The 144,179-nt window shown below is 35.2% G+C and overlaps 6 protein-coding genes across 7 annotated transcripts; 2 read left to right on the top strand and 4 right to left on the bottom strand.

Moving 5' to 3' along the window:
• The first annotated feature begins 67,025 nt into the window (after positions 1 to 67,025).
• Positions 67,026 to 72,205, top strand: LOC104897247 (two-component response regulator ARR11). Its single transcript, XM_010684088.4, has 5 exons — positions 67,026 to 67,467; positions 69,090 to 69,242; positions 69,355 to 69,720; positions 70,172 to 70,248; positions 70,957 to 72,205. The coding sequence occupies exons 1-5, from the start codon at positions 67,335 to 67,337 to the stop codon at positions 72,112 to 72,114; spliced, it is 1,887 nt and encodes a 628-aa protein (XP_010682390.2). The 5' UTR covers positions 67,026 to 67,334; the 3' UTR covers positions 72,115 to 72,205.
• A 461-nt stretch (positions 72,206 to 72,666) lies between these two features.
• LOC104897248 (protein WVD2-like 4) lies at positions 72,667 to 77,809 on the bottom strand. Of its 2 annotated transcripts, none has more exons than XM_010684089.4 (9): positions 77,514 to 77,809; positions 75,724 to 76,431; positions 75,267 to 75,638; positions 74,704 to 74,762; positions 74,548 to 74,622; positions 73,889 to 73,973; positions 73,762 to 73,815; positions 73,355 to 73,453; positions 72,667 to 73,073 (listed from the first exon to the last, which is right to left on the bottom strand). In XM_010684089.4, exons 1-9 carry the CDS (start codon positions 77,580 to 77,582, stop codon positions 72,885 to 72,887), a joined length of 1,710 nt encoding a protein of 569 aa, XP_010682391.2. In that variant the 5' UTR covers positions 77,583 to 77,809; the 3' UTR covers positions 72,667 to 72,884. The 2 variants fall into 2 exon arrangements, with proteins under 2 accessions (XP_010682391.2, XP_010682392.2); XM_010684090.4 differs by lacking the exon at positions 77,514 to 77,809 and adding an exon at positions 76,591 to 76,905.
• Positions 77,810 to 102,089: 24,280 nt separating this feature from the next.
• Positions 102,090 to 116,395, bottom strand: LOC104897326 (uncharacterized). The gene is given in 9 exon segments (XM_057395801.1): positions 102,090 to 103,865; positions 105,296 to 105,699; positions 109,149 to 109,232; positions 109,954 to 110,046; positions 110,128 to 110,200; positions 112,063 to 112,160; positions 112,162 to 112,227; positions 113,813 to 113,871; positions 115,999 to 116,395. Coding segments are annotated over 8 exon segments (1,008 nt in total). The 3' UTR covers positions 102,090 to 103,865; positions 105,296 to 105,561.
• LOC104897325 (F-box/kelch-repeat protein At3g23880-like) lies at positions 103,750 to 105,006 on the top strand. Its single transcript, XM_010684185.2, has one exon. The coding sequence runs from the start codon at positions 103,750 to 103,752 to the stop codon at positions 105,004 to 105,006; it is 1,257 nt and encodes a 418-aa protein (XP_010682487.2).
• Positions 116,396 to 118,780: 2,385 nt separating the features above from the next.
• On the bottom strand, positions 118,781 to 120,288 carry LOC125494013 (uncharacterized). The gene is made up of 2 exons (XM_048637511.1): positions 119,423 to 120,288; positions 118,781 to 119,309 (listed from the first exon to the last, which is right to left on the bottom strand). Exons 1-2 carry the CDS (start codon positions 120,286 to 120,288, stop codon positions 118,781 to 118,783), a joined length of 1,395 nt encoding a protein of 464 aa, XP_048493468.1.
• Positions 120,289 to 126,818: 6,530 nt separating this feature from the next.
• LOC104897249 (pentatricopeptide repeat-containing protein At3g49240, mitochondrial) lies at positions 126,819 to 129,602 on the bottom strand. Its single transcript, XM_010684091.4, has 2 exons — positions 128,998 to 129,602; positions 126,819 to 128,499 (listed from the first exon to the last, which is right to left on the bottom strand). The coding sequence occupies exons 1-2, from the start codon at positions 129,494 to 129,496 to the stop codon at positions 127,019 to 127,021; spliced, it is 1,980 nt and encodes a 659-aa protein (XP_010682393.2). The 5' UTR covers positions 129,497 to 129,602; the 3' UTR covers positions 126,819 to 127,018.
• Positions 129,603 to 144,179: the final 14,577 nt, after the last annotated feature.

Genomic DNA, 144,179 nt, shown 5'->3' with positions numbered 1-144,179 from the left:
GTTTTTCCCAAGCCTTTCTTGACTGAAGATGTAGTACTTCTTGCTCGGCCAAGGAAAATTGGGCCTGATCCGCTGCCTTGGTAGCATCGCGGACGATTTGTTTATTCTCTTTTCTGAGCAATCGTGCCCAGTCTTCAGTTATAATGCTACGAGCAAAAAGCTGAAAAAGGAAGGACGAGGATATGTTAGGACGGTTGTAAAAACAAGAAATATATGCAAGTACAAAAATGAGGGGACAAAGAAAGGTACCTCGATAGCAAGTTGAGACATGTAGCCAACATTCCCGAAAGAGGCCCCTCTCAAGCCTTTGATATAAGGTTCAGAGAAGCACTTGAAAAGCTCCTGCTTGAGCTTCTCACGGTCGGTCGAATTCATCCTCGCAAAGACAGCCGAGAACTCGTCGTCCGAAAGAATAGGAGAACCGTCAGGAGCTTCGTCAGCGACTCTTTTTCCTTTATCTGAAAGAGGAGACTCATCAATATTTCGGACGGGTATAACCACGGCCTGACGGTTGGACGGACTCATCGGACGCCCGCCAACGCGCAAAGTCCTAAAAATGTTTGAATAATAAGACTCACCAGAGGACTGGGAAGCCGTCCTATAAGCTTCCGGCATTTGGGATACCAGTTTGGTAACCGGCCCGAAAAACGCCGACCCGTCTAAAGTCGTGTCCCGCTGAGTACGTTGATTCCCTGCCTCGTCCAGATGAACACCCGCGTCCGGATGCTCAGAAGCAAGGGGGAGAAGAGGATCGGCCGAACCGGTGTATGTAACCAAGGCCCTCTCCTCAATAATAGGAGGGTCATCCTCGACCGGAATAGAGATCACAACCTTGGCCACAGGCCGTGATGGCTTCTTCTTCTTGGTAGTAAGGCCTTTGGATTTTTTGGGAAGAGGTGCATCCCCGGTTGGGGCCGGCCTCTTCTTTGAAGTCGCCTTCTCGGCCAACGCCTTAGACGTTGGTGTATGTTTCTGAAAAATAAAACAAGTAAAAACATCAACGGCCAGAAAAGGAAGTTAAACCGGCCAGGAATATTTCAGCTTTAGTGGACGGAGCTCTGGTAAATAAGGAGCCCATCCTACTAGAGCCAAAGCATGATGAAGGATGTCCTCTGCAGAAGGAAGCCGGCCAATTAAAGCTAGACGACTTCCCTTCTTAGACGGACGCAGGTTCCTGGCCGAGTTCCTCTTTGGAGCAAGATCCGTCTAAGATACCTTAGGACGATTTGCTTATAAAGAAAGGGTTCGTCCACACAAAAACTATATATATATATAATATATATAATTATATATATTATATATATATTTATATAATATTTATATTATATAGAGAGAGAGAGAGAGAGATAGAGAGAGAGAGAGAGAGAGAGTCGGACTGGTTGTGACCTATGTTATAGTAATGGAGAAGGCGGCTGATGAAGGGATGCAAGAGAAATCGCAACACGGCATCTAGGGCCAGCCGATAAACATCGAAATGGCCAGGAGGAGCACTAAGTATAGTGTCCTCTCGGCCAAGAAGGACAAAACGATATCCCGGCATTGGCATAGCCGCAGAGAAGTGTTTGAGGTCAGAACCTACCCGTCCTAGCCAACTATTGTCGGCTATAATGAACCTAGGGTTAGATAAAGGGCCCAGCCGGCGCCTTATTTCTGAAGAAGTGGTGGACTGCTCCTCAGAGTCGCTAGACAGACTGGAGGAGGCTTCTGCTTCATTGATCGCGTCTGTGGCCGTCTCTTGCCTGGACGGGCTGGGTTCTGGAGACCCTCTGTCAATAGTTTCCTCCTGGACGCTTCCAGGAGAAGGATTTTGGTTTGCTGGCCGGGCGCTTTTGACTTCACGCTCCCCGTCAGCGGGAATTCGTCCAGTTGATGCCTCCATCTCCGAGCTGGAGGCCGGAAGGTTTACCCCTCGTCTGATGCGGGTTGTTTGCTTGACGCGCGCCAGATTACCCTGCACAGGTAAAGACTGGGTCGTCTGACTTTGCCGTCCATGTCCAAAATAAAAGAATGCATGGCCGATAGGCCCAACTCTAGAATATGCTGAAGAAGAAAGGCTCTCTGTTCTAGGTCAGAACCAACCCTTGAGCGGCCGGGGATATTCGTTGAAGAAGACGAGTCCATTTTTCTTAAAAAATGCGTGAAAATACAAGAAAAGTAAAACAAAGAAAAGAGATACCTGTTGAAAGTGCTTGGACGAACGTTAAGGACGAGCTGGATGAAACTTCGGACGAATTGGAAAGCACTTATCAAGAATTTGGACGCAGAGATTTTCTCTCGCTAAGAACTCAGAAAAATGGGGCAGAGTCTCTCTCTCTAGAAAATCTCTCAAAGATGTTAAAATTATTCCAGAAACGACAAAGAGACATATTTATAGAGGGGTGAAAGTGACCCCCTCATCTGGTAGAAATAACCGTTGCATGCCAAAACGCCCTTGAGGGTTGACCTAATAAGACCGGCTAAATGGCGCCCCTTTTTTGAAAAAAAAGGGCAGTTCTGGTCGATTAAAAAAGGAAACCAACCGTCTTGGCGCCCTAATAGTAACTTCCTCTTTTAAAGGGTAAATGTTGTAGCCTCAAAATCAACGGCTATAAAGGTGACAAGTGGCTCCATCACAGCCTTACAGGTGGCGCTTACCTGTACTGGTAAAGTACATGGGTCATAAGTTTGTATGGGCTAAAATACACTTTTCCGAAGAAAAGGTGTACTAAAAACCCTTCTTGTGGCCCAAAATTGTACTTAGGCCCAGTAAAGGTAATGCCTATTCCTGTAAAAGAGTGAGGTGTACTATCCAATCAGCACTTGCCACGTGTCACAACATTATTGCTTAGCTAATCAGATGCCCCCAAATTAGGGTGACATCAAGGTACAACAGTCATTTCAAACAGTATAAATAGTCCTTGAAATCAGGGGAAAGGTACGTTTTTGAGAGCATAGTACTGTTATTCTGCCATAAATTCTCTCTCTCTCTCTCTAAAAGTTCCTTCATATCCCTGATACTTGACTTAAGCTTCGGAGGGGGAAATACCACCCAAACCTCCAGGTGGGTCCCTTTTTGCAGGTTTCAAGGCAGAGCTCAGGTCCGGGATTCGAGTTCAGGCGTTGTTGCACATGTTTCCAAGTTGAGAACCTACTATTGGGGATTGTAGTATTGATTTACTAGTTTTGCACTACGTAACAAGTAGCATCACTAAACACCTTCAAAATTTCAAGCAATTTCTCAATTTTAAACCAATCATCGTTTCTTGGACAATAAACATATTCTCTATCCTCCAAAGAAAGTCTAGAAAATACCTCCTTAAATTTGATTGCACAATCTAACATATCATAAGTTGAGTTCCACCTAGTCTTGCATTCAAGCACCAATCCTCTCTCCTTTTAGTTACAATGCTTTTATCAATGTCAACCTAATAATATATTAATGACAACATAATAACTTCATCAATTAATGTCTCCATCTTCGTACGATAATACTTTAGTCTTTAACTCCACATATTATTAACTTATTATATCTAATATTCTAATCTCATATTTTCGTTTCTTAATTTCTAATTCTTTAACTCATCTTTTAACTCTTTTTGTTGTTATATAGTCACTCAGTGAGAGTAAGTCACTAACTAACTAAATATTTAAGTTTAATAGTTTATTGACTTTAATCAATAATCGGTATGGACTTATGTCTTAGCACTTATGATTGTTACTTGAATACTTGTTTAGACATGTTAGTTGTCACAAATGACAAATCCAAACTGGTAGTACCAACTCTAAGTATTAATCATGTGATCGTTTGATGATTGATATTTGAATATTTGATCATTATTCTTTAATGATTAAAATCAACTTTAAATCTGCAATGTGTATTTAATAATGCAATTATGCAAATATGCAGTCATGAATAGCCCGATGGGCAATAACCAATAATATAAGTCTTAATTTAGCAACTTTTTAAATTAGTAATATAAGTATCAATCTATCATCACACAATTCACAATGACTCAATCACAATATCACGTCAATTGTTATAAGTTTCGACTTGTAACTTTATATATATAATATAATATCTGAAAGCACAAAAATGACAACTGTAAACATTAGACTCTCCAAGAGTCGAAGTCCGCCCGAAAGACGGCTAGAGCCAAACAAACTCCACTTAAGCCGACCCAATCGCACCACACGTTGCCTTGTTTCGATAGCCGATTAATTCCGACCCAAGTCATTATGAGAGTCGATTTGATCCGATCGAAGCCAATACGACACCGCTAGCCGATCCAAGCCCTATTGAGGGCCGATTTATTCCGACACAAGTCATTTTGAAAGCTGATTTCTTCCAAACTAAGTCATTCCGAAAGCCAATTTATTCCGACCCAAGTCATTTCGATATAGATTTCAGCCGACCCAAGTTATTCCGAAAGCTGATTTATTCTGACCCAAGTTATTTCGAAAGCCGATTTGGGCCGACTCACCTTATTCCATTCCAGCCCAAATTCACCCGACCCGTACACCAGCCGACCTAGTTCCGAGAGCCCCCTCACCCAGTTGAACCCGACCCAAGTCCACCCAGACCCACCCAGTTCCGACGCGTGGCACACTAGGGTTGTTCAGAGAACTGTTTAAACCGCACCAAACCGCAACCCAACCCGGTTTTTGCGGTTTGGGTTTGTTTGCGGTTTTAAAATTGCGGTTTGGGTTATGATTTCAAGCAAACCACAGTTTGCGATTTGGGTTAGGTTTTAATTTTTTTTTTAAACCAAAAGCGCACTATAAACCACAATTTTGATATGATTTTTTTTTTTCAAATACACTTGACAAGGTGGCATACAAGTATACAATTGAAAAAAGAAGTTTGAAGTAAAGAACTTGGACACTTATGATAAATTATTATTTATGTTTAATTATGAAGTCAACTTCATATTTATTTGGACTCTTTATATTTATTATGAAAATTTTTCATTCTTAGATTACAAAATTAATGTTGCGGAGGAAAAAATGGTTAAACCGCAAACCAAACTGCACTAAACCGTTTTGTGCGGTTCGGTTTGGGCAAAAGTGTAGTGCGGTTTAGGCTGGAAAAATGTCAAATCGAGTATTTGCGGTTTGTGTTGGGTTACATCCTAAACCGCACCAACTCAAACGACGAAAACCCCTATGGCACACTCTCACCCAGATTATTCCGACCCAAATTAATATAGGTCACTGGGTCAACCCAAACTCACCTAGTGACCCAGATTGACACCATTAGAGTACTTATATGACTAATTTTTGAGTAAATATATGTCAAAATTTCAAGTTATTTATGAGTAATTATCGACCTAATGTATGTTTAATTTTGAACTTTTGTATATATAGTCTATTTTGTTTTGTTTTGTTTTTGTTCCAATTTTGTTGTCATTTGGAATTTGTGGTGAAGGAACTATAAATTATGGCTTCCAATTCTATTGAACAAATTTATCTCAACTCTGATGAAGAGATAGACTCTGCTTGTGCTAAAAACATGCCTAAAGACAAGAGAAAGGGTATTGTACTACTCACTAGTAAGAAATGTCCTTGTATATTAACCTCTACTATGTGGGTTCACATTGATTTCTTGGAAGAAATTTATAAGAATGGAAATTTGATCTGTAAGCAATGTTGTTAAAATCGAGATTCTAGTTTGAATCGAAAACAACCTTTAGAATCGAATCGTAAAATCGAATCGTAAGATTTTACAAACATGTATAATCAAGATATTGCATGCACCCAATCTTCCTTGAATATGCTAAAATTATAAGTTAAAAGACCTAAAAATTGAAAAAAATAGTTGTTTATCCACTATATTGGCAATAACTAACAATATATATCTCTTATTTTCTTTGTTAGCATGATTAGAATTTGCGAGGTTTTCGCTAGTCAACAGAAATGCATAGAATCGTCTAGAATCGCGAATCGAATCGTCAACCATATTTTGAATCGTAAAATCGTAAGATTTTAAGATTTGAATCGCGATTTTAATAACTTTGTCTGTAAGTATAATAAATGTGGCACTAATAATTTTGATAGTAAGAATGGAACTAGGATTTTAATGCGTCATCTTAAGAGTTGCAAATGAGAACTTTTAGAGATGTTGGTCAAATAATTTTAGAGAAAACATCCTCTGGTTTAGAGAATATGTTACTGAAGTTTGATGCTGATTATATTTGTGAATTGGTGGCTATGACAATTGTTAGACATGATCTTCCATTTTAATTTTCTCAGTATGAGAGTGTTAGGAAATGTTTTAGGTATTCACATCCTGATTTTAAACCTGTTACTCATAATACTATTAAGGTTGATGTACTGAAGATGTTTTAGAAGGTTTCCTAAAAATTAAAGTTTGAGTTGGCTGATGGTGCTAGTAGATACTCTAAATTCTGATAGGACTTCTATAACCACTGATGGTTATATTTCTCTAACTGCTCACTATGTTGACAAATATTGGTGTTTGCAGAAAAGAAATTTGAATTTTTCTTACATGCCTCCTCCTCATAGGGGGTTCGTATATGTGTTCATGTTTTTGCTTTAATGAAAGAGTGGGGAATTCAAAATAAAATATTTTCTTTGACTTTAGGTATGCATCATCAAATGATGTGTTTGCTAAACATCTTGAAGATGAACTCTACTTAGTTTGGGGTTTTTTTCATGTGAGATATGGTGCACGCACATACTAAATTTAGAGGTTCAAGATGGTTTAAAAGAAATTTATTATGTTGTGATTAAGGTAAGAGAGACCGGGAAATATTATTAGGGTTCTCAACAAAACTAGAAATTTTTAACTTGTATGTCTGATGTTTAACTTGATTCTACTAAAGGTTTAAAGCAAGATGTTCCCAATAGATGGAACTCGACCTACTTTTTGCTAGAGAGTACTTTGTACTATAAAAAGGCCTTAATCCATTTAAAAAGATTTATTCCAGTTATGTTTATTTTCTAAGTTTAGAAGAGTGGGATAAAATTAAGAAAATCTGCAAGTTTCTGAAAGGTTTTTATGAAGCTGCTCTTGCCTCTTCTGGGATCCAATACCCTATGATCAATCTTTAATTCCCAAATATACTAAAGGTTAGGTTGTTATTTAAGCATGAAATGGAAAGTAAGGATCACTTTATGAAATCAATGGCTTATGTTGAGCCATGTAGTATTTTGATGATTGTAAACAAATGATGATTGCAAACAAATGATGATTATCAAAACTAACATGTGTGTATGAGATGTGCATACCACATTAACATAAACCAAGTCATGGAAGGTTGAATATATCACATCATGAAAGACTTCCAACAAGTAATTTTCCTAAAAGAGTTTCTATAAGGAACACAAACAGAGCGGTTCCTAGATACATCATATGAGGAAATTTGAATATGAATTTCCGGAGCAGTTCCTGAGTGGGAGCAGCAAGATGATGTTTTAGAGTTGAAACAAGAATTTTCTAAGTAGGAACTATGAGTGCGAAGTTCATTTAAGTAACTAGCACATCGAGGTTCCTGAGGTGGAGCTATCAGCATGCGGTTCTTGAGTTAGAGCAGCATGGAGCTTGAAGGCAAACAAATATGAGGTTTATTTTCTACGATTCATGTAAGTATGTAGAAACGTGAAAGGTAATGGAACGAGGTCAAAAGGAACTCGTGGAGCTTAGAGTAAAAAGATAAGTGGGGAAGCGGTTGAGATAAATAAGGAATATATATCTAAAAGATATTATTTAAATTAAGAATAATATATCTTTTAGAACTAGTTGGGAATAGCGAAAGATAGGAACAATGAAAAGTGAATCTGATGTAATAACTAAATATAATGTGACATGTTTTAAAGATTTAGTGGTTAATTAGCTAATAAATATTTTTAAATAAAATACAAGGTAGTTAGAGTGTTTTCAGGAATTAGTTTAATTGATAATTTTATCTAAATTACTATTGCATAAGTAAATGCTAGATTTTAGGAAGCAATATTAATTTTCTACACACGTTCAAGATAAACGTGGAGTTAGTGCTAGATCATGAACCTTGTCCCTCAAGCTAAGGATTAGCATGGGTTAATGCTTTAAACCACTAACTCATGATTAATCTCACATTCCTTCTAAATGAATGCTATAAATATACAAGTTTAATTAAGTTTCAAATTGTCTGCTGGTGTCATTAAATAGTGTTTGACTTGTGTCATTCCATAAGGTCTTGCTTAAGGAATAATGTTATTAAAGAATATTGTTTTTCTATTCCTTGTTTTCAGTCAGTTCCTATGAGTTTCCAAGTTCCTAAAACTATCATGTTCCTTTACAATTCTTCAGTTTCTACATACTAGAGTTAAACCAAATTATTAAGTGTATGTATTTGAGTTTGGTGTTAGGGAGTTTGAGTGAACTCATGTAATGGAGACTTGGTGAAGAGTTGGAGCGAATTCTTGTAACAAGTTCGAGTTAGGAACTTGAGTAAGTTCTTGTTGTTTATGCATAGACTTGGGGTGAAGTCTTTCTAAGGGTGAAGGGTTTGATTAAACCTATTGAAAAGAGTTGTGAAAACTCTTAAGGGACTTAGAGTTAAGACTAGAGAGTTAAAGTTCCTAGTGGAACTTGTGAGAGAGTTGGAGGTCCGAGTGGAACTTAGGTCTTTAATAGGGTGAAATAAAGGAGGTTTCCTATCATAGTGAAGAGTTTAAATCCCGAGGATCTCTTGGTTTTTCTTCTTGTATTGAGAAAAGAAGTTTCTACGTGAAAAAAAAACTCTTTTGCACTCTGAGTTCCTTATTGCTTATGTTTTAAATTCCGCGTTATTTGGGCAATAATTCCACACTACAGTTCCCCCCCCCCCCCTTAAAGTGTTCCTTTCGAGTTAACAATTGGTATCATAGCAGGAACTCAGTGATAAGCAGGAAACTCTGATAAGTTAAGTTCTTGCAAGAAGAAGGAACCCGTACGAGAAAGGAACTCCATGCTATGTCATTCAAAGGAACAAGTTTTACTTCATCAAAATTTAGATTTTCAATTTCTTTTAAATATCAAAGAACCGGTATACTAGAAATGGTTCAAGTTACAAGTTATATGGAACATTACGTATTTGTGTCTCTGGGACTAGGTTCTCATCTTTAAGGAAATCCATTATTTTTGGAATGTTATATTGCGCTCATATTATTCTTAATTTGCCAAATGATAGTATTATTATGCATCATAAATATTTGAAATATATCTACATGATGTTCTTTGTTAATATTTGCATCATCAATATGAATATTTTATGTTACTCCTACTAATAAGATAGGATACAACATATATTTGGGTACAAAAAACCAAGAACTTGCTTATTTTGTAGGTAATGTGAAAGGATTGGGTATCTTTTGATGTAGAGGTTGTTTCTAGAAAGTAGTTCTACACACGAGTTCCTCTCACTGCAAAAGCTGGAAAAAGTATGTAAAAGGTGAAATAAATTTCTTAGAAATTGGGTAATAATCTTAACATTCTACTATATATCTTGGTCATTATTATTCTTAAATTTGCCTTTAAATACTCCCTCTGTATTTTTTTATCTTTCTCACTTAGAATGTTGACATTGTTCACAATTAGAGAGAATCTTTTAGATTTTTCTCAATATATAAGGAAAAATATAATCATGTGGGGTCTTGTTTGATTCGTCTAAATGAGTACTTTATTAATATTCAATTATTATAATTTTTACTAATATGTAATGAAAGATATTTAACGTAGAATAAGTGCATTGGCAAATGTGCAAAGTCAAAGTAGGAAAGATTAAAAAATACAGAGGGAGTATCCCTTATTAATACATGATCATTTATGAAAGAGAAGTTATTTTATGGTTTTAAATATATATGAATTATTTCAATCTAACTTCTCTTCAAGTTTTGTGCAAGTATAATTGTATTTGGTGGGTTTGTCTATAGAGATAATTAAAATTGTTAAAGGAACTTGCAGATGTATAGGAGAATGATCGTCAGTTCCTCTAAAAGAAACAGACGTATTGGCACAACTCAAATTAACCAAATGAACTCTAATATAGTCATAGGAACATAGTAATTAAGCATGAATCAACAAATTTACTAACTGATATTCATGTCCTAATGATAATAGAAGTGTAAGGCTAAAATTAAGGAAGGTTTTAGGAAAAAAGATTTTGACTATGTTAAATTATTTTAAGAGAATATTTTTGGTTATGGAAAGATTTTATTTTGTTTGAAAAATTAAAGATTTTATATTTAAAGAAAAATCTTCTTAGATATTATTAACAAGAACATAAATTAAACTTTTAGGTAGAATAAGAAAAGATAATAACAGACCATGCTTAACAAATTCCTAGAATTTAGGAAAGTGGGATACTAGATATAACACATTCAATTGAACGTATACAAATTGTTACTCAAGCAAAGGAACATGTTCTAAAGCCACAAATCTATAATCCTATGATCTAATTAATCTCACATTTAATCCAAATGACTATTATATACGAACTTATTTCATGAATTTCTAAGTGTGCTTGACTAAGTGATTAAGTGAGTTATGTAATTAAATAATCAGTGCCTTTATTGTCTTATAATAGCCAATTGTTCCTATTGTCTATTTATTCTACTTCCACTAAATTAAATGATTAAAATTAGTTTCTCATCAAGAAACATTGATTATTGATTTGAAAGAAGCGATGGTTAAGTAAGATTAGTGGAACTATTGAACGGTATATAAGAACATTCCAACATTTGATACACGTTCCCAATTCTTTTGAAAATTAATCTTAGTCTAAAGGAACAAAGCAAAAGTTGCGTTTCACATGAGATTATTTCTTTGAAACATTATGTTTATTTCATTTTTATGCTTTAACTATATTATCTCCTTTGACTAACCTACTAACATTAATTAAAATGCGCAAAGTATTTCTCTATTTTTTGGTTTGCTTTACATATTATATTTCTTCGTTTATGACAACTGAAAATGAAGGAACAAGTGCATGTTCTTCCATTAAAGAAACAAACACATTAGGAATAAGTTCTTGAAATTAAAAAGAGAGTTCCAGAGATTATATTTCCATATGAATAGAGGATTCATATGATGGAAATGCCAAGGAACTTTAAGTGACCTCAAGCACAAGATTTGTATTGGATCTAAATTTCGATGATAAAACTTAGGTTGATTGGTCATCAAGAGTAAAGAAATACCTTTAAGTTATTCGAATTTCACTAGATGATACGAAGTACTCATGCGATTTATTCACAATGACATCTACAAGTACTATATAAAGGTTAGTTTTTAAGAGCAATAACTAAACAAAGGTATTGACTTTGAGGTAACTTTTATGTAGCTAGGTCATGAGGTAATTGAATATTAATTTCTTGTTGCCTACATGAGATTTAGATTGTTTTAAATAGATTTTCAATGTGTTCAAAATGACTTATTTGGTGGGAATCTGCGAGGAACAACATCAAGTTCTTCTTGAAAGATGATTTCAAAATTCACAAATTTTGGTTTTCAAGAGGAATTGACTTAGTAGTTGTACATAGTTATATGGATAATATTTTTGGTACAACTAACTATTTTATTCAAAGGATTTTGCTAACCTTATAAGGAAATGTGTTCACGAGCATGATAAGAGGACACAAGTACTCTCTTGGTATATAATGATGCAACGATAAAAACAGGTCAATGAACTTTGGAAGAATGATGAGTATAAGTCGAGTCAGATGTGAACACATCAAAATGATGGAACTAGCAGTTCAAGAACTCAAAAGTAAATCATCAAAATCATTCCAGTAATTGAAGGAAAATTTATATGCATGGTGAAATGTGACTTAAGATATGTTGTTCCTACTCACATTGTATCATGATTCATATATTACATCGTTAAATTATTAATATGAATGCATAAATTTTACAAGTCTTGCTTTAAATTATGTGAATGTATGTTCTTTATAATTTCACATATTCATGGATTGTTTAGAGGCACAAGACTTGATGAAGTATGATTTGAGTGTAAACATGTTCTTGCCAGAAGTTTTGTCGAATTAGCCTCTTACACATATCAATATTAAAGTGATTATATGCACATTATCGTAAATATGTTACACATAATTTTTGTATCGTAAAGGCAAACTCACTTGCCTAAGAGTGTTAGAGGTCTCATAATAGAACTATGGATGCTATAAAACATGAAAATTCTAAGTTTCCAAAGATATAATGGAAGACACATTGATGGAACAAGACAGGTAAATTCCCATACTATTTTTTGTTTAACTATTAGGGGGAATAAACATATTCTTAGCCAGCTATCATCAATGTACACCACATTGTTTCAAATACTCTTTGATCAATTAATTTCTCATTTCATTCATATCTTATCACTTCAAATCTCGTAATTCCCATGTGCTCTAAATTAAAATTCATGACTTTTTATGGTTCAATGATGCATAAAGAGTGATAAATGGTAAATACATTTTGAGGGGGAAGTTATGGAAGAAGTGAGAAGCAAGTATTTTATGTTTTATCAATTGATGCTTAGAAGGATATATTATTAGATGAAACTACTCATATAAGTTCCTAATGATGAAAGAATGCTAAGGAACTCATGGGGAATAAGGAAGGAATCGATATATATGTGTTTCATTCTTGGTGTTGGATTTCAAGTATGTGCTAGTAAGTAATTACTTGTTTGTGGTAATAAATGTGATATTCTAGGAAAAGTACAACAACTTGTAATGAAACCATTGTTGAATTTTCTTTAAAAAAGAAACAAAGAAAGAAGGAAAACGAAAAAAGGTAAACAAGGGTGATCAAATCTTCATTATTTCCTAGAAGTCAAAATTTCATATGATTATGACAATGCTTACTCATGGATTTGATGGTTTGAGAAGAGGAACATAAGCAAAAGATTGGAAGAACTTTATTATAAAGATGAACTCGTTCAAGTTTCTCCACACAATGAGCTCCTCAAGAGTGATTGGTTGAGCAAAAGTGAATTTGATAGATATGTATAACAAGGTGAATGTGTGGGACGTTTGGCATAGATTTTAAAAGTGTGAGGTGAAGTGATCAACTATAATAATTGTTGAGAACCTCTTATTAAAAGTCTAAACCATAGAACATATAATATATCTCAAATTTCCTCTACTTAAATTGTTCCATAAACTTCTTTCATATTTCTTTGAGCCGTATATTATCATATCTTATTCTCTTAATCCATTCGTGACTTTCAAATCTAATTTTTTCTTGACTTTTATTTTCTTATTTGTCAAGTTCTTTCGATGGTTTCACTAGTGGAAAAATGCAGAAGGGCTGCGCTTTTTGACAGCAGTCCTTTCAATAGCAGCCCTTCACTTTTTAAGTAGGGCTGCGCTATACAGGCGCAGCCCTTCACAAGGAAGGGCTATGCTTTTTAGGTAAAAACGCAGCCCTTCAAGCTTAGAAGGGCTGCGCTTTTTAGGTAAAAGCGCAGCGCTTCTAAGCTAGAAGGGTTGCGCTTTTACCTAAAAAGCGCAACCCTTCCTACCAAAAAAAAATTTTTTTTTTGACATTTTTTTACTCATATATTAATCTCACATTTTCTGAATTTTAACATTTGCATTAAACTTTAAAGTAAACAATCCAAATCCAGAAGAGAAGAAATTATAGATCTACAATGCAACTAAACCCAAATATACAGAAGAGAAGAAATTATAGATCTACAATGCAACTAAACCCAAAACAAACAAAAAAAAAGAACGAAACGAAAAGGAACAAAAACTAATATACAGAAGAGAAGAAATTATAGATCTGAAAATACAAGAACATTAATCAAAACAAAGATTAAGAAATTATAGATCTGAAAATACAAGAACATTAATCAAAAACTGCCTCCAAACATTGACCTAATAATGTTTGAATACGTAAAACAAAACCCTAATACATAATTAAGGAAATAATAAAATTCGGAAATACTTAAAATGCCTATTTGGAGCCTTAAACGAACTCGGATGGCTTAAAAAGCCTATACATCACAGCATCGCGGTGAGTTTTATTCGTTGGCCCATTCCGCTTCCGAAAAGGTATCACAATAGGCAATCGGACTCCGTCGGCATGATTAGTGCAAATCATTTCAGCCTTTTTGTCGCGTTTCTGGGAGTTTTTGAGAGAGAAGAGAGGATGATAAAGAAGGAGAAAAAGGAGGATGGACGTGAGAGAGGAGAGAGAAGGAGGAAAAGGGAGGAGGGACGTGAGAGAGGAGAGAGAAGGAGGGATAATATATTTGACGAAGCCCGCTTAATATTTGAAGCCCCGAAATTTTTCATTTCAAATTTTTTTAAGAAGGGCTGCGCTTTTCTTCAAAAGCGCAATCCTACATAACAGAAGGGCTACGCCTTTGAAGAAAAGCGCAGCCCTTCACTTAGTAGGGCTGTGCTTGTAGAAAAGTGCAGCCTTTCTGAGTGTGAGAAGGGCTGCGCTTTTTTTTGTAGGGCTGCACTTTTAAAAAAAAAGCGCAGCCCTTCACTAGTAGGGCTGCGGTTTTAGGAAATGCGCAGCCCTTCTTGCGCAGCCCTTCCTTTTTTTTCCCCTAGTGTTTTAAAGTAGGTCTTTGGATTGTAAGTTGGGAATTCGTGTAGAACATGTCTCCTAAGTTTGAAAATTGAGATCCTTGAGGCTTTTGGGACTAACAGGTGTTCAACCATTATGGTTGTAAGTGTAGCATATAACAATATGTGTATATGATTTATTATCTATAACAAATGTGTGTAAGATGATCCTTTTCGATAATGAGAAAAGGGCGAAGAATATGTATAATGCTTATAGTCAAGTATAGTCAAGTCTAAATCCTTATATGATGAAAGTTTTTTGTATGATGTGTTTATCTATGTCGATATTTCCTTCATATACATGCATTATTATGGGGGATTAATGTACATCGTTTATTGCTTAATTTGTGATAAGCATCATTTGTTTGTCATCGTCAAAAAGGGGGAAATTGTTGAGCCATGTAGTATTTTGATGATTGTAAACAAATGATGATTATCTAAACTAAAATGTGTATTTGAGATGTGCATATTACATTAACATAAACCAATCATGGAAGCTTAAGTATACAACATCATGAAACACTTCCAACAAGTGATGTTCCTAAAAGATTTCCTATAAGGAACACAAGCAGAGTGGTTTCTACGTCCATCCTAAGAGGAACATTGAATATGAAGTTCCGGAGTAGTTCCTGAGTGGGAGCAACAAGATGACGTCTCAGAGTTGAAATAAGAAGTTCATAAGGTGGAGTTATCAGCATGGAGCATGAAGGCAGAAAATATGAACTTATTTTCTAAGATTCATGTAAGTATGTGGAAAAGTGAAAGGTAATGGAACAAGGTCAAAAGGAACTTGTGGAACTTAGAGTTAAAAGGAACTTTTGGAACTTAGAGTTAAAAGGAACTCATGGAACTTAGACTTAAAAGATAAGTGGGCAAGCGATTGAGATGAATAAGGAATGTATATCTAAAAGATATTATTTAAATTAAGAATAATATATCTTTTATAATTAGTTTAGGAATAATATTCTAAAGTTGGTATGAGTCTCAAATTCATTAGGTTGATTCAAAGATCACGTAATCCATGTAGCAGGTTCATTTGGTTATTTTAACAAATCTTTAATTTCTTTGGTTGTTTCCAACGTCTGAGTCTGTTCTTAAGCAAAGGAACTGGTCACTATTGGGAACAGCGAGAGATAGGAACAATGAAAAGTGAATCTGATGTAATAAGTAAATGTAGCATGACATGTTTTAAGGAGTTAGTGGCTAATTAGTTAATAAATATTTTTAAATAAAATACAAGGTAGTTAGAGTATTTTAGGAATTAGTTTAATTGATAATTTTATTTAAAATACTGTTGCACAAGTACTACTAGATTTTAGGAAGCAGTAATAATTTGTTACACACATTTAAGATAAACGTGGAGTTAGTGGTAGATCATGCATCTTGTTCCTCAAGCTAAGGAATAAAATCGGTTAATGCTTTAAACCACTAACTCATGATTAATCTCATGTTCATTCTAAATGACTACTATAAATATAGAAGTTCAATTAAGTTTCATATTGTCTGACTGGTGGCATTCCATAGTGTCTGACTTGTGTTATTTCATAAGGTCTGGCCTAAGGAATAATTATTATAAAAGAATTATATTTTTTTATTCCTCTTTAAGTGTTGTTAGAGTTCCAGTTATGTTCTTGTCTAGTTATTCTAAGTTCCATTGATCTGTACTAGAGTATTTAAAAATATATATAATTTTCATAGTACAAGGGGACTGAACTTAAGTGAGTTTAAAATGTGTGAGAGTAAACAGAACAGAGTAGAGAGAGAAGAACTTCAATAGTTAGAGAGAACAATTGATTGCGAGAGTCAGAGCTCCTAATGGAACTTGATCAGGGTCTGAGTAGATAATAGGTTGTAACATAGGTGATGACCTATTATAAAAGTGGGATTGTTCTTTGTAATCCCTCGATATTTTATAAATTTTATAAATCCATCTTAATGTATATAATACATGTTTTAATGTTAAGATGATTTTTTTATTAGAAGGTTGACTATTTAAAAGTCTAAAGAATCATTTAATGATTTTAAGTAATCAAATATTTTATTTAGTCATACTTTGAAAATTATTTAAATAGCTTAAAATATTGTTGAGTTTAGTAAAAAGGATGTTAAATTGTTTAGAGGAACCTAACTAAGCAAAACACCCAACCAATAAATATTATTAAAGCCCAAACACAACTTACTTAACCCAAAAAGGGATAACTATATAAACTCAAAACCTCCAAATTTCCCCCCACATATTTTCTTTCTCTTCCTTCCCCTTTATATTCGGCCCCCTCTTCCTTTTCTCTCTCTTTTTCTTATCTCTCGCTCCCGGTGTTCCCCCTCCTTCGGTGCTCCTCCGTCGACGGCAGCCATAGCGACCACCACCGACCACCACAGCGCCGTCGCGCCTCCACCTCCAACTCGTCGTGCGTGTTTCTCCCTCCTTCCTCTCTTATGGTTATTTCTTCCTCCACTACTTTTAATTAATGTTAAAGTTTATATTTTTAAGAATTATTTTGATGTTTTCACAATTATAGTTTATCGTTTGATAATTTAAATATAAATTTCAGATTATGTAATTTATATGTGAAGTAATTAAATTTCAGATTTAATTTCTTTTTTTGACAATTCAAAATTATTATTGATAACCAAAAAAAAGGTACAACCTAGTACCACAAAAAGGAGAGACTTAGGAAAGCTAACTCCCTCCACCTTCTAGGAAGGGTTTTGGAGATAGCAGCCCCAAGAACCCCTTTAGCAACTCAAGTTCAAGAAAACTAAGCTTACATCTTTAGCCTAGAAACCTTATACAACATTTGAAGACTGACCACACTCAGTCAAAGGCAGAAAAAATAAACTGTGAACATCTTTAGACCTCCTCATATCTCTATTACATCAATAAAAGTTGATTAATTTGTGCATCATTTCTACAGGCAATGTGGAAGATTATTGCCCTATACACTTGCTGGGGGCACATGAGCCTGTTATCAAAATTCTTCTTGTTCCTTTGTATCCAAATGTGGTAAATGCTTTCCACAAAAATCATGTTGTAAAGTTGGTGCTTCCTTCTATTTCCTCAACTCTGTTGAGTAGTAACTCAATAACCTCTGATAGGTGATAGTTCATGATGGGGAAGTGAATCACCTTGAGGCATGCAGTCCAGATGCTTCTACTATAGCTTGATTAAAGAACAGGTGTTCTTGTGTTTCTGGTGCAACATTACACAACACACAGATGCCACCTGTAGGCAGCCCCCATTGAAGCATTCGGTCTTTAGTAGTTAATCTTCCCTGAAGCAAAAGCGAAGTTATGAACAAAGCTCTTGGACTAGTTCTGCTATTGCAAATGATTCTCTTCCAAGGTACATGTGGCTTATCCCTTCTCAGGAACCAGTAGAACTTCTTGATAGAGAATTTCTCATTGTGCACAAACTGCATACAATTTGCTTGATTCTCACACTAGTGGAAAAATGAAGAAGGGCTGCGCTAAAAAAGACATGTAAGGCTGCGCTTTTTGACAGCAGCCCTTTCAGTAGCAGCCCTTCACTTTTTAAGTAGGGCTGCGCTAGAAAAGCGCAGCCCTTAAGCTAGAAGGGCTGCACTAGTTAGGAAAAAGCGCAGCCCTTCTGGGCTAGAAGGGCTGCGCTTTTTCCTAACTAGCGCAACCCTTCCTACCAAAAAAAAAAATAAAAAAAAATTTTTTTTTTGACATTTTTTTACTCATAATCTCACATTTTCTGAAATTAAACAGAAGAGAAGAGAAACGAAATGAAACGAAAATACTAAACCCAAAACAATAAAAAGAATGAAACGAAAATGAAAAAAAGGAACAAAAACTAATATAGAAAGAGAAGTATACAATAAGTATACAAGAAGTATACAAGAACATTAATCAAAACAAAGATGAAAATACAAGAAATTATATACAAAGAGAAGTATACAAGAACATTAATCAAAATAAACAAAGAGAAGTACACAAGAATAACATTAATCAAAATAAACAAAGAGAAGTATACAAGAATAACATTAGTCAAAATAAACAAAGAGAAGTATACAAGAACATTAATCAAAACAAAGAGAAGTATACAAGAACATTAATCAAAATATATAAACAAAGAGACGTATACAAGAACATTATAGATCTGAAAATACAAGAACTACAACCTAATAATGTTTAAATACATAAAACAAAACCCAAATACATAATTTAAGGGAAAAAAAAATTTCGGAAAAACTTAAAATGGGTATTTGGAGGCTTAAACGAACTCGGATGGCTTAAAAAGCCTAAACATCACGGCATAGCCGTGATTTTGACTCGTTGGCCCGTTCCGCTTCCGAAAAGGTATCACAATAGGCAATCGGACTCCATCGCCATGTTTAGTGCAAATCATTTCAAGGTTTTTGTCGCAAATGTTTATGGGAGTTTTTGAGAGAGAAGAGAGGATGAGAGAGAAGAGAGGATGAGAGAGAAGGAGGAAAGGAATAATGAGGGACGTGAGAGAGGAGAGAGAATGAGGGATAATATATTTGACGAATCCCCGCTCAATATTTCAAAGCCCGCGATTCCGAAATTTCAAATTTTTTCAGTGAAGGGCTGCGTTTTTTTAAAAAAGCGCAGCCCTTCACTTAGTAGGGCTGCGCTTTTTTAAAAAGCGCAGCCCTTCTTACCTACAGAAGGGTTGCACTTTTTAAAAAAAGCACAGCCCTACTAGTGAAGGGCTGCGCTTTTTTAAAAAAGCGCAGCCCTTCACTAGTAGGGCTGCGCTTTTACGAAAAGCGCAGCCCTTCCTGCGCAGCCCTTTATGTTTTTTCCCCTAGTGTCAAGGTGCATTCTAGCTTCCAAAATTTTCTTCATTGCCCAAGATAGTCTCATAGGTATCATCATGCCCCAGACATCTCTTCGTTTGATATAATAGGCATGTAGCCATTTAATCCACAATCTATCTTGCTTTTGAGCTAAAGCCCAAAAATGCTTCCCAATGACAGCCTTGTTCCAAGTGATGCTCTCTTTGAAGTTTAGACCCCCACATGTTTTTTATGGCACAAATCATCCCATGCTACTGGATCTTTCTTAGCTACAAGTGAGCATGTCCATAGAAAGCTTCTGAGAATAGCTTGTATCTTCATGAGGACTTTCTTTGGTAGTAAGAAGATTTGACTCCAGAAAAGTTGAATTCCCTGAAGAAAACTGATGAAATCAATTGGCATCTTCCAGCATAGGAGAGCTTTTTAGCAGTCCACAACTGGATCCTAGCTACCACCTTTGTGATGAGAGGCTTGTATTCATTATAAAAAAAAATTTCTAGCCTTGAGGGGCACCCCCAGATATTTAAATAGGAAGCTGCCAACATGGATTTGCAAGATGTTCTGTAGTCTAGCTCTTTCATCAGCAGGGATGCCAGCAAAATACACATTGCTCTTGTCTAGGTTAGCTACTAGACCTAAGGCAGCAGAGAATTTCGGGAAAACAGTAAGGATTAATTCAACAGAGCTTATATCAGCCTGACAAAGAGTAACAAATCATCAACAAACATTAAGTGTATGATACTAATAAGTTTCTCACATCTTGGATGGTAGTTGAAATTAGGAACATCCTTCTGAGCACCTAAGCATCTTGATTGGTATTCCATACTGATAGCAAACAAGAATAGAGACAAAGGATCACCTTATCTGAGCCCTTTTTTTTTTTGCAGAGCAAGGCTACCAGGAGTACAATTACTAAGGACAGTGTAGGACACTGAGGTAACACACACCTTTATCCAGTTCACAAATTTAGAGGGTATGCCTAGCTCAGATAGCATAGTGAACAAGAAAGGCCACTCCACTGAGTCATAGGCCTTCCTTAGGTCAATCTTCACCATACACCTTGGAGTAATATTCTTAGTAGCATAACCCTTAATAAGGTCTGTAGCTAAAAGAATATTGTCAGATATTGACCTATTAGGCATAAATCTTGCTTGAGCTAGATCAATAACATCACCCATAACTTTCTGCAATCTCAAAGTGATAATTTTAGCAATTATCTTGTATAATATAGCGCAGCAAGCTATAAGTCTAAACTCTTTTACATAGGAGGGAATTACAACTTTAGGAACCAGAGTAATCAAAGTACAATTGACATCAGAAGACATAACACCATTTTCCAAGAAAGCCCAAATAGCCTGGTACACTTGGCCTTTGATTACATGCCATACCTTCTTAAAGAAGAAACTATTGTAGCCATCAATTCCAGGAGCTTTGCTATCATCAATGTTTTTAAGTGCATTGTTTATCTCATCTGTAGTAACAGGAACAATGAGGTTTCTAGCAGCAGTAGTAGAAACTTGATTTCCATTCCTAATAACAGGAATATCCACTCCGGGGAGTGATGTGGCAGCAGAGCCAAGTAAATTCTTATAAAAATTCATCACATCATTCTGTATATCCACAGTTTTAGTAAGTTTTGTACCATTAGCATCATCTAACAAATAAATGCTATTCCGAGCAAACCTTTCCTTCATAGAATGGAAGAAGAAATGACTGCTACTGTCCCCCAATTTAAGCCATTAAATCCTTGACTTTTGCCTATAAGCACTTTCCTCCACTGCCAGAAATTTCCTAAGAGAGGTAATATGAGTAGCCTCTTGGATATGAAGTTGCTCATTCAGAGGATTGCACAATAGAGCAGTTTGAGTTATGTCCAATTGCTCCTTGATATAAGTAATTCGAGCCTCCAAGTTTGCAAAGTCTCTGTTATGGATCACCTTCAACTTTCTCTTCAAATGCTTCAGCTTGTCCCAAACTTGCTGCATCCAGTTGTTGTCCTCAAAATTCTTCCAAGTATCGATAACTATATTATCAAACTCATCATGATCTGTCATATTAAAGAACTTGAATGGTCTGCACCCTGATTCTAAGAAGGAGTACATTTCAGCAACAATGGGCTATGATATGACAACCCAGGATTCAGATATTCCACCACAGCCCCTGCATACTTCACCAGCCAAGGTGCATTAACCAAACACCTATCAATTCTACTAAGCATTCTAGCATCACCCTGACTCTTATTGTTCCATGAGAAAAAATTTCATTTCTATCCTCAATATTCTCAAATTTCACAAGAAAATACCAATCTTCATGGAGGAAGACTTTAGGTTTAGCAACACTATTCCACTCAAGAGCAATGAATCTAATAAGTGTTCCAATAGTGGGGGTTTGTCCCACCACATACACCACCACAACATTAGTCCATATCTCAAACAATTTCCCAACTTCCCCTTTATGTATTTGACCTACACATTCCATTTTTAACATTAGGGGCTACAAATTTCAGCGACATACCCTTAGACGTTAGTTTCTTACCAACAGTGAGAGCAGCCCAGGTTTTAGGTGTGGCCTCTTCAGAAGGTATCTCCTTCAGAGCAACCTCCTCTCTGTTTATATCTCGAGTTTCAGCTGAAATCTCTGCCCCCTTAGTCATTTTTGCACTCTCTCCTCCTTCGTTTTGCTTGTCCAGCAGATATGACAGGTGCTTGAACATTAGCTACGCTATGCACCTTCATCACCATACCATGTTGACGTTGGCTAATCTTCAACTGTTCAAAATCTTGTTGTAAAGCTGAAACTACACTCTGTATTGCCATCGGCACCGGTCCCGGAGTGGAAACTGGAGTCACCATTACTTCATTCTCTATATTTGCTTGAACCTCCTTCAAAGGTCCTTGCTTTGACGCTAAAATCTGTGCTTGACGCATTACTGGTGGATTAGGTGTCTGTGTTTTCTTCTTCTACCCATTGTTTGCCTGAAACTAGTAGATTAAACCTTACTTAGCCTCAGGTTAACCATGGAGGATAAACTCTAAACCCTTACGATGCGAGAGAATAAGTGTAAAATTCTCACATTTACCTTAATTTCATATTTAATTATTATGTTTAAATTAAGGTTTTAAGTATCAAAGTATGAATATTAAGGGTTTTGTAAGTTGGAAAATCATAGTAGTATATTATAGTTTATAAAATTGAGTACTTTTATAATTATTAATATGTTTAAGTATGTTTTAAGGAGTTTTTAATACATAATAAGTTGCTGAAATTATATTACTATGCTTATGATGGAGTTTTAAGTATCAAATAATGAGTTTTTAGGGGTTTTTAATGACTAGTATAGTAGTACTATACTAGAAAGTATTGATAGTTGAAGTTTTAATGATGAAAAAGGGTTTAAACACTTTTAAAGAGGGTTTAAAGTATTTTAATATTGATGGAAATTTATGGAGTACTGATTTGTGGTTATGTTGATTAGTGGTAGGCGGGAAATTCTCTTTATGCGACTTTCAAGCTTGTTAAACTGGCCTCGAATTTTATCTATACAAGGTATGTAAATACCTATGTGTGAGTTGGATTAGTATCATGTCCTAAGGATGGGATTTATGTAGTATCATGTATATGGAACTATTAAAAGTTCATATGTAATTTATATTCAATTGAATTTCCATGTTTTATGTTATTGTGTGAAGCATGTTGATTACGATGATTATATCATGTTTGTATGGATGATTGATGCGAGCATATCAGATCGGGAACTTTATTTTATTAATTCACGTGAGGGATTAATAATTATATTGGTAGTGGATCATGTTGTTGCCTTTGGATTATTTTAATTACTTTATTAGGATCGAGTGCCTTATTTGGTAAGTTTGTTATTCACCTATGGAAGGTTGGTTGGCTGTTGACTTGGATCAACAAATAATTAATGGTATTGGTTTTAATTTTGGAATTATTCAGGGGTTGTTAAGTTGATGATCACCTTATCTAATCCTAAGATAAATATGGAAGTTTATATGTCCTTGATGATTATATTGTTTGTCTTACTTGTAAGTCATAACAAGTAAGTAATTTATAAATCACTTAAAATGGGACGTGAATAACACTAGCTTTAGACTTGTGCACGTCTGAAGTGTTGGACTAGTATGAGTTGGAGTACATCGTAGTAGCCCACGACTTTTCTTGGGACCGGATTGATCACTGTGTCGTATTTTTATTTAAAGGTTCCTTGATATCGTATGTCAGGGGAGTACGGAGTCACGCCCGTACTTCATCTTCTAAATTGAAGGGTAGGGTTGGGTTGGACAACTCATTCCATTGCCTATTTCATATAAATTAATTAACTTATTAGTTGTGGAGTCTAGTTCAGTAAAAGTAGTCTGCTATATTATTATATTATTATTTATTCCTACTTAGTGTTTGCTAGTATCATGTTAGGTTTTATATTTATTTATCATGTAGTACTTATCTTTGTTGGTTATGTGCTTTGTGGGTATGTGTTGATCATGGATATGCCTTATTGTGATGACCTATTTTGTGAGCATTCTCTCGGGATCAATAGAACATTATTGTATATCATAGGTTTGAATATAATGCATCATGGGCTCCATACACTAGTAGAATAGATGCTAATTACGGGGGTCATTAAGTGGCCTATTGTGGCGGTTTTGGTCGCCCATCAATTAAGGGAGCAACAATAGGTAATTACCTATTGATGCGGTTTTAAACCGTTGCAATAGAGCAACCTATTGTTGCGATTTCTACCTAAATTCGCAACAACATAGATTTTGATAATTTTATTATTTTTTATCATAATATATTTTTTGAGATATAAATGTTTCAAAGATGGAAAATATTTTTTCTTTTTTGGACCATACAAATGTAACACTTGGCAATGATTCAAGGGTGAACCAATTTCATGAACTATTTGGATTTACAAACCATTGAGAAAAGATTCATGAATGAACCTTTATTGGTTCATGATTAAGAAAAAGAAAAAATTGTTCATCCCCACAAACCATTAATTTCTTCATGGTTAAGCATGCTCTAAATACTACTATTTCTATTCCTATTTAATGTACACGGTTTTCTTTTTATTAGACCGAATGAAAAAGTGAAAAATAGGAGAGACGAGTAAAATTATGAAAAGTAAGGAGTAAGAAGTACAAAAAAAATGTAACATAAAGAAAAATGAGGTAGGCGGGGGCTTTTAATTAGGTTAATTAATTTGGTTAGAGACCACATAAGGGATAGAAATGGGAAACAATAATTGGATATTTTATACCTTGTAGATAAATTAATATTGTAACCATTAAAAAGGAATTGTGGTAGAAGAGAAACACCTATAGCTAGCAAGATAAGGTGAAATGTCCAAAATCGTGGCCTCCTTGCTATGGTGGAAGAGTAGAAACGCATCCAGTCAGCACATAGCGAACGAAAAAAGCGTTCATCATTCTATTAGGAAACTAACAAGACTTGTAAAGATAATATTTTACAAGAATATATCCTAAATGTAGGAAGAGGATATTCTGTGTATATTCTCTTTAGAATCCAAATCATAATGACGGCTTCATTACTTGTACGAATTATTTGGAAAAATTATGGCATGTTGCTATACAACCTTTTTAAATGCAACTTCATATTAGGAAAATTTTCAAATTTCTACCATTTATAACAATTTTTTTTTTTTCAAAAAACTACCTTATACAACAAATGTCTTTCTATATACCACTATTTTACATTTATATATAGTACTAATCAATAATGACAATTACCATAGGTGTTGCTACCGGTGGAGTAACGAGAAAAGAAGAGAGAAACTAGAGTGGAAGAAAGAAAAAATATATACGTCGACTCAATTATTAGTAATTAAACCCCATTTACAGTAAAAAGGTAGTATATTGAAAGAAATTTGTTATTTATATAAAGTAGTTTTTTTTTTGAAAGAAAATTTTTAGAAAGTTATTTTTTTTAAAAAATTTGATTATAAAAAGTAGTTTTATGAAAATTTTCCCTCAGATTAATAGGGGATTTTGGAAATGCATTGAAAACGAAAATTTTCCTGGAAAATGTTTTGATTGATTGAAAATGATTTAGTTTGTGACACATAAGATTTACAACAGTTGGACTACTGGAGGATATACTTTCTGGTTGTCTTGTGTCCACTATGTACTCTTCTCTCCTCTATGGGTTTGTCAACGTCCGATCTCCCCCGCAAATAGAAACATGCACCAAAGTCTCAAATGCATGTAGAGGATGGTACACCCTCTGCTAAATGCGTAGATCTAACAGTTTAAGAGTCCATGATTTTAAGAAAATTATTGTTATTTGTTTCTTTAAATCTTGCAACTTGTTTTACTTTTTCAAAGACGACTGTTGACAAGATTCTTTTTTTTTTTCAAATTTGAATTTAAAAGGTATGTTCTTTTAATTTAGACTAAATGTTCATTTACTTTATGTTATTTTCATTAAGACCTATATTCTTTTTATAATTGGAGATTCACATGTTCTTTCATTTTTAAATTGTGGTGTTCATTCATATGAATAACATGTTTTTTTGAGTACATAGTGAGCATTGTACACCCTAGTGCATAATCCACGATTTGCTTCCATGACGCTCCATCATGTACTGCCGCGTGATTGTTTGATAAACGAGTAAACTTAATCTCAAATGGCAACAGGTGTTCCCGTTCATGATGAGATAAAAGTGAACCCATAAATCCTCCAAAGCAATTTACACATCCTATCACAGAATTAGGACAAATTAAAGCATCTTTTTCAGGTAGGAGTAGTGACCTGACAACGCAATGTTGTTAGTATATAATGTGAAAGAGTGTGAATTTCAAGCTTATTCAATCATAAATACTATGAAAATGTAAGTAGAGAAAAAAAGGTGATTCCTAATTCCGAAATCCTAACCAATTACTCTTGAAGTTTTTTCCTTGTCACTTTTGCAAATTTCTTTATAGTCTCTCAAGGGTTTTTCTAGCCATTTTTTTTCATCATCAGTTTATGATTGAGTGTCATCTATTAATAAAGCCCCACTAATTAAGTTCCTTTTATTTAAAGACTATAAATGCATCTTTAGGCAGTTATTAAATGCTAACGCTCCTAAATGGGAAAGACGGCTTAAGATGACATCAAGGATGATCTAAGAGTAATGATAAAATTAGAAACCTTGTTAAGTCATAATTTTAGTGGTTATTCCATAGGTGTTGGCCTAATTTGAGAATTTCATTATTATTGGGTGTTGCTCCAAAGAATATATGCTAAATATACTTTTTCACTTAGAACTTAGAAGGGCCGCATAAATATACTACTAATAATTTCTATTGGTTTTACCAGTATGTATTGCATTGGCTTAGATTAGTGACAGCAAACAATAATAACATATATTAGAATGTACAATTTAATTCCTTTATAAAAGATCTCAATGCACTTAATTAAGGTGCTCATCTTTGCTTCCTTGACCAACAAGAGCTCAGCATTCTTACTCCACATAATATTGCACTCATGTTCACAAACATACATTTATGTTTGATGTGATTTTAATTGAGGTCAAGTACAATAAAGCATGATTAGTGGATCCAAAACTTTTATAATCAACCTTTTTGATTGGACAAGTGTCGAATAATAGTTTCTCCCTATCTCAAATGCATGAGATAAAATATATAGTAAATTACATTACTGAATGAAACTTAAGTTCAAAACTTTGAGAATAAAATGAGGGAAGGTTTAAGAGGAGTACTCTTTTAAGAGTGGGGTAGAGATAGTTTTTTCAAAAGGAACTCAATTGGCTCTAAAAGAAGAAAATGCCCACTAACATTGTTTCTTTATTATGGTTAAAATAAAATAATTATATATATATATATATATTAATATCTAATGTTCACTTAAAAAGGAGAAAGTGGCCATGATTGGTGACTTGGTGTCACACAAAATGAGGATGAGCTCCATCCAACTTCCTACAAGGTGGATGTTTCTTTTGTTTAATTTAATCAAAAGCAAAAGAATTTTCACCCATTTACCTTCATGTTTTATGCTCACATTTGATGCCTCAGGTGGAGTATTCCCTACCTATTTCTCCAACTATTTCTTTAACACCCTATACTACGTTATGTGCTTACAACTTAATTAGCTTAATAGAAAATGCTGGTAATGTTAAACAAAAATATTCATACATAGGATGATGAGTGTATCGACCAATAAAAGTTGTCAAATCTTATTCTGTGAGCTTTCATTATTTTCAGAACTTCTTACTATAATGCTTCGCAATTGAGAGGGAAAAGCAACTTGAGTGAGTTGCTACTTGCCAAGGTCTTTGAGGATTTGTTAAATGACAAGAATAGTACCAACAAGTCAACAACTATTATACTTCTTGCGTCGCTTGGATTGTAACTAAAAAAATTTGTGCTTTCAAACCCGCTATTCTAATTCAGATTAAGGATTTATATTATATCCCACGCAAATTCGAGTCCAGATCTTCTAGAGTTTTTGTGCAACACTACAAGATAGAGTTGTATTTGAGCCATATATATTAAAATCAAGGGTTCATATTGGTGGAAGAGAAAAATTTCTGGGTGGATTTTGATTAGATAAAATAGGGGGGATTTTGAAATTAAAGAATATACATGAACCATTGATTTTTTATGCAATGATTTATATTACTCAAACTCTACTTTGTAGAGTTATTTTAAAACTCTAAAAGATCCAAACTGCACAGGTTCTTCGGTATAACTGTTGTACCACGTAACAACACAAAACCAACACTTCTTTTATTAAAAAATAAAAAACTCAAATGACATGAATATATAACAAAATGACATAAAGTTCATGTCATTTTTTGTATAGTCATGTCATGCATGTTTGTTGGAGTGTGTGTTATTACATACGCAGGTTGTGTTACACAATAAGTTCTGGTGTAGCATGTTACACCAAAACGTACTCTATAAACTTATTGTTCTAGATGTTTTCCTCAAACTATTCTCCATGCTTATTCAGTTTCTTCACTTTTATGGATCAAATCCTAGTTTTTCTCCTTCAGTCTAAGGACTATCATTAGCCTTTTTGGTGATGTTGAGTCCTATTTTTCTTTTTTTATTATAATTCTTCTATTCCATATTAGTTGTTAGAATTATGACCAATACACTTGCTAATTAGAATTTTGACCATTAATATTTATATTTATCTATTAATAAAAATTATGAAATGTTGATATGTTGTAAATATATATATATATATATATATATATATATATAATATAATATATATATATATATATATATATATATATATATAGAGAGAGAGAGAGAGAGAGAGAGAGAGAGAGAGAGAGAAAGAAAGAGAGAGGGAGGGAGAGAGATAAATTTTATAGCATTATAGTCAAAGTTGTCATGTAATAAAACAATGTAAAAGTCAGACTGTTGCAACTAACAGATAGATGTAGTAGTATCTTATTCGATTTTTTACAATCATATATTGCTTAGTAATTTTATTCACCATATCACTTAAATATTTTCAAAATTCATCATATAGTCCTAGTAGGTCTCTCACTTGCTATTAGATACACCAAATCCTTCATGACTAACAACTGTAACTTCTACTAGTTATTTACTCTTAATTAGCTCTAAATCATCCTAATCTCTTACATCATATTCAGCGGCAGATTCTCTTAGAAACAAGGGGTGTCATCTATTACCCCTGCTTTTTTTTTCAAAAAAGGAGTTATTATTTTTTCCTTTTGCACTCCTTAACAAATGAATAATGTAATTGGTTATGTTAAAATTTGAAAGTTGGAGAAGTTCATTGTATCTAATTGTTGAAAGCCTTGTGTTGGAGAGTCCTCAGCTCTACTTTTAATGCTTGATTGTATTTTTTGCTATACTCTAGTTTGACTTAACTACTGCTTGTACTATATATTTAATTTTTTTTTTTTTCTAGCTTGATTCACTCCACTATCCATTATTTGAAAGCAATTCTTTTTTCACATTAAAGCAATAATCAAATCAGTTACTTCCCTAGTTTAATTGATTGTTTCATATGCAGGAAATTATGTAGGCAATAGAAACTTCCATATCTGATTTGGATAGTCGTTTGGTTGACAGGAAGTGGGAAAAATGGGAGCAATGAAAATCCTTAGAAAAGTAAAATTCCATAATTTACCTACCCCCCCCCCCATTGCTCATCATAATTCCCACATCAATTTATGGGAAATGCAAGTTACTTGATGTCAACCAAACATATTTAGGCCATTTTCTAACAATTAATTAAGGGAACTTCCTAGAAAATGTGAATTCATGTAGAAATTAAGTTTATATGTGTACCAAATAACCAATAAGATTATAGATATCTTTTGTGAGCATTTTTGCTTACATAAGGAGTTTACATATATAAAATACAAACACACCTTAGTGACTTTTAAAAAAAGACTAGCCGTTGTCCCCTTCTCTTTTCTCTCTCTCTCTACTCTTTTCACATAAAACCCTCTAGAGGGGCTGCCATGGATGTTTTCCTCCATTATAAGCCCCATCTTTCCCTCCTTTTCACAACTTTTAGTTTATTTTCTTGCTTTTTATTTTTTCGAAATTTTCAGTAAGTCGCATCTGTGTTGCTTTAGTCTCCTTTTTGGGTTTTGTAGTCACCCCCTTCACTATATGTGTATATATTAGTTTGGTTTCTTTTTTGTGTTAGCGGGGTTCAGACCCTGGCTCCAGTTGAAGGTTGATTTGTTGATTGGATTTTGTGCGAGATTGCAACGATGATCGGTACAATCGGTTGAATTGACTCTAGTTCTTCATCAAAACTACATCAGATCATCAGAACCCCTCATAGAAGGCTACATCAAACAACGATGTCAAAGAGGGTATATAGAAGAGTATTTTTGCTCAACGATCGTGGTTTTGCCACATTAAAATTAAATTTCTTTCATTTGATCCGTATTCTTTTAGCTTCTGACTTCTTTTGTAAATGCGTATGACTTTATATTAATGCATAAATTTTGACTTTAAAAAAAGAGTATACTTATATTTGGGCTATTAGTAGTTTGATTTACAAAGTCATATTTAAATGTAAAGTAGATTAAAATTTATGTCTTGTCCATCCATGTTTTAGTTTACACTTTTTTTTAACAATTAGCTTTGAAAAGTGTGATACACATGTTTAAGAAAGAACGAATATCACTTTTTTTATACTTCACCCTGTTAGCTCTTCAAAAGTAAAAGTTTCTTTTTTTATGACAAAAAATTTTCAAAATAGGATCTCTTCTCTCCACCTTATTTTTAATTACCTTATTTTATATTATTTTTTTCAAAGCTTTTCTTATTTTTGTGCTTTCCTTATCATTTCTAATTTTTTTTTTTGAATTAATCTGAACTTTTCTTATTTTTTAAAACTTCCTTGAACTTCTCTTATTTTTTCTGCACTTTTTGAAATTTTCTTAATTTTTTTAAGATAAGCAAAAATAAGGTGAAGATAAAGGCCAATCCTAACCACATTAGGTATAAATAAATAAACACATAGTCATATAGTCATGTGTTACTTTAAAAAAATCTAAATGGGTGTTAATTATTCATTGTGTCTCAATATATATTCCTTCATCTTAAAATAATAATTTGAGAATATTAGTTATTCAATTGTAAATCGGTACTATAATACAAAAATTCAATGTCAATTACCAATTTATTAAATTAAAGTAATATCAGGTTGATTTGGATTTATATTACTTTTCGAGTTTCATAGTTTAGAGTTGGTATTCGACAATAGTATAATATTACACTATCCCTCACTCAAAATCGTGGATCCGCCAATTTACACTATAATTAACTATCTTTTTTTTTTTTTTTGATGCTAATGAGGCAAAGCCAAACCAAAGAAAAAGAAAGATAACAAAAAAGAACAACCTAACAAGGAATCATGCGTGGGAGTGCAAGCCCACGAGCATCCTCGACTATAATTCTATGGAGATCAAGAGGGGCTTCTTCAAATAGATGAATAGCATGATGTTGATCCACTCCTCGGTTGGCCAACCAATCAGCAGCTCGGTTGCCTTCTCTGTCGATGTGAACCACCTTAATCCTCCAATCATCCTTCTTAAGTAACTCGACACATTTATTAATGAGATGGGAGCACCCACCAATGTTGCTGCTGCCGGCATGGATAGCTTGCACACACGCTAGATTATCTAGTTGGACAATGAGATTGCTAATATGAAGATTTCTAGCTAGCTCAAGTCCACGAAGAAGCGCTAAAACCTCAGCTCGAAAGGCATGGCAGCGACCAAAATTCAAGGCTATGGCGGAAATGAAGGTGCCATAATTGTTGCGTATAATGGCCCCTCCTCCAGCAGCACCAGGTGAGCCACGCGCAGCTCCATCGGTGTTGAGAACATGCCAGCCCAAAGGAGGGCTATGCCAGGTGATGAGTTCTTCTTTGCGCCTAATATGCGAGTTGTTCTCAGGCCCCAAATCATCTTGGAGAGCCTTCCAAGTTTCATCAAATCTTACTTTCAAGAATGCTATAAGGTCCAGTGGTATTTCATTGCGACGGTCGAACATAAGCATGTTTCGCCAACGCCATAACCACCAAGTTGAGATAGCAAATATTGTCGGCCACGTCTCAATGCTCTCAAATTCCAGATTGTTGCGTATCCACTCGTGTAAACCACCTTGATAAAAGCTAGATAAGTTGGCAAAACCTTCTAACTTCCTCCATACACTCTTGGCTGCAGGACAATCGCGAAGTATATGGAGTGTGCTTTCATCTTCCCCACCACATATGAAACACTTGGGGTCATTCGTAAGCTTGCGCTTATAGCGGTTTAAGTTCCCCATTAATCTATCATGAGATGCCAGCCACAGGAAAGCCCGAATCCGCTGTTGTGCTGGCGCCTTCCACACCAAATCCCAAAGATCATTTTCAACACCATTCACCTCTTTTCTAATGATTTGAAAAGCAGATTTAATTAAGAACTTTCCTTTAGTTCCAGCACCCCAGTAGAGAAGGTCCTCCACATCCGGGTCATCAAAAACTTCATGAGTGTGAAAGAGTTTTAACGTTGCTTGATCAAGATATGGCGCAAAGAGATCCCATCACCAACCCACCTGTGGTTCCCACATCTCTTCCACTGTGGCTCCGAGAATTTCCGGTGAAGGAGGTTGAATAGCTTGATCTAGAAGGGTGTGATTGCCAAGCCACTTATGATCCCTAAAAAGCGTTTTAGATCCATTGCCAACTGCCACACGAAGTCCATCACAAAGAATACTAGCTCCTTCCGCTATGCCAGACCATATGTTAGATGCCCCTTTTTTAGGTTCGAACATATCCGTGTCACAACGGCCTTTACAATATTTCGCCCGGATCACCTGCGACCAAAGAGTGATTGGCTCAGTTAGGAGACGCCACCCTAACTTAGCCATGAAAGCAACATTAGCTTGCCTGGCAGAAGGAAGCCCAAGTCCTCCTTGATTGCGCGGCTTTTGAAGATTCTCCCAAGCAATGAGGTGTACTCGCTTATTATCCTCATCTACACCCCAAATAAACCTTCTCATCTTTTTATCAACATCATCACAAATAGATCTAGGGATATTGGCTGTTTGCATTGAATAATTAGCAAGAGAGGAGATGGTGGATTTAGCTAAGGTGATGCGTCCTGCTAATGACAAGTATTTAGTTTTCCACCCTGCGAGTCTGCGATCTAGCTTCTCACAAATATGACTGAAAGTCTCTTTCGTTACTCTGGAAGTAAAAGTTGGCATTCCCGAATAGAAGCCAAGATCGTCCGTAGCTTGAATGCCCAACGTTTCACAAACTGCCCTTTTAACCAAATCATTTGTGTTGTAGGGGAAATAAGTACGAGATTTGGCTAAGATTACTTTTTGCCCCGAAGCTTTGCAGAACCTTCTTAAGACCTCTTTACTAACCAGTGCTTGGTCTAAGCTAGCCTCCGCAAATAAAATGATATCATCAGCAAAGAAGAGAATAGAGAGGAGGGGACCATTTCGACTTTCCCAGATTGGTTTCCAAGTGTGGCCAATTATGGCTTCTTCAATAGTTTGGTAAAGTCGCTCCATGCACATGACAAACAAGTAGGGAGAGAGAGGATCTCCCTGTCGAATACCACGACTTGGCTTGAAGCTAGTTGACGGTTCACCATTCCAAAGTACTTGGAGAGAAGCAGTACTCACACATTCCATGATAGTATCTATCATCAAGATAGGAAGGTTCATTTAATGCAGTGTATCGCGAATAAAAGACCATCTTAATCGATCATATGCTTTTTCGAAGTCGATTTTAATAGCCATATAACCAGTTTGCCCTTGCTTTCTCTTCATCGTATGAATAACTTCCTGCACTATAACAATGTTGTCTGTAATTTGGCGGCCCGGAACAAAGCTCCCCTGAGTATTTGAAATCAATCTTGGTAATAATGGTTTGAGTCTGTTGACAAGCATTTTCGTAGTAATTTTGTAAGCCACATTGCAGAGACCTATTGGTCGGAAATGACTTGCCAATTCCGGATGATCCACTTTCGGAATTAGTGTGATGAAGGTTTCGTTCATGCGATCCGGAATCCCTTTTTGTTCGAGAGTTTGCATCACTGCTTCATAAACATTAGTTTTGATCAACTCCCAATTTTTCTGGAAGAAGAGGGCTTGAAGTCCATCCGGTCCGGTCGCTTTAAGAGACGCCATGGTAAGCACCACACCATCGATTTCCACAGTGGTGTAAGGTTTAGTCACTAGTCTCCATTCTTCAGGTGATAGTTCTGGAAAGATATCCGTGGGGATATCAAAAACAACATCCGTTTCTTCTTCCGAAAACAAATTAACAAAATAAGAAACAATATGTTGTTTAATCTGCTCTTTATCAAATAACCAATCTCCCGAATTATCTTTTATAGCAGCCACATTATTGCGCCAGTTGCGGATAATGGTACTCAAATGGAAGAAGCTAGTATTCTTGTCGCCATTACGTAGCCATTGGACACGGGATTTTTGATACCAAAAAAGTTCTTCCTCCTTCAGAACTTCATCTAACTCATGTCTCAACTTGGATTCTAACTTCAAAAGCCCACGGCCAGTCACTAATTTTTTTTTGAATCCCCTCAATACGAGATAATAGATTTCTCTTGGTGTGAAAAATATTATGAAAAGTTTCTCTATTCCAATTTTGCAAATCCACCGAAAGAAGTTTCAGAGAGGAATTCAGTGGCTTACTTGAATGCCATTTTGAGTGGACAAACTCATGGAATTTTTCATGTGTCATCCATGCCGCCTGGAATCGAAATGGTCGGTTTAATGCCTGGAGAGGTGTAAAGCCATTGGGGGAGATTAACAAGGGGCTGTGATCCGAGGATATAGCCGGGAGATGACGTACTTTAGCCTGTGGGCAACCCAGGCTCCAATCTGCATTACAAAGTGCTCTATCTAGTCTAGCACTTTGGCGAGTTTGAGGGGTGAGTCCTCGTGACCAAGTATGAGAAGCGCCCGCAAATTCAATTTCCATTAAATTCATCTCATTAATCCAGTCATTAAATTTAGTAGAACGTCGTGAAGATTCGGGACAGGAGGAGCTTCGTTCCACTGGGGAATCTTGTATCGTCAAAATCTCCAGCTACAAGCCAAGGCTTGTTATGAGTGGTGGCAAAAGCTTTCAAGTCTTGCCATAGTTCTTTCCTGCGAGTGGGATCCGGGCTCGCATATACAGCTGTGAAATACCAAGGTTGAGCTCCCACTTTCCTTATATCCATAGTGATATGTTGCTCATGCTTGATGATGGGTTTGACAGTCACCATTCCTTTATGCCAATAAATCCAAATGCCTCCGCTAAAACCACGCGCATCCACCCTAGTATGCCCAGAAAAACGCAAAAGAGATGCTAATTTTTGTGCTCGCTCTCCACCCATATGAGTTTCAACCAAAGCTAGGACTATAGGTTTGTGCAACCGAATTAACTCCTTCAAACAAGCCATAAAATTATTGCTTCCAGCACCTTGAACATTCCATATCATACAAGTGATAGGGGAAGTATGTTGAACAAAGTTGGGTAGACGATCTTCCATTAAAAGGGGGATGGAGGGGAGGGTAGCCAAATATGATTGACTAATCAACCGCAACATACGAGAGACTTCATTGGGTAGCAGTACATTGACTACTAATTCTGGTGGTTCTGGCTCCGGTTCTAGCCATGTTTCCATCCGGATTTCCAGCACATGGGTCAGAGGGGTCGCTAGGATGTGATAAGGAGAGTCCATCGTTCGGCCCACAAATAGAGTTCTCTCTGTAGGGACTCGGAGTTGGATCGGTTCGGGGGGTTGAACTAGGATTGGAAAGGGATTCATCGACATCATCTGTAGTATTTAGGATTGCCTGAGAAGTACTATGAGTGATTGAGAGTGAAGCTTCTGTGATGGATTTTTCGCTGGCTAAGTTTTGTGAGTTGATAGAGAGTTGTATTTGACTTAGGGCATTTTCTTTACCACCTTGGGTCTTCAGGGTTGGCAATGAAACAGACGATTGAATTGGAATGTTGCTTGAATCTTTCAAAATCTTGCTTTGTTTAGAGTTGGGAGTTTTCTTTTTTTTCCCAGTAGTTTTAGGAGGGATTTTTGAGTCTTTGGGACGTGTGGATTCCTTTCCTAAACTGAACACGCTGGGGTAGGAGGGAATTGTGGCGACCGCGTGAGAATTATCACCGAGATTGACGGTGGGAATAAAGTTGGATTCCTGATTATTCTCTTCCATAAAAATCGGATTGTTAACAAACGTACCCTCATGAATAATTTCCAGATCATCTCCCTTATCTTCCTCCATGATATCCTCATTTAAATTTTCTAAACTTTGAAACCTTGAACCTGCCCCCTCTTTTACGCCTTCACTGGAGTTTGTTGCCTTTTTTGGTAAAATCTGTTTCTTTGTGACATTTTTTCCGGCAACCAGAGAGGTAGGTGTAACATTTGAAATCGGAGGAGCACCCTCCTTACCATTAAGTCATTTACCCTCTCATTTGGATCTGTCTCCTTTAATTTCAAGCTCCATCAATGACTTCCTTTCTTATTTCATCTTTCTCGCTATGAACACTACTATATTTTCTCTCTTTCCTTCACAACTTCCACCACTACACTCCTCCACAACTTTCATTAATTTCTCAAAATGAAGCCAAATATTTGGTGCTTTTGAGAAATTAATGGAAGTTGTGAAGGAGAGACAAAATGTTGGTCCGGATGTTGAGAGAGATAAGTTGAAGGATAAAGCCATTGATGGAGCTTGGTCGGACGATAAAGAAATAAATGAGGTAGTGAATGGTGGAATTAGAGGGTTTAATGAGGGGCAATGAATGAGATCGGGAAAATTTAGAGCTATTTACGGGGTTAATGACTAAAGGAGTTGATCATCGTGAGTTATTAACACATTTGGTGTATTTCATAAAAAAAATTAAGGGATACTTTATGAATTTCGAACATATTGAGGATATATGGCAAATGAAAAATGTTCTTCTTGGTCATGAGTGTATGGGGAAATATATGTATTTTACAATTTCTCACAATAAATTTTCGTCCTCATTCTACTAGTGAGAGGTACGCCCAATATGATGAAGTGGGCATGGAGAAACACAGGCAAGAATTTGGAAAGAAGTCTTGCCTACACATGCATCATGACGGGGTAATTTCATGCTTCAGTTTAATGCTTTTCACCAAGTGGACTACCAACCATTTTCAAACTACGAGATTATATATGTGACATAGGCCCTGTTTTTTTTTTTTTAGATTGAAATTAATTGTATTGAACTGAAAATGTCAGAGGAAACTAGCTGAAATGAACTAAACCATATAAAATAGAACTAAATTGAACTACATTAAATTACGTATACTAAATTGAACCGAATTGAATTGAACCTAACTTAATTGAATTAAATTAAACTCAACTCAACTCGACTGAACTCAACTGAAACGAAATTAAGTCCCAAAGAACAGTCTTATAGTTTCCAAGCCGTCAAGAATATCTAGAAATACCACTTTTTCATAGTTGTATGATAATAAATAAGGTAATTAAATATTTATTGAGAGACATGTTTTATTTTAATGTAATTATATTCTTAATTAATGATTATTTTTATTGCAAATATGAAGATCTATTCAATTATATTGAGATTGTGTATTTGTTTGTAGTATGTAGCAAACGTTATAGTACTTAATCGTATTATTATTAGAATTAATTCATAGTGTCAACTAAAACCTGAAGGCTTATGACTTATGTATGAAATTTTCTCCTCCTTGAGTGCACGTTAAGGCGTTTCGGTCTTAACTGGCGCCATCACCATGGCAAGGGAGAAGAGAGAGAAAAAGAGTGCACAAAGAGGAAGGTAAGGTTCCTAATCAGTCTTCATCTCCGACGAAGAAGACCAAAATATTTTATGGAGAAAATTCCAAGACCGATTATGGAGAAAACTCGCAATGACGAAATTAATTTGGATGTAGTGACTGAGGCGATACCACCTACAATAATGGAGGATCGTTTACAACATGCAACAGAGAAAGTTGTGTATCGGAATGGCTAGAGATAATTCAGAGTGGGTCGAAGACGATAAAATGCTCCGGGAAGGATAACCTAGGCATTGTATAGAAAAAGATATTATGAGAAATGAGATTAGTTAGAATTAAGTGAATCATCAAAAACCTCCTAATGTTACGATAGATTCTGATGATATTCAAGAAGAGGTTAGATAATGGTCATCTATAGTTGTGTGTTATGTTTAAGGAGTAGATCCACCCCTCTCTATGATGGAAGGTTATTTCAGGACACTTTGGGGAAAATTAAAAATTGATATAATTGCAATGTATGGCAAAGGAATGTTTATTGTGAGATTTGTGAATGTTGAGGATTGTTTGAAGGTCACCACACATGCATTTCAATTCTTTGATCAAAAGTCGCCATTGATCACAAGGATGTGGGCTTCTAATATGATTATTGACAAAGGGGTTGTGAAGAATGTACCAATTTGGATAAAATTTCCTAATCTCCTTATCGAATACTTGGAGGGGGGGGGGGGAAGACCTTATTCAAAATAGCTTGATTAGTTGGTAAGACTGTGAGAATGGATCAAGCAACAAAGACAAAGGAGAAATTGAACTCTACTAGGGTCATGGTGGAGGTAGAATTGGAACATAATTTACTTGACATCGTAAACTATGGTAACGAACATGGAGTAACTGTAGAACAAAGAACTGCGTATGAATGGAGGCCCATATTATGCTCTAAATGTTCTAGATATGGACATGAGAGTGATGAATGTAGGAAGGTTACTAGGAAGAAGATATGTGTGCTAAAAAAACAAGCAAACTAGATAATGATGGTTTTGTTAAAGTGAATGCCAAGAGAAGGAATCAAGAAGTTGAAGTTACAATGTTACAGTTAGATAATCCAGTAACAATACTGCATTCTACTACTGAAGTGGAGAAGGTAGTTAATAAGCTAATTGAAGCAACAGACCATGAAGCAAGTGCTAAAGAGGTATAATAATTTTTCACTAATTATTGTTGTGAGAGAGGAATGGAGCAATAACTATTCCATTAAAGTAATAAAAAGATGTTTAAAGTTTCATTCAGTAGAAGTTATCTGCATAATGTTATATTGTTATATTATTATTTTTTCCTGCGTGTTATTTATTAGTATCATGTTAGGAATGTTTATGTAATACAATGTAGTACTCGGCTTTGTTGATTACGTGCTTTGTTTGTGATTGTTGATCATGGCTTTGCCTTAGATGACTCATTTTGGTGAGCAGGTTCTTCGGAGCATTGACATTTACATGTTCGTAGATGTTGCATCATTGGGAATCTAGGATTGGAGAGCATGTGTAACATATTATTATATTTACTACCTTAGTAGGAACATATTATAATAATTTGGTTCGAAGTAGACATTATAGTGTGTTTGATTTTAAGTATATATTTATTTATTATGTAAAAGTATGAAGTTTAGTTATATGTTTTCCACTGCAAAATTCTGAATAAGCCGATACGTTATCACACGGGCGATAATGCTTTGGTAATTCTCTATATTTTATATTGAAAAGGTATTTCTGAAAAGGAAGAATTATTAGGGTGTTACAAATTGGTATCAGAACTCTAGGTTATTTTTAAAACTTTTAGGCGCCTTACTAACTTACTCGTTATTTGAATAAACTCCTAAAATTGCTCCTACTTATTCGTTTTGAAAAACGTTATAGGAATGTATTATTCTATATATTTTTAAGAGGACCAAAATTTTTTATTTTAAAGTTGTCCGAATTTTTTTTATTACAATTTTCAGTATTATTTTTTATTTTTCGAATTATATTTAGTTCGAATAATTTTCGAATATGTCCGAAAATTTTTTAGTCGAAATATTTTTTATTCGGCACTTAGTATTATTATTTTATTTAAAATTATAAGGAGTGTCTGCATTATTTTTATTGTCTTTAAAGTTTTACTTGTTGCATTCTGAGAATGGGTGGAATAGGAAGGGCATATAGGATAGAAATATTATAAGCCTGCATTAAATAGTTAGTTCAACATGTTAGTTTTTTCTTCCCTGCTAACTATTCATGATTATTTTTCTTCCCTGCTAACTATTCATGATTATTTTTCTTCCCTGCTAACTATATATATCTTTCTTTCCTGCAAAGTGTTACATTCTTGTGCCTATGATGTTAATGGCAACTTTTATTATTGTTGTTCGGAATGCGTACATGGAGAATACTAAATATATTATGGAATATATCTGTTGTTGTAAATCCTTAACCATGTATTCTAGAGTAGCAAGTTACTACATTCCCGTTATCTTAAGTGATGATGAAGTTGATGATGAAGTTGATGATGATGTTATACCTGTTAATGATAAATAATATACCAGTTTAGAATGGACTATACGTAGAGTATTGAGATCAGGTTTGACCAGCAACGATGAGCCTGTGGTGGAGTTTGACCATGATAGGGGCCTAACCAAACATGACATTTACCATGTATATTTCATATGTGAAGTTGAGACTAAGTCTGAGGATGAAGAGCCTCAACCCACAAGGAGATCAAAACGACAAAGGAGATATGTCAATTACTATGAGGAGGAGGTAGATGAGACTGAAGATGAGATCTTCATGCCTGATCTATACCAGGAATCTAAGGAAAAAGTTGATAATGGTGTACCTTAGGTTAATATTTTTTTTATTTATTTGTAGAGAAACAATATAGCATATTATTATAATAATATAGGATAGTTGGCCAATAGTGATTAGAACTGATTCATAGTACCATTGTTTTAGGAAAATATAACGTTATAGTAACAATTATTTATTAATACCTTTTTGAAGGAATAAAAGTTATTACTTATTTATATGAGTGAGCAAGAATTTATTCTGGGCACGTGATGGGAATTTTTTTTATTATTTAAATTTAATTATGTGACTGAAATTCTTGTTTGCTTCTACTTGTATGTTTTGATGTGAATATTTTCTTCATTGATGATTATGTGGTTACTCGAGAAAATTTTATGTTGTACTTGGAACTGTTTGAGAAATTGTTTGTTGATGCAATCTTGATTGATCAAATCAAATGTTGTCTTCTTACATGGGCATATAAGTTATACTGGAACCTAAAATAGAGTTATATTACTTTTAGGTCATGATGTAGGATGGCTAACAACAACGACCTAACTGCTACAATTCGCCTCTTGGCGGAAAAATTGACTCAGGAGAGAGCTGAGCGTCCTGAGACTGCTGGGGATATGTTTGAAAGGCTAGCTAAGGTCAAACTACCATATTATAAGGGGAAAGCTAACCCAACCTTCCTAGAAAACTGGATTAGGGAGTTTGAGAAACTTTTTGAGGCTGTGAACTGTCCTAAGCATATGAGAGTGGGTTAGGTTGTGCTTTACCTTAAAGATGAGGCTGACTTATGGTGGAGGGAGAGTGGCGCTAGATTGATTGTTGTGAAAGGATTCGATTGGGATGCCTTTGTGATTGCCTTGAGAGGGGAATTTTACCCTGCATTTATGAAGGAGCAAAAGGCCCAAGAATTCATTAACCTTAGGATGGATAGTATGACCATCTTTGAGTATTATGGCAAATTCATAGCATTATCGAGATTTGCACCTAAAATTGTAGCCACTGAGGAGCTAAAGGCTCAAAGGTTTGAACAACGCTTGACTGATGAGATACAGTTTGGGTTAGGAGGTGAGACATTTACGTCCCTAGATATTGTGTATCGGAGAGCAGCCCAAGTGGTCCTTTGGGAAAATTGACCTCCTATAGGAGACTATGTATTTCCATCTGAATTAATAGAATTCAATTTGGGAGACCTGGATGTGATTCTTGGGATGAACTGGTTAAGTCTATACAAGGTTAATATCGACTGTGAGATCCATAGGGTAGTGTTGAGAAACCCTTGGGAAAACTGACCTCCTATAGATGTTTTGGGAAACCTAAGAAGTTTGGAGTTATCTTTGCGATGCAAGTGTGGAAGTTGATGGAAAAGGGGTGTGAATCATTCTTCTATAGTGTGCAGGATGTGAGTAAGGAAGTTGGAGTGAAGCTTGAGGATGTTCCAATTATAAATGAATTTAAGGATGTGTTCCCAAGTGAGATTTCATGTATGCCACCTACGAGAGCCGTTGAGTTCACCATAGACTTAATTCCTGGAACTGCACTTATATCTAAGGCACCCTATAGAATGGCACCTCCTGAGATGAGTGAACTGAAGATGCAATTGTAAGAACTATTAGATAAGGGTTATATTAGGCCTAGCGCATCACCTTGGGGAGCTCATGTGTTGTTTATGAAGAAAAAGGATGGAAGCATGAGGTTGTGTATTAATTATAGGGAACTGAACAATTTAACCATCAAAAACAAGTACCCTATGCCTAGAATAGATGACCTATTCGATCAGTTGAATGGAGCGAGTGTGTTCTTAAAGATTGACTTGCGTTCAGGATATCACCAATTGAGGGTAGCTAATAAGGATGTACCTAAGACTTCCTTTAGAACGCATTATGGTCACTATGAGTTCACTGTAATGCCATTTGGGTTAATCAATGCTCCTCCTATATTTATGGACTTAATGAATAGGATCTGAGTTTCTAGATAAGTTTGTGGTGGTTTTCAGTGATGACATACTGATATATTCGAGGAACAAGGCTGAGCATGATGAGCACTTGAGGATCACTTTGGAGATATTGAGGAAAAATCAATTGTATGCCAAGTTCTCTAAGTGTGAGTTTCGTTTGGAGAAGGTAGAATTTTCGGGTCACTATGTGTCTAAGGAAGGAGTCTCAGTAGATCCTGCTAAGATCAGATTCAAGTTGTGAGTAGGTGGCCAACTCCAAAGAACGTGTCAAATATCAGAAGTTTCCTAGGTCTACCTAGCTATTATAGGAGATTTGTGAGATATTTCTCGAAGATAGCGAGGCCTATGACTAACTTTATGAAAAAGGAGTCGAAATTTGAGTTGAGTGAGAAGTGTGAAGAAGCCTTTCAGATTTTGAAAGAACGCTTAACCTCAGTTTGGGAACATATCTGAACCAATCCTCTAGGAATTACTTCATGTATTCGTATTTTAGGAAAGTTTTCTTTCCGCGCAAAATTGATTTTCAAAATACACGGATGCATGGTTTGTTGCGTGAGCAAGATTTCTTAAGTATGGTAAGTGTACTATATGATATTATACTGAGTATATTTTCCTTGGAATAATTTCCATATTTCCGAGGAAAATATACTCTCATAATATCATGTAATATTTACTTACCAAAGGCTTATTTAAGGAGTTTTGCTAGCACACAAACCTTAAGCTTTTGCACGCATATTTTCAGAATACTCTAAGCAAAAACACTTCATCTCTTGAACACTCAAATCTAAGCATAAACCCGAATACCACATAGATCTTAAATTACTCTCATTCTAAGCGTGTAAGGTTGTTTGTTCTTGAGAGAAAATCTGTTGTAAGTGAGCAAATTGTGAGTTCAGTTTGCTGGGGAAGTTGATCGGGGATCAACTTCATTTGAACCATCATAGTTGGTGGTTGGGTTGAACTTCCATAGGTGGAAGTTGGGGAATCATCTTGTGCATAGGTGCATAAGTGATTGAGTGTAATTCTTTTGTTATTCTGAGTTAATTAATAAAAGAGTGAGAGAGTGGAGAACGTAGACTTATTAGAAGTCGAACCTCGTTAAATTCTTGTGTTGTTTATTCATTGTTTTTATTTCCGCTGCTAGAGAACTGTTCTTTTACTGTTCTTACTATAATCGAAAAATCTATAACATTCGGACAAACACTCAATTCACCCCCCCCCTCTTGAGTGTCACTTGCACTTTCAATTGGTATCAGAGCCTAACTTCTTGAAAGGGTAACACCTAGAGAAGGAAGACTCAATGACTACTCAAGAAATGACTAGTGGACCCGGAGGATCAAGGTTGCCAAAGTTCAATGGAACCAACTATCCTTGGTGGAAAAATTGCATGAGAAATTTGATCATTGGCACAGACTATGAGTGCTGGATGATCATCAGGAATGGACCAAGGAAGGTGGCTAACAATTCAGATGGAACAGAGAAGAAGGAGAGTGAGTACACTACTACAGATCTGAAGACTCTCGAGAAGAATGCAAAGGCCATGTCACTACTTCAACAAGGTATTGCTGATAATGAGGTAAGCCGTACTTAGCATGCTCTACTGCTAAGGAAATATGGGAAACCTAGAATTAGCCTATGAAGGCACTAGTGAAGTCAGGAGATCTAAAGTTGATATGCTTATTCTAAATATGAAACTTTTGATATGAACCGAGATGAAAATATAAGAGATATGTTTATTTGTTTCATGACAATTATCAATGAACTTAAATCTCTTGGAAAGAACTTTACTAATGAAGATTTGTGAGAAAGATCTTGAGAAGTTTGACAGGTAAATGGCTGCCCAAGGTGGCTGCTATTCAGGAGGCTAAGGACCTAACGACCTTGTCCATATAACAACTTATTGGGTCATTAATGACTCATGAGATGTTGGTGGATTCAAAGGAGGAAAGCACAACCAAAAGTCGTGGGTTAGCTTTGAAGGGTGAGGAAAATGATGAAGATCTCGATGAGATTGGACTCATGGCTAAGAGGTTTGAGAGGAGTCTCAGAACGCAGTTCAAGGGGAAGTCTTGGAAGAACAAGGGCAACTCAAAGAAGACCAGCTTCAGCATTGGTTGCTTCAAATGTTGAGAAACTGGACACATGATCAAGGATTGTCCAACATGGAAGAATGATAAAGGAGGACAGAGAGAGAAGAAAATGACTAAGAGGGTTATGCTAGCCGCTTGGGGTGATTCTAATTCAGGTGGTGAAAGCGAGGAAGATGAAGCCTAATGTGTGTGACTGCACTGATTGGAGACATAGACCAGAAGCAGACCAGTTTAGGAAAGAAAGGACACATGTGTCTCATGGCAGGAAGCAGCTCTTCCGACGAAGAACAGGTAACTATCTCTAATATGCAAGAACAAATGAGATATTGTGATAGAGATAAGTTACTAGGTTTTATTGATTCTGCTATTGAACAAAATGTTAAAGGTAATGCTGCTTATAAAGCTAACAAAAAGAAGTTGAGAGAAGTAACTCGAAACTTAGACCTAAGTGAAAGCCGTTCTGCTGAACTTGAACTTATTTGTACAGAACTGAAAGAAAAAATTTCAGAGCTTGAAATAAGTTTGGATCAGAAGAATATTGAGCTTGAGATGCTAAGACCTCAATCAGATTTTTCAAAAACTGATTTTTATCAAAACAATGATAGAGGATTTAGTAAACTCAAGGAGGCTGAAGTTGAAGGTATAAATTTCGAGTTACTCAAACAGAAAAGCTTTACTTTAGAACATTCTGATTTAATTTTGGCTCATAATTATCTAATTGTTCAATGAGTGTGTGGATTTGAAAGCTTCTTTTGCTAGCACAAGTGGTCCTAGTGTTAATGTTGAAGACTTATGTTTGGAATATGAGGGTAAGATTTGTGATCTTCAATCCGAATTATACGAACTAAGAAAAGGCAAGAACATTGCGACCACTTCTGAACCAGATCCAGAACTGGTTTCAAACTTAAGGATGAGCTTCATAAGGCAAAGTTGGATCTTGCCATTGCTGCAGAATTTAATGAAGCTCAACTTAAGAAACTTGAAACCAAGGAACAGGATTTGAGTGACTGCTTGAGACAGATGAACAGGTTGCTCGATGCTCAGAGTATTTAAACATTCTGACCTCACAACCTGGTAATCCTCAGAGGTTTGGATTAGGGTATTCTGGAACCAGTTCCCAACAGCCACCAAAGTTGGGAAGAGATGAGACTTGGATTTCTGAATTCAAGAGAGGTAAGTACGTGTTTGCAAAGTACATGCACGTACGTACCTACTGTGGTAAGAATGGTCATGTTATTAATACTTGGATTTCTCATGCTCACAATGCTCATTATCAGAAGGGTCACAGACACAATTGGTCTAACTTTGGAAAACATGATAAAACAAAGAAGACCAATGTAAAACAAATCTGGGTTAGAAAGGACAGAGTCAAACCAGTTTCCAAGGACAAGGAACCCAAGAAAATCTGGGTTCCTAAAACTAAACCTTGATTTGTTGTGCAGGTTAGAGTGAGAGCAAAACCATACTGGTATTTGGACAGTGGTTGCTCAAGACACATGTCAGGAGATAAAAGTCAATTTCTCTCACTCGTAGCCTATGAAGGAGGAAGTGTCACCTTTGGAGACAATAGCAAAGGTTTGATTAAAGGTATAGGTAAAGTTGGTAAGACACTTTCTCAAGCTATTAATGATGTTTACTTTGTAGAAGGTTTGAAACATAACCTCTTGAGCATTTCTCAACTATGTGACAAAGGAAACCATGTTGAATTTGAAACCAATCTTTGTCATATAGTCAACACTGAAACAAGGGAACTGGTCTGCAAGGGATTTCGACATAACAATGTTTACATAACATTTTTAAGTCAGATTCCAAAGACCAGTGCCACTTGTCTTAGTGTTATAAAGGATGATCATTGGCTGTGGCATAAGAGACTTGGACATGAAGTTTTTCTTTGCTAATAAACTGAGATCTCAAGACTTGGTGACAGGTTTACCTAACATCAAGTTTGCTGCAGATCATATTTGTCATGAATGTGCTAAATGTAAACATGTCAAGTCCTCTTTTCAGCCAAAGAAGTTTGTAAGCACAACTAGACCTTTCGAACTTGTACACATGGACTTGTGTGGGCCCATGCGTGTGCAAAGTCGAAATGGTCATAGTTATGTTTTGTGTTAGTTGATGATTATTCTCGTTTCACTTGGACAATCTTTTTGAAGTTTAAAAATGAAACTTTTGAAGAATTTGAAATTTGGTAAAACAGTCCAAAACAAGATTAGTCATCAACTGGTCTCTATCCGGTCTGATCATGGTTCTGAATTTGACAATGTCAGCTTGTAACCTACTGTAATGATCATGGTGTATCTCACAATTTTTCAGCTCCTAGAACTCCACAACAAAATGGAGTGGTTGAAAGGAAAAATCGCACTCTAGAAGAAATGGCAAGAACAATGCTTCTAGAGAGTGGTCTTCCTCGAAACTTCTGGGCTGAGGCTGTGAGTACTGCGTGTTATATTTTGAATAGGGTAATGTTGAGACCTTTACTGAAAAACACCTTATGAGCTCCTTAGGGGAAGAAAACCAAACATTGACATTTACTGTTTTTGGGTGCAAATGTTTTGTACACAACAATGGTAAATCAAGTTTGGACAAGTTTGATCCTAGGAGTGATGAGGTGTTTTCGTTGGATACTCTTCACACAGCAAGGCATACAAAGTTTTCAATAAAAGAACCTTGTGTGTTGAAGAAAGTATCCATGTCTTGTTTGATGAGACTAACATGTTCAGCAAGCATGTGCAGGTTGAAGATGTTGATGAGTTCGAAATTGGTATGCTGAACTTTACAGGACTAAGGATGAGAAGGTGCTGAACCAGGCTCACCACACAACTCTCATAGAGAGGAAGAGTCTGGTCCAGCACAGAATCAGGTAGCTCAAGAGGTAAGGGAAGGAGATAGTGACTCAGATGCTCATCCACATGAAGATGATGCAAATGAGACCACTATGTGGTTCACCTGCTCAAAACAACAATGAGACAGGGGGAACCAGTACAGGAACAGGTTCAACATTAGAAGGCACAAATGCAAACTTTGATATGAACAAATCTTTTAAGTACAAGTCCTCTCACCCCACTGATCTAATCATTAGTGACATTAACAAGGGGGTGCAGACAAGGAACTCTACTTTGCAAAACTTTTGTGCATTCTATTCCTTCTTATCAAATGTTGAACCTACTGACTATAAGGTTGCTTTAACGGATCCAGATTGGGTTCTAGCCATGCAAGATGAACTCAATCAGTTTGAGAGAAATCAAGTATGGCATCTTGAACCCAGGACGGAGAACATGTCTGTTATTGGAACTAAATGGGTGTTCAGGAAAAATTGGACGATTCAGGAATTATAGTCAGAAACAAAGCTAGGCTAGTGGTTCAAGGGTTTAATCAACAAGAAGGAATTGATTATGATGAAACCTTTGCTCCAGTAGCCAGGCTTGAAGCTATCAGGATATTAATTGCATTTGCTGCTCAAATGAACTTTAAACTCTTTCAAATGGACGTTAAGACAACCTTTCTTAATGGTTATTTGAAAGAAGATGTTTATGTAAAGCAACCCCCTGGTTTTGAGGATAGTGACTTGCCAAATCATGTTTTTAAACTCGATAAAGCTTTTATGGTCTCAAATAAGCTCCTAGAGCATGGTATGAGAGACTTTCCAGTTTTCTTTTAGAAAATGGTTATAAGAGAGGATCGATTGACAAGACACTATTCTTGAAAGAAAGGGGAACTGATCTGTTAGTGGTCCAAATATATGTTGATGATATTTTGTTGGAGCTACTAACCTGATTTGTGTAATGAGTTTGCAGATTTGATGAAGACGAATTTGAGATGAGTATGATGGGAGAACTTGGATTCTTCCTTGGCTTCAAATCAAGCAAACCAAAGATGGAATCATGATCCATCAACAGAAATACCTCAAGGAGCTGCTGAAGAGGTATGGTCTGCAAGATAGCAAGTCCTATGAAACACCTATTCCAACTTCTACAAAATTGAGCCTTGATGAGAAGGGAAAGGATGTTGAGGGAAGCTATACAGAGGTATGATTGGCTCATTGCTTTACTTAACAGCCAGTAGGCCAGATATAGTGTTTTCAGTAGGGTTGTGTGCGAGATTTCAAAGCAACCCTAAAGAATCTCACCTAAAGGCTGTTAAAAGGATTCTGAGATATCTCAATGGTACTGATGATATGTGTTTGTGGTATCCAAAAGGCAGCAGCATGAGCCTCATTGGATACACAGATGCTGACTTTGCTGGTTTTATTGTGGACAGGAAGAGTACTTCTGGAATGGCCCACTTCTTAGGTTCTTGTCTCATTTCATGGGGATCTAAGAAACAAAATTCTGTAGCCTTATCCACAGCTGAGTCTGAGTACATTGCTGCTGCTTTGTGCTGTGCTCAACTCTTGTGGATAAAGTCACAACTAAAGGATTTTGGGGTCTGTTTCGGAAGTGTTCCTATTTTATGTGATAACACAAGTGCAATCAATATTTCGAAAAATCCTGTCCAGCATTCTAAAACCAAGCATATTGAGATTAGGCATCATTTTCTAAGGGACAACGTTGAAAAAGGTAATGTTGAGTTGGAGTTTTGCAGTCAGAAGATCAACTAGCTACATATTTACAAAACCTTTGAGCAGAGAAGTGTTCATCAAGCTTCGTACCTTGTTGGGTATGATTAAGATTAGACAATGAGCTCTTAGGTCTTGACTTGTCCCTTTGGCTAGTCAAATGATGTCAATTTGTGTATATATTTCTTTTTCTTCTGTATATTTCTTTCTTTTGCTTTTTAGGGCTCACAAAGTTCTTATGCGATGCTGAACTGATCATCTTAGTACTTGGGTACTTAAGCATAAGTCTTAAAAAGGGTAAGTTGGCACAGACCAGTTGCAGACCACTTGGGAACCAGATTCTTGAGGCGGTTATTCTCTGAATATTTTTCAAATTTCAAATAAGGAAAATAAATGAAGTGACGGTTGTAATTAAGGCAACTGCAGTTTGCGAAGAACGGATATATCCGGTTGGTTATTTTCTTGCCATCTATATATTCTTGCATGTGATCATACTTTCCTTATTTCTTTCTTATTCTCTTTGATCACATATTTTTCTGATCTTCTTTTCCTTTCTTTACTTATATTCTCTCGATCAAACCCTAATCTCTTTTCTACTTCCTTCTTTCTCGAATTCTTGAAACACAAATTGTTCAAGTTTTTCTTTTCTTATTCTTAAGTGCTCAAAACAGAGGGAATTCAGTCTCATCATGTCAAAAAGGAGGAGTACTAGGTTGGTAGAAAAGGAGATAGCGTCCTGGGTTGGCTTAATATATAATGGTAGGAACTTAACTCAACTTTGTAGATGGTTAAAGGACAGATTTATAGGATCACAATTCAGAAGACAAGTTGGTGAAGATGTTGCTTTGGCTATTATTTACATGATATGGAAGAACATAAACTCAGCTTTTTGGGATCATATTGTCAATATAATAAAGCATTCTATGAGGGAGATTAAGTATATATAGCTATACATAGAATTTCACAAATTATTGGCGTTAAAGTGACAACGAGTGAGAAAAGATAGATTGAATCATTGTAATCACTGAGCATGTCCATTTTGTTGGAGCTAGTTGTTTCTAGCTTCCTTTCGATGTATGTTTGCTAGGTTTTTCTTTTTTGAAAGAGAAATTTCATTAATTGAAGGCAGAACGCACACATCAATAGGTATTAAGTAAACAAGATACAATTAAACAAGACTAAATCAAATCTCAAGAAACTACAATGAACCAATCAACAATACAGCACAACCCTCTTGTATTTGCTGAATCAAGCAACTATTGATGAGGAAGTTTATCATTCTGATATAGTTTGGGAAGAACATTCTTGATCGAGTCAGGTTGACCGCATCCGAGATTCCAATACCTTCATGTTGCGTCTCGAACTTCAACCAATGAGAAAAATTTCTCACACCTATAAACAAAAGAACCATACTCACAACTCCCATTGGGGAGAAGGAGATTTCCAAAACAGAAACTTAAAATCCCATAACAGGGTTTGAGAAAATCTCATAAAGAGAGACTAATTTATTGAACAAAACAAAAAAATGAATTAAAAACTGGAAAACATCCATGGCAGCCCCTAATTGATGAAGAAGGGGTAGGGGAGGCTAGGGTTTGAGAGAGAAAAAAAAAAGAGGGGAGGCTAGGATTTTTTTTTCTATGTTTGCTAGGTTAATGTTATTACTGTATACTGAATTTCAAATAATTTATTGAAAATCGAACTTTAGTTCTCATAATAATTCTATAACTCCTATATTCTTACCATAATTATGTAGCACTGCTTATTATATTAAATCCATAGTCTTCTCATAACTTTTTTTATTATTATAATATGATCCAACATATATGTTAAAAATAAAACATTCATCTAATTTTATTTTCTAATATAACTTTTTCATCATCAAAACTCTAATATATATAATTTATCGCTATAAAACTGTATTTTTGTTGTAATGACAAAGTTTCTTAATGGATTTTGTTCAATACTAATCTGGTTCAGTTGAGAAAGACTAAAGTTTTGAGAGATCACATGTTTTCTTAAGCTATAAACTATACTATAAATGGGTCTTATTTTGAAGCATATTTTAAGCGCTTTTTAATGCTACAAAAATTATAATATTCAGATTTAATTATGTAGCAAAAGTTATATAAAATTTACATAATGTAATCATTTAGGCTGTTCACTGAATCTCAACTCTAATTTTTCCTTATCCAAAACTCCTTATACGTATTTAAATCCATGTACAACTTAATTATTTTTTTAATAGATGAAAATAAAATTAATGACATGGTAATCCTATATGGCTATACTCTCGAAAAGTTCCTCCTTTCACGAGTAGAATAATTGTATATTGCTGCAATTTTCAAAAGGGATGTTGCTGCAGATTTCGTACCGCCACAAATCAAGGCGCATCAATGCGGTTGAAAAATCGCTGCAATAGGTCTGACTTAATGTTGCGGTTGTTGCCCAAAACCACAATAATAGATTCCACATGAGAAACTTAAATAAGTCAACCTATTGATCAGTTGTTGCCCAAAATTGCAGCAATACAAGTAAATATTTGTTTTTTGCAAATTTATGTCAAATTTAAGTGATAATAGACTATATACTCAAAAAGTTATTCATTCATAAAAGAGTTGAGTACATCAAATAATATCTAATCACATAATTTTATTTCACTATATCCAGCAACAATCCTGACTTCCTAAGTATTGTACAATGACTCTAATTACATAATTTTCTGGTTGCCAAGCGTGCAAAGTAAATAACATAATTACAAAATTTTTAAATATTTGAGTATTTCACTATTAAATGACGAAGATTTTGAATAACCCTATACTTGATGCGAGGCTCATCAAAATCTTTCATAATTTTCTAATTGCCAAACCTGCAAAGTAACCCAACATGTTCATGAGAATAACAAACCCTTATAAATATATATATAAGAAAAGAAGTTTTACCTAGTAAAAGTACTAATTTCCAAACAAGTAGATGCATTATAAATTCAATAAAACAAAAATGACTTGCAAGTTTAAAATATCATATCAAGCAAAATAATTCGTACTCACATGAAATTACACACTTCTCAGATCCATAAAGTACATAATCTTACGTCTGAGAATGGAATATAATCAAAATGTTTCGAAATAAACCCACATTTAAACCAACAAATTAGACTCACAAAAGAAACCGAATCAAAAAAATTAACAGTGATACGTAATTTTCAAAAAAATCAAAATCATGAACACAAAAATAGATATTGGAATTTTCTAAAAAAAATTGAAATCATTTACATAAAAATCACATCTAGAAAATTCCACAAAATCAAAAATCATGAAAAAAGAAGAAGTCAAAGATAAAAAACAATCAAGCAGCATTTGTTGAATCACGACGGTGACGAGGTGCATACGACGGCAAGCGCAAGCGATGACAACGACCCAATGCGACGGTGAGTGCGAGTGAAGTGAGACGATGAGAGTGTTGAGTGAAGATGCTTGAGAAGTCAGTGAAGATAAGATGATGAGAGGTATGAGAATAAGAGTAATAAGGGTGAGAGACGCACAACTGAACGTGAGGCAATGACAAACCCTATGCTGCTTTCAAAGTGAAAGAAAGATATTGTCGCGGTTCTTTCTATAAACAAGATAAAATAAATAAGTATTTTAAACTATTGCTGCGGTTTTCCAACAGGACCGCAACAATAGGTAATTTGTACGCTATTTCTCTTCTTCTCACATAGTATATTGCTGCATACGGCTACAACAATAGCAATTTAATTGCAGCAATAAGGTATCATTCTACTAGTGTTTATATAAATACTAGATTTTGAAGCCCATGCAATGCACGGGTTTCTTTAATGTGGTAGAATTATATTCACGTCATATCTCTCTAATATAAGATAAATTGTAGATTTATTGAGAGACATTATATAGTATCAGAATTATATTTTTAACTATAAATAATTATTTTAATGTAGATCTCAAGCTCTATTCTATTATAATGAGATTGCGTATTTGTTTGTAGTATATCGTAAAAGTTATAATACTCAATTGTGTTATGGATTTTTAGATAATATATTGAAAATCAAATTATACATTCTCTGGTTAATTTTAAAACTGTTATGTTCTTACCATAATTCATGGAATACTTCTTATTATATTAAGTTCATACTCTTCTTATAACTTCTTTATTATAACATGATCCAATATATATAAAATTAAAACATTTATCTAATTTTTTATATAGTGGTAAGCCAGTTCTAATGATGTAAAAGTTATATTTTCTCGAACAATGTAGTAAAAATTATACTTAATTTATATTGTAAAATCTTTTTAGATTGTCTAGTCAAAATGAAACTTTTATTATTTCACCAACCAAAATCATAGTTCCGCGGTATTTTTTTTACTTGCTACATTTACCGTAAATGGTAGTCTTTTTGCTACATTTTTGTATTCAGTAACCATGACCCAAAATAAGCAGCGATATTCCCCTTTAATTTACTTTTGTCACTTCCTACCTATAAATTCCATGTATCTTTCCATAAAGGTAGGGTCCCTTCTACCCTTTTTCACATCTTCTATATACGTGTTTTCACACTAATTTTTGCAAGTAATTAAAGACGGAGGGAGTATATATATACTTATATATATTTAGAACTCTATTTTTTTATCTTTATACTACATACCTCCGTTTCCTAAAGATCTTCCTTGTTACTGTTACTACAAATACCAATGAGAATCAAGTTGTGTGGGGAGTGGGGTGGGTAAAGTAGGAGAGAGAAAGAGGTTAAGATAAATAAACAAATAAAAAGGGGTTAAAGTAGGATAGAGAAAGGGAGTAAATTTGAATTAATAATGTAATGATGGACCATATGATAGGGACATGAGAGGGTAAAAAGGGAAAAAAATTCCAAATAAAGAATAAAGTAAAAGAGGGAAAATCTTTTGAAAACGCACTTAAACGGAAAGAGGGAAGATCTTTAGGAAACGGAGGGAGTATAACTCAATGTTTGAATATATGCTTTGAAAGACCTTTTTTTTTTATCATGTAGTACTTAGAAGTTATAATCACATATATTACGCTATTCTAATAGTATCTAAAATAAAGAATATGTTATCATTCATCTAAATAAAAATATTCTCGCTCATAAGTTGTAAAACTATATTGTAAATGGATCTTATTTCCGAACATATTTAATTTTGAGCGTTCTTCAATGATAAAAAATTCATAATATTCCAAATTATATGGAGAAAAGGTTATATTCCATTTACATAGTGCAATAATTTAGGTTTTCTATTCAAAACAAACTCTAATCTTCACTTGTCTAAATCTCCATGTATGTATTTATGTCTATATAGAACTTGATTTTAAAAAAATTATAATAATGATATGACATGCTTAGATGGCGCTCACAATATCATAGGATTATTTTAAAAAATCAAACTCTAATTTTTCATCATCCAAAACTCTAATATATACATATGTAATTTTGCCTCAATAAAACTTTATTTTTCTTGTAAAAGCAAAATTTCTTAATGATTTTTGTACACTTAAATTTGTTTAAGTTGAGAAAGAAAAAATTATGAAAGATAATATGCTTTCATAAGCTATAAAACTATACTGTAAATGGATTTTATTTTGAAGCATGTTTTGAGCGCTCTCCAATGATCAAAAATTATGAATATTCTAAATTATGTAGCATAAGTTATATAAATTTTACATCATATAATAATTTCAGGTGTTTATTCAAAATTAAACTCTAATTTTTGTTTGTCTAAGACTCCTTATATGTATTTAAATCTATATAGAACTCTGATTTTGTATAAGATAAAAATAAACATTGATGACATGGCAATCCTACGTGACACACCCTATGACCATGAAATCTTGAGAGCTCCCTACGCTCTCGAAAAGTTCTTCATTTATATATTTATTTAGATTTAGACTAGTATTTGGGACACGGGTAATGCCCGTTCATGGATACGATGTAGAATTTAAAATTTTTCACATACCCTGTTGAAACGTACTTTTGTTCGGCATAAAACAACAAAGGTTATTTAATAACTTTGTATATGCTAATTCTAATATGAATTGTAGAAAAGCTCTAAGTCTAATTGAATTTCTAACTCTACCTGGAGTTTGTTACTTTAATACGTTAATATAGTCAATATTTCTTTATGTTACTTTGAAACAAAATTTTAAATATAGTATACATGGATCTTATATTAAAGTATTTTTAAACACTTTTTAATGGTACAAAAATAAAAAATTTCAAACTACATATTAAAAGTTATAATCGATTTACTATATTCAAGTTTTTCATTGTGAACCCAACTCTATTTCTACGTACTTATCCTAAACTTTATACTTGTATTTTTATTACTTTGTAACTCTATTTATTTAAAAAAATAATATAAGGCATTTAATAAGTAAGACAAATGACATCTACCAAATTTCGCGATTTTGTAAACTGACTTTTGGACTATGCTTTATATATTAGTTATATGAAATGATATGATATTTAGATTTAGATTAGGATATTAGTTTTTCCTAGAAATATATTAAGATGTATGGATGATCATATATATTTGCATCCCAATCTACTGAAGAGCCTTCTAAGATAACTCGTGTCGTGAGAGTTTATACAATTGAAAGGGATAGCTTGATAGTTCTCAAACATATGCTTTTCTAATAGTTAATTAGTATTTTGGTTTGAGCGATGTTTCGGACTATTTCAATTTTTAAATATAATATTATTTGCAAATTTCATAATTGGTTATATTGTTTTTTCGTAATCTTTGGTCTGCTGCGAAATTGGAAAATAAATATTATGGCATGATAAGTTGTTTAATAAAAAAAAACTTATAAGGAATTGGGGATAAAAATAACAATTTTAATGAAATTGGGAAGATAATGTTATTACCCTATGAAAAGTGTTAGAGTTGATAGGCTGTCGTACACTTGTCAAAAATAATTCCTGCAAAACCTTCTAACAATGTAGTAGGGTAAATAGGGTCGAATCCACTGAGAGATGGTCGTTTTAATCTAGTTTCTAAGGTATAGAGAAACTCGACAAGATCCGAAATATTTGAATTAAAGTTCGAAACTAATAAAACTACGAAAATCAAACTAAAAATGATCTAGGGTAATGGTTCCCCATGTTTATAACTATAATCTATCAAAATTAATCAATAGTTCAATTAATCAGATAAATAGAGCATAAGTTAATCCTACGGTCGGGTCTAAACAAACTCTCAAATCAACATATATACTAGTACGGTCGATCAACATAATTAGATTTGCTAATTATAGGTAAGCCTCGAAAGAGTACTATCTCTCGATCGATGACTCGATATTAGCAATATTAAATCAGAATATTGATCATATTACAAGATTAACAATAAGAACACTAATCAATTAGAGAAATGAGTAACTAATCCAACCATCAATAAATATCAATCAATAATCATATCATATAAACATGGATTTCCAAACCCTAGAAAATAAGACTAGTCAATCATGATACAAAGAATAAAAAATACATCTACCAAGGAAAACACAATTAAATAAACCAATGAAATAAATAAATAGTAATCATGAATTACTGAAGAACATGAAAAACTAGGTTTTGCAACTTAAAAAACTAGAGAGAAAAAGAAGAGAAAACTAAAACCAAAACTAAACCTAGAAAATAAAAACTAACGTGTAAAAAAGAAGAAGGATAGAGAGAGAATGAAAACCTAATATAATAAATAGTAGGTAACCTAATATTACTAGGAAAGTAAGTTACAAATACAAGGAAAGTTGAAATATCATTAAGTGGGCGGAATTAGTGATCCGCACGTACGATAACAGATTTACCAGAAACAATCCAACTTCAAAATGGCATAACTTATTATTGGCTAGAAGTTTCCTTGAGGAGCGCCACATATCGTTGGAAATATCTTCAAGTCTAGTTTCAAAATCTGCTGGAGTTATCTGTTTCTAAGAATCACATCAAAAGTTATAATTATAAGAGTAGACATGACTCCTTTTTCACATTTCTTCTAATGATTTTTCGTTTTGTTTTATTCGAAGTCATACTATGACATATTCCTACGATCCTTATGCATTGTAGCTTCATTCCAAGTGCTCCTAATTCTCAATTTTATCTAATCATACTTCAAATACGTCCTCAATGCCTGACATTCATCAAAAACAAGAAAATATGCCGAATAGGAGTAGAATAGCATAACTTAAGAATATAATGCAACAAGGAACCTAAATATAAAACTAAATGCTCAAAAATACAACCTAAATGCACCTAAAAACTATATATAAATATGACTTATCAAACTCCCCCAAGCTAAACCATTGCTTGTCCTCAAGCAATTAAACATAGACATCGAAAAAGTTAGATAACTTACAATATGGCACTAAAACATGGCTAAACACACAATTGAAAACAAGAGAGATATAATCACTCCACAAACCAAGCATCAAAATAAACAAGCTCGAACAAAGCCGCATAACATGTCATGTATCACAATCGACTCTTACATACCATATATCATCTCTCCTAAATTGTATTTAACCAAACATAAACATACCTCACTATAGTTATGTACAATCAAATCACTCATAGGTTTAAGGGTTAAATAATGACTCTCAACCTAAATAAGTCGACTCAAATGAAGCAAATACTCTTTAACTTTGACTTTTTGACTCACTTAATACTCAACAATACAATACATAACGATCAAGAGGACTTTTAAGGGTTGTAACAGGGGCTGAGGTTAAAGGTATGGAAAATAATTTGGGAATTGTGGTGAAAAAACCTATATGGAGGAGCATCATATAACTGAAACATGATCATGAAAGGTCATGACAACTCCATGAAACAACCAACAATTTTCAGATATAATCAACAACACTTTTCGCTTAAGAAATTGAATCATAACCCTTCAATTCAATACAAACCCAACCAAAACTAATACTCGCTCTCCCAAGCTAGGCTCGAGATAAGAATCAAATGAGAACAATGGCTTGTAATGTAGGTATCAATAAAAAGCAGTCAGGAAGGCTCAATGGGGCTAGAGGAAGGATAATATGAAAACAAGAATAACTCTGGAGGTAAGATTGTGAAATGAACCGCCTCAATCATATCAAAATGTATGCACTTTCAAATATCAAGGAGTATCAAGTCAAAATCAAGACCACCGAGGAACTAATCAGACATGAAAAAACATAACTGACACACATACGTCAATTTACAGGCACAGAAGCTCGGTTAGGTTAGGTGTCTGCGCAGTAAAGTTAAATCGAGCTAGAAAGAGATCAGTCGATCTTATCACAAACAATCAATTGCGAAACAACCGTGCTATGAAGAATCATGGACAAGATGAATGACGCTTAGTAAATATAGTAAAATATCATCAAAGTTCTGAAAGAGTGCTAGCAATAGTCCCATAGATGCAAACTAGAATGAGATGAAATCTAAAGTGATATGAAATATATGTGCAAATGCAACTAAGAAAGTAGTACAGTTTTTTTTGTTACACGTAAACTCCTACTCCTAATGAGCGATACAAACGGTGCAACATTCTATACAAACAATAAAATTTACACTAGAAAGCAATAAAGGATAGAATATTCCTCCCCCAAGCTAAAATCTGCAGTGTCCTCACTGTAAATAACAAGATTAGAGACGGAACCAAAAGCTAACTCCGACAATCACCGAATACCAAAACCTCCCACCAAGAGCCACAACACACCACTAAGGCCGCACACAAATCCCACAAATGAAAGAACCAAATCAATATAGTCATAAGAAATCAACAAGTATGGTATATCAAACAAAATCCAAGCAAAAATGAAGAGTATCAAAAGCATGAACAATACATAATAAAAAGGTATACTTTGCCATTGAATGGGAAGAAAGGGTCCAAAAACCTCAAACATTACGTGCCAATGCTTCTTGAAGACAAACTTTGTTCAATTAATAGCTACTTGAAACATCCTAGGACAATCATGATAAGAGAATAAAAAATATAGAAGTTTATGGAAAAATAATACTAACACAAGAAAAGAAGAAAAAGAAACAAAAAAATAAAAGGGAAAAAAATAAATAAAGAATCAAACTAAACAAAAATAAAAAGAAAGAAATAAAAAAGATGAAAAAGGACATTAGAGAAAGACAGAGAAGAAACGAAAGATAGAAGAAGAAAGTGAAGAGGAGGTGCGGTATGGGAGGAGGGTGCAACTGATGAGATGAACTTCGGGAGATGATGGTAAATGGAGATCAACCGATCATGGTGGGGGTAGGGTAGCGTCTGCTAGTGGGGTAGAGAGAGAAGACAGGGTGTTAGGAAGAAGAAAGAACAGAGAGGAGCGAAAGCTGCTTGGGGCGGCGCAGGCGATGGTGGGAGTCGGTTGTAGGGCCGGCTGTTGACGATGTGGTGTGTCAATGCTGTGTCGGAGAAGAAGAAGGCATGAGGAACGGATGGACTGAAGCAGGGCAGATGGAGGCTATGAAGGCAATGGATTGTTGCCCAGAGCAGGAGGGAGTCGCGAGGGGTATTGGTGGGTGCCGGCGAGGAGTTCCGATGAGAGTGTGTGGCATAAAGGTTGGCGGCTGTGGTTTTCTGAAGCAGGGATGAGGAGGACGAAGGGAATGAGGAGGGAACGAGTGTTGGACAAACTTTTGCTTTTTATGAATTTCTCCTCTGCCCGATCAAGACAAAAATCTCGCCCGGTCTGGCACAAAAATCAACCCTGGCCTGTCAGGCGACTTTGCCTGGTTGACCGGGCAAGTAATACTTGGCTAAAATTTGAAATAATCTTAAGCCTTAGAAATTGCTTGAAAGCCCGGTCGGGCAAAATCCACCCGGTCGGACGACTTCGACCATGTCTTAGACAACCTTTTTTTTACATTTCGTTCCACCTACAAAAAAAAACATCAAAATACACTAAAGTGAGCAAAAATCACTGATGACATAGAGATAATAATCAAAATAAAAAGTAAAGTAAAGAAAAGAGAAAATAAGTTAAAGATCGACTTGCCTCCCGAGAAGCGCAAATATAAGGTCTTGCATGACAGTTTAAGACTAGTAGACCACTCATAATAGTTCCTTGCTCTAAGAAGCTTATCATATATTCCTGCAAACATCTCAGAACATATTATATAAAAGTGGAAAGGAAAAATAAAAAAAGTTAGTTTAACTATGAAAACTATAAAAAGAAAAGGCAAAGGAGAAGTTATATTTACAAGAAGAAGATAAATAAAAATCGTTAGTGCTTTTACATGACTTAAAAGAAGGAAAAGAAACTAATCGTGTATTATTTACATTATCATTATAATCATTCAAAAGGGGAGACAGAAGAAACGATGGAGGATATAATAAAGTGAAAGAAGGAATAAGATTAATTTTTTTTAGAGAAGGGAACATAAGACTCAAAAACAGTATCAGATAACATTGAAAAAGACTCATGCATTATCTCACTCTCATCTTTAGACTCATATGCACATGAAAAGTTTATCGAAAAAGTGTGAGACACTTCACGCTCAACTATGGATTTGTCGCCATAGAGACACTCATTACCAACTTCACCAATTAAACCCTTACCTTCTACCAAATTATCATGAGTCAAATCAACGTCTTTCTCCTCCGAAGTGTTATTCTCAACGCTAATATCAGTATCATCAAGTATCACCTTTTGATTAGTAGATTGCTGCACAACAAGAAATTCAATAGATTTCGCTATATTTTGGTAATCATGAGCTCTTTCATCATGTTAAAAAGTTCTTAATTCTCTAATGTTTCAGGTTGAAAATAATTATTCTTTTCAGGTTGATAACATTGGGTATAATCAGGCACATAAGACTCGTTAGGGTAATGAGAATATTCATAGGAATTCATGCACATATTTTGTAAATTTTCACAATCATATGATGCATCATAAACATAATTATTCGCATTATAATACCCAGAATAATCATATTGCCCTTGATAATTAGATTAAACATCTCCATCTGAACTATAATTATAAGGCTCCATAACAACACACTAAAACAGAGAGAAAAATAAAACTTTCCACAAAAAGAAAGAAAAAAATATATACATAGTTTAATTTCACAATAAAAGCTAAATAAAACTATACCGTCTCTCCGGAACCGGCGCCAAAATTTGGTAGCATGTCGTAAACCTGTCAAAAATAATTCCTGCAGAACCTTTTAACAATATAGTAGGGTAAGTAGGGTCGAATTCACAGAGAGATGGTCGTTTTAATCTAATTTCTAAGGTATAGAGAAGCTAAACAAGATCACAAATATTTGAATTAAAGTTCTAAACTAATCAAACTACGAAAATCAAACTAAAAAGGATCTAGGGTAATGATTCATCATGTTTATAACTATAATCTATCAAAATATCATCAATAGTTCAATTAATCGAATATCTAGAGCACATGTTAATCCTACAGTCGGGTCTTAACTCTCTCAAATCAGCATATGGTAGTACGGTCGCTCAACAAAATCAGATTTGGTAATTGTAGATAAGCCTCTAAAGAGTACTATCTCTCAATCTATAGCTCGATATTAGCAATATTTAATCAGATAATTGATCAGATTGCAAGATTAAGAATAAGAATACTAATCAATTAGAGAAATAAGTAACTAATCAAACCATCAATGAATACCAATCAATAATCATATCATATAAACATGGATTCCCAAACCCTAGAAAATAAGACTACTAAATCATGAATCAAAGAACAAAAACTATATCTACCAAGGAAAACATAATTAAAGAAATCAATGAAAGAAATAAATAGAAATCATGAATTAATAAAGAACCTGAAAAACTAGGGTTTGCAACTAAAAAAAACTAGAGACAAGAAGAAGAGAAAACTAAAACTAAAACTACACCTAGGAAATAAAAACTAACGTGTAAAAAAGAAGGAGAAAGAAAGAATGAAAACCTAATATAATTGATTGTAGGTAACCTAATATTATTAGGAAAGTAAGTTACAAATATAAGGAAAGTCGAAATATCATTAAATGGGCGGAATTAGTGATCCGCACGTACGATAACGTATTCCATCAGAAACAGTCCAACTTCCAAAAAGCATTATTATTATTTAGTATTATTATTATTATTATTATTATTATTATTATTATTGTTGTTGTTGTTGTTGTTGTTGTTGTTGTTGTTGTTGTTGTTGTTGTTGTTGTGTTGTTGTTGTGTGTTGGTGTATTATTATTATTATTATTATTATTATTATTATTATTATATTATTATTATTATTATTGTAATAATAATAATAATAATAATAATAATAATAATAATAATAATAATAATAACAAAAGTGATATTCAATGAATCTCTTCCAAATTGTCATTCTCCCTTATCAACCAACTTTATAATTTTATTTTCGATTTAAGCTTATTTAAAAGAAATTATGCTATGTATGAGAAATAAAAAGGAAAATTTGTCAATAAAAACCTTTTATGAGTTCATTTTTGCGAAGAAAAAACCTTATAAAGTATTTTTGCGAAAGCAAAACAAAATCATTTTTTTTGCGAAAACAAACCTAGTATCATTTTCGAGTGTTGACCATAGAATTTCCGGCGTGACCACCTCTAGCCACAACTACCGACACCTGCCCCCAGCTCCCCATCCCCCCTGCAGCCCCCACTTCACCCCTAGCCCAGCCCCCACCACCTGCAGCCCACCCCACCCCCACCAGCAGCCCCAACCCCTCCCTCCACCTCCTCAAGCGGCAGCCCCCCACCCGCCTTCGCCCCTACTCTATCTCCTCTCCCTTCTTCCCTCCCTCCCCTCCCCCCATCTCTTCTCCCTTCGTCCATCCCCCCCCCCCCACACACCCCATCCCCCCCCCCCGTAGCTCCCCCCTCCGCAACCAAGAAAATTTGAACCCACCACCATCAAATGACCATAACACCATGAAACCCCCCACCACCACCACGAAATCCACTACCCACTACCACCATAAATAAAAATGAACACTATCAAAAATCGAACAAAGAAAATCATTATTTCTGGGTGGCGCAACGGGGGGGGGGGGTTCTGGGTGGCGGTTGGGGGGGATGGACGAAGGGAGAGGAGATGAGTGGGTGAAGGAGGGAATAATGGAGAGGAGAGAGGGTAGGGGCGAAGGGGGGGTTGGGGTGCCGCCTAAGGGGGTGGAGTGAGGGTTGGGGTTGCTAGTAATGGTGGCTAGGTTTCATCTTGCAAAAATAATTTTGATTTTTGTAGTTTTCGCAAACAAAATTTGATTTTGGTTTGTTTTCGCAAAAAATGATTTAAAAGGTTTTTTTTCGCAAAAATAAACTCGTAAAAGGTTTTTTTTTGGCAAATTTTCCAAAAACAAAAACTACACTATACATACTATTTAGAAATTTGACCCATGTGGAATTGTTTTTTTATCATCCCAACATATCCAAACTTGTTTTCTGTAAAGAATAAAAATTTATATATGAAAATAATTTTAAATAAGTAGACCATAAACATTATCTAACTCATTTTAATTAAAAAAAAGCAGTAGACCTCTTTAATTCCGTTAAAATAAGATTCACAATAAGATATAATAATCAATTAGAGAAATAAGTAACTAATAAAACCATCAATAAATACCAATCAATAATCATATCATATAAACATGGATTTTCAAATCCTAGAAAATAAGACTACTCAATCATGAAACAAAGAATAAAAACTACATCTATCAGGGAAAACATTATTAAACAAATCATTGAAAGAAATAAATAGAAATCATGAATTAATAAAGAATATGAAAACTAGGGTTTGCAACTAAAAAAACTCGAGAGAAAAAGAAGAGAAAACTAAAACTAAATCTAAACCTAGGAAATAAAAAACTAACGTGTAAAAAATGAGGAGAGAGAAAGAATGAAAACCTAATATAATTAATAGTAGGTAACCTAATATGACTATGAAAGTAAGTTACAAATATAAGAAAAGTCGAAATATCATTAAATGGGTGGAATTAGTGATCCGCGCGTACGATAACAGATTCCATCAAAAACAGTCCAACTTCAAAAAGGCATAACTTCTTGGATAGAAATCTCCTCGTAACGTGCCACCTATCGTTGGAAAGCTCTTCAAGTATAGTTTCAAAATATGCTAGAATTATCTAATTCTTAGAAGCAATCAAAAGTTATAATCAGAAGAGTAGTCGTGACTCCTGTTTTACATTTCTTCCAATGATTTTCCCTTTTGTTTTCGCTCAAACGCGTACTATGACATATTCATACGATCCTTATGCATTATACCTTCTTTTCAAGTGCTCTGAATTCTCAAGTTTAGCTAATCATACTCCAAAATACGTCCTCAATGCCTGAAATTCATCAAAAATAAGAAACATACCAAATAGGAGTAGAAAAGCATAACTTAAGAATATAATGCAACAATGAACCTAAATATGAAACTAAATGCTCTAAAATGCAAACTAAGTGCACCTAAAAACTATATATAAATATGACTTATCAGAGATGCAAAAGCTTGTGTATGTCATTTCATATGTACATAATAATAAAAAAAATAATAATTATAATTATAGAAATAATAATAATAATAATAATAATAATAATAATAATAATAATAATAATAATAATAATAATAATAATAATAATAATAATAAATGAGTTTTTTGTTCGAAAATACATTTAACTTTCAAGTTTTTGCGAGAAAATATCTTATATAAAAATTATTGTCCCAAACTACCTTACTTTTACCATTTTGTTGTTGACAGCTACCTTATGCCGGACTCTGACATTGACTTTGTATTTTTCGATTTTTTAATGATATGTTATATCACTTGATCTCTTCAAACCCTTTTTTAATTTTTTCCCACCATAATTTCCCATTTTCATGTGTGCACGTGCTCTCTCTCTCTCATATCTCTATGACACTTTGTACCACCAATCCACCATTAAATTCCTCTTCTACTTCTACTAAAATTGAAACAATCATACTCCTCAATCACCCTCTGAGTCTCCTCGAATCTCAAGCAATTTCCACAAGGGTAATTTTGTTTTTCCCACAATTTTGAACTGAAAAGAAATTCTACTCCACAAGGGTAATTTTGTTTTCCCACAATTCAGCTGTCAACAACAACATTGTAAAAGTAAGGTAGTTTGGGAAAACAATTTTTTTAAAAGGTAGTTCTCGCAAAAACTTGAAAGTTAAAGGTAGTTCGGGACGAAAAATCTTAAAATTAATAATAATGATACTATTATTATTATTATTATTATTATTATTATTATTATTATTATTATTATTATCATTATCATTATTATTATTATTATTATTATTATTATTATTATATATTATTATTATTATTATTATTATTATTATAAGTCATAACAAAAGTGATATTCAATGAATCTCTTCCAAATTGTCATTTTCTCTTATCAATTAACTTTATAATTTTATTTTGGATTTAAGTTTATTTAAAAGAAATTATGCTGTGTATGAGAAAAAAAAAAAAAAAAAAACTACACTATACATACTATTTAGAAATTTGATCCATGTGAATTTTTTTTATCATCCCAACATATCCAAACTTATTGCAATTTATTAGAACGAATACAAACTTGTTTTCTTAAAAGAATACAAATTTATATATGAAAATAATTTTAAATAAGTAGACCATAAACACTATCTAACTCATTTTAATAAAACAAAAAAGCAGTAGACCTCTTTAATTCCTTAAAATAAGACAAAGTTTCTAACTGGAGCTATAGTATTGGAGCTAAACCAGTGATTTTGGTGTTAGCAAATATGCTCTTAATTATATAAGTGAATTATTTGAATGATTGGGCATCTTAAATATAAACCTTTTGAGTCTCCCCCTTTCATTTTCTCTCACTAGTTGGAATAATGGAATTACTTTATAGCTTTAGGGGTTTCTCTCAAAAGTACTACAGCGGAAGTCAAAATGCAGGTACGGATGATAATGAGCCAAATCATACATCTATTTGACAAACTAAACCTGCTCAACTAAGGGACATTGTATGATTTTGTAGCTTATTTTTTTAAAAAAAGAGGGACATTGTATTATGGCGCACCAACATCCAAATTAAAGATCACTAGCCTCATTATTGATATTTCATAAAGTACCAACTTTATTTAGTAAGAGTACAGCACATTTTTGTTATTTTGTTGGATCTAATGTGCAACACTTATCTAGTCATGGATGATAACTCCTGGCAGGTGCCAAATTAATTAAGTAGTGTTTGATACAGTTAAGGATGGTAGCTTTAGGATTTCTAAATAGTGTTATATGAAATTAACAAAATGATATAATGGTTGGCAATAAATATGAAATTTAACTTAGAACTACCATAGATACATTGATTTTGTGCCCTTTATCTACTTATGTTTCCTAGATTTATTTAATAAATTAGTTATTAGGCACGGACATCCCGGGTAAGAAAAAAATTCATTTATTTATATAATACTTTAAAATAATAACACTAAATACAACTTAACCTAGTGGTTAAGATTTTAGTATATGTACTTGAGCTCTCTGGATCAAAACCTATACTACGCAATTTCTAAATTTAGTTTCTTGTCTAATTGGAACGTATCTATACTTAGAGAAACTAATCAAAACGTATTCAAACCAAAACAATTCTTTTCTGCTAAGGTAAATAAAACATATTCCTAATAGATCCATATGATTTGATAGCTACGAGCAAATCTACCACTAACAATACTATTAATCTTTTGCAGCTAACAACTACTATAACTAACAATAAGTCTCTAACAATTAGTTTTGTCGAAAAAACTCAAACATAATAATTGATCTTATATTTTAGATATATTTAATTGGAGTCAAAATCAACTATCTAGTTTCAAGTCCCATAGCTCTTTATATTATACCCGATGAATAATTTAAATTATAGACTATAGTAAGAGGGGCCGTTACGTAGCAACCTAGGACTACAGCCTACATGGAGCAACTTATAGTTATAGCATTAGCCGGCGCCAAATATTCGGTTATTCTGCGTTTCTTCGCTAAAAGCTTCCCATCAGTTCACTTCCCCCCCAAACAAACCTTCCACACAACACTTAAAAACTGAAATCTTTCAGTTAAAAACCTCATTTTTGAAAGCTACAATAATAACAGCTTAAGAACAACAACAAAAACAACAACAATTTCATCCAACATCCTTTCTGCTTCTTTCTCCCCTGATAAATTTAAATTTGCTCCCTCAACTGATATACAATCATATTTTGACACTGTGTTTTCTTGCAAACAATCTAAAAATGATCATGGAAAATGGGTTTTCATCACCAAGAAGTGAGCCATTTCCTGCTGGTTTGAGGGTGTTGGTAGTTGATGATGATCCAACTTGGTTGAAAATTCTTGAAAAGATGCTCAAGAAGTGCAATTATGAAGGTTTTTTTTTTACAATCTTTTCTCTTGTAACTAATTCATACCCCATCTTCAATTTTTAGCCTTTGAAGTTACATATTAATTTGTTAAAATTCTTGATTGAGCTTTTTTGCACGTGCCCAGACGATTAATTTGCTCTTTTTGTGTGTTTCTTTGGTGATATAGGTATCCTGATGATTTTTAACTAAAAGGGTTTTCTCTGAATTTATTAGATTGCTATAATTTGTTATGATCATGGTTTTGTGGGTTTAGCATATGATTCAAGTATATGAGTTAGTTTTGATCATAGTGCTTTTTTAAAAAAAATATTTTTGAAAGTGATGATGCTTTGAGCTAGAAGGGGTTTGCTGAGATGTATTATATCGCTCTAATTGATTATAGCTTGCTGATCATAAGTTTTCAGTTTGATTGAGATATGATTTAGTTTAAAGCAATCAGATAGTTGCATAAGACAACTATGCATCAGATATAGTTCATAATCGATTTTTGTGTTAGGCTTCTTGTTTTGGTACCTACTTTGAATCTTATCAATCTGGGAAAAGAAGTTCATGGAACTCTGAAAGTTAAGCGATGGAGTTTAGTTGAAAGAAGTAATCTCATATGGTGGCTGCATAATCGACAAAATCGAGAATATCTTTACTTGGGAAATTGGGATTAGCAAGTTGATTTCCTTGATGTGAGGTCGGCCAAAGTGATCAGCAGAATGAATCATATATAGTCTAATCATGCTGGTTATGTCGCTTCACTTGATGTTTGGAATTGAACCTGATGTCTTTTGGGAACTTTCTGGATCAATTTTTGGCTGTGATAATGTTTCCTATTATGGAATTAGATTCTCAATCAATTTGATCAAACTTTTGTGGAAAGTATCTACTTTACTATCAAAGAAAAATTAAGCTTTCCAGGTTGAAAGAACTGATGGTTCATATTAAGTTCTATCTGTTCCTAGATTTAGAAGACAATTCTGCAAGGAGAAGTCACTTTTTGTCCACCAGGAATCACCTTTTTCCTTAGTAACAATGACTAACTGGATTGAGTTAACTTTATTGTTTGCAACTGAGAGAAGTTTAATTGCATCACTTGCTTAAATAGTAGTAAATTTCATAGTTAATTCAAAATTGAGATGAAAACAAGCTGAACTTGATGAATAGATAAACAAGAGCACGACTGCATAAGTTTTAATCAGTAGATATGATTATTGATCCTTTTTACAGTGCTAAAAAAGACAGTTTGGCTGTGTAAATCTTGAGTCTGGTGATTGTGAGAGATGCAAATCAGTGAGTCCCAAACCTTGCAAATGATTTGCCAGCGATGTTTTTGTACAATTACAGGACAGTTTATGTTAAGACTTTTTTTTTCTTTTTTTGCATCATTTATATGCTACTGCAGCCTATGTGTTCTTTGCTAGTTTTTTTATATTATTGGCAAGAAGGTGACTTAAAGACCAGCTGTTGTATAGTAGAAGTAGATCCATCTTCAGTTTCCCACACCATGATGCGCGAGTTCTGTCCATATATATACTTTACATCAAAGCAATTCATTTCGTCATATTTTAGTGGTATCCTAGTCCATGTTTCATGCAACAAAATTCTTTCTAACATTTCATCCTTATGATGGTTATTTAGTGACGACAAGTGGCCTAGCTCGCGAGGCTTTGAAGTTGCTTCGTGATAGAAAGGATGGTTTTGACATTGTCATCAGTGATGTCAACATGCCTGATATGAATGGCTTCAAACTTCTGGAGCATGTTGGACTTGAAATGGATCTTCCCGTAATCAGTCAGTAATCCTTCATTGCTTTTAACATCTTTGTCTTGAAATTCATTATGAAAATGCATTACTTTCTTCGGTATCCAAATTTGTTGACAAGTTACATTATAAACTCATACAGTGATGTCTGTGGATGGGGAAACGAGCAGAGTTATGAAAGGTGTCCAACATGGAGCTTGTGACTATCTGCTCAAACCTATACGAATGAAGGAGCTTAAGAACATATGGCAGCATGTTGTGAGGAAAAGAATGCATGAAGTGAGAGATATTGAGTGCATTGAAGACAGAAGTGGAATAGACCATTTTCATGATGGCCACTATGGTGGTGACCACACATTTCTAAAGAAACGAAAAGATCTTGACAACAAGCATGATGACAAAGATTCAAATGATCCTTCTGCCAATAAGAAAGCTCGAGTTGTTTGGACTGTGGAACTCCACCAAAAATTTGTCGAAGCTGTAAATCAGTTAGGAATCGACAGTGACAGTGAGTACATAATTAGGCTGTCCGAATTTAAGCCGATTGATTATTGATTTTATGCATTATTATATTTATAGCTCTTGCAATCTCGGTCTTTTGTGCACAAAAATACTTTGATCATTGTTTCTCATTGATTTTTTAAGATTTATAAGCATACATGTTATTAAGCTATATTACTCGGACTCGGGTACTTGTATTTTACATTAGGATGTATCCAAGTACCCGACTCGGACATTCTTACGAAAAAATACCATGATGTTAGCCCAATTCAAAGTGTTGAAGCCTCCATACCTATGTCAAAGTGTCGAGGATCCGACACGGGTATGTTTGGTGAAATAAAGAATCTGGTTAATGCATAGACTAAGAATATTAAACGTAGCATGTATTCTGTTCATTTTTTATCCATAAACTTACTGTTCTTTGATGTCTAACTTTGGAACTGTTTATTTTTTTCCAGAAATTGGTCCAAAGAAGATACTGGACCTGATGAACGTGCCAAGGCTGACAAGAGAGAATGTTGCAAGCCATTTGCAGGTCAATATATTTCTGAATCATTGCTTGCTTATATGTCCTGAAGTCACATGCGTCATTTAGACATACATCAACATCAACTTTACCCCGATGCCTCAAAAAAGGCTCCTACTCTGGGCATGGTAAGGTGTAAATGGATGTACAACAGCCTTACGCCTGTGAAGCAAATAAACTGTCACAGATAATTTTATGAGCCATTTGTAGTCCAGTATAATTTAGAAGTTAAAGTATATTGAATATTTAGCTACACAGGAAATGGGCAAAAAAGACCCCCCGCCACATCTATGTGCTATAACCTTTCACTTCCAATCTATGCGAGGATATTATCAACATAAAACAGGGCCTTTAGCTGGCTTGAAACCCTATCGCCCAATCTGAAGATATCTAGCTATTTAGAGCAATCCTACTATTGTAAAACTGTAAATTATAGGATCAAATAACATCATAAAGTATTTTTTAACGCAAAAAACATAAAAGTTTGACATGTTTTAGCTTTTTTTTTTTTATGTAAGTAGTCAGTCAGAGTTTGGCGTCAAGCAAAAGCAATACTCTTGTTAATTGAAGGAGGATGTCTTGAGATTTTGCATCTTAGATTTGGTTTATTGACTAATCATCTGTTTTTCTTGTAATCTCTTCAATTCTATAGAGCATGTTATGTACTTGATAAACATGTTGCGTGAGATAAGTTTCTAAAACAACTTAAATATGCAGAAATACAGGCTTTATCTGAGTAGGATAAGGAAGGAAGATAAGATGGAAAGCAGTTGTGGAGAAACGAAGAATCCAGATTATTCCCCCAAAGAATCCAGTGGAAGTTTCAGTCTTCAAAACTCCAGTTTTGGGCAACAAAATGACATTACGAGCAAGTATGTGTATCAGGAAAATCAGTTGCCTGTTCAAACTCCAGATTCCAAAACCTTTGACAATGATTTAGGTAGCAGCAAATTTTTGACAGAGCATAGAATACCTTTCAGCACTGAGAATTCTGATTCTCACACATCTAGGAACTCGCAGATAGGCCTCAACCATACTTATGGGTCTATAGATACCAGCATAAAACATTCATCATTTGACTCTACTGTTGCTGGTCGGTACCCCTGGAGTGCGGAAATACCAGACCTGAAGTTTGAACTTGAATATAAGCCACATCTGCAGTTGGAGAACAATTTCAATCAGCCAGCAGCTCCAATTATGCAGCAGCACATCATTCCTGATCTCATAGAGCCTGCTCCACATGTCAGTGCTGATCTCCTAGAGCCTGCTCCACAGTGTACACACACCAGTTCTGGTCCATCAATCAGCGAAACTAACTTAGGCCTCATTGATATCAAACCGCTGATTGCTAAAGAGGGTGGCCATGATATCAAGGGACTATCTCCTATGGAAAGTGCACTTGGATCATTCTCTGTCTCAAATGCTGATGCTTGTGGTTGTGCTTTTGACATGAAGAATCAGAACTTTAGTCAGGGAGTGAACAATATAACCAAGGAACCCCCCCTATTAGAAAGGTCGTTTCAGACATTCCCTGTGCAGTCCGGGAGCCATCTCATGGATGCACATGGTTTAGACCCGAGCTTCAATGTCACACTGCAGATGGAGAAACAGATTTCCTGTCAGAGTAGTGTACCTGGTTCTGAACTTGACCTGAGAAACCAGGTTTTAAAGAGTGAATCAGCTTCTGAACTCCTACGTGAGGACTTGATGTTTCGCTTGCTTCAATATGGTGATTGTACTTCCAAAGATTTTGGATTGGGTTTCAGTTTGCCAGAGCATGAAAGTGTTTTGCCACTTTATATGCCAAAGTTGGATTACGAGAATTCTTTTGATTGGGGGGAATATCCTCCCGATCAAGGCCTCTTATTCTCATGATTGCTCTTGTAAAGGAGACCTCCATAAGAAAGTCCGCCAATAACCCTTTGGTACAACGAATTAAGCATGATATGAAATTTCTTTTGTTTTTGTGTTTTTTCTGATAACATATGTGCATTATAAAGTTTCGCTCGCTGGTTTTGATGGGTCATTGTCTATGAATTGGACCTGCCAACAACTATACTCTTAGCAGGGTCTATAATAGTTTGATTTTATGTGTTCCAACACGTTCGCGCAGAAGATACATAGACTGCATTGTTTGAGATTTTCTTCAAGTTATTTCAGTTGGCAAAATAATGCAGACTTCACTTTGTGTGTGAATAAATCACATAGTGGGGACATCAACATCAACATTAACCCAATGCCTCTAAAGAGGTTCCTACTTTGCGCAAGGTAAGACTAAACAAAGGGACAGGATCTACGTTTCATCGAAAGAGCTGCATCATGTTATTCTAAGAACAGATAGAACTGTTGCAAAACAGCTCAATGCACTGAATTATCACACAAGATATCATTTTTTGTATAATATACTTCCAGCTAGAACAACTGGTCTTAGGATGAGTGACTGACAGACAACGATTCATTGATTTTGTAACAAAAGTTTTCCATCTATACAAGCACCATGTTCATATTACATAAAGCTGTAGTGCAAAACTATCCCATTGTCAAAACTTGTACACTCATCAGAGAATGAATAGATACACAGCATAAGTGGAAAGCAAACACCTTGACAAATCCAGTAGTCTCTCTCCAGATGGGAGGTTTAATTGTCAAAGGATGTTAGGAGAAGCATTTTCATGTAATTTCATCTTGGTTGGCAAGTTGACTGGAATTCGCTTGTTTCCTGCAGCAGGTTTAGGACAAACACTACTCACAAGAGGTAGAGAGCATTTGCTTCGTGCCAAGTTGCTAGAAGGTTTAGTTCCGCCCTTTGGCAGGTATGGTCGTGCAAGAGGAATCTGCAAGTAAGAACATATATGAATGAGTGGCTTGAGAGAGATGAGATAAGCAAAATTGGATCTCTCTTCAAAATTGTCAAACATGAGAAACATGTAAGTATGGCATCTTTCCCAAAAAGCCTCAGATTCATGCAAGATTATCTAGTGAACAGAAGAAAAACCCTTGTGATACCTTTGCTTTATGAGAAACTAGTAATAGTTAAACTAGATATAACTAAGTTCCAATTTCTAATCACCCTTCGTTATAACAGCAGACATAAAGAGCTAACAAGATGGAATACCTTTGATTTGTCGCTTAAAACTTCTCTCGTGATGTCTACTGCAGCATTTGAAAGGTTCACACTCTGCGATAGTTTCCTGAAATCAGTTTTAGGTTTCACCTGCACATGGAATTTGCGAAGGTAAATAATACTTGGTGGAAAACAGGAAGGTCTATCTACTTGCTAACTTTGAACTAAGAAAAGACAGAATCTATGAGATCCATCTAGTTGTGTGAATCAACAGAGGGTTCTAGTGATTTATTTGATAGTAGTTTGTCAATGGACAGATTATACAGATGCCAGCAATAGTCAGAATCCAGAATGTCAAGAATTTTCATATCTCAAGTTTTTTATTTTTATATATACATATATCAAATACATATATACATACGTGTATGAAGTGCAGAAAATTATGATGGCAGACGCACCTTATCAAGAAGCTGCATTTTTTCTGCTTCCTTCTCTAACCTCTTCTCAAAAAACTGCCACGAATCACCAAAGGATTAGGACAAATTAACTCAATAAATTCAAGGAGTGACTAAACTTAGGACATACTTCTCTACGTTTTGCTGCTCTTTCTTCAGTTCTAAATCTGAACGGAGAGAATGTGAGAGGAGACGGTGCTGGAGACTTCACATTCCTGTCAAGTGACGAATGCATTATACTAACATCCCCACAACACTATGTGTAAACATCAAGGCTTGTTGCAGAATTGAAGTCATATATAGCTTTGCACACCCATGATGAGAAAACCTATAAGTTACAATGATGCCTCTTCATATCTACTATCAGGAATGGTGGCAGGAGAAATATATACCAAGAAGTACATCCAAAAAGAAAACATGCAAAGAAGTTCCCCAAATTGAGGTGATAAGTAGTATAATTCAGCAATCACATCACAAGTTGCAATAAGACTCGGTGTTAAAATTCACTTGATACCATTTCCATCATAGTTCTATAACTTAAAGAGTAATTCCAAAGACATCCGAACACTATGTTAATCTTAAGAGCACAATGAAAGTTGTGAATCGTACATCATGGAATAAATATTGAACAGAGGAAATTAGAAAAACTACTGCATAGTTGATGAGTCGCATGTTTACAATTAATGACATGTTAACTGGTGAATGGTGACTTCATGAACAAAAACCGCAATAAGTCAATAACGGAGAAATGACCATTAGCTTTTATATGGATGCCAAAGTTGTTCTTACCCCACAGAGGGTGACTGCAATTTCTGGTCCAATTTTCTGCTCTTGTCAAATGACTTCTCAAGTGCTATTCTGCTTCTGGAGACAAAATTTGAAAGCTTAAGTGCCATTAATTTGAGCACGGCACAAAGATGATTACCTCAATGGAAAAGAGTATACCTCCTAGCTTCTGACTGAGGAGTTGTGTATGGATGTCGTGAAACACTGCTCGTAGATGCCTGCAGTATGGAAAGTATTGTATCTATACCTGTTAAAATATGTTCCATATTCCAACTATATAAACTTTAATCTGGTTGAAGATTAAGAAACAATTTTTCAAAGTCAATATGCAACAAGCTGTTAATTTAATCTTTCCCTCCCCATGATTTGGGTGGTTTCTTTATTGCTAAAAGATGCTAGTGCAAAAAGCTGCAGATTAGGCCTATGAACATATATATTCTTTCACTTGGGATATCTTAGCTTTATTATGTATGTGATTGGTCTGTCTTTGAGCTATGCAATTATACACCTTGCTATGTAATAATAAAGAAAGTAAATATACGACGATAGTGGAATATTTATACAATTAATCTAGTATACAGTAACGCCAATAATCCAATCAAGAGAGGTGGTCCGATATCTAGCAGTTGTTGTAATTAGATTCACCATCACTAGTGCTGGAGACAGCTGACAGCATTCAACTAAAGTCAGACAAACTCATAAGAGACATGAAAAACACATACCCTACTAGTACTTGGAGTTGGAGTTGGAGCTGGTGAATGGACGAAGCTTTTTCGTATCATCTTGCCTAGAGGAGTGAATAACTTCCCTATTCCAGATTTATGAGAAACTGGAGATGATTTCCTCATTAGCTTGACATCAATATTAGCATTCATTGACATCTGAACCATTCTTGAACTTGATTTATTTTTCTCAAGAGACGCCTTTGCAGACTTAACGTTGCTAATCATGCTACTGCTTTCCTTCTTAGGAGTTGCAAGTCTAGCAAGAGAGGATGATAACTTGGACATGTTGCTTTTTTTTGAACTTTTCAATGATGAATCTTCTGATTTTAGCTTGTTTCTTGGCTCCAACTTGTCGTTCTGTGCTTCTTTCTGAAGTATCAACAGCAACAAGATCTAATTACAGAAGAAATACATAAACCATAGATTTTTTATATATAAAAAAGAAACATGCTACCTTGATAGTCATCTCCCTTTTTGGGGTGGTCAGAATAATCTCACTTTCCAATGCATCTTTACACTTCTTTACTTTAATCCCAACAGAACTCCGAGTGACGCATGCATTTACTCCTGCATCCTCACACTGATACACTTGAACGTCCAGAGGACACTCCTTAAGATCTACATTTGAGCTTGATTCCACAACATTGGCCTCCTCAATCTGTACATCTTTTGCTTGACTAGAAGAATCACATAAAGTGGCAATGACACTTTTAAGTGGCTCCACATCAGGGATATCTTTGCTCAGAAATTCATTCACAATTGAATGACTATAGGGAACTGATGCTGCTGTACTCAATGCTGGTGAGCTTGAACTCATTGGTATTTCATTAATGGTTAAATGACTATCGGGAAGTGCTACTACTGGATTTGGTGCAGGTGAGCTTGAGACAGGTGCTGCATTTTGGGTATCCTCGACTTCTGGTTCAACATAACAAGAATTATCATTTTCCTGTTCCAGGGCTGCCTGCTTCTTGGCATCAATCTTCCTGTAATGGGCCTCAAAGTAAGCTTTCATCTTGGCAACAGATCCAGGTCTAGAAGATTTTTCTGCTTCTTCTAGGTAGCGATTATTGGAAAAAGTTGACCATTTCTCCCAAGCCAAGGGTTCTGACATATATCTTCCAAAAGATATTGATTCTCCAAGTGCACACATCGGATTTCCCTATCACATAAAATCTGTTGGTTAATATTCCTGTTGAACTGATGTAATGCAACTCTAATTTTCACTCTTAAGCAAGATGCTATCAGATAAGTAAAATTCATATAAGATTTATACATCAAATATTCAAATTTTCCGATTGAATTATCCTAAGATACTCACCATATTGATTGTTGAGATAATCATAGATAGAACTTATTATGAGAAACGACTACTTCAGCTCATCCCTACAAAGCAGACATGCGTGTAATTTGTCCATGAAATTGCATATAGACAAGCACAAATATCAATAGACGAGCCACAACCTGCATACTCAATTAACATTTGAGGACACTTCCACTATAAAAGAGGAAGCACGAAGTCAGAACAACGCCTCCACTGTCGACACAGCTTCTCTAAGAATAAATGATCAAGCAATACTAACCCCAAAAAAAACACTTTCATCCCCAGATATTCTCTTGTTGAATAGCTAGCAGATTTTTCTCCATAATGAAGTATAAATTTGGAAATACATAGGTTGCTTAAAAACTTCATACTAAAGCATAAGCAACTCAGATCTCCCTCATCCTTTAAGCATTATCAACTTCTAAGCTAATTTATAAAAACTATTGCAACAAATTACTACCTACTTGCAAGTTACAATCAATTAGTGGCATATTAATTTAGCTTACAATGTAAAATATGCACATAATTTAGTTATCAAACAATCACAAGCAATACCCTTATAGATAAGCATAAAATTAACACACATAAAGCAGTTGAATGAATTTAACATCGTATGGTACTTTTATAAAATAAAATCAACACATTCTAGCAAAATAAAATAAAACCCAGTTTCAGAATGAACAGAAAGATGAAAACCCACATAAAGAATTCAAGCAAAAATATGTAAGAATCAACTGAAACAGAATTGAAACTGGAATAAAATCGACATGTTCTGGTAAAAAAAAAATGAAACCCACTTCAGAATGAGCAGAAAGATAAAAACCCGCTTAAGAATTTAAGCAAAATATGCAAGAATTAACTGAAATAGCAATAAAACTGTAACGGGGGATTTTGTGCAAATGAAATTTTAGGAAATTAACCTCTGATAATTCATGGGAAGTTTCAGAAGGATGTGAAATTGAACGTCTTAGACAAGCTGATTCCGCCATTGTGTTGCTCTGTGCTTAGACTAGAGAGAGAGGGAGAGAAAGAGAGTGTGTGTATGAAGAAAACGGTTACTTTCGTGGGTACATGGAGTTAAATTTGGGGGAAAAAGGAGGGGGTGTCAAGCTTAAAATTTGAATTTTGTGAGGAACAGACAAACAGGGCTCAACATGTAGAGCCCAGATTTGCAACGTCTTTTAAGAGAGAGAAAACATAAAAAGCGCCTTTTTAGTATTTCCAATCGTATATGTTTTCCTATTTATAGTAATGGGCCAAGATATTAGATACTCACTCCATCCAAAATAAATCACTTAATCCTTCCATCTCTAATTATTTGCTCTACGATTTTTTATTAATTAGATTGTGTTATATTTTATATAATGTTTATTTATTGATTAATATAGAATTTTGTAAGTTTTTTTTTTAGAGGTAAGAAGAAGGCGTCATAACCGGACCGGAACCTCGCACTGGTCAACTCAGCCCAAATTTGCAGACAAGGCTCCTTAGGAATAGGAGGAATGGTAAGGAAAAATCCCAACACTCAAAATGTCTCTAGTGGGGTTTGATCCTCGACCAAGTACTACTTGGTATGTAATTTTGTAAGTACATGGAGTAATTGCAGAATGCAACATATAAGGCATAAACAACTAAACAAGTGTTTGGAAAACCATGTAAAAGCAATTTGGAGTAAACAATTGAAAATTTGAAATGGAAGGAGGACGCTAATTTTATAATTTGAATTATTAGTAGAACATGTAAATTTGGATTAAGGTTGTAATTTTCAGTTTGAATTATTAGACAGGTTATTTATTGGTCGAAAATCTAATATTACAAGGGTACAAAACTCATGTATAATAATAAGTAGACTTGGCATTCTGGTAGGCTTCATATTAAAAATACTTTATGTTAAGGATAATATCACATCGATTCAGGTTACGAGCTGAAATTATGTCTAAAGTTAGAATGAGGAGACTTTTCTAAGTAGTTCTTTAATTTTGTACATATATGTAGTAGTGATTGTCCAACGTAATCTAAAGTTTCAGAATCTAGTCAACCCAATTGGTCTATCATCTATTTTTATTTTCTATTTTCTCACTTTCAAAATTTATAACGTTGAACTTTAAAGTTGCTTTACCCTTTTTGTTAAGTTCTTATTGACGAAATTACTAATATCAATTAGATCGTCATAAGTGACCGAAAAAGACAGTTAAAAAAACATGAAAAAAAGCATGAATAGGCCACAAAAGATCTTGTATTATTATAGTAAATAGAAAATGACCCCATTTGACAGACAAATCGAATTGCGCCATAGCTCGAGCGTGGTCGTATTGGGTTAAGGTCTAATCTTGTTAAATTTGCTTATATACTTCAAATATCAAATTTTCATTATATATACTAATACATAAATTAATTGTCAATGCTAATGCAAATGGAAAGAGCTTTTTAGTAACAAAGTCCATAATAGATTAGTTGTTTTCATAGGTTTTGCATATAATTGATCACAATATCAATAAGATTTATTCTGATGATTTCAAACGGAATATACAAGAAAATTGTTTTAAGATTTTCTTCTCTTCAGGAAGATATCTTAATTCAATAAATAACATATTTCATGAACTTACATTGGTTAATTATTATGAAAAGATACTTAAAAGCTCGTAGAAAATATGTATTCATATATTAAAAGGCATTTCTAAACAAGTAACGAGGCCATGTGACTCCCTAACGATGTTTTGAAAAAAAAATTAAATTGTATAAAATTTGATCCCCTGATTTCAAACTTATATACTATAGTTTTGACCACTAGACCACGTGACATTTAATGTTATTATTTCAAAGTAAAATATTTGTAAATAAAATTTTTCCTTATCCAGATCGTAGCTCGAATCTAAAAACTAGTTATGATTTTATAATCTTTATTATTATAGGAAGAATAAATTTCAGTTAGAGTAGAAATGAAGAGTTTTTAAAGCGATCCACAAGAGAGAGTCGATTCTATATCTTAGTGCATTTCGTAGAATCGTGGACTATATAGATCGTCTAGGACAAGAGATTTTGAGTTGCAGTATTGATGGCTACAGCTTGATCCATTTTTTTAGTTTAAAGCAACCACGCGAGGTTTGTCAAACAAATCCATGTTTACATAGGTCAATAAGGTTTTTCTATAATTATTTATAGCAAGTATTACTTTTATTTATTTGTAAAGTTAGTAAGAACGCAAAGGTTTATGTGGAAGCTCATTCAACTTCTCCAAATATTAACTTTCATGTTTTTAAATGGACACCTAATTTAATCATCAATATTTTTAATATTAATTAATATAATATATATAATAAAAATTTAATATTATGAAAATATATATTAAGACCAATTCATCATTTTACATGTATAATACAATGATACCAATCAAATTCCAATATTTGATGCCTAGCCGCAATAAAATAATATTTTTGAGGTTTAAGATTGATGAGAATTTTGAATCTTCATAAAATCATAGTTCTAGTAAAAGTATAGTAGGTAGACTTTTGCTGTTATAATATAAAGAGGATAGAAAGGAGAAAAAATAGTGTTTGTATTGTCTATTCCCTCCGTTTCATTTTAATCTACACATTCACACTTTTCACGCATGCCAATGCAAAATTTTAAGGACATATATCTTGAGTTTTGTATTTGTAAAAATTATAAAAATTACATATTAATAAAATACATGTTATGATGAATCTAACAAGATCCCACATGACAATATTTTCATCCGTGTATAAATAACAAATGATGATCAAAGTGAAATATGTGAATAGTGTAAAATATCAAGTGTAATAATTAAAATGAAACGAAGGGAGTATATCATTAGCACCAATACATATGTTATATATACAATAGAGCCTAGAATAAATTAAGCAAGAGAGAGATTCTAGCAACTATAACAGGACTAACCTACCAAGAATAAACATCTAAATATGCACAATAATCATAATAATATCAAGGTAATCTCAAGATACTATACTGATTCTAACATCCTCCCTCAAGCTCAAGGTGGGTGAATGGAACCCGTTTGGAGTTTGGATAGTAATTCAACAAAACGGCTAAGAAGAAGTGCTTTTGGTATCTGCTTTATGCTCTTTAGAAGATACAGAAAGAAGATGAAGGTGGTGTTGCGACAAATGTTGTCGAATGAAATGGCAGTCAACTTCAATGTGTTTCGTTCTTTCGTGGGACACGTCATTATATTATGAGCAATTTGGATAGCCTTGAGATTGTTACCATAAATAGCAGTTAATAATCGAACACCCATGTCCTCTGGAAGCCAGCGCAACCAGACAATTTCAGAAGTTGTGTTAGCAAGTGCATGATATTTAGCTTCAGAACTAGAACGCGCAAAAATTGTTTGCTTTTTGCTCTTCCATGATATAAAAGAATCACCAAGAAAGAAACAATTACCAGTGGTAGATAGATGATAAGTGGGATCACCTTCCCAATCAAAATATTTTTAGGCGCCTAAGATAAGAGCTGAATCAAATCGGAAACAAAGCCCATGGAACATTATCCCTTTAACATAGCGAAGAATACGTAGTACAACAACATAGTGGATTGCGCGAGGGGAAGACATGAACTGACTAAGAATATGGACTGCATATGCAAGGTCTGGGTGGGTGACAGTAAGATAAATAAGACTTCCCACAAGTTCTCGATATAATGTGGGGTCTCGCAAAGGTATTCCATCTGTAGGTGTGAACCTCACATTAGCTTCAATAGGAGTAGATGTTGTCTCACTATCAGTCAAACCTGCTTTAGACAAGAGATCATCAGCATATTTCGCCTATGTAAGATAGTATCCTTGGAACTTACTTTGACGAGGATAATGTCATGGCTCAAATGTACTGGGATCACGAGGATCTGTGAAAGAAAAGGACAAACCTAGATGTTCTGTGCTTGAATCAATTGAGCATAACATAGGATAAATATTGTTGACATCCAAAGAAGCGGAAGTAGAGGAGCTTGTAGAAGGTGAACTTGTAGTAGTAAATATATTCGAGATATCGAATGATTTCGTCGAAGAAAATTCTTCAATGACTGGAGCACGCACCTCAACTTCACTTTTTGTATTATCTTTTGTAAACAAATCAATGGAAGCATCAGTAAAATATGACGTGCTATGCACAATTTTAAAACTAGAGAGAGATGCGAACATTTTATGCTCCCAGAATACAACATGTCGAGAAATACTGATACGGTCAGAGATGGGATTCCAACACTTATAACCTTAGCATGTAGCACCATAGCCAAGAAAATAACATAATTGCACCCTTGGTTCTAGTTTAGTATGCTCATTAGGTTGAAAAAGAACAAAACAAATACAACTAAACATGCAAAAAAAAGTCATATTTTAGGGAAGTACCATGTAACTTTTCATAAGGAGACTTATTTTCAATAACTGGTGAGCGGATCAGGTTGATAGTGTACACAACAGTGAAAGTACCCTTTTCCCAAAAATATATATTCAAGACATGATCCAGAGATTAGTAGTGCACAGACAAAATCTAAGATATGCCGACGTTTTCGTTCGGCACGCCCAACCTGTTGGAAGGTGTCGAGACATGAGTGTTGAAGAGTCGTTCCTTTGCTAGCATGAAAGCCCATAATTGTCTTCTCCCTGTATTCCATTGCATTATCATATTGAAAGGTCTTAATTCTGCAAGCAAATTAAGTACCAATCATAGCAGCAAAGTCGAAGTAAATTTGTTTCAACTCGGATCAGTTTTTACGGAGATAAAGCTATGCATATCTAGAATAGTCATCGACAAATATAATAAAATATAATAGATCATCAAGAGTGGAATTGAGAGAAGGAGACCAAATATCCCAGCAAGATCTAGAGGAGAAACAAATATACTCGTTATTACTAAATGGCAAAGCATGATGCTTCACAAGTTGATAAGAAACACAATCCACTTTTTCATGTTTGACAAAGCCTAAAACACCACTACAAATCAAAGACTTTAATCTAGAGGAGGAAATATGACCCAATCTAGAATGCCAAATTTCTGGAGACACAACCGCAATAACATAAGACTCCGAAACTGTTGTTGAAACCTTTGGAGAAACTGAAAGTATGGCTTCAAATATATGACCAACTCTACCCCTGTCCCTAGTATTTCACCGCTTTAGGATCTTACACACAACAACCACTATTCGAAAAACAAACATCCAAGCCAAGTTCACATAGTTAACCTATGGAGATAAGATTTAATGCAAGGGACATGATAAGCATAATACAATGACAAGTTCGCAATCGAAGCATCCCCAACATGAGTGATATGCATGCATCGATGAATCATCAATAGTTTTGATAAAGGAATTGTGATATGGGTGTCTCTCTTTATAAAACAGAGCTAGTATTGTAGGTCATATGATTGCAACAACCAGAGTGAAAGTAACAAGAGGACTATATATCTATAGTTGTTGCTAGAGCTGATGTGATTGGAGTGCTATTTAGGTTGATAAAGGCTTGAAGGTCATTCGAAGTGATCGATGTTGGTAGCTAATCAAAGACATCAATTACAACATCAAATGTGTTAGAGCGAGGTTGTGATTGTTGAGTATAGCTTATGTCCTTACCATGTTTAGCTTGAGTGCGCTTACAATATAGCGACATAACACTTCATGCTTGTTTGAACAAGTTGCTATAGGTTTAGAGGCATGTGAAACTGCCATGACAACATTGGGCATAATAGACTCCATCTTGTGAGATTTTAGCATGCGAAGACGTGTCTCTTCAGATAACAACTCTGCAACAACACTTTTAAGTGTCGGGAATGTATCTCTATGCAATAGTGAGCCACACAGATTTTCATAGTCACCCTCTAACGCCACCAAGAATTACATAACTTGTTGCTTATCACGATATTCGTAGAAATGTGCAGCATCCTTTGCATTCTCCCGCTGAGGTTCAGACAAGGTTATGATCCCAGATATAGTGCATAAGAGCAAGAAAGTCATTAATAGACTATCCTGGAGTTTGCCTCAAGGTAGGAAGAGTCTAAAAAATTTGATATTGGTGAGCAGCACCATTTATAGAATATAGCGTTGTTAAGATCCTAAAATCTTAATGGATGGAATAGTAGTGTTTCTAGTCCATGTAAGAATTTAATGATTTTTCATATCCCAATCTCCCAGTTTATCACTATATTTTGCATCATCCTCACCCTTCTACTTAATGAGTTCAACTAAGGTACCAATAACATAACGCTATAATTTTCGTCCTTTAGGAATACTTAAGATCTCTTGAGACGAAGACACAAAATTCAAACCATCTAAAAATGGTCTTAATAGGTTGACTAACATCAAATTTATCCATAACTATCAAGTATAATAGACTTTATGAAGAATTCAAAAGAAACACAACAACCCGAAGGAATTTGGTAATAAAATTGTATTGATAATTGAATGGACTCCAATGAAGACATAATGGATCAACAGACGACCAGAGAGAGCCGCGTACAAAACTCACCTAACTAACTGAAGGTTGTGAGTAGTTATTCCCGCAATGACGTGACGAAATCTGCCGACGGTTTAACAAGATGTAATTCCGGCGACGGTATAAGAAGATACGATTGCGGCGACGGCGTGACGAAATCAATTATGAACAACCAGTTAATGGTAAGAACAGATTTGGGTAATCCGTTTTTAATAAATGGTAAAAAATTAAGTACTACAATGTGATGACTCTTTACATAAAAAAGAAAGAAAAAATTGACAGAAATAATTCCAACTATGACCGTTCCGCTAAAAATAATCCCAACTTTGGGTTGTATTAGAATAATTCAAACAATTTGGGGGTACCTTTCCAAAATAATTCAAACTTTTATTTTTCTTCCCTTCAATGATCCCATTTAGGTCTATTATATATTGGATAATTAAAAGTTTGAGTTATTTTGAGAAAGTACTCCCAATAGTGGGGATTATTCTAGAATAACCTATAGCGGGGATCATTTTGAGCGGAAGAGTGATAATTTGGATTATTCTTGTCAATTTTTCCTAAAATAAAATGTTAATTTTCAGAAAGTTAAGGTGAAGGAGTGTGTCAATGAGAGACGTGACTGGTGAGTGATGAATCTTTAAGGTCAATGTGGAACAAGAAAGCATCGGGAAGTCTGTAGAACTCACTTCTCTCTTTTCTTTTCTTTTTTTTTTTTTTTATAAATGCTCTGATACCATATTATAATATAAAGAGGATAGAAATGAGAGAATTATGTATGTATTATATATATCATTAGCACTAATATATACACTATATACAATAGAAATAAAATTGTAAAAGCGCTACATTTCCAAAACAAAGTACTTATCGACCCAATTAATCATAGTGGGGGATTATGAATTTGTTGGAATAACACAAATGTTATCGTTAATCAGATTGACACGCATCCGCGATTTGCTCATCTTGACATTTGCTACAAACCCACCATGACAAACTACCACCATCGCTCAATTACACACATATTACTCTGATCCCTGAAATTGAGGCACCAGAGACCCAAAATCACTTTAGACCTACAAGCTTAAGTAAAAAAATACAAAGCTATTTCAAAAAATTTAGTCAATTGCCTGAGACCTATCCTTCAAAGAGAATCAGTCCGTTTGAAAACACTTTCACTCAAGAACGGTCAATTCATGACAATGTACTTACTTACAAGAAATCTTTAACACATTTCAGAAATCTCAAAATAAAACAGGATGGTGTACCCTAAAGCTAGCTAGAAATGGAAAAAAGCTTACAATAGAATTGAGTGAGAATTTTATGGAGCTGCTTATTTGAGCTAGGATTTCATATTCAATGAATTAAGTGGATTAAGGAATGTGTGATCAATGTCTCATATTCCATTAAGCTTAATGGCAAATCTTCTCCTTGGTTCAAACCTTAAAGAGGATTGAGACAACGTGACTCTCTCTCCCCTTATCTTTTTCTTATTTGTATGGATGAATTTATTAAGAAACTATAAGTCGAAAGCACTATTCATAACTCCGAAATTGGGGTTAAATTAAGACCAGGATCCTCTGAAAATTCGGGGCTTGTTTTTGTTGATGCTAGCTTACGTTTTTTGTAAAGCCACGACAACAGCTTGTCGAAATCTAAGAAACACAATTGATGATTTCTTTAAGCTCTCTAGTCAATTACCACAAGTCATCAATAGTTTTTTCCAAAAATGTCCCTAATCATAGGAAATCTTCGCTTGCTAGTCATTTAATATGAGGCAAAACTCCTCTTTAGGATTCTATTTAGGAGTTTTCTTCAGCTCATATTACCCAACTAAGGCCGATTATCGGAGAATAATTCAAAATACAGAATAAAGTTTAACCACTGGGAAGCAAACTTTCTAACTAAAGCCGAAAGAATAGTTTTAATTCAATCTAGTTTATAAGCTCTTCCAGCCTATGTTTCTGGTTCCTTCCTGCTTCCTACTGACATTGTACACTCCATTGACCAACTTCATCGGAATTTCTTCAAGAAACAAAACAAAGATAAAAATGCGGTCCCTCTCATCTCATGGGATAAAATTTATCGACCTAAGTCCCAAGATGGACTGGGCCTAAGGAGAACCCTACCTTTAAATAAATAAAGCTTTTCTAGCTAAACTTGAGAGGAAAATCCTATCAAATGAAAATAGCTTGTGGGTCCAACTTATAAAAGAAAAATATCTTGCATACTCTTCATTTCTCAATTGTCAACCAAAACCAACCTACTCTTCAATATGGAGGAAAATCCTCCAACAAAGGGAAATTATTTGCAACGGTATTACTAGATGTAAGATTGAAAATTGTCAGGATATCCTTTTTTTTATATACATAACTTGTCATCCAATAAAAATCTTTTACATATGCTCAAACTACAAAAAATGGAAGTAGACCTTAACCTTCGCCTGAAGGATTTCAGCCAGATTGAACTTGCATAAGCTCAGTCTCCTTCTTTCTTCACATATAATCAACACTTCAAAGGAATTTCGTTACCTCAGTCAACAATCCCCGATATTCCAATTTGGGGGCACTCGTCTACTCGGCATTTCATAGTAAAATCAGTTACATGGTTAGCCTACAATTTACCTCATATTAGAAACGACAATTCAGATGGATCTGGGTTCTAGATATTCCCCCGAAATTACAAATTTTCCTCCGACAAATCTTCCATAACAATTAGGGGGTGCGACAAATTTATTTTTTCGAAAAATCATCCCGTTTGACTCTTGTACCATACGTCAAACTCAATCGGAAACTATTGATCATCTTTTTCGAATCTGCCAGAACATAAATCAATTATGGCAATTAAATGAAGTGAAAGAGTGGATCAATTGCAGTCTCGTAGATATACATATCTTACAACTCTGGGAAAAGATGCAAAAAAAACAAAAGCACCCTAACCAAGTACATCTTCATTCTATAAAGTATTTGGAAAGAAAGAAATGATATCATCTTCAACACTAATACAATTAACATCTATCTCATTTTCGACAAATCGAGAATCTATTACAATGAATGAAGGTTTTGCAATAAGATTGATTCTTGTCACCAATCAGGTACCTCATTCATAATATCATCTCTTCATCAAATACTTCATCCACGAGCCATCCCACAATCATTACTTGGGAGCCACCTCCCACAAGCATTTTCAAGCTCAACTTCGATGGCTCGGTTCGTGGTCGTTCAGCAGCAACCAATAACGTCATCATCAAGAACTCCTCGGTCAAACTTAGCACTGCAGCAGCCAAAGTTATTAAAATCGTGATTCAAATCTTAAAATCTTACGATTTTACGATTCAAAATATGGTAGACGATTCAATTCGTGATTCTAGACGATTCGATTCACGATTCTAGACGATTCTATACATTTCTGTTGACTAGCGAAAACCTCGCAAGTTTAAATCATGCTAACAAAGAAAATAAGAGATATATATTGTTAGTTATTGCCAATATAGTGGGTTAACAACCATTTTTTCCAATTTTTAGGTCTTTTAACTTATAATTTTAGCATATTTAATGAAGATTGAGTGCAATATCTTGATTATACATGTTTGTAGAATCTTACGATTCTACAATTCGATTTTATGATTCGATTCTAAAGGTTGTTTTCGATTCAAACTAGAATCTCGATTTTAACAACATTGGCAGCAGCGTTCAACCTCGGCGAAGCTAAAGCGTTCGTGGTAGAAGCAACAACATTACATCAAGGCATCCTTCTAGGTTGTCATCTTAGGGCAATTAATTTCTTAGATTTAAACACGCGACTATACTGTCGTCTTAACATTTTTTGCCTTATGAATTAGTCTTTTGTTAACGCAAGAGACTCCAACAATTACCAGGTTGACTCCAGTTTTTATTCACAGTTTTTCATGGCCTTGATGACAAGCAAATTGTCAAATCACCATTATTACTCACTTTTTATGACTCCATGTGTTATCATGTCATCTTAAATTAGAACATTGTCAGGTCATTTCACCTTAAGGTGATGTATTGTCAAATCATGTCACCTTAAAGAGTTGACCAAAGGTTATTACCATCTAGATGTACTGTGGTGGACCAACCATCATATGGCAAAATTTTATCTGTTTTTTTTTTTCGAAAATCTTTCAGATAATTTTCAGGCATAATGCTTATTTGCTTTATCAGAAAATGATGATCACTATATAAAATTGATTAATCAACGTCATTATTTTGGATGATCATTAGGAAAAGGGGTTGTATCAATGTTCTTGATTCATCATTGACACAATTTTTATTTTATGTTCAACTTCAACAAGAAGTTGCCATACCATAAATGTTTGGTCATTAATCATGGTGAAGGATCCTCCTTATTATCCTATGGACAATACTCAAACTTATTATCCATGGCATGATTCTTGGATGATCATCTTTTCCATCTATAAAAAGGACATGAATTTTCATTTCCATGTGCACCATCTTCACTACTCCAATCTTTTCTCCAATTTTTCTTCTTTCACAAAATGGCTCTTGACTAAGAAGAAGCTAATGAAATAGGGAAAAACAACTTTCGGGGGTCTCCAAAAATTTAAAGCAACCAAGGCAATATTATTCTTCTTCTCACTTCGCTAAGGCTCTTATGCCTAGCTTTCACTTTCTTTTTGTTATTAGCAGATTCATTTTATGTGGTTTCCCTGATCAAACTAGAAGTTACCAAGGAACCATGCATAGCACTAAATATAGTGCCGCCCAATACACCAGCTAGACCTAACATGTGAAATGGGTGGAGGGAAGTTATGAGCATTACGTTCATGCATACATACCAAGGTTAGCACGGTTAATGATATCAGCCCAGGAATTAATGACACGACCTTGACTATCAATTACAGATTGGTTGAAATTCGACATGATTCATGTTGCTTCCCAATTTTAGGATGAAACTCGTCATGTCTTCCGCTTTTTTGAAGAGGTTGAGGGTTTGTTAGGCTTACCATCCAACGGTCCAGATATTACACCTAGATCTCCTACAAGAATTTCGAGAGATTTATCAACAATTTATATCTTTCTGAAAACCTTCATAGCAACTACCTACAATATAGTGAGTTACTTCTTATTAAATTATTGTTGCCCTTTTAATTTGGCATTTGGCAATTCTCTAATAATGCCAATTATAGGATTGCTAGAGAAAATAATTTCATTCTTGTGATTTTGGAAAGTTCCCTTACTATATGGTCTTTAAATGCTTGCCATGTTCAGTATCTTTCACTTATTCCTCAAATTGTTAGTGGGGGTCGTCTTGGACCACTTATCTTGGGCAAAATGTTCATTGGCTTAGATGAACTCAAAAGAAACCCTCAAAGATTTGTGAAGGGATGTCCATTAGCCCTTCTCTTATGATTGTTGGAAAAAATTTCTTTTATTGAACCCCACAAGAGTCTTACTTACAAAGCTAATCATATCCAGGAGAGACGTCTTCTTCCTTTCTTCTACCAACTTAGCAAAAATGGTGGGTGGGAGGATTAATTTCTAAATCAAGACATCAAGCGGGTTACAAACTACCTTGGCATTAGTGTAGTTGTATATTGCAATTCTGGTCGCAGAGGTATACAATTATCCGGGCTTTGCCAACTCACTTTATGCCTTCCATGGAGATCTATAATAATGCAAATTGGTGGGAGACAACAACATATTCCTGCCCTTCAGACTCTTCCAACATGTACCACTTATGTGGCTGATATGAGTGGTATTCAGAAAATGCCTACTATATGGCAGGTGGCTAAAACTATATCAACGCTTCCGGAACCTCCCTTTCCGATAGTTGATGATGATTACCTTCAGCGGCTCTTGCATGATATTGGTCAAGACAATTGTTCAAACGAGCCTATCATGAAGAGGAAAAGAGTTTGAAAGAAATGTCATGTTTATTTTTCATGTTGTTGCTTTTTTTTAAAAGTTTTTTTTTCTTTTAATTTTTTTCTTAAGTTTGTAGGAAATGGAGGCTTTATGTCTTTTATGTATAGATTGAAGTACCCCAGTTGGAATGAATAAAAGATTTGTTGGTGAAAATTATGTGCTTGTGAAAAATTCAATCTGAACACAATTCTAAAAACATGCACACTTTAACATTAAATATGACATGCAAATCATAATTAATCAACAATATGACACATCAAAGCATAACATATAAAACCTTGACAATCAAAAACATGTTTCGTCAGGAGAATGTCATGCACTGATGCTACAAAAATTTCCCCCCTTTAAAACATATAAACAAAATTTAGTTACTATTCGACCAGGTCCGGAGTTTCCTGGGTGTTTCAAAGTCAGCAAGTCTAGAAGAAGTTGTGTTATTCGCATAGATCATCATTCAGAGAGGGGTCAACAAATCATCGAAGTATGCTCCAAACTTGTTTATGCACTTCACTATGTAAAAGTACAAGTATACATGAAGAGAAACAGTGAAATCTTTCTACTGATTAACAAGAGGCGCAAGTAATGCGCAACAGTGTGCAAGCCATTTTATGTCAGGGGAATCCTAAACCTGATTCAACGTACCATTATTCTTCACTATTGATCAACAAATTGCCTGACAAGTTACTCTTCATTTTCCCTTGAGTATCCATGTCGGAGAGTCGGACACTCCACATAACAACATGGGTGTGAATTAACATAGCTTGGACACATTAATGGCAGAAATTAAGGAAGAAATAGCAATTTTGATTCATAAACTGAAATTAAAGCAATCAAAAGGATAACTAGAAGCTTTCGATAGGCTTGTTCTCTCCCATTGAACTCTTAAAAGCTCACCCAATTTTTCTTAACAATTTTCACCATGCTTTTCTCTCTCTATAGTGTAATTTCCTTTGCACAACTACCTAGCTTATTTCCCAAGCTATTAATTAAGATAATACCTAAATTACCCTCCTCCAAAATATCAGTTAATGACAATGGGTATAAACCTCATTTAAAGCAAAAAATAATAATTTATGCCACGTCGGACATCTAGACGCATACCTATCTCAGACACTTGTGTAGGCGAGTCAGAGTAACAAAGTTCATATACTACGAATGATTTCCACCATTTGAAACCAAAAAAGGAACATCCCCGCTTGCTCTCCCATATGCTATATATAGAGCTTTACAGACTTACGGTAACACTACGACAGTAACAAAGTAAGAAAATGTCAAATAAATAGTTCACTCTGTCTACTAAAAGCATGAGCCAAAGACCATTTGCACTAAGAAAGCAACGAAAGGTCACAAGAATGTAATTTCTATTGACTATCAATCTAGAAATAATAGCAAACAATACTAGAACAACAAATAACAAAGCAAGAAAGAACAGACAAGAACTTTTACGTGGAAACCCAAGAACTGGGAGAAAAACCACGAATATGCACTAGGAATCGATGAATGTTCAAGAAAGATTACAAAAGCGCTCAAGAACTCTCTCTATAGCTCTCTCTCTCTCTATAATATGTGAATAATAATGAATAATACAATAAAAGACGTATTAGGGCATCTATTTCTACTCCTTGGAAAAATGCGTTTTCAGAACGAAAACTGCACAAAAGCAACCATGTCCGATTGGGTCGGGCGGCCTACGCCCGATCGAGAACCTAACGCCAAGACATAAATTGCTTCGGGCCCGAACAGATGAACGATGCCCGCGTCGGTGTTCGCTGATGCTGGCCGATCGGGCGAGGGCGAAACACAAAAAACGCATGTTGCTCACTTTCGTTGCGGGCTCGATCAGGCTTTCTTACTCGACCTGATCGGGCGAACTCCTTATCTGCTTGATTTCGACGCATTTCTTCTACGAAACCTCATCTCCACACCCCATACACCTCCATGAGCTCCATATGACGCCATATACCCAACAATCTCCTACTTGGAGATAGGCGTAAGTGAAGAAAACTTCATAACTTCATCATCCTCTCATTCATCATCCTATACACAACTCCCACTACAAAAGCAATGTCTAGTCGTGTTCAAACCATGACATACCTCAAGCATCCCATGACAACCCATCTCCTCTACACCAAAGAAAATAACATTGAAGTTGCAACAACTCCAATACAAAAGGCATCAAAGTCTACGCCGACTTTGATTCTTAATGACTAACCTCCAAATCATTGCACCATCACTCCATGAGCCTACACACCCTCATACCCCGGAGGTCGGATCACCTTAGAGACAAGCACAATCAAATGAAGATCCCTTCCTCTACAACTAAGGAAAATAACCACTTCCTCTCCAACCAAAGAAGCACATTGAAGTCTCATCAAACTTCAATAAAACAAATTACCACCTAAGCCAAAGAAGCTTCTCATTGTTCTAAAAGCAAAGTCACATTGCTCCCACTCGAACAATACACCCTTTGTTCCACTTAGGATTTCAAGCACAACATGCTTGTGTGCCGTCCTTCACCTTGTGTGCTTACCGGTCAATTTGCCACCGGGATACCGCTTCACCACGGTTCTCATCCCTTGACCCACTATCGATAGTTTTCCGACCAAATGACACTTTACATGAAGTTCTCATCCCAATCCCGGACCTCTTTATTGTGTTCCCCATGGTGTAAAGTGTTCCACTCCATGTCCCACGAGCTATGATCATAGCTCCCTTGACAATCTTCCAAGAACCACCATCAAACACAACCTTGTAACCCGATGTAGCAAGTTTGGCTACCGATATCAAGCTTTTCTTCAACCTTGAGATGAAGTTGACATTCTTCAACTCCAAAAAGCCACCATGAGTGAGTTTCACACTCACATCACCTTTCCCCGTGACTTCCACTGCCTTGTCATCTGCAAGATAGACCTTTTCAAGTATTTCAGATTTGAAATTTCGAAACAACTCCTTGCATGGTGAGGAATGATGAGAAGAACCCGAATCCAAGACACATGATCTCGAACACCCAACCAACTCTTCCTGATCATCCATACATACCATCAAAGCATCAGAATCGTACTCCGAAATCAAGTTAGTTGATGCATCTTCTTCATCATCACTTTCTTGACCCTTCTTCTTCCCTTTCCCATTCACACTTTTAGGACAATCTCTCTTTAAATGTCCTTCATTACCACATCCCTAACAAGTAACACTAGCCTGCCTTTTGACTTTCTCCGCCCCCTGACTCCGATTTTCCCTGAAAGTTCCTCACTTACTCCACCGCTAGTGCCTGTCGATCGAGGACCTTCCACTTAGCCTCTTCAATGTCATCTGGCTTTGCAGACAAAAGTTGATACAGATTCTTTTGATATAAGATGTCTTCTATTAGCATGTTCCAATATCCAAAATCTGTTCCATCAAACTTCTCAATTCTGATCTTTGCATCCTCCATTGTTAATTTAACTAGATCTAGACACTAATCCATCCTAACTCTTGATACTACTTATAAGTTCTATTGACTATCAATCTAGAAATAATAGTAAACAATACTAGAACAAATAACAAATCAAGAAAGAACACACAAGTACTTTTACGTGGAAACCCAAGAACTGGGAGAAAAACTACGAATATGCACTAGGAATCAATGAATGTTCAAGAAGGATTACAAAAGCGCTCAAGAACTCTCTCTATAGCTTTCTCTTCCTCTAATATGTGAATAATAATGAATAATACAATAAAAGACGTATTAGGGCATCTATTTATACTCCTTGGAAAAACGCCTTTTCGGAGCGAAAATCGCACAAAAGCACCCCCACCCGATCGGGTCGGGCAACCCACGCCCTATCGGGCACTTAACGCCAAGACAGAATTTGCTTCGGGCTCAAATGGGCGAACGATGCCCGCATCGTTGTTCGCTAATACTGTCCGATCGGGCGAAACACAAAAAATGCAAGTTGCTCACTTTCGTAGCGGGACCGATCGGGCTCCCTTGCCCGACCCGATCGGGCTAACTCTCAATCTGCTTGATTTGAACCCATATCTTTTACGAAACCTCATCTCCACACCCCATACACCTCCATGAGCTCCATATGACGCCATATACCCAACAAAGAAAGCAACAACCAGAAGTAGATGAACAATATTATCATTCAAGTCGTGTTCCAGTTCCATCACAACCATCACAACAGCCCATGGCAAGTGAGATGTGTAAACAGTTCTTCCTTAGGCTAAGATGGTGAAAATTGTGATGCCTACACAAGCAAAACCGATCGCTTTAATCGATTCCACAAAAAAGAAAAAAAATCACACACATGCACACAATCCCAGATCAGATTCTCTTTGGAAGGTAGACTTAGCAAATGGGTTATAATCGCTTCAGCTTCGAACTGTGGGTGTGCCCTTATTTGGTTTGGTTCACCAAGTACAAGTGCTATTTAGGTCTGGATCAGATCAATTTCCTAGTGCTCACAAGTGTAAGAACGCTTTAAGGAAAGCTTCTGATGGGAAAAAGTAAACAGCAAACTGAAAAGATTTTTTATTTGTTTTCAATCTCTAGTAGGGTGCCCAAAGATACCTCTCTGATTACACATTATTAGGCTGCTGCCTGTTGCAGACCACATTTACTAAATAACATCTTCTATTTCCTTCGTAATATAGTAGATAAAAAAAACCTAATGGCTCACTTTGTCCCAAACATCATACAAGTTGAAACCCTATATATATGTAAGAAAGCTGGTCTTCACTCAAGAGCAGATCCAAATACCAACAATCTTCAAAAGCGAACCATTTTGGTTTAATTCACAATTTCCTTGTGTTCTAAAACATACATACACATCCTGCAAAAAAGCAGTGAATCATAAAGACGTTGGGTGATCATAGCAGCTTGATTTCTCAAAGGCATAATATAGTGCCAGATTATAGAAAAACGAACACAGTAGTGTCTGATAATTATTTCATTATCTGATATCTATTGACTCTCATACAAATACAACACCAAAATGCCTACCCTTTCAGATGTCTCCAAATGGAAGTCACAACTCACAATAGTGTCGAATCAACAGGGAACATCATTATAATGGTTGTTCATCATCCATCAACATAGTACAAATTCTGCTCAAAATCTAATTTACCCAATTAGCAAACCATTTTTCTGGACCCGTGCAAAAATGCATGGGAAGTTTATTTTTTGAGATAATTGTGTACATCAAATGTAATATTTGTAAATATTTTGCAACATATTTTGAATCACTTAAAGTTCGCATGTAATATAAATCATGAAAATCCGGGGTAAAAAAAATACATGTCAACAAAGTGGATGAAAATAAAAATTGTTGTGAGAAATAGAGAGAGAAGTTATGTAAATATATCAGAGAGTATTGTATTGCATTGATATGTAAAACTGATTTCTTACACTGGTATATATAGGCAAAGTTTCTACTGTGCACAATTGCAAAATTTTCAACACGGAAGAAAATTACCTGACATGCATTAAAAGCACGCAGGAAAGATGGACTTCACACTATTGTGAATAGTGGACTTCACACATATGTAAATAATGGAAATGTTCATTCCACTGTTTCTCAACACTCCCCCTTGAATGTCCACTTATAAGTCAGAATAGACGTTGTCTCATTAAGAATCTTTGTTAGGAAAATCCCGTGGGAAAAAACCATAACTAGGGAAAGAATACAGCTATTATGTATCCTTATATGCTTAAAATCAACTGCCTCATTAAAAACCTTGTCAGGAAAAACCCGGTGGGATAAAAACCTGATCGAAGGGAAAAAGAGTGCAGCGCATATAATACTCCCCCTGAATTTAGCATACATCACGAAGGTGACGCGTTCCAATTTTTTGGACTAATTCTTCAAATTTCTTCGCCGGAAGGGATTTGGTGAATGAATCTGCAAGATTCTCACATGATTGGATTTGTCGGATGTTGATCGTCCCTTCCTTTTGGAGGTCATGAGTGAAGAAGAGCTTTGGTGATAAATGTTTAGTTCTGTCTCCTTTGATGTACCCTTCGCTTACTTGGGTGATGCATGCAGTATTGTCTTCGTAGATGATAGTTGGATTTGTTGTTATTGTTTCCATCCCACATTCTTCTTGGATATTCTTGATCATTGACCTTAGCCATACACATTCCCTTCCAGCTTCATAAAGAGCAATTAATTCCGCATGATTTGATGATGTGGCCGTCAAAGTCTGCTTTGTAGATTTCCAAGATATTGCAGTACCTCCATAAGTGAATACATATCCGGATTGAGACTTAGCCTTTTGTGGGTCTAGGAGGTAGCCAGCATCTGCATATCCAATGAGTGACGCAATGGGTCTTGACTGATAGAATAATCCGAGATCTTGTGTTCCTCGAAGATAACGTAATAAGTGTCTGACTCCATTCCAATGTCTCTTGGTTGGTGCATTGCTGTATCTAGCTAACAAGTTTACTGAAAAAGCTATGTCAGGTCGAGTATTGTTAGCCAAGTACATTAAAGCACCAATTGCACTTAGATATGGTACTTCAGGACCAAGAATCTCCTCGTTTCTTCTCGTGGTCTGAATGGATCATCTTTCTCATTCAGGGAACGCACTACCATTGGAGAACTTATTGGGTGGGCTTTGTCCATGAAAAAACGTTTCAGGATTTTTTCTGTATAGTTTGATTGATGGACAAAAATCCCATTTCTTAGATGTTCCATTTGCAGGCCAAGGCAAAATTTTGTCTTCCCGAGATCTTTCATCTCAAATTCTTTCATCAAGTATTTTGCAGTCGCTTCAAGTTCTCTAGGAGTTCCGATAATGTTCAAATCATCGACATATACAGCAATGATCGCGAATCCTGATTTAGATCGCTTAATGAAAACACAGGGACTGATTTGATTATTTTTGAATCCTTCTTTCAATAGGTATTCACTAAGACGATTATACCACATTCTTCCAGATTGTTTTAACCCATAGAGTGATTTTCTCAATTTTATTGAGAACATCTCTTTGGGCATGCAATTTTCTGGTAGTTTTAGTCCTTCAGGAACTTTCATATAAATATCTGTGTCAAGTGAGCCATACAAATATGCGGTCACTACATCCATCAATCTCATTTGCAATCCTTTCGAAACTGATAAACTTACCAGAAATCTTAGTGTAGTTGCATCGACTACTGGAGAATATGTCTCATCATAATCAATCCCTGGCATTTGCGAAAGCCTTGGGCTACTAATCTTGCCTTATATCTAGTAACCTCATTTTTCTCATTTCGTTTTCTCACGAATACCCATTTGTACCCAACTGGTTTTACACCTTTTGGTATTTGGGTTATTTGACCGAATACTTCACGTTTTTCAAGTGATCTCAATTCTGCTTGAATTGCCTCTTTCCATTTTGGCCAATCTTTTCTACGGCGACATTCATCAACTGTATTTGGCTCTACATCATTTTCATCGTATGTCATTTCAACCGCTATCGAGTAAGCAAAAATTTCATTCAAGACAACATCTTTTCGATTCCATTGTCTCTTTGTAGAAACATAATTAATTGAAGTTTCATTGTTGTCTACGCTTTCATGTTCCTTTTCTTCTGGAACACGTTTCTCTTCATTTTTGTTTTCATCATGCTCTGTTGGGAGATTTATATTAATTTCGTTCGTTGTCTCCCCTTGCCTTTTCATTTTTCTCGGTTTTAAATCTTTAGAACCGGGTGGTCTGCCACGTTTTCGACGTGCTATTGACTCATTTTCAATTGCCTTATTGTCATTAGGAATTTCAATCCGTTCCGGAGCATTCGCAGCAGGTACATGTGACTTTGTCACTTTCTTAGAATCTGTGAATGCATCTGGCAATTGGTTTGCAATACTTTGCAGATGAACAATTTTCTTGACTTCTTGTTCACATGAATTTGTTCTCGGGTCAGAAACGACATTTGCGATGCGTTCCATGTAATTTCCGATTTTATATTTTGTGGGTCCACTTTCTCTCCCCCTAAGGATGGGAATACCGACTCATTAAAATGACAGTCGGCAAATCGAGCCGTAAATAGATCACCAGTTGTTGGCTCTAAATATTTGATAATTGATGGAGATTCAAATCCAACATATATTCCCATCCTTCTTTGTGGACCCATTTTAGTACGTTGGGGCGGAGCAATAGGTACATGTACAGCGCACCCAAAAATTCTCAAATGTGAGATATTCGGTTCTCGACCAGATACTAATTGTAATGGTGAGAATTTGTGATAGGCTGTCGGCCTTAATCTTATCAATGTTGCCGCATGTAATATAGCATGACCCCAAGTAGTAGATGGCAATTTTGACCTCATTATTAATGGTCTTGCAATTAATTGTAGTCTTTTGATTAATGATTCAGCAAGACCATTTTGTGTATGTACATGAGGTACAGGGTGCTCAACAATAATCCCAATAGACATGCAATAGTCATTAAATGTTTGGGATGTAAATTCCCCAGCATTGTCTAATCTTATTTTCTTTATTGTATGATCTGGGAATTGAGTTCTTAATCGAATTATTTGAGCCAAAAGTTTTGCAAATGCAACATTTCTGCTTGACAGAAGGCTCACATGTGACCATCGAGTAGAGGCATCAATTAATACCATGAAATAACGAAATGGTCCACATGCAGGATGAATAGGCCCACAAATATCTCCTTGAATTCTTTCTAAAAACATTGGAGATTCAGTGGCAATCTTATTTATAGATGGTCTGATTATCAATTTGCCAAGTGAGCATGCAGAGCATGTTAATTCATTTGACCGAGGAATTTTGACATTCTTTATAGAGTGTCCATTTGAGTTTTCAATGATTCTATGCATCATTCCTGTGCCAGGATGGCCTAATCGGTCATGCCATAGAGTAAATGATTTTCTATTATCTAACTTCTGGTTAGATATCATATTAATTTCAATCGGACGTATATCTATGCGATATAGTCCCGAGGAAATTGCTGGCAATTTTTCATAGATGTATTTCTTGCCGTTTTTCTCTGCCGTTAGGCATATGAATTCCTCTTTGTTCACCGTCATTGTTTCCAAATGGTAACCATTCTGACGTACATCTTTGAAACTTATGAGGTTCCTTCGAGATTTACTCGAATATAATGCGTCATTAATTATCAATTTTGTCCCATTTGGAAATATAATGCAAGCTTTTCCAGAGCCTTCAATTAGCTTGGCTGTCCCAGAAATTGTACTAACATTTGCTTGGAATATTGTAAGTTTTGAAAAATACTCTTTATTTTTCAATATGGTGTGTGTTGTCCCACTGTCCAGGAGACATTGTTCTTTGTTCCAATTCTGATGAATTCATATCTTCATAAATAATAAATACGATGATTAGTATAAGAAAAATACGTATTTTTATTAATAATAAGGAACAAATACATGAAAGTGGATATTGAAGCAGTTTAAATAAACTAAGCACATTAATCGATTGTGATCTAAACAAACTTATTTTCAACTTCAGCATCATCCATAAAAAAATCTGAAACATCAAGGCTGGGCATGGATGTAGTGGCTTCATTAACAAAGTTTGCTTCAGCATTTTTTCCTTTGTTTTTTATTGAAGCTTGATATAGATCTACCAAATGTTTGGCAGTACGACATGTGCGGCCCCAGTGCCCAGTCATGCCACATCTATGGCAAGTATCATTTCCTTTATAGGACGTCTGCCTCTGATTTCCAGATGATTGTCCCCAATTTTTATCAGAATGTTTAAAATTATTATTTCTTGGGGAAAATCGGCCTCTTCCACGTCCACGCCCTCGGCCACGGTAATTACCACGTCCTCTCCCACGACCGTTGTAATTACCGCGTCCACCACTATGTATAGCATTTGCTTCTGGTGGATTAGAGCTTTCTATTGCATTTATCTCATGAGTGGCTGAAGACCCCGTAGGTCTAAGATTATGATTTTTCAGCAAAAGATCATTATTTTGTTCAGCCACAAGTAGTACTGAGATTAGCTCAGAGTACTTTTTGAAAGCTCTGAACCTGTATTGTTCTGCCAATATGATATTAGAGGCGTGGAAAGTGGAGAGCGTTTTGTTTATCATTTGCTCTTCTGTGATGGGATGATCACAATATCTTAACAATGATACAATTCTAAACAATGTTGAATTGTAATCACTGACCGTTTTAAAATCCTGGAACCTCAGATTGGTCCAGTCATAATGTGCCTTTGGGGAAGCACATTTTTGTGATGCCCATATCTTTCATTTAGGCTATCCCATAGTTCTTTTGGATCATCCACAAGTAGATATTCACTTTTTAAACTTTCATGTAAATGATGTCTTAGGAGGACTAAGGCTTTTGCCTTTTCTTGTACAGTCGCAATTTTAACTGATGCGGCTGTTGTAGTTGCATCCCCTTGTTGGGTTGTCACATCTTTAATTGTATGTTCCAGTCCTTGGGCCTTTAAATTCATTTGGGCGTCCACCGTCCATTCTAAAAACTTTTGCCCAGATAGATCTAGTATGTTAAATTGTCTTTTCACTAGATCTCCCATTCTTTTGACTACAAATAGGTAAATATTTGAAATTAGTAATGATGATAAATCACATATATATATTATCTCCCCCTGATTTATATCATTATTATTATAGATAAATAATACAAACAAAAAAAACTAAAAATAGCGTAAACAATAATGAAGCTAAGCAAAAAAAAACAAGAAAATACCAAAAATAGAAACAAAATACAACAATGAATAAAAAAAAAACTTCCTAAAATGCACTTAAAGACAAAAAATTGATATCCATATGCATTTTTCGCCATTCTTCGGGGGGGGGGGTAATTTTTTTTTTGTCTCCTATTTATGTATTAGGAGATATATCATTAATGCCATGAGGAGGAAAAAGAAACCGGCTATAAGAAATAAGTAGAGTTTTATTTTCCTAAAATCCTCTTCAAAAGAGGAAGATGAGGGTGGAGGACGGTTGTCGTCGGCGTTAAACATGGTGGCCGGAAGGTTGAGGAAGAAGGAAAAAAAATTTGTGGGTTTAGAGAAAAAAAATCGAAGAAGATAAGGGATATGTGGTGAAAATGGGGATGGTAATCCGCTTTTATAGAGGGTTATCCCTAACTGTGCAGTTCATATACAGTTAAAAAATATACAACGCAATAAAATTCTAATATTGACAAATATATATTAGAGCATGCTAGTAAATTGGTAATATAATATATGTAACTATAAATGCAAAAAAAATAGAAGATTAGAGACAATAATATATAATAATGTTCTGAATGCTTGTTCCCTGCATACATACGACATTATTGCACATATAAGACATAATAATGCTATCACTTCACTAGGCCGTCCATATAGGTGGCAATAAAAAAATTAACCTGTCCATATAGGCGGTTTAAGAGCAGATAAAATAAAATAACGTAAATAAAATGTCCTTGCCCTCCATGAAGGTGGCGTTAAAATTATTTGTTTTCTGCGTTAGTAGTATGGTGACGTTTACTACTAGTTTCTTCCTGTTCATCTCTATCTCTTTTATTACTGGGCGGAGTTGATTTTCAGCTGGTTGTATAGGAGGGTTATTATTGGTGTTGGGAACAGGGGTTTGTGGGTTTTCTCTGGTATGAGTATTTGTACCGTTGTTACGGTTACTGGGTCGGGGCTGTATTACAGTTCCCCTCGCTGGGTTGGTAGTGAATGGCACATTGTTTCGCTCTATCCAAAAATAAATACCCGAGACAGAGACATTGTGTAAAACAATGTTAATCCCGTTACTTTGTTGGTCCATGTTCGGGTAGTAAAAGGGTTGGGCTTGGAGAAAAAAATTTAAACTTAAAAACAAAATGGATGTAAAAATTTTAAAGATACCTTAAAAAAAATTTCCGGTAGAACACTCGTGCTGATAACGTGTTGTGAGAAATAGAGAGAGAAGTTATGAAATATATCAGAGAGTATTGTATTGCATTGATGTGTAAAACTGATTTCTTACACTGGTATATATAGGCAAAGTTTCTACTGTGCACAATTGCAAAATTTTCAACACGGAAGAAAATTACCTGACATGCATTAAAAGCACGCAGGAAAGATGGACTTCACACTATTGTGAATAGTGGACTTCACACTATTGTGAATAATGGACTTCACACATATGTAAATAGTGGAAATGTTCATTCCACTGTTTCTCAACAAAAATTAATTATTGAGTAACATTAATAATAAGAGTATTTAACCAACATTCTGAAATACTTCTTTGTACACAACGTTCGTGGTAACATTTGATGTTCCACGTTCTTTATCAACTATTAAAATTTTCAAACCCTTCTTGCTAGTAACTCTTGATACGGCCACATAAATTTGTCCGTGGCTGAAAACAGACCGAGGAAGATATAGGCCAACAATACTACAAAGTGGATGGGTTTTATTTTTTATTTTTTAATTTTTTTGTTGACAAGAAAGTGGATGTATTTTGGTGCAAGACCTATTACGCACACTTATGATTCAAAATACTATCTTGGTGCAAGACCTATTAGACTATTGTCACCAATGGTCTAAAAAATATCCTCACCACTCTCTCTCCTACTTTCTCTCTTTTCCCACCCAATTTTTCCTCATAAGTAACTTTTTCATTACACTGATGGTCAAAAAAAGAACTTGAGAAAATTTAGATTTTTGAAGTAAAATTTGAGATTAATACGAAGTAAGAGATTTTTAAGATTTGTGAAATATGTCAAAATACATCAAAATGAATGTATATTTAGGGGGGGGGGGGGGGAAGACCATTGGTGTTTTTTTTAAAAAAAAAAATAGTTTCGGGGTCCAAATAGCCTTTACAAAAATAGATTCGTTGAGAAAACAATGAAAAAATCTCATTAGTTGAATTGCTGACTGGCCACGTGTCGCGCCCAGTCAGCGCCTGCTATTATAATTTTTTTTTGTTTTTCCCCTACCCAAAACAACGCATTTTGGGGAAAGGGGGAGCAACCCTGAACCCAAAACGCGTCGTTTTGGACAGAGGGAAAGAAAAAAAATTATAGCAGTAGCCCACCACCCATGAGTGTGGCCCACTCCAGCACTATTCACCAGCGATTCTCCTCAAAGTTTGAGGAGAATGAATTTTGCTCGTGAGAAATTTTTTTAATGATCATTGGTGTGATTCATTTTTGTTGTTTTTTCACTTCAATTTTTACCATGAGGAAAAAAATCCTCATTGGTGGGAATTCTCTTACGCACTATTGTTTTTACAAATTTTAACATCTTTTATGTATTCTTTCCATCTATCATCACTAGGAATTTTTTTGTTAATCACTTTGAATTTTAGGATATGTTTTCCAAGTCCACCTCATCGTCCTAACATAAATACAAAGTATTCTTTTTGGTGTATACCTAACATATATTTTTATGGTCTAGTCCGTTCAGTATCGTTTTTTGTTTTTAGTTTTTAAAAATACAAAACCTAAAAAGAAATGATAAAAAAAACTGAAAAAGAAATTGAAAAAGGCGGTTTGGATTTTTTTTGTTGTCAGTTTTAAAAATTATCATATTTTCCAAGAGTCCTAAATAATTTTTAATTTAAAGGGAAAAAAAATATCATTGACTTTTAATTTTGATTATTTTTTCCCTAGTTTCTAGAATTTTATCTTTTATCTAACAGTTCTACTACTTCACCCTATATAAAGCGTTTGAGTTATTAATTAAAGTTGAGATCGAGTTTGAGTTATCCTTAATTATTGTGGCTTACATCCGCATTGCCTTCGAAGATTTCTCGTTTTCAAATAGCAAATCTTGCCAATTATTATCAAATTGGTTTGATGATGAGGACTTCAGGAGGAAAAATAATAATGGGAACAGAGAGTATCAAGATTGACAGCAATTTTCTGGACCGCCTTCCGGGCGATCTGGTGCAGTATGTACTGTTACAGTTGCCACTGGACTCTATTTCGCGCTTCAAAGCAGTCTGCAAAAAATGGAAGCACATTATAGAATCTCCTTCCTTCATAAACTCCTATCACAACGAAACATCCTCCAACAATCAACTTATTTTTGTCTTATCGGATACTCAGTTATACAGAATAAGCCCTACTAATCTCACTGATGGTTCATCGTTAAATATAAAAGACTATCGTGCTTCACAGAACATGTGTTCTGGTTTGAAAACCATTGGGTTGATTGGATCCTGTAATGGTCTGCTTTGCTTCATTAGCCGTGGTGTCGGTGACTACCTGTATTGGAAGAAAATCTTTCTATACAGCCCTTTACAAAACCGACATCGTACCATCCCTTCAATGCCTAGAGAAGAGTATAAACATACTGCTGATCAAGATGACTCCATACGTTTCATAAGGTATGGCTTTGGGTACGATTGTAGCACATATGATTATAAGCTTCTGTGTGTGATTTGGTTCATTCGCAGTCCGACCTGTCACGCGTACCTTTACAGTTTGAAAAGGAAGTCATGGAAGACACTTGAATGTTTCCCTAAAGATCACCTAATGACTAATGTAAGAATATGTTCTTTTAAATCTGTTTTTGTGAACAAGGCTTTACATTGGGTTGTAACCGGACCATTTAAGGGTGGTGAAACATATATAGACACTATTTTACGTTTTGATCTTGTTTCTGAGGAATTTTCCTTGCTCCCAAGGCACAGTAAAATGCAAAGGTATCCCCTCAAATTGAATGTTTTAGAGGGATGGTTGAGTGCATGGTTTCGTCCACCCGACTTAGGCGGGGATAAAATAGAGATATGGGTCATGAAAGAATATGGAGTAAAAGAATCTTGTTGGACGAAACTGTTATCTGTCAAGACCGATGCTGAAACGGTTAAGCCAATCTCTCTTTCCAAGAATGAAAACATACTGTTACTGTCAGAGTCTATGGTCGAAGAAGGTCAAGATACAAGATTTCGTTGGTATGATATCAATACAAGCAAAAGGATAAAGGAGGTCAAACTGCAAAATTTGAGCACACGGCGCATATATGAGGTGGAGACAGCTACGCAGAGCAGATTAACTCTTACACTTCATGAGTTGGACAAGAAGAGAGGAAATAGAAAATCGAAAAAGAAAAAGAAAGCCAAGTCTGTTATCAGATTATAAGATTCTGGGTAGTATTTTTTAGGTTTCAGTATATTTGTTTAAGTTTTGTCTAGCTAGGTTTGATTGAAAATTTGCAGCTGCACTATGTAATCAGAAGGTCATAATTTACTCTTCAAAAGAAGCAATACTGCTGTTAAACATCATAGTATAACTGCCAATTACTGTATTATTTTTAATCAGAAACCAAAGCTCTATCAACCTGTGATGGCATTTTCCTGATAAATGATAAACTACTATACAGAATTACAATATTGGGAAAAAAATGCCAAAGCTGTGGAGCAAGACGTACTTGAACCAAAGACAGATCAAGTTTTGGATGACTTGTCATCGCCAGATTGGTAAAAGGTACTGTACGTCTCCACCCTTGACTTCGTCTCAGATTCTTCAAGTTCTTTCACAAATTCCTTGATCATCTCAATAAAATCATCCAGCAAAGGAGAACAACCTACACAGTACATTTGTCATATGTGGAAGTATAACAGATGGTATGACCTTTGAACTCTAGTGATGTTTAATTTAGTGACCAAAAAGCGGTCGCAAATTTATAAAGCATGATTAGTCTGGAAGAGAAAAAATAGACTCAATGACCTGATACCATCTTTGTCTTTCAGAAGTTGGATGTTTAGCCCAAAATATTACCTCAGTTAGTCCAGCTGTCGATCCCCTCCTGAGGGCAGGTTTACATACTTCCTGCTAATAGCACATGACTACATGTATTATTACTGTTAAACTAGGTCAGGTAAACTATTTAGCTTCAAAGACAGGTCAGTTTGGGTGATATAATTATCATCTATTATTTCTACTTAGCACCCGAGACTCCTCTTGCCACCCACACACACACATGAGCTGTACATACTCACAAAGAAAAAGAGTAAAAGACACCTAATAAGCTGTATGGCTGTATTTTACTAATGCTGGATTCAAAACCAAATATTTAGGAATATCTAGATGCTAGACCAAGAATTCAGATCAGACTTTGGGGCATTCTATCCAACTTATCGTTTAGCAATTACATTTCACATCGCACAAAATATCAAACAAGCAACTTGGGTTTCAAAGTTTCAAACAAATTCAAGTTTCAGTTAGGCTAGAAATGGTTTTATTGCAATGACTACCTAAGCCCAAAACAAGCAAATTGGGTTTGTAAAGTTGCACAGCAGAGAATCACATCTATGTAGACTATCCAATACTTTCCCTTCTACCAGCGTTATCCCTCCCTTTCCTTAGGTCATCCATTTGTTATCAAAACAATGGAAAATGATTCAGCAAACACTTCATTTTCCTTCCTTACTCTGACACCCTCTTAAACCCAGGGTATTGCGTGTTAACTCGACTCAACTTGCAACATGGCACTCAACACGCCTGGGTAGAGTTATCAATTCGTGTACCGGTAAAGTATCCTAAATCGAGAGTCGAGATCTTAAAAATCATAGAAAATGAGAAACTTGAAAGAAGAAAGGTGAGACAAATAGCATATATCGGGTGTGTTCTTTTCAACTTATCTGAACTTATCTTATTTTGAACTTATTTTGTGAGAGAGAAAACTAATAAGTATACTTATTAGTACTTATTGATACTTATCTTAACTTATCTTATTCAATAAATACTGAAAATAAGTTGAAAAGAATAGGGCCATCACCGCAACAGCCTAAAGTTCTCATCTTTTCACCATGGTTTTTAAGCTTTCTTCATGAAGAAGAGTAGATGATGTTGGGAGAGGAAGTCACTATGAAATTTTAGGGGGAATAGAATCTCCAAGACTTGCATCTTTAAGTTCTGCAAGTATAATGAAACCTATATGAAGAGAATATTCCAAGATATAAACTCCAAATAAGCTTTTTTGAATTATTTTACAATGAACAACACTCCAAGCTGAGGGAATGGAGGACGAAGCCTGGTTTCATACTTGATTGTGACTTTAAAGTCCATCATGTGTATGCTTACAGTGAAGCCAAAAGGACATCAAAGCAGAACAAGGCTGCACTAGATTCTTGAATATTTTACCACCGTCCAAAAAGACAGACCAAACTGTTTAGAATCATACAGGCATTAAACCTTAAAGTTCCAAAGAGTAAACAAAAAACACAACACCATTCATGCATAACCTCCAGAGTCCAACCATAGGAATATATTCCACTGTTGACAATGGTTACGAGTCCTTACAAGCATAATGCATAATTATATAAACGACACCGACAAGAAGAAATTGAAGGTTAATGGAATGAACTCAAGGAATGGGTTAGAGCTTTTCAGTACACACACACACCGTGAGAAGGGCGGGTTACCTCAAAATCCCAATATAAGAACTCTATAAAGTTCAGAGGGATGCTATCATAGTTTACAGAATCATTGATTAGAGCATGATAAAATTACCCCGATAATTGAGGCATGAGCTTGGTCAAAATTTCAACCACCCGATTTATACCCTAAAATTTCACCCTTAACTTCTTTTTTTGAGATGATCTATTAGTCTGGAAGAGAACAAACAGACTCGATGACTTTATAACATCTGTCTTTCAGATGTTGAATGTTTAGACCAAAATATTCCCTCAGCCAGTCCAGCTGTTAATCCCCTCCTGAGCGCAGATTTACATACTTCCAGCTAATACTGTTAAACTAGGTCCGGTAAGCTATTTACTTTCAAAGACCGATCAGATTGGGTGATATAATTATTATCTATTATTTCCAATTAGCACCTAAGACTCCCCTTGCAACCCACAAGCACATTAGCTGTACTGCCTGTACATACTCACAAAGAAAAGGACAAATAAGTTGTATTTTACTAATGGGATTCAAAGCAAATATTTAGGTATATCTAGACCAAGAATTCATATCAAACGCATGAGGCACCTAGTGGATCATGTGAAGAACTGAGGTGGATGACATTCTGACAGTAGAAGTATAGAACTGAGAATGATGATTAATTGGCTATATTTGTAGATTAAAGATGAACAATGAAAACTATTAACAACCTAAGATAAATTTCAAGCTTTCGAGAGGCTTGAATCTCTCCCAAAAGTGAGCATTCGAGAGGCTCACAACTCTCCCAATGAGTTTTCACTCCAATTACATAAACATGTGACATACGTAAGCACTTACTACTTAGCCTTATTTATAAATAAAACTAACTCTAGAAGCTTCTACCAATTTCTAGTATCTAACGTATTACAAAATACCTAAACTACCCTTCTAGTAATATTGATTCATTACAGATCATTTTTCCTCCTTTGGGTCAACCTATCCCACTTGCCTTTTAGCAATTACATTTCACGTGGCGCAAAGTTTCAGATAGGCTTGAAGTGGTTTTATTGCAATGACTACCTAAGCATAAAACAAGCATCTTGGGTTTGTCAAGTGGAACAGCGGAGGATAACATGTATATAGACTATCCAATGCTTTCCCTTCTACTAGTGTTATATCCCTCCTTTTCCTTAGGTCATCCTTTTTTTATCCAAACAATAGAAATGAATGCTTCATTTTCCTCCCTCCTTTTTTTCCTGCAACTTCTTCTATCCAAACACTGTTATGCAAGTCTGCAACAAAGAATTGAACAAAATAACACAGAATCTCCAAGTATTGTCTTTAAGTTTAATGAAATCTATATGAAGAGAATATTCTAAGATATAAACTCCAAATAAGCTATTTTGAATTATTTTACAAAATACAACACTCCAAGCAGGAGGATGAAGTCTAAGCTGGTTTCATACTTGATTGTGACTTTTAAAATCCATCATGTGTATGCTTACAGTGAAGCAAAGCCAGAAAGACATCAAAGCAGAACAAGGCTGCGCTAGATCCTTGAATATTTTACCACCCTCCAAAAAAGGTAGACCAAACTGCTTAGAACCATACAGGCATTAAACTTCCAAAGAATAAACAAAAAACACAACACCATTCATGCATAACCTCCAGCTCCATAGTCACATAGGATTATTCCACTGTTGACAATGGTTACGACTTACAATAAACCTTCCAAATCCCCCAAACTAGCATGATGCATAATTATATAAACAACACCTACATGAAGAAATTGAAGATAAATGGAATGTGTTAGAGCTTTTCAGCGCACGCGCGCACACAAACACACACACACACAGAGAAAAGAGGGGAGGGGGGGAGGGGGGATGTTGTTTGGAGATTACCTCAAAGTCCCAATCTCCATACAAGTTTGGATCATCTTTATCATCCCAAACATATGCATAGGCCTGCAACTTCTCCAAGGAGTCCTACAAAATATTACATCAAATTTTTTATTTTTGTCAAACGAACCAAAACATCCAGTTTATCACTTATAAGACAAACTGACTAGGAACAAGAGATTAATACAAGCTCAGTTCTACACAGCAAATTACAAAGTTTGAACCATCAAAATGTCCTAATTGAAGTTTCAAAGAAATGAAATAAGCATACTCTATAATCTATATATTATTTACACAATCAGATGCGTCTATATTGCATGAACTGCTGAGGCTTTTTTTTTTAATATGTTGGTAAAGGAGCAAATGTTTGTAAAGGAATGAGGTAGTCATATTTCTCTTTGAATTTGTTGCATAATAATATTAGCAATTTGTTTCGTTAGCAAGAAAAACGAACAAGAACGAGAGGGAATAAGGTGCTCCATTCCTTCAAAATCTCTCAAAAATTTGGAGAGACATTGTTTCTTCAAGACAGAGGGAAAAAAGATTTCCTCCCCTCCTCTTTCTTCTCCCAACCATTTACCCAAACAAAAGAAATATCCCCCCTAGTTTTTCCTTCCCTTTGCTTCCCTTCCTTTCCATTCATAACAAAGTGTTAACCTTTTTTTGTAATATCAAACAATGATTGTCTAGTTAATGTAATCAATTGGAAACAAGTGCTACATTTGATGAATTACTTAAATTCAGGAAAAGCTTGACTCAGAAATGTTTTAAACTTACAAACATATGAGAAGCAGAATGATAGAATTACCTCAAGAGTGACTTCTACTGAATTTCTGACATACTCTACATCCTCAAATATATCAAGGATATCTAACTCATGATTCGTTACCCCGGTCAAAACCTGTTGGTAAGCAATAAACAGGTAAATAAATAATCATGCAATCTATGCAAACTTGAACAGTATTGAAGGTTAAAAGCATACCCTTCCAAGCACTTTCTTGTTCTCAACAGGCAAAATTGCGAGATATACTCGACCTTTGATGCTAAACCTATTGCTGGAGAAGGCGATTCAATTTCAACAAATGGACTTAAATTTATCAACAAAGTAATTGTAATATGCAAGATAATACTATATGATATGAATTGACATTCCTTAATTCAAAGTTGATTCAAACACAGATTAAACACACCCAATTCAACAATTCAACAACTTAACAAAACAAAAATCAAGCCAATTGCCACCATGAAATAGAAAAGGGAAATAAAAGCAGAAAATTTTGGTAATTTGTACATGTTCATATCTTTAGGATATATTAGTGTTAGGATATTAATTATCTTAGGGAAATATTATCTTATGATTTATTTCAGATAAATATTAAGAATAATATATCTTCTGGATATGGTTTTCGGATAGGATTTTCTATATACTCCTATATATATTGTAGTCATCGTTCATTGTTGAACACACCTTAATAAAATCATATTATTTCTCTCCTCTCATAAACTTGTCATTGTATCAAGAGCCAATCGAGATCTTGGGTCAAAACTCTAAATATTGTTCTCTCCTGCCGGTGGGTTAGAATTTTAAGCCCACCGGCCGGATATATTCTCATAAAGTTGAGATTTTTTTCCTACTAATAGACAGGGTTTCATGAGGTTTTATTTTAGCCCACCACCGTTGCGATCAAAAAAAAAAATAATTGAAAAACAGACGATTCAAAGAGAGGTCTTGAATCGCGGGAGGGAAACAGAAGAAAAGTGATAGAAAGAGAACGATGTTTTCCGTGGATTGATATATATATGTGATAAGAGGTTCGAAAAGAATGGCGTCCCTCGTATACTTAATGGGTTCGAAAAGAATGGCGTTCCCGTTTTGCTGAAATTTTTGGTGAGATCGAAAAGAATGACGTTCTCATCAAGAAAAAAAAAATTATTTGCAGGTTCGGAAAGAATGGCGTCCCCGTTTGACTGACGATTGATGGATTCGAAAAGATTGACGTTTTCATCTTCAAGAAAAAGAAAATTACGGGTTCGAGAAGAATGGCGTTCCTGATTTATTGAAATATTTGGTGAGTTCGAAAAGAATTGGCGTTCTCATCAAAAAGAAAAAAAACTTGGCGGGTTCCAAAAGAATGGCGTTCCCAACAATATATTTATTTAATTTGATTTGACTTAATTTTTTTGTTTCTCCAATCGCAACGTTCGTATTACTGCCGTTGCGGTTGCGGGAGGGTGTTAGAGATATATTAGGATACTAAAGATATGATAAATATCTTTAGGATATATTAGTATTAGGATATTAATTATCTTAGGGAAATATTATCTTATGACTTATTTAAGATAAATATTAAGAATAATATATCTTTTGGAGATGGTTTCCGGATAGGAGTTTCTATATACTCCTATATATATTGTAGTCATCGTTCATTATTGAACACACCTTAATAAAATCATATTGTTTCTCTCCTCTCATAAACTTGTCACATCTTTAGTATCCTAATATATCTCTAACATTACAGTATATGATTTCCATATCATTAGAGTAAGATTTGTACAGTAATTTGTACAGTATATGATTTCCATATCATTAGAGTAAGATTAAGCCTAAACCCATTTCACCAATTAGAAAAACAATTGAACTCATTTGATCAAATGATCAAAATGAGCCGTTAACGCACAATCAACAGTGGCATATCTAGGATTTTCATTCCATGGGTTCGAACTCTATGCACAAGAGAATTTTATTCACGATTTTGTATTTTCTCACTATTTACACAATAGGAATTTACGTTTTTTCAGATCCACTATGGGTTTGCCGGAACCCGCCGGCAAACCCATAGTGGATACGCCACTGACAATCAAGAACATAATTAAAACAATGGAGCAATATAAAGAGGAGAGAGAAAGAGAGACGAACAAATTAGGGAGAATAGCAGGAGAAGAAGCAGGAACACGGTTGAGTAAGACTTGAACAACTTGAACAACTTGATCAGCCAAAAGACTCCCATAAACGAAAAACTGTGTGGTTTCCTAATGAAGTCCCACTTGCGCTCCTTGTCGAGGAATGATAAACCTCTTTTTGCTAGATGTTTGCAAACATATAGCATCTATGTGGCAACATATAAGTGGCCCACATGTCACAATATTGTTTTTCCAAAACAATTTATTGTCGTCGCCATTGTTGATTTGGGGTTGTTGTTTCAGTCTTTGTAATATGTTTGAGAGCTGAGCACCAGTTATTCTGTGCATTGTTGACAACTGCCAAAGTGACAAGTGTTTCAAGGAATCTTGCTCGCATTGGTCACATTGGCTATTCACTAAGATCATAATAAGGGCACCATGTCATGAATCATGATGCTAATAGGTTGGTTAAAGTTTTGGATCAAGGTTCTTAAATTGAAATCGAATCTCGTTTATATCATTTGTACTTCAAGTGACACTGTGTACACAAAAAAGGGAAAAAATTATGAGAGCGTTGTGAATAATCTAGGTGATTGACGCCTCAAATTCTTTTATGTCGTCCCTATTTCAAAATCGAGTTTTCTTCACTACTCTTGCCCCTAAACCACCACCTAGCACGACAAAGCCACTTAGGCTCACCTCCATTCAAACCCAACACTGAACCAATGAGTTCCAAGCCGCTCAAATCACCGAGTCCACAAACCACCAACTAGCATCCACAAACACAACCACTATGCAAGCCCAACCCCTGTGGTGGTCGCGCCTTGGGTGGCACGGCAACCATGTTTTTTTATTACTTCCTCCGTTTCGAATTACTCGCTACACTCTCCATTTAAGGATGTTTCAAATTACTTGCTACACTTCTTTTTTGGGTAAAGCACTCTCTCTATCTCTCTCCTTCCACATGGGTCCCCTTATTTCTTTCTCTCTATCTCTTTCTTCCCCAAAATTTTGCCTAAGAGTCCGTAATTTTAAAAGTGTAGCGAGTATTCTGAAACGGAGGAAGTAAAAAAATTAAAAAGTGGCTAGGTTGTTGTGGGCTGGGGTGGTTGCGGGTTAGGGTGGCTAGGGTGCTTGGCGGTGAATTTGTGTTGGCTTGGGTGGTGGGAAGGTGGTTTAGGAATAAGAGTAATTTAGGAAGTTTATTGTTGAAATCGGGATAATTGTAAGGATTTCGGACAATGAATATAGAATCCACAATATGACCATGAACTCAATTAATCTTAAGTTACCAACCCCAATTGGTTTGAGTCATTCAAGTTGAGTTTGATTTCATATCGTCTTTTACTTAAATTTCCTAAATGTCTTTCAATATTTCATAATGTAACAATAGAATTGTGATTAGAAATGATGTTAATGGTTAATCTACAAGAGAGATTCTAGCAAATTAAAGTGGCAAACAAAAAAGCTTTTGATCAGCTAGACTTGAGTAATTTGTAACATGAGTCACTTGCTCAAATCATACTTGGTGTTACTGTGAACGACAAGTCCCTCATGTTGATTTACAAGTAAAAATATGCCGACACCCATTAGTAACTTTCAAGTCAAACCATCTTAGCATCAAATTCGGCTTACATAATAATGTAATACAAAGTATAACATTCACTAGTATCAATGACATCAAGCTGTAATAATCAAATGTTGTAAGATTTTCTGTTTGCAAACTTCTCAAGGTTGCATCAAAACATATATTTGACAAGAAAAACCAGAGAATAATCAGCATAAAGCTGCCTTGCAAGTTTATAACCATTTTCATCATTCCAACCTGTAAGGGATGATGAGCAATTTAACCTGTATACAATGACAGTTATCCAGGGGATTGAAATCAGATCCCCGCTGTTTCAGATTTTATAAACCTATTGGTTTTTCGAAGAATTCTGAGAATCCTTATATGCCTGACATCAATGACGTCAACATGGAAACACTCAATTATATCAGCTTCATCAAGGACCTTAGAAAATTGGATTGCGCGTTTGAATTTCAATGCGAAAGAGAGAGAGAGAATTTGAATGTGTTTGAGAGTGTTTTTAGAGTGAGAGAGAGGAGAGAATTGAGCATAGGCTTGCCTTAGGACGTATTTGTGTGAGAAATGAGGTTGTGGGCTATGTATTTATAGGCAAAGGAAGATTGGCCGGGGAGAAAGTGAGCTGGGCGTAATAGCGCCCAGAATTCCTTCCCTTTTCTGCTTGATTTTCTGGCCTTTTTTGGTTTATTTTGTTGGTTTAAAAATGGTTAAAAATAATTCTATGCTCATGATGTCGACATGATTGCACGGGAAGATAGGGGGATGAATGTGTACGTGCTTGGGGAGCAAGCCACGGCTAGGAAGGTTCCGGAAGCTTTCGAAACACTCCGTTTTGCTCGGTTGCGCGTTTTTTCTTAAGAAATTTGTAACTATTTTTACACACGTCGACAAATTATGGAAAAAATATGTGAAAATTCCTTGTAAATTTTAGTATTTTGTGTTAAAATTTCGTAATTTTTGGAGCTGTTTTGATAATTTAATTAATCATTGTAAAATTAATTAAATTGCTGAAAATTCCGAAAAATTGCAAAAATGCTTAGAAAAATTCAGAAAAATCACGAAAAATTCTAGAAAAATGTCTAAAAATAAGTTAAAATTATTTGGAAATTAAAACTCATTTTTAAAGGGTGCTTAGTGTAGGAAAATGTGCTTGGTGTAGTGGAAACTTGCCTTTTTAGGGTCTATCAAGGCCCTAGCTCTCTCAATTATGCTAGTGTGTTGCAAGGGGTGTCTTATCATTGGCCGTCTTGGGCTAGGGACACATGTAGGTATCTACACTCTGCTGCTAGTGTTGTTGTGTTAGTGGCTGCAGTGGCCTTCCACTAAGGTCAGAATGCAGTAGGGTGCTGTTGTCCATGGCGCTGCTGCTTTGCATCTGCTTCTTCCCTTCTGCTACACATCTCCTTCTGCCCTGCTGCTGTGCATCTAATTTTACCCTGATGTTGTGCATCTGCTTCCGCCCTGCTGCTATAGCTGCAGTGTACTGTTGCGTAAACTTTGAGAAAACACCGGATGCTTGATGCTCCTGGTTTCGTTGCTACTTTGTACCCACAGCGTCTACCTCATTACCGTTCTCCTATACGTTACATCTCCTTTTATTTGTTGCTTATGTTATGTTGGTGTTATTTTATGTTGTATGGGTCTATGGGATGAGTTCCCACTTCCTTAGATGTTGGCTGCCTTATGGAACTTCATGATCATGTGATTTGGCATGCATGGTCATGAGGATATAGTTCTAGTGGTTTGGCTTTATGTTTCGTTTTTTCATCCTTGGAATTTTGTTTCTAATTTGAAGTAATAGAATTTTCTTTCATGTTAAAAAAATCATCATTGACCTTTTTTTTCTTCTTGTTGTAAGGAATACTTGGGAAGATCGACGACCTGGAATGATAATGAAATAAATCAGGTTCGAGAACAATGGGCAAAATATTTTAGAACAACAATATTATTGAAGTGAAGTTTAGTACGTACTACGAGTAGAATGCTTATTATTATCCATGCTTTGTATTATATGTCAATGAATCATTTTTTAATCGACTTGCACATATGTATGGATACTTGAATTTAAGATTGATATATAATTCATTGTGGGACAACTGGATTTTTTTTGGAAATATGTTGTAGATTTACTTTATTTCTGGGATTCAGGTCTGGGTTGTTCAATTATTTTAGGGGATATTATGGCAAATTTTTGCAGATTTAGTTGCATGTAATCGTGTGTATATGGTTTATTTGTAGTTTTTTTTTTTTGGCAATTCAAAATTATTATTGGCTACCAAAAAAAAGGAGATTACAAACTAAAATCAAACTTTCCCAACAACTAGAGGGAAAGAGACCACCAGACTACAAGTTACAAGATTAACATACTTCTATCTCTACTATCACATCTCCCAGCAACTTTAAAGACAATTTCTCTCATGGTTTGACTTGCTGTTAAGCAATTACCACTAAAAACTTTCTGGTTTCTCTGTAACCAAATCATGTATATTGCCTCTGTAATTAAGCTAACATATATTTGAGCTTTGCGACTCCTGCTGTGAGCTTTAGCTGCAGCTATAATTTTCTCCTCTCGGAACCCTTGTCCACGTCTGCTGATCCCCAGAAGTTGGAGCAAAGGCCTCCACACCTGGTCAGCATACTCACATTGGAAAAACAGATGGTTTGCTGACTCTAACTCTTTCTCACAAAGGTAACAAATCCTGTTACACTGAATGTTCCACTGTTGCAGTATATCAGTAGTGTAGAGTCTGTTCTGGACTGCCATCCATAGTATAAACTTACTCTTTGGAGTTGCCTTGTTATTGATAATAATTCTCCTGCATTCCACTATTTCTTCATTCCCCACCAGCATACTATAAACAGATTTGATATTCTACTTTCCCTGCTTCAAAACATTATCCCAACCTCCTATATCAATCAATACTTCCCTACTGTCAATGATTTTCCTAAGCAGCCAAGAAGTATTACTAGTAATGGTAACACTATGAATGTCCCCTCTTTTGATGTAGTAGGCATTTACCCATCTCACCCAAAGTTTATCAGTTTTGAAAGCCAAAGCCCAAAGCAATTTCCAAATAGCAGCCTTATTCCAAATCTTCATGTCAATCAAGTTCCAACCACCTGCTTTCTTAGGTTTATAAAATTGAGCCCAAGCAACAGGAGCTTTGTGAGAAGGATTAGTCTCACCTGTCCACAAGAACCTACAGGAAATTCTTTCCACAGCTTTAATTACTTTTTTTGAGAGAGGGAATATATGGGCCCAGTAGTTTTGCATACTACTCAAGATGGCTCTGATCAACTGCATTCTTCCTGCATATGAAAGAAGATGAGCCATCCAGCTTTGTGCTCTTTCAGTTATCTTCTCAATCAGATGTTTACATTGAACAAAAGACAATTTCCTAGAAGTAAGAGGAATCCCCAAGTATCTAAAAGGGAGTTCCCCCACTGGTAGATGAACAGCTTCTGCCAATAGTGCTGCTTCAACCTGAGATACTCCAGCCACATACAAACAGCTCTTATCCACACTTGCTTCTAGCCCTGAAACTTGTGAGAAGCTTTGGAAGGCTGCCATGATTTTAACAATGGAACTCATATCTGCTCTTGCAAAAAGTAACAAATCATCTGCAAACATTAGGTGGGTAAGGTGGATTTTTTCACACTTAGGGTGAAAATTAAAGTCAGGGTTCAACTTAAGCCTTCCCAAACACCTACTCAAATATTCCATACAGATGGCAAACAAGAAGGGAGAGAGAGGGTCTCCCTGTCTTATGCCCTTTTAGCTTTAAATGGCTTAGTAGGGATCCCATCAATGAGCAAAGAATAAGAAGCACTTTGCACACAAGCCATTATCCATCTAATGCACTTATGAGCTAGGGAACCCTAGCTCCCAAAGCATGCTTTCTAGGAAAGTCCATTCTACAGAATCATAGGCTTTCCTAATGTCCACCTTGATAACACATCTAGGTGAGATATGAGCTCTCCCATATCCTCTGATTAGCTCTGTAGCTAGTATAATATTGTCTGCTATATGTCTTCCAGGAATAAACCTAGATTGAGCTTGGTTGATCACCTCCCCAATTACCTGATGAAGCCTGTGAGTGATAACCTTGGAGATGATTTTATACAAAGTGGTACAGCAAGCTATAGGCCTATAGTCTTTGGCATATCTTGCATCTGCTTTCTTGGGCACCAGAGTAACTGCAGTTATGTTTACAGGACCATGAAGATGATCATTTTGAAAAAAATTCTAGAACAGCTGCAATAACATCATGTTTAATGACTCTCCAGCATTTTTAAAAAAAATAGGGCATTAAAACCATCCATTTCTGGGGCTTTGGAATCCTCAATATCCCACAAAGCTCTCTCAATCTCTTGTGAACTTACAGGCTGGCTTAGAATCTCTTGGGCTCCAGAACTCAGCTTAGCACCATCTCTAACTGTTGGGAGATCAATACTAGGTAATTCTCTAGCACAAGTACCCAATAATTTCTCATAGAAACCCACCAACTCCTGTTGAATATCAACTTTGCTATTCAATAGCACATCATTCTCTGTATAAAGAAGGGCCATTTTATTCCTTGCTCTTCTTACCTTCATTGCAATGAAAAATAGCTTGGTGTTGGAATCACCTTCCTGTAACCAAGTTATTCTAGATTTTTGTCTTATAATACTTTCTTCAATTCGAGACCAATATCTCAGCTGCTCACCACACTCTTTTTCTTCCTGCTGCACCCTCTCATCATGTTGTATTTGAGGTAAATTCTGAATAGCATCAAGCTTCCTTCTATAATCCTCCACCTTCAAGTGTGCTTGAGAATAATGGTGAGAATGAAGATTCTTGAGAGCCACCTTCACCCTCTTTAGATTACTCCAGACAAGTTTCATTTTTGTACCTCTCATGCCCTTCTCTCCAAGCATTCCTGACTTCCTCTTCAAAATTCTTATGCTCACACAATATATTATTAAACCTGAAAGGCCTGCTGCCTTCCTCTCTTGCAGCTTCCAAGTCTAGAATCAAAGGAGAATGGTCTGATACTCTATTGGGTAGGTAATTGACTTTCACATCAGGAAACTTAACCATCCAGTGAGCATTCACAAATGCTCTATCTATTCTACTAGCAATTCTATAATTCCCGGTACCTTTATTATTTCAGGAATAATAAAAACCCATACTTGGTGCTTCAATTACATTCCCCCTCAGAACAACATCTTCCAGATCTTTAGTTTCAGCCTCACTCACCATGGCTCCATTTATTCTATCATCCACCTGATATACTGCATTAAAATCACCAATAATAATGCAAGGTCTGTCACAAGTGCCTATCACCTCCAATAGTTCACTCCATAGACTCTTCCTATCATTTATAGTATGCAACCCATACACACTAACTAAGGTAAAATCCAGAGTTGCATCTATGCTAGTAACCTCAGAAACCATAACCTGCTCTGATTGCTTCACCACTCTCAAGTGAACCTCAGTAGCTTGCCAGTCCACCCACATCCTTCCTCTAGGGGAAGATGTATAATTGCAACACCAACTCCAATAGCCTCCCAACTTTCTCTGCACTTTTATCACATTTTTCCCTCTAACTCTTGTCTCCAGCAAAGCACATACTGTAATTTTCTTCTTAGCTAGGAAATGCTTAATTTCCTTTATTTTAATAGGGTCATTCATACCCCTAACATTCTAGGATCCCATTATCATTAAGACAGATAAGGGTTTGGTCCCTTAGCACCTCCAGTTCTCCCTGGATCCTGAGTAGCACTCTAATCAATCATTCTAGAAGCATACATTGCTTGCTTTCCTTTATCCTTAGTCTTCCTAGTTACCACTTTCCATCCACCTTCTGCTTCCATTTCCTTCTCTTGCTCACCCTCTTTTGTCACTACAGGTGTCTGAGTAGGGGTAATTAATTTGCTAGGATCTACCTCAATAACAGGACCCCCACCTAAGTTAGTATCTACTGCTAATGAGGGACCCTCTGCATCACAATCACCCTGAGTACCTGCCTCAGCAACTTCCTGAATCTGAACCACTTTATCTTTCTTCTGCACCCATTGTTTTTGTGGAATTTTTTGCACTCTATTTACCTTATTTTCGCAGTTGTGTCCCACTGCATTACACTTCTTGCAATAAGCTGGTAACCAGTCATACACCACTTGCTGGACAATAGTCTGACCATTAGGGTCAGCTATTTTCACCACTCTCTTCACCTCCCTAGTAACATCCATCTCCACCAAAATCCTTGCAAAAGACACCCTCAAAGCCTTTGAAGTGCATTCATCAGCATATAAGGGGACCCCTATCAGACTACCAATTCTACTTAATGAATCCTCACTCCAACAGTTCAAAGGAAGGTTAGGTAATTTTATCCAGATAGGTATCACCTTCAGCACATCATTATGAAAGTTAAAACTTGTTGTCCATGGCTTGACAATCATAGGCTTTCCATAGAAAAGGTGAGGGCCTGCAAAAATCACATCATCCCTACCTTCTCTACTACCCATTTTGACCACAAAATATCCATCTTCATGTTTAAACATCTGAGGTTCATTCCCCAAATTCCAGTTAGCCATAATAAAGGATTTTAGTGCTGTAAGTGTTGGGTTTTGGCCAACAACATACACTATCACCGCATTCATCCATATTTCATTCATTTTATCTACCTCAGATTTCTCAAGTTTAGCAATAGATTATCCATCAACCACAGTGGGTGCAACAAATTTTAATCCCATACCTCTATCAGAAATTTTACTCTGAGCTGTAAAGGCCTTCCAGTTCTGTCTTGCTTCTTCTCCAAAAACAATGCCTGCAGCAGCGTTGGCCTTAATCGATTCTGGCATCGTAACATTTGAAGGACTCAAAGTTACTGTTCCATTCGTTTTCTCTTGATCCACAACTACTATAGCTTCCTTAGCTTGTTCAGTTTGTTCAATAGGTTGTACCGACGCCGGCGACCCATTTTCCGGCACAGTTGCCTTCTTCTTTCTCCCCATGGGAGCAACTTGGTGCACGATAGCGTTTTCCCTTATCCTACACCAGGGCGCTTTCTTAGAGAGAAAGTTTTAGGTTTCACTATAGCTTCCTTCCCTCATGTTTTACGAACCATGGTTTATTTGTATTGGATGAGCTAAAATGATGTTATATTGGTTGCAACTTTGACGGAATGTGTGTGTGTGTGTGTGTGTGTGTGTGTGTGTGTGTGTGTGTGTGTGTGTGTGTGTGTGTGTGTGTGTGTTTAGCTTCTATTTCGAAGGTGGTGGTATTAAAGGCAGACATATTTGTTACAGATCAAAAATATTCAGTTGACTTTGTTGACTAATATTGACCATTGTTGACCAATGTCGATTAGGAGTTTGACCAGTGTTAATCAAGACGAATGTTGACTAAAGACAAGCGAGACTTAGCATCTCTTGGATACTACAGTCTAGCGATAAAACATAAGCGCCAGAAGGGAATATGTAAGAGATGGCCCATTTGTAGACGGCCCAATACAAGAAAGCCCATGAAGCATCAAGCGACCCAGGAAGGAAGCTTGGAGGGAAAGTATGTTAGGATTCAAATACGGAAAAGGAGCGCCAAATAGCTGCTATCAGGAGATAACTGTCACAACTGCTCCACGATCTTCATCATCCCAGGTCTATAAATAGAGGAAGCCGAATCATCATTAAACACATCAAACACACATCAAACAAACACTTATCTTTTCGCATTTTACTGCTTTCCTTAGCCGCACTTGGCTTAGCAGCCAAGTATAGTGTAGTTTAGCTTAGCTTAGCGTAGCGTAGTTCATCCTTATGGATCATTAGCGTGCTATTATCTTTCCCAATTGTGTAAACATGGAGGTAATTATCCTTCCTTGTCATACAGTTGTAGTCTAACTCTATCGTTACTATTTAATGGATGACTTTTGTTTCTCTTCATCTTTGTTTGTCCTAAGCTTCAGTTTCATTCCACAATAGGTATTATTCCCTACGTTTTTACCTTCTTAACTTCTTCTACGATCTTAGGAGCCATTTTTACGTTAGCAAGGTTAACTATATAATCAGTAACCAGAGGGGCGGCCCCTTACCGAACCAAAAAAATATTGCGCGGTTGACTTGTTGGTGAAATGCAAAATCAGCTCAACGGGTTTTTTGGCGACCACAGTGGGAGAAAATATTGTACAGTATCATTTACTTCTCAACCATGGCTCCTAGAAGGTCCACTAGAAGAGGTGGTAATCAAGAGGATGATAATTCATCCGATCAAAATCTTGAAAATTCACTCGAGGATCTTGGTGATTTAGAAACTATTCCACAAGAAAAATCTATTGAAGATCTTGCTCCTCCTGAGCAAACCGAGTCTCAAGTGCAAAGACTGGACGGTTTGCATCTAAACAGGGGAGAAGATCAATCCCTTTCATCCAAAGGCTTACTCAATTCAATATACACACAATATGTGGATATTGTTACAAGCCTGATGGAAGATCTGATGGAAAATCATAGGGAGCAGTTCAATAACCTCCACCGTGGTATGGTACATGAGACTGCTAGGGTGGTAACCGCTGAGTTGTCCTTGTTGTCCGACCGAAAGTTTCGGTCAGACCGTCTGATACAATACTTTCACTTGTTTCAAATATGATTGAGTAGTTCATTTCGGGTTTAGGGGATCCATGATCAATTATGAAGGGATGTTTATAACGTATTGATATTTGATGATGTTTGTTGATTTCTATTGGATGTATTATCTCTATTCAATCTAATTTGGCCATATTTGATTGTTATAGTATTGCAATATTAAGTTATGCGCCGAAAGGTATAAACTTGATATTAAGGCTAGTTTCAATAGGTAGTTTTGGTATTACTAAATTGCGAGAGCCTGTTAATATCATTCTATGGTTGATTTCGATTCGAGTTAACAAACCAACCTGTTTAACTGCATTATTAATGATTGATGGTTGTATTTCATCCTGGAATTATTGTTCATTGGTGAACCCATAGCCTATGCTTTTTATTATTGATATTCTTAATTTAGTTATTGTTCAGTTTAGCTTAGTAACCAACAACACTCGTTCCCTATAATCTAGATTTGATTGACAATTAGGAAAAGCACACTATTTTTCCCTGTGGATTCGACCATACTTCCCTGACTACTATTTGTTAGAGGACTTTAGCATTACTTTTGATTAGGTGATACGACTTTAGCATGTCACCCTTGACCCACTGTCGATAGTTTTCCGACCAAACGACACTTTACATGAAGTTCTCATCCCAATCTCGGACCCCTTTATTGTGCTCCCCATGGTGTAAAGTGTTCCACTCTTTGTCCCACGAGCTATGATCATAGCTCCCTTTGACAATCTTCCAAGAAACACCATCAAACACAACCTTGTAACCCGATGTAGCAAGTTGGGCTACTGATATCAAGCTTTTCTTCAACCTTGGGATGAACTTGACATTCTTCAACTCCAAAGAGCCACCATGAGTGACTTTCACACTCACATTACCTTTCCCCATGACGGCTGCCTTGCCATCCGCAAGATAGACCTTTTCAAGTTTTTCGGATTTGAAATTTCGAAACAACTCCTTGCATGGTGAGGAATGATGAGAAAAACCCAAATCCAAGACACATGATCCCGAACACCCAACCAACTCTTCTTGATCATCCATGCTTACCATCAAAGCATCGGAATCGTACTCCGAAATCAAGTTAGTTGATGCATCTTCTTCATCATCACTTTCTTGAACCTTCTTCTTCCCTTTCCCATTCACTCTCTTAGGACAATCTCTCTTTAAATGTCCTTCACACCCCCAACAAGTAACACTAGCCCTGCCTTTTGACTTACCCCCCCCCGACTCCGATTTTCCCTGAAAGTTCCTCCCTTTTCCCCTCCCTCTACCCTCAGCATTGTATGCTCCAAATGAATCTCCACTCTCCTTCCTTCGAATGCTCTCTCACTCAAAATCAGATCACGTACAACATCATAAACCAATTTTTCTTTACTAGAAGAATTACTAACAGCAGTTACTATAGTTTCCCAAGCAACAAGTAAGGAGGACAACAAAATTAGGGCTTTCACTTCATCCTCAAAGACAATACTAACTGAGGATAACTGACTTATTATTGAATTAAATTCATTAATATTTTCAGCAGCAGAACTACCATTATTCATCTCTAAATCAAATAAACGACGCATCAGATATACCTTATTCATTGCCGATGGCTTCTCATACATCTCTAACAAAGCTTTGATGAATTCCGTCGTTGTTTTGATATCCTTGACATTAAACGCCACAGTCCGAGCCAATGTCAACCGCACCATCGCTAGTGCCTGTCGATCGAGTACCTTCACTTAGCCTCTTCAATGTCATCTGGCTTTGCAGACAAAAGTTTGATACAGATTCTTTTGATATAAGATGTCTTCTATTTGCATCTTCCAATATCCAAAACCTGTTCCATCAAACTTCTCAATGCTGATCTTTGCATCCTCCATTGTTAATTATTCTAGATCTAGACAATAATCCAACCTAGCTCTTGATACCACTTATAAGTTCTATTAACTATCAATCTAGAAATAACAGCAAACAATACTAGAACAACAAATAACAAAGCAAGAAAAAATACACAAGAACTTTTACGTGGAAACCCAAGAACTGGGAGAAAAACCACGAATATTCACTAGGAATCAATGAATGCTCAAGAAAGATTACAAAAGCGCTCAAGAACTCTCTCTATAGCTTTCTCTCTATCTAATATGTGAATAATAATGAATAATACAATAAAAGACGTTTTAGGGCATCTATATATACTCCTCCTTGAAAAAAACGCGTTTTCGGAACGAAACCGCACAAAAGCACCCCCACCCGATCGGGTCGGGCGACCCACACCCGATTGGGCACTTAACGCCAAGACATAAACTGCTTCGGGCCCGAACGGGCGAATGATGCCTGCGTCGTTGTTCGTTGATACTGCCCGATCGGGCGAGGAGGCCCGATGCAATCGGGCAAAACGCAAAAAACGCATGTTGCTCACTTTCGTTGCGGGCCCGATTGGGCTCCCTTACCCGACTCGATCGGGGTGAACTCTCAATCTGCTTCGTTTCGACGCATTTCTTATACGCAACCTCATCTCCACACCCCATACACCTCCATTAGCTCTATATGACGCCATATACCCAACAAAGAAAGCAACAACTAGAAGTATATGAACAACATTATCATCCAAGTCGTGTTCCACAACCATCACAACAGCCCATGGCAGGTGGGATGTGAGATGTGTAAACAATTCTTCCTTAGGCTAAGATGGTGAAAATTGTGATGCCTACACAAGCAAAACCAATCGCTTTAGTCGATTCCACAAAAAAGAAAAAAGATTACACACATGCACACAATCCCAGATCAGATTCTCTTTGGAAGGTAGACTTAGCAAATGGGTTATAATCGCTTCAGCTTCGAACTGTGGGTGTGCCCTTATTTGGTTTGGTTCGCCTAGTACAAGTGCTATTTGGGTCTGGATCAGATCAATTTCCTAGTGCTTACAAGTGTAAGAACGCTTTAAGGAAAGCTTCTGATGGGAAAAAGTAAACAGCAAACTGAAAATATTTTTTATTTGTTTTCAATCTCTAGTAGGGTGTCTTATGATACCTCTCAGATTACACATTATTAGGCTGCTGCCTGCAGACCACATTTACTAAATAACATCTTCTATATCCTTCGTAATATAGTAGATAAAAAAAACCTAATGGCTCACTCTGTCCCAAACATCATACAAGTTGTAAGCCTATATATATGTAAGAAAGCTGGTCTTCACTTAAGAGCAGATCCAAATACCAACAATCTTCAAAAGTGAACCATTTTGGTTTAATTCACAATTTCCTTGTGTTCTAAAACATACATACACATCCTGCAAAAAAGCAGTGAATCATAAAGACGCTGGGTGATCATAGCAGCTTGATTTCTCAAAGGCATAATATAGTGCCAGATTATAGAAAAAGAACACAGTAGTGTCAGATAATTATTTCATTATCTGATATCTATTGACTCTCATACAAATACAACACCAAAATGCCTACCCTTTCAGATGTCTCCAAATGGAAGTCACAACTCACAATAGTGTCGAATCAACAGGAAACATCATTATAATGGTTGTTCATCATCCATCAACATAGTACAAATTCTGCCCAAAATCTAATTTACCCAATTAGCAAACCATTTTTCTCTTCAAACTGATTTAAATGTGAAACCAATCTAATTTATCCAGCTGCACATAATACTCTGCATGTTTTACAGTGTGTGAAGAATTAATCACCATGTCTAGAACGAAAAGAGCAAGTTCTTTCAACTTCCTATCTAACTTGCATAATCTCCTCAATGTATCAGCTCCGTGTCAGTAAATGCAGAAATCGACATGCAAAGTTGTTCACGGAGCTTCCATCTGAAACCATATTTACTTCCTCCAAATCATGCATATTGATACCTACATTTAGTAAGGCTCCTCAGCTAAGGGATGGTGATGTGAATTTGAAAAAAGAACATGCAGCTGAGGCCTGAGTGTGATATGTTTCACTTGCAAGCGCACCAAATAATCTAGAGAGCTACTGTCTCCCACTGCTGCTCATCGGAGACTACTAATTTGATACTTCAACTGAACCCCTAACATACTCCCACCATTAACCATCCCATCAAAAAGTAACAAATAAAATGTATGGTGAACATTCAATTGCGGTCAGTTTTCAGAGAATAAGGGGAAAATACATCATAAGACCACTTCTAATTTGCTGTATTTGACCACTTCTGATGCTTCTAGTTGTCCACTTCCAATTTGCTTTTTGTTATTCAAGGTAATATTGAGAAGTTAACATTTACACTAACTAAATTCAGAAAGCAGACTATTAGTTTGGGATGAACCAAAATCGAAATGTGGACAATCTTTTGGGGCAGAGAAAATAATGTTTTTAATCCTACAGAAGCCGTCAGGGATCGGGATTGAATAATTAGATGTATGTAGTACCACTCACTACATTTCAAGTTTTTTCATTCATAATTTTCTTATTTTGTATTCAAACTATACAGTATATAGATGGTCATCTGCTTTTAGATATATAGTTACAATGAAAAAAAAAAATCAAGGATCTAGCACAAATATATATTGCTAGTCCTAAACTCCTAACAACAGTAGACTAGAGCGGCACCGCAAGGGAAGCATATACTCAAGTCCAATTAGGTTCAACTAATGAGGTAAGCAAGCCAGAAGACATGAAGTTTAGTCAAGGATAATAGATGATCTAATCAGCAGCTAATATAGTTCAAAAAGATTACATTGAAAAAGCTATAATATTTAAACAATAGGGACAGAAGGGAACTAAGGACCTTTTTGCATTGAGGAGTACTTTAAGATCGTGAAACATTAAGCAGTAGCCTGCGCAGAGTCAACACTCTTGAATGCCGATTCAGCTGCTGAATTGCCTTCTATTACTGTTTCCGCTGTTAATCCTCCCAAAGCGGATGCAGCAGAAGCTTCTTCACCAGCCTGCGCTTCATTGTTAGATATTGTACCCGCACTTCCAGGGAGAGCTGTAGATTCTTTGTCATCTTCCTTGTTTCCAAACAACTTAGATGGAATTAAAGAAGCAACTGCGGCTCTGGCACTCGCCTTGGCTCTTTCTGCTTCTTCAATCTCCCTTCTCTTAGCTTCTTCTTTCTCTTTCTCCTTCTGCTCGATAAGCCTGTCCAGTTCCTCCTCTTCTCGCCCGTGACTTTTCAACCCATCTTTGACAATTTTGTGCATATCTTCATTAAGATCAACACTTTCTTCATCCAACATATCACCAACAATCTTAAGCACATCATCCACCTTTCCAACATCACATAAGGCCTTAAACATAAACTCGTAACTAGCAGGATTAAACTTGAGCTTCTTCACCATCAAGTCAAAGAATGACTTAGCCTCATCGATCTTTCCCACTTGAACTAATCCTTCAACCAACTTGTTATATACAGCTAAATTAGGCCTTAAATTTGCCTCAATCATCTTACTGAAATACCCAGCCGCATCATCTGGCCTATTTTCCTTAAAGCATGCGTCCATCAACAAACAATAAGTAACTTCATCCGGATTAATTCCCTTGTCACTCATTTTTCCACAGAGTTCCTCTCCTTCCGGTAGCAAACCATTGTTACACAACTGTTCAATGAGATTATTAAATGACAAGATATCAGGACTGCAGTTCTTCTCACCCATACTCATAAACACATCAACTGCTTCCTTAAACTTCCCTTCTGCACAATACCCATCTGCCATCACATTGTAACTTCCTAGATTCACAGTCAACTTCCAAGGGGGATTATGCAAGCTTTTCATCTTCTCAAACAACTTTAGTGCTTCTTCAAACTTACCATGCTTAACAAAAGCATCCAAAACTAAATTATACGCAATATCATCCATTTTTATTGTTGAATTCTCCCCCATAACCTCATCAAACACACTAATTGCCTCCTTCTGCATCCCCTTCAAGAAATACCCTTTCATCAATGGCCCATAGATGATCCCCTTTGTCACCTTGCCACCCAATTTCTCCATCAATTCCTCATAAATCTCCAAAACCTTGTCCCCATCCTTATTCTTAGCACACCCATTCATCAGATAACCATACACAACAGCATCCGCATCAAACGCCCTTGACAACATCTCATCCTTGATCTCAATTGCCTTCTCAACCTTATTATTATCAACCAACCCTTTGACCAAAATCCGGTACGTAGTTGGTGATGGGTCAAATGGTGCATCCTCAATCAACCTCTTATAATGCTCAAGAGCAGTATCAGGTTTCCGGCACTCACAATACAGAGTAATAAGAAGATTATACGTGATTATATTAGAGCCAATACCTGCCCAAAGACAATTACTTGAGCAACTAAAGATAGGACCAAAACACAAAACAATTTGAACAACGTAACATAATACACATAAAGAACATCAGCATACTATCTTAATCTTTTCATATCACCCTCACTTGAAGAAACTTGACATCCAATATCACTCTTTTTAACAAACCTAGTCAATTGTGTCTTGGTAATTTCAGTACATTTTCTTTATTAAATTAGATATATGCAACCCTCGATAACAAGCATTATATACATTTCCTAAATTAGTATTAATTTCAGACTTCTAAACAAAATCACTCAGTCAATTAGCGTGGTACTAATTCCAGTTTTAGCTTCTTAAGGCATATAATTCTAACACATTTTTCACAAACATGATCTCTACTAGATTGAGGCCAACAAAAGCGGAATGTAGGCGTATCGATTTCGAATTGAATTGGTAAGTACATAATTATACAGAATCACATGAAACGAAAAGCCGAAGCGATAAAATAAGATGAATACCTGCTTGAGTAATGAAGCGGTGAAGTGACAAAAAGTCGGAGTAGCGGCTTTGGCGGAGAAGAGCAGCCATAACAGCATTACAAGTGAAAATAGTAGGACGACAATTGGAATAAACAGAATGGCGAGTATATAAAGCAGCTTCATCAAGATCATTCTCACGAATTAGCTTCAGAATTTTATTGTGGCAAGCGAGGCGGGTGCCAGTGAGGGCAAAGACGTGTTCGGGAACTTTCGGAGCGTTAGGGTTAGTGATCGGAGCACGGTGTTGTTGTTGTTGTTGCTGCTGATGACGTTGAGGAGAGAGAGGGGGTTGCATACGGACTTGGCGGCGGCGTTTACGGCGTTCGGTGGCGATATCGTCGGCGGTGGCGAAGGAGAGGAGGCGGCGGAAGGAAATGAGAGGTGGAGAGTGAGGACGGAGGGTACGGTGGTGGTAGGGAAAAGAGAGAGGGAGGGATTTGACGCGGTGGAGGAAGGAGGAGGGTTTGGAAAGTGCCATGGTTGAAGGAGAGGGTTTTGTATGGGTTTATGCACTGATGGAGTTTTAGCTGCCTAATGGAGAAAGAGAGCAATGAGGACTCAGGAGAAGGGTTTTGTGGAAGAGTGGGAACGTCAAAGGTGGGGATATGGCATGTGGGATGGGTGCGTTATGCGACCTCGAAAAATTGAGTCGGATTTCCTATTCAATACGGATAAAAATAAAATAAAATAAAATTAGAAATATATATCTTAAAGTTTTACACTGACATGCGTCAAAATTGTAAGTGTAACAATTAAAAAGAAACGGAGGGAATAGTAATTAATATTCATGAATCCATTTTTGTTTAAAAAAAAATGTGAGAAAATGGAAGAAAGGAAAGGAAGAGAACGGGAGGGGAACGAGTTCCCTTATTTGGATGACGGTTTTGGGTGGAAGCAGAGGGAAACAAACAAGTTAACTTGCACCCTTGTCAAAGAATGCAAGTTGTTTATTGCAAGATATTGTGCATGAAAGTAGTCCTTTGTTTTTGTTAAATGTTGGTGATAATTTTGCTCAAAGTAATTTTAAAAATATGGGCGGTAATTTAATTTGCCAACTAGGAGCCCACATTCAAATTTAGCAATCTGACTTATGTGGACCTGGTCCACGTACACTAAAATTAGTGTGAACCAGGCTCACGCACATGAACCAGTACAAACTACTATAATACATATAAACCCACTATATTATAAACATTAAAAAAAACTCAGATAGACCCGTGCACACTAACTTAGGGTGCGTTCTGTTCAACTTAAAAAATTAAGTTTCAGGTCCAATAAGTTCAGATAAGTTCAGATAAGTTCAGATAAGTTGCAATAAGGTCTAATAAATGCAATAAGTTCCAATAAGGTCTAATAAGGTCCAATGAGTTCCAATCAGGTGCAATAAGTTCCAATCAGGTGCAATAAGTTCCAATCAGGTGCAATAATGTCCAATAAGTTCCAATCAGGTCTAATAAGGTCCAATAAGGTCCAAATAGTCAATGCTTAATAAATATTTGTATTATTGTCCACTATTTTGTTATTCATAATTTCATATCACTATTAGCGGATTATGTTATTATTAGAATTTTAATTAAAGTACCACAATGATTATATAGTATTATACTTGTATTAGTGTCTATTATTTTATTATTTATTTCTATTATGTCTATTATTTTATTATTTATTTGCATTATGTCTATTATTTTATTATTCATATTACTATTAGCTGATTATGTTATTATTAGAATTTTTTATTAAAGTACCACAATGTATAGTATTATACTTGTATTATCGTCTATTATTTGATTATTCATATTGCTATTGAATAATATTATAATCATGGTCAAATAATTAAGGTTAACAGTAATAATAATAATAATAATAATAATAATAATAATAATAATAATAATAATAATAATAATAATAATAATAATAATAATAATTACAATATTTTGCAATTCGTCTTTAAATAACTAGAGATAACATGTTTTCGTTTCTAATAACTATGAAAGATATAAATGTTATCAATTGATTGCTTCATTATCATCACTGGAGTATCTTTCTTTATCGGAGTATCTTTCTTCATCTTCTACATCATCCTCTTCAATCAATACGTTTTCTTCATCAACAGCCAACCATATTTCATCTGCAATTTTCGCCCGAGTTGAAGCTACTGTGACTTTGAACATTTTTTTCTCTTTCTTCTAGTAACATTCAAATAAATGAAAGGTGAAGAAAGCTGAAGAAATGAATGAAGGAGTTGTTGTTAGCAATAAATGTTCAGCTTATTTTCATTGATTAGGAAAAGGAGAATCAGGCCCATAATCAAGCCCTTTACAATGAAAGTTCACTGCCTTTTGCTCAGCTTAAATTAGTAACTACTAGTATTTTATAAAATTAATTTTTTGATTTTCTACTAGTGTTTTATAAAATTAAAACAACACTATTAGATATATTAGTGATGAAAGTTATGTATAGGCAAATATATAAATAATAATTTTTTTGTTAAATTGATTATCATAAGAGATAATTAATAATCATTATTTTTAAAGGATGAATTATAATAATTATTATTCCATAAAAAAATTTTAGGGGTAGTATTTACGTTAGTGGTAATATTTATGTTATTCATGGTCAATGTTTTTGTCTAATAAGGTCAAATAAATTTCAATCAGGTCCAATAAGGTCTAATAAGTTTCAATCAGGTCCAATAAGGTCTAATAAGTTTCAATCAGGGTCAATAAGTTCCAATAAGGTCTAATAAGGTCAATCAGGTTCAATCAGGTCCAATAAGTTTCAATCAGGTTCAATCAGGTCCAATAAGTTGAATCAGGTCCAATCAGGTTTAATAAGTTCCAATAAGTTCAATTTAGGTTCAATAAGTTCAGTTCAGATAAGGTCCAATAAGTTCAGGGCCAATAAGTTGAATAGAACGCACCCTTAGTGTACACCGGGTTGGTAAGATATTAACTTCATATAGTGAATACTACAGAGATATAGTGAACTTATATATAATATAGTATATTTTATTAACGAAAAACATAATGTGAAATTATATGCAATATAATAGAGGAATTAATTAAAATATTTTAACATACAAGAAGATCTAAGTTGCGTAGTATATATCATGACATATGTTCTAACATATGGAATGATTTAGTTTCTCCATGATATAATGAGTGTCTAAATGATATAGTGAGTTTCTGCTTGATATAGTGTGTGTTTGAATGATATAGTAAGTTTCTGCATAATGTGTTTCTGAATGATATAGTAAGTTTATGTATGATATAGTGTGTGTCTGAATGATATAGTGAGTTTCTGTATGATATATTGTGTGTATTTGAATGATATAGTAAGTGTGTCTGAATAATATAGTGAGTTTCTGCACGATATAGTATGGGCCTGAATGATATAGTGAATTTCTGCATAATATAGTAGGTTTTCGCATAATATAGTGGATTGTTAAGTAATGATATGTTGTTTTGCCTAGTGCACACTAATGTTAACGTGAACCGGGTACACACAAGTTAGATTGCATAAACATATATATACTATATAAGAGAGAAATACACGATATCACAAACAAATAAACTATAACACAAAGAAACGCTATTATAAATAAACACTATAGCTCTTGCAAAAAAAAAAAAAAAAAATATATCACAGAGAAAGACACTATGCCACATACAAACTCACTATATTGAGACTGATATTATTATCATAATCTTCTATAACAGGTTTAATAGCACAATCAATTATATTACATAGAAACACACTATATCATTAACAAATACATTATATTAGAAAGAAATACACTATATCACAAACACTATATGACACAAAGAAACATTATCACAAATAAACATACTATAGCACATAGAAACATTATACCACACACAAACGCACTATATCAAAACTGACAATATAATCCTAATCTTATATAACAGGTTCAATTGTACAATCAACTATATTAAACAAAATGAGAACTTGAAGAGAAAGAAAATGAAGTAGATATGAGAGAAATACTAAAAAGACAAGGAAATTTGAGGTGAAAAAAGACAAAATAGTAAAAGTTGTAATCATTAAAACCTACATAATATCTATTGGGTGCATACTAGTTAGTGTGCACCGGGTTCAAACGAATTTTTTTGTTAAGTTGTTGTTCCTTCCATTATTAGGAATGACGTTAGTTCACAGTATCAAGATACTTTGTGTCTTCGAAGGTTTCTTAGTAGGTTTACTTAAGAGTAGAGGTTAGTCTATAATTTAGACAAAAATAAAAATAAACCGTCTCCCCGGCAACGGCGTCAAGATTTCACAGGCTAAAGTCGTATCACCTAATAAAAAATAACCTAATGTCCACTAACTAGTAGTCAGGAAAGTCAGAATCGAACCCATAGGGAGATAGTTGTATTATAGTATCTAAACTCTAATATTATTATACTAACTAAATCAGATGAAAATGGTTGTGTTACTAAACTAAGCAAACAACTGAATCAATTAATAAAGAACTAGGATTATGGATCACTTAGCATACAATTTGAGAAACCAGGGGCGAATATAACTACTTAATAAGTCAATTTATCCATGACACATGTAATTTCTCTCGAACATGGTCAAGGATCACTCTGCCTAATGATTGAAAGTGTATACGTTATCTCTCCTCTCGAAGCAGATTCAACATTGCAATATTGGAAATACAAACTAAGCCTAATTTATAAATATAGTATGAACAATTCAACAATATGAAACAATTAAAATACGAGGCAATTAGACTAATTTATCAATCTCTCATTGCATACATAGATCCCCACACTCCTAGAAATAGAACTACTGAATCATATTTATGAAAACAATAACAAAATCAATATAAAAACTCATACTTTGAAACATTGCAAATAACTAAGAAATTAATCTAATTAATAATAGGAAAAGCAATAAAAGAAGATTACCAAACTGAAGAATTATATTGAACTTGCCAATAATCTAAAGGTTTGATCTTGAATCCAAAGCGAAAAGCAATAAACTAGGGTTCTTGAATTACTCTATAAAGAATACTATGAAAAACAAGGGCTAAAACAAAGATGAATAAAAGATATTCTGATTTAGCTATTTATACTCCCCCTAAAACAATTAGGAAAGTCTTATAAAAATAACGCGAAAATCATTAAATGCGTGTGTCGAGTTAACCGTCCGATCGGGCCAATCATGCCCGATGAAACCAGGCTCAATAAATGCATCACTTCCCAAAATAACCGACCCCCAATGCAATCGGGCCGCCTAACTATCCTCAGCAGCGCACACAACAACACTCTTAAGCACGCCTGATGCAATCAGACCGAACGGCCCGATCGAGCTTCAAGAACGAATAACGATAGGGTGAAAGCACCCAATCGGGCCCGCAACCAAATTGATTGTTGTCTCTCGTGGGTGCCCGGTCGGGCTAGGCCGCCCGATGGGACCGGGCCTGACCACTTTTCTTTGTTGTTTGGTGATCGAGATATAAATGACACCGAGCTTTTAGCTGGCCAGAGAATCCTGTAATTAAGAGTCCTGCAACTGTTTTAGCTAACGTACCAAATTGGCTTTTGTGAGCATTTGAAGCCATGGTCATTTGTTACAGGAGATTTAATATTTGCTGTTCACTCATGCCATCTATATTCCATTCATAGATGGGAAAGGCATTATATTTTGGTTGAACAATTGTGTTAGGCTGACTTTTAACTTGGAATTTGCTAGAACTTATAGGAATAATATCAAGAGGTCCAATATTTTGCCAAGAGAGTTTAGCTATTTCATGTGTTTTGTCATGGTTGGGGCTAGCATCAGTATCGATGTCGTTACCTAGATCTAGGGTGATGACATTATTATTCTAGATTGTTTCTTCCTCAACTATTGGTGAGGTAGAAAGTTCAGCCCTGCTAATTTGATCTTTGATAGCTTGAAGAAATTCAGTTTCGAAGTCATGACTTCTTTTTATGCCTTTTGCGAAATCCGAAATGGTTTAAAAATCAGATTTCAGAGGATCTTTTATGTATTAGTAGAGTCTAAACTTATCTCTGCTTTAAGGTTTTGTTTCTCAATTCTAGATAGTTACTTTCCTAAGTATTAAGGCTAATGTTTGTAAAATTATTTTGTAGGGCAATATTTTTTAGGTTTGTGTTGGCTTCTTCTTGAGGTTTATTAAGAGGAGAAGCCTCAACCTTGTGATCACTTATGGTGAAGGTAATTTGTTGCAATGGAGGATGGTCATCTTGAATAGTGCCATCTGGAGTCTCCCAGACGGGTGTTCTTTTGTTGGTGTTGACAGGTTCTATGGATTTATAAGGGTGTTCAATGTTATGGTCAAAACTATAGAGTTCAAACCAATCAAAAAATAAAATATTAGCTTTATGTTATTCTACAAAGTAATAGTAGCTTTCTTGGATCTTTTCTTGGATAACAATCGAAAGAGACTGGACCCATGCATAAACTTGACTCTATAGTTCCTAATAAAGAATCGTTCAAGTCTTTGAATCGTCGATCCCTCAGGGCCACAAAGACTGAGAAATTTAATCCCTCTTTTGTAAGATATTTTAAGCCTAATTGAACCAATCCTATATGAATGTATCGGTACCTGTAGGCGTGGATTTTCAATTCCTTTAACGCATACACGCGGTGTGAGTGCGTTTATTTGACTACCCCATTGTTAAGGTTTTATTAAAAATATGTTTTTGAAGCCGCCAACAATTATGTAGAGGAAGAATCATAAACCTAATTGGATATTGAAATAGAAGGGATATCTTAAGGACTTATCCAATGTGGATTTTCCCGTCTTGACTCAATACATAGTTAGGAACCAAAAATTTAGTTCGGAGGTGAGGGTACAATATAGTCAGGAACTATATTGCCCCATTGCTGGCCTCTACTAAATACCAATTCATTACAGATTTTATGCAGCAAAATAATCAAATAACGTAGCACCCTAAAAATAATTAATCTAGGTTGGTTCAAGAAACACATAAAAAGACTATATTTTTAGTGATAAGTTATTATGCAATCATATTACAAGTTTCCTAGCAATTTGAACAATTTATCTGAATTAATTAGAGCATTTCTTTAAGTCTTGTTTTAGCAATAATAACATGTGGGTGATAAAAATCATGGAGGACAATCGTCATAGCAATACATAAAAATAAAAAAAAAAACTATCATAGGGAGCTAGTATAATGTGTACAATACTTATAATTGCAGGAATATATTAATAACCTACATCATGAATATAATGTTAGTAACTTCAAGAAAATAATAAAAATAAATAAACAAATAAACTTAGTTAATTTAGTTGACCCTCAAAACCATACCATTGTTCGGGGTCGTTGATTTGTACGGATCTTGAATCGAATGTTATACAAGTCTTTGAAAAAGTTGTTGTTTTGTAAAGTGTTGCGATATATGTTTAATAAGAGGTTTTTAGTGTGTCGTTAAGACACCAAAAATTACTTTCCAAACAATATTTATAAAACCTAACAAGCAATTACTAAGAACGTAGTAAAGGCAAGTCAAGGGTCGATCCACAGGGAAAAAGAGACTAATTAAAGTCTATCAAGTCTAGACTACCTAATTAAAGGGTATTTGGGGGTTTGAAATGATTTGGTAACAACCACTAGCTAATATCAAAGAACTAACAAATAGAGCGAGTTAAAATATCAGATAGGAAGACACTAGAGTTAAGGTTACTAGTATAAATAAGAATGGACAATGATTGTTAATCCGATTGTGAAGCAATGGAGACAATTATGCAAGATTTAGTTTTCCTTTAAAATACTCGAGTCCTCTCTCGAATGGTCCTCAAGAATAATCGCTTAATCAATCAACTAAATCCCCTCTCGAATGGTCTTTAGTTAATTGATTAAGAGATTCGATAAATTCGGAAAACCCCTAATGAAGGATCCTCTTAATTTCTACCCAATATCTTGGCCTAGAAATTAAGTTGATTCTTGGGGATGATAAAAGAATTCAAAATTCAATTCAAGAACATTTGAATTCAAAATATCAAAGTATAAATGTAATGAATATCTAACCTACGGTCTCAAAACACCAAGATCAATGCATAAACTTCTTTAAAACATCACAATCACATCAACAAAACATTTAAAATCCTAATCCATACTTTCACCCTAACCCTAGATAAGAAACTACTCACTAATCATGAATTCTAAGCAATTAAACATAAAATCTATGACTAATATAAGGCTAAACATGATTAAGAGATAATTAAACTAATAGAAATAACAATTATGAGACTATGAGAATGAAGATCTAAAAATAATTAAGAACAAGAACAAATACGAAAAGAATGAAATAAAAACTGAAACTTCAAATTGAATTGAATGAAAAATACCTTGAATGTTATCGGAATCACAAACTATGATTAATTAATCTCAAATCTCAACAAAACTAAAGTGTTTATCTCTCCAGTATAAACCCTAGCAAATACTCCCTAAACTCTAGAATAAAGCATAAGTCCCAACTCAAAATAAAACGAAGGGTGCGGGCGCACCACAAGCAGTTGCGGGCGCACCTCACCCTTCTGCCTCAAACTTGGGATTTCTCGTCAAATGGTGAGGGCGCACCTTATGTCTGGTGCGGGCGCACATGGCTGTCTGTGTTTTGTCCTCTAAATCTGCTGAAGGTGCGGGCGCACCACTTGTATGTGCGAGCGCACCACTTGTATGTGCGGGCGCACAATTGTGTGCGGGCGTCTCCTCAAGCTCCCTCGGTTTCTCTAGCTCATACCTTAAGCCATATCTCGCAATACTCGGTCTCGAAAATAGCCATACCTGCAATGAAAATACGAGGAAATATGGTGAAAGCATATGTACTAGAAATTCGATCAAAATAGATCGAAAATCTAGCAAAATGTCACTATGATCAATCAATGATCAAGTGAAGAAGCACAAATGGAAATGAGGAGAAAAGAGGGAAGAAAAGAGAATAAAGAGGACCAAACTAAACCAAAAAGAGGTCATAAAATGCGTTAGAAACACACTTATCAATGTTAAGACCAGGAAACAAATATGTATGTATGTATGTATATATATATATATATATATATATATATATGTATGTATGTATGTATGTATGTATGTATGTATGTATGTAGTATGTATGTATGTATGTATGTATGTATGTATGTATGTATGTATGTATGTATGTATGTATGTATGTATGTATGTATGTATGTATGTATGTATGTATGTATGTATGTATGTATGTATTGTGGTCTAACATATACTAGGCGGTGAAGATTGGTAATATGGTTTATATTGATTAGGTGAATAGGTGTAAGGAGTGATGTGGCGCAGGGGGTATTGTGATAGTAGGATGGTGATAATAAAAAGTGGGTGTGATGGAGATGAGATCATGTGATCATGAATTGATGATGATGATGATGATGATGATGATGATGAGTGATGATCTTGGTGAAGGCTATGCATGAGATTTGTTCGAATGGCTTTGTGGAGTTTTGTTAGTGCGCCGAGTGTGTTATTTGAGGTGCATCGAAGTTGCTACGAGATAGAAGAGATTGTATTATATAGTGTACGTACGTCTTGTAACATCCCAACTCTTCCGGAGTCGAGTATATCGTCATCAATGCGCATCCGGGGCCAACAATTATCCTCAATAACCAACACAAGTTCTTCCGACGCATTTTGTCCTCACTCGTAGACTGTCATCAATAACCAACACAAGTTCTTCCGACGCATTTTATCCTTACTTTGCAGCCCCAGAATCCTCCCCCACTAGGGCTCCGTTTGGTAGGGCGTAAAACGTTTTCCCGGAAAACTGTTTTCCTCTATTTTCAGTTTTACATTGTTTGGTTGGCAAAAGAGTGTAAAACCATTTTCCCTTGGGGTAAAATTACTCTCCCAAGGATGGAAAACCATTTTCCTTTCAAAAGAAGGGAAAACTATTTTCCTTCTCTCTCTTGTACACTCCTCTCACTACCTCCTTACTTTCCCTTTCATTTTCCTTTCATTTCATCATTTTTTTTACATCGAACCAAACAATGGAAAACTAATTTTGGAATTGTGTTTTCCATTGTAAATTGTTTTCCATGAAAATCATTTTACACTGAAAATATTTTACGCCCTACCAAACGGAGCCTAGGCGCCCGATATAACACCCCTGAATTTCGAGTGATTAATTCAATTAAATAAAACTCTATAGAAAATTTGGCAGAGTTCCGTTTGAAAAATGGACTGCCTAAAATTTAATTTAGGACTGGCGTCCGAATTTTAAACCTGTTTCAACAAATCATCAATCCAAATTCCAAATTCCCAACAACTCCACCCTTTTCAAATACCAACGAAATTCCTGTATAACTACTCGGAATCCAAACGTGTTATTCCACGATTATTACAAGAATAATCGCTAAGGAAGAACTACCTGCACCAAAACTAAATTAAAGCTTATTTTAAACTATTACAACCCAACAGAATAAAGATTTAGGTGGATTAATATTTACAACCCTAAGTCTCAAAATATTGATTATATATAAGAAATGCACCAGAAAAGAACTATTATACTATATTTACGCAAAAACTAGTGGACGTTGCTCCCCGCCCATACCCCGACTTTAAGCCTTCATGTACCTGCATATATCAAGCATGTAGTAATTAGTATCAGCCAAACAGGTTGAGCAAGATTCAATACTGTAAAGCCAAATACATATGGAGGTAGGATGCATTAATTATATCCTACAAATCTTTTACTTTTGCAACCCCCCAATACTAAATTAAAACATTGTAAAACATTTTTCTTCATTTCTTTTCCAAACTAAATGCTTTTCTATTTTCTCTGCTAAAACAATTTCTTTCAGAATCTTAGAATCATAAATCTATGGAATGGAACGAACTTTATTTCCCATTGGGCTAACTAGGCCCTCCGAGTAACTATTAGACAAAGACCCCTAGTGTGCACACCCCACAAACGGTCAAACCATAGCAGAAGATCTAAGTCTGAGGTAATGATCAACGTACCCCCCAACTATTCTGTAATGTCGAGACGATCCCGACAAGGTTCCAATTCCTTGGGACACCATAAAGGCAATCCCAACCAGTTTAAAAAAAAACATAAAACTATCCATAAATCTTTTCTGTAACTATTCTATAATTCAAGGTTTGAAAACAAACTATCTGTATTAGGAGGAACATCCTCCTATTCAAACCAATCTCAACTCGAGAGAGATACATACCTTTATAATCTTTTCTCGTAAATATGAAAGTTTTAGTTGAAATCTTATCTTTTTGACCTTTCTTGTAACTATTAAAGATTTGAGTAAGAAAACTTACCTTTTAAACTATATCAAACCAACTAGCTCAGTCAATACGGCTCTTCAATGAAACCGGAATCTACAATATAAACATACATGTACTTAACAAATATTAATAGATTTGGCTAAAATAGTTAATGAGTTTTTATTAACTTTAGTTTTATAAAACATCAACCCCCCTTTTTTTTATATTCAAGTATAACTAATTCTCATAACTTATTTACTTAAACCGCCATTTATTTGATTATCAAAGTAATTAATATCAACAATACTAAAATCTCTCTTAGTTTATACTAAATCAACATTAATATTCCTATTATACTTTAGACACTCAAAGTCCATTATAAAAACATTCATAAGAAAATATTGAAACTTAAAATATTCGAAACTAACTATACTTTTTATCAATTTCAGTAGAAACTTAAAATGGACATAACTTCCTCATTCGAGATCCAAATCAAACGTTTCTTGATCCTATCTTGGATAAAATTTCGATACAAACAACTTTTGTGAAATAGTATTTTTGCTAAAAACCCCAGAAACTGCTTTAAATTGCATTTTACGAAACTGACAGTAATTTATACGAATTACACCACAATTCTCTTTGAACAACAAGTTTACTTAACATTCTATTAATCTAAACTAACTACTAAACAACTAAATAAACATTTTATTCATTCAATTCCACACCCAAACAATTAAAAATCAAAACCCCCAATTCAATTTCATTTCACTAATATAGAAGATTTGGGATGAAAAATAACTTGCAAACACCCTAATTCGAGCCCTAAAAGCTCCAAATTACAGCAACGGCAACCCCCTTTGCTCTCCCTTGTGCCGCCTACATCTATGGAGTCACTTCTAGTGGCGGTTGTGGTTGCGTTGTCGGCAACGGTGATGGTTGTATGGTGAAGGAAGAATGTTAAAGATTTTGAGAGAAGAAGATGGTGAAGATGTTGAACGGTGGTGAAGCATCATTATGAATATGTCGTTCTTTTGTTTTGTTTTGTTTTTCTTTCCTTTTTTTTTTCTTGTTTCATTTTTCCCTTTTCCCCCTTCTTACATACTTCCTCCGTTTCAAAATAGTTGCACCATTTGGCATTTGGTTACTATTTATGAACTAACTTTGACAAGTCTTCCCTCATCATTATATAAGAAAAAAATATTGTCAGGTGGGATCTTGTTCAATTCGCCTTAATACGAAGATTTTAAATAACTTTTTATAATTTTTATTTATACGCAATTAGAGATATCAACATTTAAAAAAGTGTCTTGGCAAACGTGAAAAAGCAAACGGTGCAACTATTTTGAAACGGAGGAAGTATATGTGAGTATATCTCCTCTTATTACTATTATTAGTTAAATTACTTACTAAACTTGTCCCACTATAACCATATAAATTATTTACAAAATAATTCCTAAAGATAAATGAATTTAATTATTAAATGAACTAAAATATATAATATAGTTAATAAAATAAATAATAAACTGTTTCAAAAATCGGGGTGTTACACCTGAGGACTCATAATATTCGGCCTGACGGCCTTAGGGTCGCCCCAACACGCGGTCGCAGTGTTTTTCTGATACCATTTGTAACATCCCACCGTTATGAATATGTCGTTCTTTTTTTTTTTTTTTCTTTCCTTTTTTTTTTTTGTTTTTTTCCCTTTTCCCCCTTCTTACATATATGTGAGTATATTTCCTCTTATTACTATTATTAATTAAATTACTTACTAAACTTGTCCCACTATAACCATATAAATTATTTACAAAATAATTCCTAAAGATAAATGAATTTAATTATTAAATAAACTAAAATATATAATATAGTTAATAAAATAAATAATAAACTGTTTCAAAAATCGGGGTGTTACACCTGAGGACTCATAATATTCTGCCTGACGGCCTTAGGGTCGCCCCAACACGCGGTCGCAGTGTTTTTCCAGATACCATTTGTAACATCCCGACTCTTCCGGAGTCGAGTATATCATCACCAATGAGAATCCAGGGCCAACAACTGTCTTCAATAACCAACACAAGTTCTTCCCACGCATTTTGTCACACACCCATCCCAAGACTACTCCTAGCCAAGCACGCTTAACTATGGAGTAACTAAGGAATTAAGCTCCCTAAAAGAAAGATGCATCTTGTTGGAATGAGTAGCCTGCTAAATCATTTTGAAGCAATCATGAAGGGTATTACATAACTGTAACACTCCGTCCTTTGATAAGACAAAATAGAAAAGATGTAGAGATTTTATTAAAGAAAAAAACGATAGCGGAAATATCGTCAAGACGGATATGTCACTCTACTTTTCATAATATACTAATCAAACTTAAAATTCAAATCCCAAATTAATTTAAAACAAAAATCCAAAAGGAGGCTAAACAACCTCATAAATAATCCAAACTAACAGAAATAAGAAATAAAAAGACGTCTTAAGCCTAATAAGTCTTTATCTCACAACCCACAACCAAAAAGGGCTACTCTTCATCTTTGCTTGCAAAATATAACAACAACATCCACAATCAGTGGGGAGTAACTAACAGCTCTCCTAGCCCAATTAGGATCCATATAAGAGTTATAAGAGACTTAATAAAATAGTTATAAAAACAACAATTCAAGAACAAATACGGGTAAAAAGAAATGTAAATCACTTAAGGAATGCATAATATAACATGGTGGACAAAGAGTAACATGAAAGTAACAAAATGTATAAATATATATATAATCAATACGTTAAACATATATATATGTATATGTATATATATATATATATATATATATATATATATATATATATATATATATATATATATATATATATATATATATATATATATATATATATATATATATATATATCTATATCTATATATATATATATATATTCTATATTGGGAAGAGGAGTAGGATACCAAAATATTAGAAATCCCATTTTACCCTCATTACATCTCTATTCTAACTACTTACTTTAATTAAAAAATAAAAAGGAAACTACCTAATTAATTTAAAAAATAAAAAAAGACATTACAAGGAGAAAACCATCAACAATTCAAACATTCCTAATTTATTAGATATAATTAACATTTCATTTAATTTTCTACATCGCTTAAAAAAAATAATTTTCTACGTATTTTCACATGCATATAAAACTAGCATATATATAAAATAAGTTTTAAAGTGGATTGGACTTCAAAAGAGTTGGTCCAAACACAATTTCAAAATATTTAGATTCGGAAATTTGAGTTCAAGTCCAATCCAAATATTTTTCAATCTAATACATAAATTTGGGTGGCGATGAATTGGAATTCTACTTACCCCTGTTTCTCCCGTACCTAACCAAACACTATATAAACCATTACCAGTTACCAATCATAAAACCAAAAACCCCAACAGAATAGAGGAAAGATGAACCAAATTCCGACGAATTATTTGGCGTCAGTAGGGGTGAAAACTGACGCGTCGATTGAGACAGAATCCGACGACATCGACCCTTGTGGAATTTTGGGCGAAGACTTGCCCAATTTCGAGTACTGCAAGCTCGCTAATGCCAACTTCTTCAACTGTTTCCCTGATGATTTCGACGACTCCGACATCGATTAATTTCGCCTCTGCTTGTTTTTCTCTACTAAGGTTTCGTCGTAAACTCGTTTTTTTTTTTTCCTGTTTTTACTAATTCGATTATGCTAAAACAAAATCTAAATTTATGTCGTAGAAGATATTATGTAACTGCCTATGATTTTGAATGTTTACTTGTGTTTCTGGCAATTTTGCCATTTGGTTGAAATTAAATAATTAATGAAGATAGTCACGTTGTTATGGCAATTTCGGGGAACTTTGTGAATATTTTTTTTATGCA

Source organism: Beta vulgaris, chromosome 6, assembly GCF_026745355.1.
Source record: "Beta vulgaris subsp. vulgaris cultivar EL10 chromosome 6, EL10.2, whole genome shotgun sequence".
Taxonomy (NCBI): domain Eukaryota; kingdom Viridiplantae; phylum Streptophyta; class Magnoliopsida; order Caryophyllales; family Amaranthaceae; genus Beta; species Beta vulgaris.
The sequence above is the reverse complement of the archived record's forward strand: the minus strand, read 5'-3'. Positions and strand labels throughout refer to the sequence as shown.

Coding starts and splice junctions, on each gene's coding strand:
- LOC104897247 (XM_010684088.4), top strand. CDS start 67,335: ATGATCATGGAAAATGGGTTTTCATCACCAAGAAGTGAGCCATTTCCT. Junction 69,721..70,171: donor GTTAGGAATCGACAGTGACA/GTGAGTACATAA, acceptor ATTTTTTTCCAG/AAATTGGTCCAAAGAAGATA. Junction 70,249..70,956: donor ATGTTGCAAGCCATTTGCAG/GTCAATATATTT, acceptor TTAAATATGCAG/AAATACAGGCTTTATCTGAG.
- LOC104897248 (XM_010684089.4), bottom strand. CDS start 77,582: ATGGCGGAATCAGCTTGTCTAAGACGTTCAATTTCACATCCTTCTGAA. Junction 74,763..75,266: donor CAACTCCAAGTACTAGTAGG/GTATGTGTTTTT, acceptor TCCATACTGCAG/GCATCTACGAGCAGTGTTTC. Junction 73,074..73,354: donor TTTTAAGCGACAAATCAAAG/GTATTCCATCTT, acceptor TCTTACTTGCAG/ATTCCTCTTGCACGACCATA.
- LOC104897325 (XM_010684185.2), top strand. CDS start 103,750: ATGGGAACAGAGAGTATCAAGATTGACAGCAATTTTCTGGACCGCCTT.
- LOC125494013 (XM_048637511.1), bottom strand. CDS start 120,288: ATGAATGAAATATGGATGAATGCGGTGATAGTGTATGTTGTTGGCCAA. Junction 119,310..119,422: donor GATAAAGGAAAGCAAGCAAT/GTATGCTTCTAG, acceptor CTAGAATGTTAG/GGGTATGAATGACCCTATTA.
- LOC104897249 (XM_010684091.4), bottom strand. CDS start 129,496: ATGGCACTTTCCAAACCCTCCTCCTTCCTCCACCGCGTCAAATCCCTC. Junction 128,500..128,997: donor CCGCTTCATTACTCAAGCAG/GTATTCATCTTA, acceptor GTCTTTGGGCAG/GTATTGGCTCTAATATAATC.